We start from the raw sequence: 144,179 nt of genomic DNA, 5'->3' as shown, positions 1-144,179 counted from the left end.
TACAGTGTTTGTCTTATTTGTCTAATACATTTGTTACATTCTTATATATATATGGCTACATGCTCCATTCTTTTTGAGTTATGGAGTTGCCCATATGGTAATTATGGGGGGATGTTGGTTCAAACATTACCTAGCCTTTAAGAAAATTGCCTTTGGAGTTTATATATTGATTATAAGTATGCAGGTAGGGATGTCATGATACCAGAATTTGGACTTCAATACTGATACTTCGTTTAGTATTGCGATTTCGATACCAATTCGATACTTTGCCAACAGTAATAAAAAAAAAAAAAGTTCTTCCATTTTGTGATGTGAGGCGCATGGTGTGATGATGAATTTATCCTCCACATGCCTCACATTAATAGTGTAACGTCTATGGCCACGGTCCGTCGTTCGGTCGTTAACCTCGACAGCCGTGGCCATGGACAGCTTACCTCGTTGCAGCGTCATCCTCCTGTCTGGCGCCGCCACTCACTTCCGGACTCAGAGTGTATCTGGCGGGCGCGGGCGCCCGCACGTGCACGGTCTTAAAGGGCCAGTGCACACATTTTTGCAGGAACTCTGCAATCTAGCCCAGGATGCCCTGGGCTATAAAAATTGCTCTGCCTCCTTGCTCTTTGCCAGAGCATTGTTCATTACCCATTGTTTGTCATGCTTATGGTCTCCCAGTGTCTTCCAGTTTCCCAGTGTACCTTGCTCCTGTATCCTGTATCCCATATCCTGTTTCCGTGCTACCTAATGCTATTGCCGTGCTGTGCTATTGCCGTGCTGTGCTACAGTCTACACTTGATCTGCTACGCCTCACCTGACGACTGCCCACCGCCTGGTCCTGGACGTGCCTGCCTCGCTACTGCCTACAATTGCCTCAGGTACCCTCGCTGAACTAATTGAACTCTATACTTACCTGTTTGGCCAGCTGCCATCCCGCTACGCGGTACGGCCCAGTGGGTCCACACCCCGCATCGTGACAGTACGCTCTGGCCATGGACTCCGCTGGTCAATTCAAGGGCTTGGCACCCTCCCAAGCCATGTAGGCGGATCTGCTGGATCTCTGAGCTAGGCAGGATCAGCTCCTCGTGGCAGTGGACTCTATGGCGCAGCAGCTAGGGACGCTAGTTGCTTCTCTTCCTGCCTCTATGCAAGTCCTTCAAGCCGATCCTCCTGTTACTCCTCCTGGCAGTTCCTGTCCGGATCCTCGGTTCTCGCTACCATTGCCCTCTCGGTTCGATGGAGGCGCCAGTGCTTGTCGGGGGTTTCTGAACCAATGCCACATTCATTTTACCCTGCACTCTCGAGCATTTCCGTCAGATGGAGCCAAGATCACATTCATCATCTCCCTCCTGACTGACAAGGCCCTGGCATGGGCTAATCCTATCTGGGAACGTCCGGGATCCAAGACCCGAGATTTCCAGGAGTTCGTGCGAATATTCCGAACTGTTTTTGAGGAGCCTGGGCGAGTCTCATCGGCAGCCACTGCCATCTTCAACCTTCGCCAAGAGGACACCTCCGTGGGCGAGTATACGATCTAGTTCCAGACTCTGGCAGGAGAGCTATTCTGGAACAATGAGGCCTTAGTGGCATCCTATTGGCATGGCCTGTTGTCCGAGATCAAGGATGAACTGGCTGCTCGAGACCTGCCTTCTGCCTTGGATGACTTGATTCTGCTTGCCACTCACGAGGTTCGTCAGGAGCGTCGGCGCCCTAGACTGGCGCCCAACTTTCAGCAACCCCTCTTGCCTGCTTCTATTGCTTTGCCCCATGTCCCGATGCAAGTAGACCGACTAAAATTATCGGTCCAGGAGTAACAGCGCAGGCGCACCTCTGGACTTTGCTTATATTGCGGCCTCGCTGGCCATGTCGTGCGTCTGTGCCCTCACAAGCCAAAAAACCCCAGCGCCTAGGTTTGGTTGGAGAGACAACCCTGGGCGTCATCACATTGAATCAAGAACTCTCTTCCAAACTATTCATTCCCGTAACCATCATTGCTGGCGAGAGGTCCCATCAGGTCTCCGCATATCTGGACTCCGGCTCTGCAGCCAACTTCGTCTGCCAGTATCTTGTGGATCTCCTACAGTTGCCTACTATCTCGCTTGAAAGGCCGCTGATCGTTGCCTCGGTGGATGGACTGCCATTGCCGGACCCAGTTGTGTCCGTAACCAAGCCATTGAGACTCCAAGTGGGAGCCCTTCATGCTGAACTCATCTTCATGTTCGTCCTGTCCAAGGCCGTCAACCCCGTGCTGCTGGGTTTGCCTTGACTTTGTCTGCACGACCCCGTCCTGGATTGGAACTCTGGAGAGGTCCTCCAGTGGGGCCCGAAGTGTCTTGACCGCTGTCTGGGTCATATCCAGTCGTCACAACCTGTCCCTCTTCAGTCTTTGACAGGTTTGCCTTCCTGTTTCTCCATGTTCTGCGATGTCTTCAATAAAAAGGAGGCCGAGACCTTGCCGCCACACCGGGCATTTGACTGTCCGATCGACCTGGTTCCTGAATCGTCTCCTCCTCGTGGTAGAATGTACCCTCTCTCCCTGCCAGAGACCCAGTCCATGTCGGCCTACATTAAGGAGAACCTGGAGAGGGGTTTCATTCGTAAATCCTCATCCCCGGCGGGAGCGGGGTTCTTCTTTGTTAAAAAGAAAGATGGATCGTTACGACCTTGCATTGACTACCGAGGCCTAAACCCGATCACGATGAAGAACAGGTACCCATTGCCTTTGATTTCTGAACTCTTTGATCGCATTTTTCTAAACTGGACCTGCGGGGGGCCTATAATCTGATTCGGATTTGTCGAGGTGATGAATGGAAGACTGCCTTTAATACTCGTGATGGGCACTACGAATACTTAGTTATGCCCTTCGGCCTGTGTAACGAACCTGCAGTATTTCAAGAATTTGTCAATGACATTTTTCGTGATCTCCTTTATGTTTGTGTTGTGTTGTATCTCGATGACATTTTGATTTTTTCAATTGTCTCCATTAATGTCCCCCTGTTATCATTACCAGTTCTTTTGCTATCACTTTGTGCTGTAATACGCAGTTTGTAATTTTTGTTCCGGCCTTTTTACATGCATCTCATTTCTATGCATATTTTCACATATGGTTTTAATATCAGTGCACTTCTCGATTGTATTCACCTCTTATGGGAGAATTTTTTCCCCCTCGTACTTTATCCTTTTTCGGATATTATTTTGTTTATTAGTTTTCACGTCCACAGTAGTTTATTACTACTACTTATAATAAGTCACTGCTTTCTTATTTATATTTTTTTGTATTTACGCTATTTTGTAATAATATGACTCACCATTCATCGCCGTATGTTTACAACACGGTTTTTATATTTCGTTCTGCATTATGGGGTTAAATGTGGCCACCGGCATCTACTGTGGAATACAATTATTATTGGGACGTTAATACATACCTTTTTCCTCCTGTGTTTCTTATCCAATTAGGTGCGCACTTCTTCTGTGTAGATGCCGGTGTGTGGCCGGCCCCTTTCCCGCCCCCTAAAGCGCATTGTGCATGTCTGGGATCCCTGTACGCGTCGGGCATGCCTCACTTCCGGTCTCGGCAGGAGACGTGCGCCGTGATCTTTTTGAATTAACAAACACTCAACTCACCTGTGGCTCGTCCTATTTATATCTGTCACCTCTCTAGACACTATACACCCCTTGAGGAAGCACATCGCGAAACGCGCGTTGGGGTTCGCTTCACACCAGTTAGACTCTCCTATTAACATCTATACATGGGTACGTTTTTCTAGGAGTGGGGGGATGAGTGGTTTACTTATAACTCATTTTCAGCACTTGACTTTATGCTTGTATATTAGGTCTCTGACTCATTACTCATTTTTCATCAGCACTTGACTCCGTGCCAGTATATTTATACGTACTGTTTGTACATGGTTTGTACATGGTCTCTGGTGCTTCTTACTACGTCTACCACTTATACCGGTTATCCATCTCCTTGATTAACCCTATATCATCCTTTATATACTATAGGGAGTTTTTCAGCTGTGTTACACTGGAACTATATAGAGTCCTCCTGTCCTGTTTTGTACCTTTTTAATACCTTTTGTGTATGTAATTATATGTTTAATAAAGCTATTTATTTTTACTCATGGCTTTTATGCTCCATTTTCTTCTCTAGTGTATAACAGTTGATGATGATGCCGATTTTCTTTGTGCGCCCGCTGGCCCTTTAAGGCCGGGCACGTGCGTGCTCTCGCACCCTACGGGACACAGCAGACCGGAGCGGAAGTGAGCGTTGGCGTCTCCTAGGAAGGAGAAGGGGACCAGCGCTCACGGATCCATGGCTGCGGGCGTCGGGAGGTGAGTAAACCCGACGGCCCGCGGCCATGGACGCTACAAGATGTATGGGAGAGCGGATGTCCCAAATGCAGTGTGAAAGGTAGGCTTTTTTACATTTTACAAGTGAATGCTTTGAGAATTTTTCCCTGCTAACTCGTTCACATTTTTTTTTTTTATTATTAAAAAACACCTACAGTAGAGTGTATTTCTGAACAGACTCTGGAAAGAACCTTAAACATACCATGACAAAAGGTGGCCGCACCACCGTTTCAAGGTAGCAGCTGGCCAAACAACAGTCCTAGTACAAGAGTACCTTTGATAGTCCAGACAGTAACGGAGGCTCGGCACAGATGAACTTGCAGACACCAGACTTGGTGTATATCAGCAGGTGTGACCGGTGGCACAACACGACTCCAACACTCTAAGGCACAGGAACAACTATAGCACGGGATAGATACAGGTAGCAAAGCATGGGAACAATGGGAACAGGATAACACTAAGGGACTATTTGCTAAGACTAACATGGGTAAAGCCAAAAACGCTCAGACAATGAGTGAAAGGGCAGAACCCTTTTTATAGTCCAGGGTGATCATGGGCTAATTACAGACTTTACTCGTGTGGGCACTGGACCTTTAAGGCCGAACATGAGCGCGCACGCGCACCCTACGGGAACCAGTGCAGCGATGCGGATGTCAGTGCCGGCATCTCTCAGGAGGGAGATGCCACCTGGCACTCACTCGTCCATGGCCGCGGCCGTCGGGGGGCAGGTAAGAACTACGGTCCGCGGCTGTGGACATTATAGTATTCCCCCTCTTCTTGGGACCCGAGTGAGAGAGGAACTTCTTAATGAGGGTAGGAGCATTGAGGTTCTCCTCTGGCTCCCAGGACCTCTCCTCTGGACTAAACCCCCTCCAATCCACCAAATAAAAAGTCCTACCTCCTACCCTCTTGTAGTCCAGGATCTCCATCACCCCAAATGCATCAGATGAACCGCTGGGAGCCACTGCGGGACCACAAGTCTTACTATAGCGGTTCAGGACCACAGGCTTCAGGGGGGACACATGACAGGAATTGGGGATTCTGAGAGTAGGAGGCAGCCGAAGCTTATAGGAGACGGTGTATTTGTTGTAGTATCTCAAAGAGTCTGAGGAACCTGGGAGCAAACTTGTAGGAAGGCAACTTTAGTCAGATATTCTTTGAGGACAGCCAGACTTTGGTACCCGGCAGATACTGAGGCGTCTCTCGTCTCCTGGTATCCGCCTTTCGCTTCATGCGATGGACTGCCTGCAAAATAGAGGACCGGGTTTGCTGCCAGACCTGTAGACCTTTCCATGGCCCCCCTTTTAGATTAGTCATCAGAATAAGATTCCCTCACACTCCTTCACTTCATGTCCGTCATACATGGATACTGGCTCGTGACCGGCTCATGCAGCTTTATGTGTACCACCCAATGTGTATAAAAAATGGCTGGACTATTGTACAGAACAAAGACTGTTACACTTTGTGTCTCCCTTATTTCCTCATAGATTGTAAGCTCTTGCGAGCAGGGTCCTCACTCCTCCTGTTTGAATTGTAAATTAGCTTTGTCACTATGTAATGTCTGATATAGTCTGTTTCATGTTCCTCTAAATTGTAAAGTGCTGCGTAATATGTTGGCGCTATATAAATAAAGATTATTATTATTATTACCTTGGACGACCTAATTCTACTTGCTACCCAGGTTGATATGAGGCTCAGAGAAAGATCCCAAGAGGTTCATCGAGAGAGAAGGCTTTCTAGGTTGGCTCCCAACTTCCAGCAACACCTCTTGTCCTCATCTGTTGCTCCATCCTAGGTCCCTATGCAAGTGGATCGACTTAGACTATCTGTCCAGGAGAAACAGCGCAGGCACACTTCTGGACTTTGTCTGTATTGCGGCCTCGCTGGCCATGTGATGCATCTGTGTCCCCAGAAGCCAAAAAACTCCAACGCCTAGGATTGGTTGGGGAGACAACCCTGGGCAACACAGCATTTGACAGAGAACTCTCCTCCAAGCTGTCCCAAGTACTCCAGTGGGGCCCTAAGTCTGGGGCATATCCATCTGGTTCAGCCTCCTCCGCATCAGTCATTGGCAGGGTTGCCCTCTTGCTACTCTCAGTTCTCGGATGTCTTCAACAAGAAGGAGGAAGAGACGTTGCCCCCACACCGGGTGTATGATTGTCCTATTGACTTGGTCCCTGATTCGTCTCCTCCTCGTGGGAGAGTATACCCTCTCTCCTTACCTGAGACCCAGTCAATGTCTGCCTGTAATGACGGGGTAGGGAGACAGACAGGTGAGCCCTAATCTACCTGCCACTCAGTCCCTGCCTACTTGCACGGCCTGTCCTAGGCGACGGCGTACAACTGGGCGACGTTCCCTACGCTCAATATGTGTACGACAGACAAACAGACAAGGGTACACAAAAGCTAAGGAAAATGGGGCAGTTGCCCACGGCAACACCGTGAGCAACAGGAGTAGTGAACGAGCCGAGTCAAACCAGGAGTGTACGAGGTACCAAATGCAGAGCAGGAGAGTAGTCAGTAAAGCCAGGGTCAATATGAAGCAGAGGTAAATAGTACTAGCAGGAGCAGCAGAGCCAAGAAACAAGACAGAATCACAGGCAAAGGAGGAGCAGGAAATGAAGGTATAAATAGACAGAGTGCGGGAGCTAGCTCCGTCTGGCCAGGCTGTGATAGGCTCTCCCACTCCTCAGCCTCCCAGCCTGAGTGGTAGCAGATTGAGTCACTCTATCAGACTTAGGAGCAGGTGCAGACTGATTAACCACGGGCATCGACACAGAAGCTGTGTCTGGCAGATCCTTTACACTACCTACATCAAGGAGAATTTAGAGAGCGGCTTCATATGCAAATCCTCATCCCCGGCCGGGGCCGGGTTTTTCTTTGTTAAAAAGAAGGACGGATCCCTCCGACCCTGCATTGACTACCGGGGTCTCAACCAGATCATGGTAAAGAAAAGATACCTGTTGTCTTTAATCTCTGAACTGTTTGATCGCATACGGGAAGCTAATTTTTTTTCCAAACAAGACCTGCGGGGGGCCTACAATCTAATCCAGATTGGTCAGGGTGACGAATGGAGGACGGCATTTAATACTCGTGATGGCCGCTACGAATACCTGGTTATGCCCTTTGGCCTGTGTAACGCCCCCGCGGTCTTTCAAGAGTTTGTCAATGACATCTTCCGTGATCTCCTCTATGTCTGTGTTGTGGTGTATCTCGATGACATTTAGATTTTTTCTCCAGATCCAGCGACTCATCAGAGACATGTCCGCCAAGTTTTGCTTCGATTAAGCGAGAATCGCATATATGCCAAGCTGGAGAAGTGCATGTTCGAGAGAAAGTCTCTACCCTTCCTGGGCTACATCATCTCCGATCAGGGTCTCAAAATGGATCCTGTAAAGGTAAAGGCTGTCTTGGAATGGCCACGCCCTCAAGGCTTAAGGGCCATACAGCGCTTCCTGGGATTCGTCAACTTCTACCGGCTGATTATCCCCATCTTCTCCTCACTGACAGCTCCCATCTCTACCCTCACTAAAAAGGGAATGAACGCCAAGGTGTGGACTCCAGAAGCAGAGGCCGCGTTCAAGAGCTTAAAGAAGGACTTCACATTAGCCTCAAACCTCCATCATCCGGATGTGTCTCTACAGTTTTCGTTGGAGGTGGACACCTCCTCTGTTGGTGCTGGCACACTTCTGTTCCAGAGAGGCTCCAAAGGCAAGACTGTGGTATTTGGGTACTACTTTAAGCTTTTTTCTCCCGCAGAGCGCAACTACTCGATTGGGGATCGGGAGTTACTGGCCATCAAGCTAACTCTGCAGGAGTGAAGACACCTACTAGAGGGCGCAGCTCATCCAATCCTGGTATTCACGGATCACAAGAACTTCACCTATCTCCCGACGACCCAACGGCTGAACCCTCGTCAAGCCAGGTGGTTGCTGTTCTTCGCTTGGTTCCAGTTTGAGCTCCACTACCGCCCTGCTGACAAGAATGTGAGGGACTATGTCTTGTCTAGGTCGTTCAAGACAGAGGACACTGTGGAGTCCCCACAGAATATCATTGACCCTTCTGGCATCATCTCTGTCAACCCTCTGCAAGTTAGAGACATTCCCCCGGGGAGAACCATTGTGCGTCTGGCAGACAGAGGAAGAATCCTCCGCTGGGGACACAGTTCCAAGCTGGCAGGTCACACGGGTGCCCGTAAGACCCGAGACCCAATTGCCCGTCAGTTCTGGTGGCCCACTCTGCCCAAAGATGTCACAGACTTTGTCTCCTCCTGCACAAATAAAGTTGCCCACTCCAGACCAGCTGGTCTGCTCCAGCCCATTCTTCATTGTCTATGGCCAACATCCACGAATACCTCTTCCTGTTTCCACTGTGTCCCAGGTGCCTGCAGCTGACTCTACTTTCAGGGACTTTCTACAGATATGGCAGCAGACCCAATCTTCTATTCTACTGGCGGTCGACCGCATGAAAAGAAAGGCAGACACAAGAAGACGAGAGCCTCCCCAGTTTCTTCCAGGCACTAAGGTCTGGCTGTCTTCTAAGAATATCCGGCTGAGGGTGCCATCTTGCAAGTTTGCTCCCAGGTTACTCGGACCCTTCGAGATTCTGCTCCGTCTCCTACAAGCTTCGGCTGCCTCCCACCCTCAAGATCCCAAACTCCTTTCACGTCTCTCTGCGGAAGCCTGTGGTCCTGAACCACTACTCCAAGACTCCTAGTCCCGCAGTGGCTCCTAGCGGTTTGTCGAGGACATTCAAGGTGGGGGAGATCTTGGACACAAAGAGAGTAGGAGGAAGAACGTTTTATTTGGTGGACTGGAGGGGATTTGGTCCAGAGGAGAGGTCTTGGGAGCCAGAGGAGAACATCAATGCTCCTGCCCTCGTGAAGAAGATTCTCTCCCGCTCTGGCCCCAAGAAGAGGGGGCGTAAGAGGGGGGATACTGTAACATCTATGGCCGCGGACCATCGTCCTCACTTACCCTCTGACGGCTGCGGACATGGACAAGTGAGTTCCGGGCGGCATCCCCCTCCTGGGAGACGCCGACACTCACTTCCTCATTCTGAAGGGCCAGTACGTGCACATTGCAGTTTAGCTGCAATTAGCCCAGAATGCCTCTGGACTATAAAAGGGGCTCTGCCCTCTCAATCATTGCCTGAGCGTTGTTGTGTTACCTTTAGTTTGACCTTGCAAATGGTCTCCTAAGTGTTTTCCAGTTCCCAGTGTTTCCCGTTCCTGCCGCCTGTACCCTGTATCCCGTTCTACCGTGCTTCTGTGCCAAAGAGTTGGAATCGTGTAGTGCCATCCGCTGCATCTACTGTGTTGCACCCCGCTTGGTGTCTGTCTACTGCCGGAGCCTCATCTTAGCCTAAAACCCTGCTACTGTCTACGTCACTTCCGGTACTCTTTCAGAACTATAGACATTGCGTATATATCTGTTTGGCCAGCTGCCATCCTGCTACATGGTACGGCCCAGTGGGTCCACACCCTGCGCCGTGACAGTGAGTATTAGACACCAACTCTTTGGTTTGGTTGCCTGTATTCAGGTATAACCTTTCTTCTCATAGACATTGTAGTTAGTATAATATAATAATAGGAGTTCCCTTTATAGTTACTTGATACATATTTACATATACTTAATAATCCTTCCTTGACAATCAGGTATATTCTGTATTTTTAGTCATATTTTTATTATGCAATATCATTATTATTATTCTGTACCTTGTTCTTTGTTATTCATACGTATGTGGAGACAGTTCTGTCTCCACACATGCGCGATTACCTTGCGGTCCAGAGATGCGTTCCATTTGTGTACTTCCAGCATTCTGCCATCTTGCGCATGCGCACTATGAACAGTAGGACGTCGATGTTTGCTCCATGCTTTCCTGAGAGCTGGCACTGTAAATTGGATTATATAGTTTTATATCTATTCTTGAATATATTTTTGGCCTCTGCTTCTCCTCTCCTTCATTAGGAGTTAATGATATTGATCAATATAATTACAACCTTTTTCATTTATATTTAATGTACTATTTTTACATTTTTGAGAGATGTTGTGTTTGAATATACCTATCATGTTATACTGATCCACATGGTTTCACAGTTTTTATGATTATGTTTTTACATGTGTTCATTTATAATACATTTAATATTAATTGAATCGTATACTGTACATCTTATGTATTCCTATATACACCGTGTTCCAAATTATTATGCACATTGGATTTAAGTGTCATAAACATTTAATTATTCGTTTTTCAATTAAACTCATGGATGGTATTGTGTCTTAGGGCTCTTTGGATCATTGTAATCAATCTTAGACACCTGAGATAATTAGTTTGCCAGGTGTGCCCAATCAAAGGAAAACTACTTAAGAAGGACGTTCCACATTATTAAGCAGGCCACAGGTTTCAAGCAATATGGGAAAGAAAAAGCATCTCTCTGCTGCCGAAAAGTGTGAAATAGTGCAATACCTTGGACAAGTTATGAAAACATTGGATATTTCAAGAAAACTTAGGCGTGATCATCGTACTGTGAAAAGATTTGTAGCTGATTCAGAGCACAGACGGGTTCGTTCAGATAAAGGCATAATGAGGAACGTTTCTGCCAGACAAATTAATAGGATTAGGAGAGCAGCTGCTAAAATGCCATTGCAAAGCAGCAAACAGGTATTTGAAGCCGCTGGTGCCTCTGGAGTCCCGCGAACCTCAAGGTGTAGGATCCTCCAGCGGTTTGCAAGTGTGCATAAAACTATTATTCGGCCACCCCTAAACAATGCTCACAAGCAGAAACGGTTGCAGTGGGCTCAGAAATACATGAAGACTAATTTTCAAACCGTGTTGTTTACTGATGAGTGCCGTGCAACCCTGGATGGTCCAGATTGATGTAGTAGTGGATGGTTGGTGAATGGCCACCATGTCCCAACAAGGCTGCGACGTCAGCAAGGAGGTGGCGGAGTCATGTTTTGGGCTGGAATCATGGGGAGAGAGCTGGTAGGCCCCTTTAGGGTCCCTGACAGTGTGAAAATGACCTCTGCAAAGTACGTAGAGTTTATGACTGACCACTTTCTTCCGTGGTACAAAAAGAAGAACCGTGCCTTCCGTAGCAAAATTATCTTCATGCATGACAATGCACCATCTCATACTGCAAAGAATACCTCTGTGTCATTGGCTGCTATGGGCATAAAAGGAGAGAAACTCATGGTGTGGCTCCCATGTTCCCCTGACCTCAACCCTATTAAGAACCTTTGGAGCATCCTCAAGCAAAATATCTATGAGGGTGGGAGACAGTTCACATCAAAACAGAAGCTCTGGGAGGCTATTCTGACATCCTGCAAAGATATTCAAGCAAAAACTGTCCAAATACTCACAAATTCAATGGATGCAAGAATTGTGAAGGTGATATCAAAGAAGGGGTCCTATGTTAACATGTAAGTTTTTTTTGATTGAAAGAGCTTTTGATTTTTGTAAATATGTCCTCCTGATTCTGCAAATTCAACAAATTACCATTTTAGTTCTCTTTCAACCTTTAAAATCTTTTGATCTCTGTAGTGCATAATAATTTGAAACAGTGCATTTTTGAGATTTATTCAATAAAATTCGCATTATACTCCAACGGTTGATGGCTTGAAGATTATACTGACTGTCATTTGCATCGACTATTTAGGAAAATCAGCGAAAAATAACATTTGCATAATAATTTGGAACGCGGTGTATACTTGGCACTATGCACTTTTGAATTAGCTTGAGAAAGGTTCAGGTGTGAACCGAAACGTTGCTCATTCTTTTCACTTTGTGATGAATAAACCAACATCTCCCCAACTTTGAAGTCCTGGTGCTGTTATTTGCTCTCTGTTCCTGCTGTCTGGTTCTTCATCGCTCGCTGTGTCTGCATCAGAGTTCATTCTCTCGTCCTCCTCCTCCCGTGACAGTGAGGGACCTCCTCGCAGTCTCAGGAGGGTTAGTGCCCAAGTTTTGCCCGACCCTGGAACTGCCAGCTCTGATTGGTCACACTCAACCAATTACACCCCCCAAATACCAGAATTTACTGCTGCGGCAGGAATTAATCTGCGGAAGGGCTGCTTGTAATTTTTGTTTTTTTTAATAGTTTTTTTCTGATGATTTGATACAGCTTATGGTGGACCAAACCAACCTTTATGCCCAGCAATTTCTTTTGGAACACCCCAACTCTTTTCATGCCCATTCCAATAGGTGTCATTCCACTAATTGTGCCGAAATGCAAAAATATTGGAGGTTAGTCTCACTAAAAAGCCCGAAGTGAGACCCTACTGGTCCAAGGATATTTTATATCACTGTCCTCTTTACCGCAGTATAGTGACCAGACCCCATAACTCACAATACCCCCCCAGAGTGAACCTAATTTTGATGGACTTTTTATAATTAGGCCCATCATTAACATTTTATCCCAAAATTATCAGCAATTTACACCCCTCAAAAACAAATCTCAATTGATGAATCCTGTTGCACTTCAAGGGCAACCTGAAGTTTCGCCAATATTTGCAAAATAAGTGTGCCAGGTACGGCATCAAGGTCTATAGGCTGTGTGAATATGAGACCGGATACACACATGCTTTCCGGATTTATGAGAGGAAGGATAGGACAATACAGCCCCCAGACTGTCCACCCTGCATAACAACCAGTGGGAAGATAGTGTGGGACCTCCTGCACCCACTGTTTGATCAGGAGTACAACCCATACTTGGACAACTGGTACACAAGTGTACTCCTGTTCAAATGTCTAATAGAAAAAAAAACTGGCACTGTCCGAAAAAATCAGAGGCACCTTCCCAAAACCCTCATCAGCCAATACCTGCATATTGGCGAAAGCAGGGCATTGCAGCAGGATGGGTGTAATGCTGGAGGCAGCCGATCACAGCTATCTGGATTCCCATAGCGGCGACCGGCATCTATTACCTGGAGGTAATAGATGCCGGTGGCCGCTATGGGAAGCCAGATAGCTGTGATCGGCTGCCTCCAGCATTACACCCTTCCTGCTGCAGAATGGATTTAAATAGGGGGGTGTGCGCTCTGGCCCTTTAAGAGGTCAACAAGGCACGCGCGCACCCTCCTCCTCTTTGGGGATACCAGAATGTACTGCACCCGCCCGCTGCTCTCTCCCGTAGGGTGCGCGCGTGCCTTGTTGACCTCTTAAAGGGCCAGAGCGCACACCCCCCTATTTAAATCCATTCTGCCCTCCTTCCTGTGCCTGAGCATTATTGTGTCTACCCGTGTTCGTTTAGCAAATGGTCCCTTAGTTGTATCATGTACCCAGTGTTCCCATTTCCTGTATCCCGTATCCAGTAATTGTGTTTGTTCCAGTGCGAAGTGTAGTTTTGGAGTAGAGTTTGTTATCTGTGCCAAGTGTCATCTGTACCAAGTATCCCCTACGCCAAGTGTCATCATGCCATATGTCTGCCACACAGAGTGTCTATATTCTACCCAGGTACTCTTGTCCTTAAGACTTTCATTGACTGTTGTTTGGCCAGCTGCTACTCCGCTAAGGCAGAGCGGCCTAGTGGGTGCACATACCCCACAGTCGTGACAGTATGCTTAGGCAATGGATCCGCTGGTCAACCCAAGATCGCAGTCCAAATTAGGCAAGCAGACATGCGTGACCTCCGGGCACGTCAGGATCAACTACTACAAGCGGTAAACTCCATAATTACCCATTTGGATCAACCTCCTGTACCTCTTCTGGCTGTTTCCGCTGCTCCACCTGCTATCCCTCCTGCCTGCCTTGGGCCTGCAATTTCGTTGCCTCTACCTCCTCACTACGACGGGGATCCTAAGACCTATAGAGGTTTCATCAATCAGTGTACCATCCACTTCAGGTTACGTGCTCACCTCTTCCCCTCTGATGAGGCCAAAGTTGCTTTTATTATTTCTGTCCGGCAAAGCCCTAGCATGAGTGAACCCCATCTTGGAACGAGAGCGCCTGGAATTCTCTGATCTGCCACGGTTACTATAGACTTTCCGTACTGTGTTCGAGGAACCGGGTCAAACATCTTCTGCCGTTGCCTCATTGCTGACCCTCAATCAAAGGGAATTAACTGTAGGGGAGTATGCCATCTACTTCCATACGCTGGTAACGGAGCTGGCTTGGAATAATGAGGGCTTAGTGGCAGGGCCTGGCCTCTCATATAAAGGACTCCTAGGATCATTAAGTGTGCGTTCCTGACTGTTTGTAATGTAGCTGAGCTCTGAGGTTGGGCTCCTTATTAGCGGCACATAGCAGCTTTCCACAATCCCGACATTTATCAGATACTTACCCCGACTTACCCCGACTTCCGGACATCTCCAGGAGAGGAGAGGAGCCATGGTACGAAGGCATGGAGACAAGTCTGGGCCACGTCGCCTCACTGACTTTTACCCACCAGCTTCACCTTCAGCTACATCGTCAGTAGATGTCGTTGGACAACGCTCTTCTCCGGCGTCTGCGTCCGCACCTGTCGAACTTGACAGAGCCGAACATGACAGAGAGGAGACCCGTTCCTCGTACTGCTCGTCCCCCACAAGCAGCGATGCCCTGATGCTTGTAAAAGGAGGTAAAGAAAGCAGTAAACAGGGGCCTCTGTTATCACATGCTTCCCCTGCATCTTCTTCACCTAAGGGCCTTGCTCATGAAAAATGCACGCACATGGCTGAATCAGCTGAATCAGGGGATAACACCCTTTTTAATGCCTCCCTGCCTGGATGAGATGCGAAGGAATGGGACTTCAACACACTTTCTCCCTCTGAGAAATTAGTAACTGAAGTGGCCCTGAAAGGCATGTTACTTTCCCTGCAAAGGAATCTCTGTACTGATATGGGGAAACTCATACAGGGGCTTAAAATCGATGTAGAGGAATTGGGTAACCGCAGTTCACACCTAGAGTGTAAAATAAGCGATTATTCCATTGCTCACAACGAACTTGTACATGCTCCTATTGCTGCAGAGGATGACATAAAATGGCTTAAAGACAAGATCACTGATCTGGAGGATAGATCACGCAGGAATAACATTAAGTTTTGGGGAATTCCTGAGGATGTTCAACCTCCTGACATAACGATGTTCTTACAAAACCTGTTTAATATTCTTCTCCCCGTGGCTACTATTGGAGAGTTTGTTATAGACCGTGCTCGTCGTATTCCTAAAGCAAGGTCTGCACCAGATAATGCTCCCCGAGATGTATTAACAAGAGTGCATTTTTTTGATATTAAAGACCGTCTGCTGCAAGCTGCACGTAAAATGACTCCATTGCCTGACCCAAATGCGTCTATTTTGCTGTTCCCGGACCTCTCAGCCGCTACTTTACAAGCCTGCCGCTCATTTTCGCCTGTGACGAAGGCCTTACAAGCTGTGGCTATTGCATATAAGTGGGGATTTCCTACTAAGTTGATTATAAACCGTAGAGGCACGTTACATACGGTGAACACGGTGGAGGATGGTTTACTATTGTTGTATATTTGGAATATTGCTCTATCAGGCTCCTTTCCTACTACTACTCCTGCTGCTCCTCGGAAAGTTCAGGATGAATGGAAGACTGCTGGTAAACGAGGACATCATGTATGACTTAAAGAAAATAATTGCCAATCGGGGGTTGTGGATGCTACATTTAAAAGCTTAGTAAATTGTTCACTGAGCCTGACGTTCACCCCGACAAAAGAGTAACACTGTTAGGGATCTGCCAGGTACTACGTCTAGGTATACTCCTGGGATTAATCAATCCACACCTGAGGCCAGACCTGTTAGACTGACACCGTCTCCCACCAACCAGGGTGGCAGGCTCAGGAGTGGGAGAGCCTATCGCGGCCTGGTCAGTCGGAGTTAGCTCCGCCCCCTGTCCTTTATTACCTGCCGTGTTCTCTTCCTCAGTGCTTGTAATTCTTCTGGATTCCTGGCCCCACTGCTGCTTGCTCCAGCCAGCTTCTGCCGTGCTTCTGCCTTGCTGCAGTTCCGCTTAACCTGCTTCGCTTTGCCCCTGGCTTGCTTCCTTCTCCGTGCTCACGTTGGTATACTCCACTTCATCCTGGTCCTGACTATTCGTTCACCGCTCCGTTTCCTCGCGGCGTTCCGTGGGCTACTGCCCCTTCCCTTGCGTGTTCCCTGTTTGTTCTCCCGTGCACTTAGACAGCGTAGGGACCGCCGCCCAGTTGTACCCCGTCGCCTAGGGCGGGTCGTTGCAAGTAGGCAGGGACAGGGCGGTGGGTAGATTAGGGCTCACTTTCCCTTCACCTCCTTCATGCCATTACATAATTACAAGCCCATACCTAGTCTACCATTCTCCTACGCTGACGCTATCATGGACCCCCTTGAGACCCTGACCCAGCAGATGCAGGGCCTCTCCCTACAGGTCCAGGTCCAGGCCCTGGCCTTAGTAGTACCCCTCACCTCACCTCTAGAACCCGACCTCAAGTTACCTGACCGGTTCTCAGGGGACCGTAAGACGTTTCTCTCCTTCCGGGAGAGTTGCAGACTGTATTTCCGCCTAAAACCCCACTCCTCAGGTTCCGAGAACCAGCGGGTGGGTATCATCATATCCCGACTCCAGGAAGGGCCCCAAGAGTGGGCCTTCTCCTTGGCTCCTGACGCCCCTGAACTTTCCTCTGTTGATCGTTTTTTCTCTGCCCTCGGACTCATTTACGACGAGACTGACAGGACTGCTTTAGCCGAGAGTCAGCTGGTGACCTTACGTCAGGGTAGGAGACCGGTTGAGGAATACTGTTCTGATTTTAGAAAGTGGTGCGTAGCTTCTCGGTGGAACGATCCGGCTCTAAGGTGCCAGTTTAGGTTAGGATTATCTGACGCCCTGAAGGATCTGCTGGTTAGCTACCCCTCTTCTGACTCCCTTGACCAGGTTATGGCCCTAGCAGTACGACTTGACCGACGTCTCAGGGAACGTCAGCTTGAACGTTTCAATGTGCTCCCCTCTGACTTTTCTGCGATCCCCCCCGAGGTCCCGTCCCCTCGCCCCTCCACGGAGGACTCGGAGGTACCTATGCAACTCGGGGCCTCCATGTCCCCTCGACAACGTAGAGAGTTTCGCAGAATGAATGGTCTCTGCTTCTACTGTGGGGACGACAAGCATCTACTGAACACCTATCCCAGGCGCAAGAATAAAAAGCCGGAAAACTTCCGCGCCTAAGTGATCATCGGGGAGGTCACTTGGGCGCACAGGTATTTCCCGTTAATGTGAAACGCAATAAAATTTTGCTTCCCTTTCAGGTCTCGTTTGCTGGCCAGTCTGCCATGGGCAGTGCTTTCGTGGATTCTGGCTCATCTGCTAATATCATGTCTGTGGAATTTGCTATGTCTCTAAAGATGCCTTTTATTGATTTACCTTATCCTATCCCTGTAGTAGGTATCGACTCAACTCCTCTTGCTAATGGTTATTTTACTCAGCATACTCCTGTTTTTGAACTCCTGGTTGGCTCCATGCATTTGGAGCAGTGCTCTGTACTGGTGATGCAGGGATTATCGTCTGATCTGGTATTAGGTCTTCCCTGGTTGCAGTTGCATAATCCTTCGTTTGATTGGAATACTGGGGAGCTTACCAAATGGGGTAATGAATGTCTTATGTCATGTCTTTCTGTTAACTCTATTTCTCCCCGGGAGGAGGTAAACACGCTTCCTGAGTTTGTTCAGGACTTCGCCGATGTGTTTTCTAAGGAGGCCTCCGAGGTGTTGCCCCCCCATAGAGATTACGATTGCGCCATCGATTTGGTGCCTGGTGCCAAGCTTCCTAAGGGTAGGATATTCAATCTTTCATGTCCTGAATGTGAAGCTATGAGGGTGTATATCCAAGAATGCCTGGCCAAGGGTTTCATTCGCCCCTCGACTTCTCCTGTAGGTGCTGGCTTCTTCTTCGTGGGGAAGAAGGATGGTGGTCTTAGGCCGTGCATTGATTATCGTAACCTGAATAAGGTCACCGTAAGGAACCAGTACCCACTTCCTTTGATTCCGGATCTTTTTAATCAGGTTCAGGGAGCCCAATGGTTTTCTAAGTTCGATCTACGGGGGGCATATAACCTTATCCGCATCAAAGAGGGGGATGAGTGGAAAACTGCGTTCAACACACCCGAGGGTCATTTCGAATACCTGGTCATGCCCTTTGGGTTGTGTAATGCCCCTGCTGTCTTCCAGAATTTTATTAATGAAATCCTGAGAGATTACCTGGGTAATTTTCTTGTTGTGTACCTTGATGACATACTGGTGTTTTCCAAGGACTGGTACTCCCACGTGGAGCATGTCAGGAAGGTGCTCCAGGTCCTTCGGGAGAATAATCTGTTTGCTAAGACTGAAAAATGTGTCTTTGGGGTACAGGAGATACCATTTTTAGGGCAAATCCTCACTCCTCATGAATTCCGCATGGACCCTGCCAAGGTACAGGCTGTGGCGGAATGGGTCCAACCTGCCTCCCTTAAGGCGTTACAGTGTTTTTTAGGGTTCGCCAACTATTACAGGAGATTTATTGCCAACTTCTCGGTCGTCGCGAAGCCTCTTACGGACCTTACTCGCAAGGGTGATGATGTCCTCCATTGGCCCCCTGAGGCCGTCCAGGCCTTTGAGACCCTCAAGAAGTGCTTTATCTCGGCCCCCGTGCTGATTCAGCCCAACCAAGAGGAGCCATTTATTGTGGAGGTTGACGCATCCGAGGTGGGAGTGGGGGCCATCTTGTCCCAGGGTACCAGCTCCCTCACCCATTTCCGCCCCTGTGCTTACTTCTCTAGGAAGTTTTCGCCCACGGAGAGTAACTATGATATTGGCAACCGCGAACTTCTAGCCATTAAATGGGCTTTTGAAGAGTGGCGGCACTTCCTGGAGGGGGCCAGACACCAGGTAACGGTCCTTACGGATCACAAGAATCTGGTTTTCCTAGAATCGGCCCGGAGGCTTAATCCTAGACCAGCTCGGTGGGCACTATTCTTTACCAGATTTAATTTCTTGGTTACCTATAGGGCTGGGTCCAAGAATATTAAGGCTGATGCCCTGTCACGTAGTTTCATGGCCAATCCTCCTTCCGAGAAGGATCCTGCTTGTATTTTACCCCCTGGTATAATCGTTTCTGCCACGGATTCTGATTTAGCTTCTGATATTGCGGCTGATCAGGGTTCAGCTCCCGGGAACGTCCCTGGGGACAAACTGTTTGTTCCCCTGCAATACCGGCTAAGGGTACTCAGGGAAAACCATGACTCCGCTCTATCTGGTCATCCTGGCATCTTGGGCACCAAACACCTCATTACCAGAAACTATTGGTGGCCTGGGTTGCCTAAAGACGTTAGGGCTTACGTTGCCGCTTGTGAGGTTTGCGCTAGGTCCAAAACCCCTAGGTCCCGACCTGCGGGCCTACTACGTTCCTTGCCCATTCCCCAGAGACCTTGGACCCATATCTCTATGGATTTTATCACCGATTTGCCCCCATCTCAGGGCAAGTCGGTGGTGTGGGTGGTAGTAGACCGCTTCAGCAAGATGTGCCACTTTGTGCCCCTTAAGAAGCTACCTAACGCCAAGACGTTAGCTTCTTTGTTTGTGAAACACATCCTGCGTCTCCATGGGGCCCCAGTCAATATCGTTTCTGACAGAGGGGTACAATTTGTTTCCTTATTTTGGAGAGCTTTTTGTAAAAAGTTGGAGATTGATCTGTCCTTCTCCTCCGCCTTCCATCCCGAAACTAATGGCCAAACGGAAAGGACTAACCAATCCCTGGAACAATATTTAAGGTGTTTCATCTCTGACTGTCAATTCGATTGGGTCTCATTCCTTCCCCTTGCTGAATTTTCCCTGAATAACCGGGTCAGTAACTCGTCAGGGGTCTCCCCGTTTTCCTGTAATTTCGGGTTTAACCCAAGGTTCTCCTCCGTTTCCCCTGGTTGTTCCAATAATCCTGAGGTAGAGGATGTTCATCGGGAACTGTGCACAGTCTGGGCCCAGGTTCAGAAGAACCTAGAGGCGTCCCAGAGCGCACAAAAGATTCAGGCTGATAGTAGACGTTCTGCTAACCCCCGGTTTGTCGTCGGGGATTTGGTCTGGTTGTCGTCCAGGAACTTGCGCCTTAAGGTCCCGTCGAGGAACTTTGCTCCCCGATTTATTTGACCTTATAAGATCATTGATGTCCTCAACCCTGTATCCTTCCGTCTGGAGCTGCCCCCAGCCTTTCGCATACATGACGTCTTCCATGCCTCCCTCCTCAAACGCTGCTCCCCGTCCTGGTCCCCCTCGAGGAAACCTCCTGTTCCCGTTCTCACCCCTGAGGGGGTGGAATTCGAGGTGGCCAAGATTATGGACAGTAGGATGGTCCAGGGCTCCCTCCAGTACCTGGTCCATTGGAGAGGATACGGGCCGGAGGAGAGGACTTGGGCACCTGCCCGTGATGTTCACGCTGGGGTATTGATCAGGAGGTTCCACCTTCTCTTCCCTACTAAACCGGGTCCTCTTAGTAAGGGTCCGGTGGCCCCTCATAAAAGGGGGAGTACTGTTAGGGATCTGCCAGGTACTACGTCTAGGTATACTCCTGGGATTAATCAATCCACACCTGAGGCCAGACCTGTTAGACTGACACCGTCTCCCACCAACCAGGGTGGCAGGCTCAGGAGTGGGAGAGCCTATCGCGGCCTGGTCAGTCGGAGTTAGCTCCGCCCCCTGTCCTTTATTACTTGCCGTGTTCTCTTCCTCAGTGCTTGTAATTCTTCTGGATTCCTGGCCCCACTGCTGCTTGCTCCAGCCTGCTTTTGCCGTGCTTCTGCCTTGCTGCAGTTCCGCTTAACCTGCTTCGCTTTGCCCCTGGCTTGCTTCCTTCTCCGTGCTCACGTTGGTATACTCCACTTCATCCTGGTCCTGACTATTCGTTCACCGCTCCGTTTCCTCGCGGCGTTCCGTGGGCTACTGCCCCTTCCCTTGCGTGTTCCCTGTTTGTTCTCCCGTGCACTTAGACAGCGTAGGGACCGCCGCCCAGTTGTACCCCGTCGCCTAGGGCGGGTCGTTGCAAGTAGGCAGGGACAGGGCGGTGGGTAGATTAGGGCTCACTTTCCCTTCACCTCCTTCCTGCCATTACAAACACATAGAGCTCCTCGCCATGTTAATTCACTCCACTGTTAACATTAAGGGAATTGAGGTGGCAGGCATAGAACACAAACTCTGCTTATTTGCAGGTTTTATTCTACTCACTATAACCCAGCCTCACACCACTCTTCCCAATCTGTTAAAAACCTTGGACGAATTCGTTACCATCTCTGACCTGACTATCAACTGGTTCAAATCCCTTGCTTTCACATTTCACTCCCCAATGATACTGTTTCCCTTCTGCGCCCACACTTTTCCTTTCTTTTGATCCCCCACTCACATTGAGTACCTCAGCGTTAAAATTACCCCTACCTACGCATCACTTTTTGCTGCTAATCTCCCCATATGGGAATCAGTGAAGTTCTCTAGCGGTCCAGCTTCCTTACACCTACTCTTAATAAACCTGTGGTATAACCCCCCCTGTTTCCTCCTGGGGTCTCGCCTCTGTCTGCTTTTTGATGGTGGAAAGAGAATGGCTTTCACCAGGTCCATAATCTGCTGTCACTCTCAGACGTGTATACTTCCGAGGCCCTAGGCAACAAATCTAATATTCCACCTTCTGAGAAATTTAGATACCTTCAACTAACACACTTGATCACTTCTTTGATTAAACGAGACTCAACATTTGCCAAGTTGATACACTTTGAGTACATTTGCACCACCTCTCCTCATTCCTCTAGCTTTATTTCGGTCCTGTATAAAAAAAACTAATCCAGTGCCCAGCCCCGACCAGACACCCATAAATTACCAACTGGGAAAGAGGCCTCAATCTACATAGTGATACTACAGATTGGACCTCCTCCTGGGATGTGATCTCACATTGCTCCATTAACATCACAACAGTGGAATCGGCTTATAAGGTCCTCACATGTTGGTACTTAGCCCTCAGTCAAATTGCACATGCTGTCCTGGGGTACCTGTTTTCGGGGATGCCCTTACAGAGGTGATATGCTTTACACCTATGGAAACTGTCCCAAGGTTGTTTGCTTTTGGGTCAGAGTATTCAGCCTCATAAATGTTCTATTTAACACTCCGGTTGCAATGGACTACTGGACAGCTATTACATTTTTGACGCTCTGACCTAGCACACTCACATTTCAAGCTATTTACCTATATCATCCTGGCAGCAAAGCAGACCATAGCACAAGCATGGAAACCCCCCACCTTGCCATTTGCTTCTGTTAAACTAAGGCTAAACAACTGTATGTGTAATGATGGGGGTAGGGAAACGGACAAGTGAGCCCTAATCTACCAGCCACTCTGTCCCTGCCTACTTGCAACGACCCGCCCTAGGCGACGGGGTACAACTGGGCGGCGGTCCCTATGCTCAGTAAGTGCACGAGATAAACAGACAAGGGTACACAAAGCCAAGGGAAATGGGGCAGTTTCCCACGGCAACACCGTGAGCAACAAGAGTGGTGAACGAGCCGAGTCAAACCAGGAGTGAACGAGGTACCAAACGCAGAGCAGGAGAGTAGTCAGTAAGCCAGGGTCAGTATGGAGCAGGATCAAATAGTTAGAAGCTGTAGCTGGGCCGAGAAACCACACGAGAAGAATCACAAGCAAAGGAGGAACAGGAAAGGCAGGTATAAATAGACAGAGGGCGGGAGCTAGCTCCGTCTGGCCAGGCTGCGATAGGCTCTCCCACTCCTAAGCCTGCCATCCTGAGTGGTGGAAGATGGAGTCAGTCTCAGAGACATAGACTCAGGTGCAGACTGATTACCTATGGGCGTATACACAGAAGTTGTGCCTGGCAGATCCTTTACAGTACCCCCCCATTTATGAGGGGCCACCTTTCTAAGTGGACCTGGTTTATTGGGGAAACGAAGGTGGAACTTCCTGACCAATACCCAATTGTGAACATCCCGGGCGGGTACCCAAGTCCTCTCCTCAGGCCCGTATCCTCTCCAATGGACCAGGTACTGAAGGGAGCCTTGGACCATCTTGCTGTCCACAATCTTGGCCACCTCGAATTCCACGACCTCAGGGGTGAGAATGGGAACAGGAGGTTTCCTCGAGGGAGCCAAGGACGGGGAGCAGTGTTTAAGGAGGGAGGCATGAAACACGTCGTGTATTCGAAAAGATGGGGGCAACTCCAGTCGGAAGGAGGCAGGATTGAGGACTTCAATGACTTCAATGACCTTATACGGCCCAATAAACCGGGGAGCAAACTTCTTGGACGGGACCTTAAGGCGCAAGTTCCTAGACGATAACCACACCAGATCCCCGACCATAAACAAGGGGTTAGCAGAACGTCTTCTATCAGCCTGAGTTTTTTGTACGCTCTGGGACGCCTCTAGGTTCCCGATGAACGACCTCTACCTCGGGATTGTTGGAACTTTGGAACTACCAGGTGAAACGGAGGAGATCCGTGGATTAAACCCAAAATTACAAAAAGGGGGAGACCCCTGACGAGTTACTGACCCGGTTATTAAGGGAAAATTCGGCGAGGGGAATGAATGAGACTCAATCATATTGACAGTCAGAGACAAAACACCTTAAATATTGTTCTAGAGATTGATTAGTCCTCTCCGTTTGGCCATTAGTTTCAGGATGGAAGGCAGAGGAGAAGGACAGATCAATCTCCAACTTTTTACAGAAGGCTCTCCAAAACAATGAAACAAATTGTACCCCTCTGTCCGAAAACAATATTGACAGGGACCCCATGGAGACGCAGGATGTGTTTGACAAACAAGGTAGCTAACGTCTTGGCATTGGGTAGTTTCTTGAGGGGCACAAAGTGGCACATCTTACTGAAGCGGTCTACTACAACCCACACCACCGACTTGCCTTGAGATGGAGGCAAATCGGTGATAAAATCCATGGAGATATGGGTCCAAGGTCTCTGAAGAATGGGCAAAGAATGTAGTAAGCCCACTGGTCGGGACCTGGGAGTCTTGGACCTAGAACAAACCTAACAAGCGGCGACGTAGGCCTTAACGTCTTTAGGCAACCCAGGCCACCAATAGTTTCTGGCAATGAGGTGTTTGGTACCCAGGACGCCTGGATGACCAGATAGTGTGGAGTCATGATTCTCCCTAAGTACCCTTAGCCGGAATTGCAGGGGAACAAACAGCTTGTCCTCAGGAAGGTTCCCGGGAGCTGAACCTTGATCGGCCGCAATTTCAGAGACTAAATCAGAATCAATAGAAGAAATGATTATACCAGGAGGCAAAATACAAGCAGGATCTTCCTCCGAAGGAGGGCTGGCCATGAAGCTACGCGACAGTGCATCGGCCTTAATATTTTTAGACCCAGCCCTATAGGTAACCAAAAAGTTGAATCTGGTAAAAAATAGCGCCCATCGAGCTTGTCTCGGGTTTAGCCTCCGGGCAGATTCTAGGAAAACCAGATTCTTGTGGTCGGTAAGGACCGTTACCTAGTGCCTAGCCCCCTCCAGGAAGTGGCGCCACTCTTCAAATGCCCATTTAATGGCTAAGAGTTCGCGGTTGCCAATATCATAGTTACTCTCAGTGGGCGAAAACTTCCTGGAGAAGTAGGCACAGGGACGGAGATGGGTGAGGGACCTGGTACCCTGGGACAAGACAGCCCCCACTCCCACCTCGGATGCGTCAACTTCCACGATAAATGGCTCCATTTGGTTGGGCTGAACCAGCACCGGGGCCGAGATAAAGCACTTCTTAAGGACCTCAAAAGCCTGGACAGCCTCAGGAGGCCAGTGGAGGAGATCAGCACCTTTGCGAGTGAGGTCCGTAAGAGGCTTAGCGATGAGCGAGAAGTTAGCAATAAATCTCCTGTAATAATTAGCGAACCCCAAGAAACACTGTAACGCCTTCAGGGAGGCAGGTTGGACCCATTCCGCCACAGCCTGGACCTTGGCGGGGTCCATGCGGAATTCATGAGGAGTGAGGATTTGACCCAAAAATGGTATCTCCTGTACACCAAACACACATTTTTCGGTTTTCGCAAACAGTTTGTTTTCCCGAAGGACCTGGAGCACCTTCCTGACATGCTCAATGTGGGAGGACAAGTCCTTGGAAAACACCAGTATGTCATCAAGGTACACTACAAGAAATACCCCAAGGTAATCTCTTAAAATCTCATTTATGAAATTCTGGAAGACCGCAGGAGCATTACACAACCCAAAGGGCATGACGAGGTATTCGAAATGACCTTCGGGCGTGTTAAACGCAGTCTTCCACTTATCCCCCTCTTTGATGCGGATAAGGTTATACGCCCCCCGTAGATCAAACTTAGAGAACCATTGGGCCCCCTGAACCTGATTAAAGAGATCAGGAATCAAAGGAAGGGGATACTGGTTCCTTACAGTGACCTTATTCAAGTTACGGTAGTCAATGCATGGCCTAAGACCACCATCCTTCTTCCCTACGAAGAAGAAGCCAGCACCTACAGGAGAAGTAGAGGGGCGAATGTAACCCTTGGCCAGGCATTCCTGGATATACTCTCTCATGGCTTCACATTCGGGACAAGAAAGATTAAATATCCTACCCTTAGGGAGCTTAGCTCCTGGTACCAATTCGATAGCGCAATTGTATTCTCTATGAGGAGGTAACACTTCGGAGGCCTCCTTAGAGAAAACATCAGCGAAGTCCTGAACAAACTCAGGTAGTGTGTTCACCTCCTCAGGGGGAGAAATAGAATTAACAGAAAACATGACGTCAAGCATTCATTACCCCATTTGGTAAGCTCCCCAGTATTCCAGTCAAACGTGGGATTATGCAACTGCAACCAGGGAAGGCCTAAAACCAAATCGGACGATAATCCCTGCATCAACAGTACAGAGCACTGCTCTAAATGCATGGAGCCAACAAGGAGTTCAAAAACAGGGGTATGCTGTGTAAAATAACTATTAGCAAGAGAAGTGGAGTCGATACCCACTACAGGGACAGGTTTAGGCAAATCAATCAAAGGCATTGCTAGAGACATTGCAAATTCCACAGACATGATATTAGCAGAAGACCCTGAATCCACGAAGGCACTGCCGGTAGCAGACCTACCACCAAAAGAGACCTGAAAGGGAAGCAAGATTTTATTATGTTTCATATTTACGGGAAATACCTGTGCGCCCAAGTGACCTCCCCGATGATCACTTAGGCGCGGAAGTTTTCCGGCTGCTTATTCTTACGCCTAGGACAGGTGTTCACTTGATGCTTGTCATCCCCACAATAGAAGCAGAGACCATTCTTCCTGCGGAACTCTCTACGTTGTCGGGGGGACACGGAGGCCCGGAGTTGCATAGGTACCTCCGAGTCTTCCGTGGAAGAGCGAAGCAACGGGACCTCGGGAGGCATCATGGGGGAGTCAGAGGGGAAAACACTAAAACGTTCAAGTTGTCGTTCCCTGAGACGTCGGTCAAGTCGTACCGCTAAAGCCATAACCTGGTCAAGGGAGTCAGAAGAGGGATAGCTAACTAGCAGGTCTTTCAGGGCGTTCGACAGACCCAACCTAAACTGGCACCTTAAGGCAGGGTCATTCCACCGAGAAGCTACGCACCACTTCCTAAAGTCAGCACAATACTCCTCAACAGGTCTCTTACACTGACGTAAGGTCACCAGCTGACTTTCGGCAAAGGCAGTCCTGTCAGTCTCGTCATAAATGAGTCCGAGAGCAGAAAAGAAACGATCAACGGAGGAAAGTTCAGGGGCGTCAGGAGCCAAGGAGAAGGCCCACTCTTGGGGCCCTTCCTGGAGCCGGGACATAATTATACCCACCCGCTGGCTCTCAGAACCTGAGGAGTGAGGCTTTAAGCGAAAGTAGAGCCTACAACTCTCCCGAAAGGAGAGAAAAGTCCTCTGGTCCCCTGAGAACCGGTCAGGCAACTTGAGGTGGGGTTCAAGAGGTGAGGTGAGGTGAGGGGCACTACCATGGTAGCGTCAGGCTGGTTGACCCTCTGAGCCAGGGCCTGGACCTGTAGGGAGAGATCCTGCATTTGCTGGGCCAGGGTCTCAAGGGGGTCCATAGTAGTGTCAGGGACCAGGGTAGACTAGGTATAGGGCTTTTGATTTTGTAATGATGGGGGTAGGGAAACGGACAAGTGAGCCCTAATCTACCCGCCACTCTGTCCCTGCCTACTTGCAACGACCCGCCCTAGGCGATGGGGTACAACTGGGCGGCGGTCCCTACGCTCAGTAAGTGCACGAGACAAACAGACAAGGGTACACAAAGCCAAGGGAAATGGGGCAGTTGCCCACGGCAACACCGTGAGCAACAAGAGGGGTGAACAAGCCGAGTCAAACCAGGAGTGAACGAGGTACCAAACGCAGAGCAGGAGAGTAGTCAGTAAGCCAGGGTCAGTATGGAGCAGGATCAAATAGTTAGAAGCTATAGCTGGGCCAGGAAACCACACAAGAAGAATCACAAGCAAAGGAGGAACAGGAAAGGCAGGTATAAATAGACAGAGGGCGGGAGCTAGCTCCGTCTGGCCAGGCTGCGATAGGCTCACCCACTCCTAAGCCTGCCATCCTGAGTGGTGGAAGATGGAGTCAGTCTCAGAGACATAGACTCAGGTGCAGACTGATACCTGATTACACAGAAGTTGTGCCTGGCAGATCCTTTACAGTATGGTCAATGAACGACTGTCCAGCATTCTGTACGTCACGATGGCTCGCTTTGATGCCCTTTTTTGTTATTGCCTTGCATTTAGTCAGTTACAATTTTTTTTGCAGGAAAAAGTGTTGATTTTTTGGGTTTCATTTCAGGGTTACATATATGGTAGTTTAAAATGTATATGAATTTCTTTATAATGACAGAATGCATAAAATATATTGTACATTGTTATGAATACTAAAAATGTATATGTTATAGTACATTGTTACGAATACTAAATATGTATATGTTTTATATATTTAGACATTTTTATTTAATAAATAAGACGTTTTTATTGTAGTTTTTTCTTTTGTGGCACTAATTTTCAAAACGATTAACTTTATTTAATTGTCGTTAACATTTAGTAGACCCAGTATGTGACTATTAATTTTAAACTTTTTTGCCACTACAGGGCCCAGCGCCGTTGCTAGCACCGGAGGGGGCCCTGTTGCTAGCGATAACCACATTCACTTGTATCTGCTTCCTCTGGAAGTAGATACAAATGAATATTATAGGCTGCTGCCTCTGAGGGGGCGGCGACACCACTGAAATCAGCTGCCACCACCCCCTCTTGCACTAATTGTACCTGCATCTATAGCACGCAGATACAAATAGATGCATTAGCCCTGAATGGCCATGACACTGATTGGCAGGGCAAAATTACTTGTCCCGCCAATCAGCGCCTTTCAACGATGCTAGCGGCGCGATGAGAGGTACTATATACAGATGTGGGCTATATGTGGAGCACTCTGTATAGGGGGGAGCTATATGTAGGGCAGCACGGTGGCTCAGTAGTTGGCACTATTGCCTTGCAGCTCTGGAGTCCATATGTGGGGCACTATCTACAAGGGCTTCTATGTAGGGCACTATCTACAGAGGCTCTATGGGGGCACTATCTGCACGGGGAACGATGTGTGTGTGTGTGTGTGTGTGTGTGGGATAGTGTATGGTACTATTATAATCAGGGACACAGTGTATGGTGCTAATATAATTAGTGATGCATTGTATGGTATGCTATTATATTTAGGGGTGTTGAGAATATTATCATTGTTTATAGGTGCAGAAATGTTTTAAAATGTTTTAAAAATGTATTGAGCTTTGTTCTGGTGCTGTATTTATGTACAGAGCTTTGTTCTGGTGCTGTATTTATGTACTGAGGTTTGTTCTGGTGCTCTATATATGTACTGAGCTTGGGTCTGGTGCTGTATTTATGTACTGAGCTTCGTTCTGGTATTGTATATATGTATTGAGCTTGGCTCTCATGCCGTATATATGTACTAAGCTTTGTTCTGGTATTGTATATATGTATTGAGCTTTGTTCTGGTGCTGTATATATGTCAGAGCTTGGTTCTGTTGCTGTATATATGTACTGACCTTGGTTCTTGTGCTGTATATATGTATTGAGCTTGGCTCTCATGCCGTATATATGTATTGAGCTTGGTTCTGGAGCCATATATGTTAGAGCTTGGTTCTGATGCTGTAATTATATAGGATATATTTATAATAACAAAATTGCAGAGCAGATGGAATTGTTCTCAATTCATTGTATATTTAATGGGAACCTATCTGGTAGTTTTAACCCCTTGAACCGCCACCATGCAGTAATACATGACCTGACAATATTTCCAAATGTATGTTTTTTTCAGATGCAGCAAAATCTATAAAATCAACTTTTAAAACGGTGAGCACTATATGCTAATTACTCATTAAAGGGTCATGGGGCGGTGCTTCTATCCTGAATAGTCACAAAGTCCTGCCTCCAAACCCACCTTTCCATGTTTGATTGACATCCCTCTGGCTGATACAACTTTCTTGATTGCACCATTGCCTTGTACTACTTGGGCATGTACCGTGCAGCGAGGTGTCAATCAAATTCTAGGGCACCCCATTTCAATTTGCGCCTAAGGCAGCAGAAAGCTAGAATCGGCCCTGAGACTGCAGGCCTGCAGCCTATAAGGTGCTGGGAAGACTACCAGCGCAGGCCATCATGATGACGTCACTGCATCATGCTGGTCTGCGCATGTGTCCCGACCGGAGCCTGTGCAGCGCTCCGTCCGTCACAAGAATGGGGCAATATAAGTACAATATATATATTTTTTGGGGTGGGGGGCTGTGTGGCACTATATACAAGGTAAAAAGAGTTGGTCAGCTCCTCCTAAAACATGAAATAGATATGCAGGTGCTAATCTGCCGTGACTAATGTATTATCAGTAACAAGAAAATGCAGATGCACACCGCAGGTAAGTCTCCAAAATAGGGATACAATGTTCAGTGTAGGGACCCCCTGATAGAGGTCGCCTTGTGCAGGTGGGCTTGCACATTTTGATCAAACTGAGCGCTAAGAACCTTACATTTATTAACATAATAACTATAGCAGTAATGCAATAAAAATAATAAAAATGCATAATAAACAATAAGTGTGTGTATATATATATCTCTCTCTTAGCGCCTGTGGTGTGCATCTGCATTTTCTTCTTACTGGTAATACGTTAGTCAAGGCAGATTAGCACCTGCATATCTATTTCATGTTTTAGGAGGAGCTGACCAACTCTTTTTGCTTGTAGTATTTGCATGGGGCGGTGACTTCTTCCATTTTGGTTGTGCTCTCCACCCACCTGTCCTGGGCTGTTTTTAATTAGAACAGAATATATTTGGTTCCTACCTGTCCTGAGCTCACTGAGGGCTCAGCCCAAGAGAGAGAGGTAAGTCTCCAAAATAGGGATACAATGTTCAGTGTAGGGACCCCCTGATAGAAGTCACCTTGTTGTGGCAGGTGGGCTCGCACATTTTGATCAAACTGAGCGCTAAGAACCTCACATTTATTAATGCAATAAAAATAATAAAAATGCATAATAAACAATAAGTGTGCAGTGGCGTAACTACCGCCGTAGCAGCTGCTACGGGGCCCGCGGCATGAGGGGGCCCGTGTCGCCCACCGGCACGGGCCACGACCATGGCCGCAGGCTCCGCTAGCAGCCGCTATGGCTGCTACAGCGGGACGCCACTGATCACTACGGCAGAGCAGGGAGGTATCTCCCTGCTCTGACATTAAACAAAAGACATGTATCCCCTATCCACAGGATAGGGGATACATGTGTGATCGCTGGCATTGAAAGTCCCCTGAAGTTCTCCATCACAAACCTCGGACTTCGCGCATGTATCCCCTATCCTGTGGATATGGGATGCATGTTATTTGTAGGACACAACAACACTGTAGGTCGCATTTTTTTGGGGGGTTGGGGACGCTGTATGGCGTTCCCTGCAGGGGGGGGCACTGTATGGCGTTCCCTGCAGGGGGGCGCTGTATGGCGTTCCCTGCAGGGGGGGGCGCTGTATGGCGTTCCCTGCAGGGGGGGCACTGTATGGCGTTCCCTGCAGGGGGGGCGCTGTATGGCGTTCCCTGCAGGGGGGGCGCTGTATGGTGTTCCCTGCAGGGGGGGCTCTGTATGGAGTTCCCTGCAGGGGGGGGCGCTGTATGGAGTTCCCTGCAGGGGGGGGCGGTGCTGTATGGCGTTCCCTGCGGGGGGGGGCGCTGTATGGCGTTCCCTGCGGGGGGGGCGCTGTATGGCGTTCCCTGCAGGGGGGGCGCTGTATGGCGTTCCCTGCAGGGGGGGCGCTGTATGGCGTTCCCTGCAGGGGGGTGCTGTATGGCGTTCCCTACAGGGGGGGCGCTGTATGGCGTTCCCTGCAGGGGGGGCTGTATAGCGTTCTCTACAGTGGGGGCTGTATGGCGTTCTCTACAGTGGGGGCTGTATGGTGTTAGCGCCATACAGCCCCCTCTGTAGAGAACGCCACACAGTCCCCTGTAGATAACGCCACACAGTCCCCCCTGTAGATAACGCCACACAGTCCCCCCTGTAGATAACGCCACACAGTCCCCCCTGTAGATAATGCCACACAGCGCCCCCTGTAGATAACGCCATACAGCCCTCTCCCTGTAGATAACGCCACACAGCCCCCTGTAGATAACGCCGCACAGCCCCCCTGTAGATAACGCCACACAGCCCCCCTGTAGATAACGCCACACAGCCCCCCTGTAGATAACGCCACACAGCCCCCCTGTAGATAACGCCACACAGCCCCCCTGTAGATAACGCCACACAGCCCCCTGTAGATAACGCCACACAACCCCCCTGTAGATAACGCCACACTGTCCCCCCTGTAGATAACGCCACACAGTCCCCCCTGTAGATAACGCCACACAGTCCCCCCTGTAGATAACGCCACACAGTCCCCCCTGTATATAACGCCACACAGTCCCCCCTGCAGATAACGCCACACAGTCCCCCCTGCAGATAACGCCATACAGTCCCCCCTGTAGATAACGCCACACAGTCCCCCCTGTAGATAACGCCACACAGTCCCCCCTGTAGATAATGCCACACAGCGCCCCCTGTAGATAACGCCATACAGCCCGCTCTCTATAGATAACGCCACACAGCCCCCTGTAGATAACGCCACACAGCCCCCCTGTAGATAACTCCACACAGTCCCCCTGTAGATAACGCCATACAGTCCCCCTTGTAGATAACGCTATACAGTCCCCCTCTGTAGATATCTACAAAGGGGGCTGTATGGCGTTATCTACAGGGGGGCTGTATGGCGTTATCTACAGGGGGGGCTGTATGGCGTTATCTACAGGGGGGCTGTATGGCGTTATCTACAGGGGGGCTGTATGGCGTTATCTTCAGGGGGGCTGTATGGCGTTATCTATAGGGGGGACTGTATGGCGTTATCTACAGGGGGGCTGTATGGCGTTATCTACAGGGGGGGCTGTATGGCGTTATCTACAGGGGGGGCTGTATGGCGTTATCTACGGGGGGCTGTAAAAAAGGCACTATCTACAAGGGGGGGTTGTGTGACTCCCAGGGGAGGGGGGGCCCCAGTCAAAAGTTTGCTATGGGGCCCAGTCTTTCCTAGTTACGCCCCTGTAAGTGTGTATACACCGCGTTCCAAATTATTATGCAAATGTTATTTTTCGCTGATTTTCCTAAATAGTCGATGCAAATGACAGTCAGTATAATCTTTAAGCTATCAACCGTTGGAGTATAATGCGAATTTTATTGAAAAAATCTCCTAATGATAACAGATTTTTTTTTAGAAGTAAAAACTCAAAATGCACTGTTTCAAATTATTATGCAGAGATCAAAAGATTTGAAACCCCTTCCCACACCTGGACGTACTATTAGGTCATGGTAGCTGTATCGTTTGCGCTCCATGACCTAATAGTACGTCTCGGGAGTAACGGCCGTTTCGGCCGTCCTCTCGACACATACAGGAGCTGTGACAGCTGCTGTCTCGTACAGCAGCTGCCGCAGCTCCTACAGCGGGGACCGATCGCTGTGTCCCCGCTGATTAACCCCTTAAAAGCCGCGTTCAATAGAGATCGCGGCTTTTTAGGTGTTAAGCTACCATCGCCGGCCTGCTACACGATAGCGGCCGGCGATTGTAACTATGGCAACTGGACACCAAACAATGGCGTCCGGCTATGCCATTGACTGAAGCCTAGTTGGTCCTAACAACGTCAGGACCCACTATGCTTGCTGTCAGTGAGTAGCTGACAGCTCTAATACACTGCACTACGCATGTAGTGCAGTGTATTAGAATAGCGATCAGGGCAACCTGCCCTCAAGTCCCCTAGTGGGACAAAGTAATAAAGTAAAAAAAAAGTTAAAAAAAGATGTGTAAAAATAAGAAAATAAAAGTTTTAAAAGTAATAAAATTAAAAATCCCCCTTTTTACCTTATCAGTCCTTTATTATTAATAAAAATAGATAAATAAACAAATAAACGATACATAATTGGTATCGCCGCGTCCGTAACGGCCTGAACTACAAAATTATTTCGTTATTTATCCCGCACGGTGAACGCCGTAAAAGAAAATAATAATAAACCGTACCACAATCACAATTGTTTGGTCACTTCACCTCCCAAAAAATGGAATAAAAAGAGATCAAAAGGTTGCATGTACCTAAAAATGGTAATGATTGAAACTACTGTTCGTTACGCAAAAAATACGTCCTCGCACGGCTTTATTGATGGAAAAATAAAAAAAGTTCTGGCTCTTAGAATAAGGTAACACAAAAAGGGAATGATTTTTTACAAAACGTATTTTATTGTGCAAACGCGATAAGACATAAAAAAAAACTATAAACATATGGTATTGCCGTAATCGTATCGCCCCGCAGAATAAAGTGAATATGTCATTTATAGCGCACGGTGAACGCTGTAAAAATATATTAATAAAAATCAATAGTAGAATTGCTGATTTTTAGTCACCACGCCACCTGAAAATAGAATAAAAACTGATCAAAAACCCGCATGCACCCCAAGAAAACTACAATGGATTCCTCAAGGGGTATAGTTTCCAAAATGGGGTCACTTTTGGGGGGTTTCCACTGTTTTGCCACCACAAGACCTCTTCAAACTGGACATGGTGCCTAATAAAAAAAGAGGCCTCAAAATCCACTAGGTGCTCCTTTGCTTCGGAGGCTGGTGCTTCAGTCCATTACCGCACTAGGGCCACATGTGGGATATTTCTCAAAACTGCAGAATCTGGGCAATAAGTATTAAGTTGCGTTTCTCTGGTAAAACCTTTTGTATTATAGAAAAAAATTGTATAAAAAGGATTTTCTGACAAAAATAAATATGTAAATTTCACCTCTACTTTGCTCTAAGTTCCTGTGAAACACCTAAAGAGTTCATAAACTTTCTAAATGCTGTTGTGAATACTTTTTAGTTTCTAAAATGGGGTGTTTGATAGGGGTGTCTAATATATAGGCCCCTCAAAGCAATTTCAGAACTGAACTGGAACCTAAAAAAAAATAAAAATGAGGCAATACTTCGCTTCTCCTAATGAGCATTGCCTACTCCAAGATGACACCAGTTTTGACCGTTTGTATAAACGGAGACCCTTACTAGACCGTTTCAGTGCCCGGTTTTCCCAAGCATACACCACCGAGACGTGTATTTCTATTGATGAGCCCTTGGTACATTTTAAAGGGAGGCTTCAATTCCGCCAGTACCTGCCGAGTAAGAGGGTAAGGTATGGCGTGAAGATGTATAAGCTGTGCGAGAGTGCATCAGGGTATACCTACAAATTTAGGATATATGAAGGGAAGGACACCAGTGCTCAGCCCCCAGAATGCCCCCCCCCCCTTACTGGGAGTTAATGCAAAAATTGTGTTGGATTTGGTGCACCCACTGCTGGACCAGGGTTACCACCTCCACCTGGATAATTTTTATACCAGCGTCCCACTCTTCAAGTGCCTCGCTTCCAGAAGTCCTGCGGCATGCGGCACTGCTAGAAGAAATCTGAGAGGCCTCCCTAAGACTCTGCTTGGGCAAACACTCAGAAGGGATGAGAGCAGGGCACAATCTAGCAGCAACATATTGTGTGTCAAGTACAAGGACAAGAGAGATGCCACACCAGTACCCATGTACCTGTATGAGGTACCAGTATAGACACCCCCAAACCAGACTGCATCCTGGACTACAATAGGTACATGGGAGGGGTGAACTTGTCAGATCAAGTCCTGAAGCCCTACAGCACCATGCGGTGTGGTATAAGAAACTGGCCGTGCACATCATACAGATGGCATTGTACAATGTGTACGTGCTACGTCGATGGGCAGGCCAGACGGGAACTTTCCTGGAATTTCAAGAGGTGGTTATCAAGAAACTAATTTTTAGGGACCAAGAAGGGGGGGGGGACACCCAGTACTTCTGGAAGCGGGGCCACACGCATCGTACCAGGGCAACACTTTCCAGGAGAAGTTCCCCAAACTGGCAAGAAAGGAAAAAGTCAAAAGAGGTACAAAGTCTGCTATAAGCGGGGGATAAGGGAGGACACAATATATCAATGTGACACGTGTCTCGAAATACTAAGGCTCCGTATGAAAGAGTGCTTTAAAATGTATCATACATCCCTTGATTTTTAATCTACCCTGATGCACTCCGCACAGCTTATCCCCCTCATCTTTCCCTTCTGAGCCCTGCCGTGTGCCCAGGCAGCTGATAACAGCCACATTGAGGGTATTGCCATACCCGTGAGAACCCACATTACAGTTTATGGGGTGTATGTCTCCGGTAAAAATGCTCACTACACCTCTAGATGAATGCCTTAAGGGGTGTAGTTTTTAAAATGGGGTCACTACTTGGGGGTTTCAACTGTACTGGTACCTCAGGGGCTTCTGCATACATGACTTCACACCAGAAAATCCCCAGTAGGCCAAATGGTGGTCCTTTCCTTCTGAGCCCTCCCATGGGCCCAAACGTCAGTTTATCACCACAAATTGGGCATTGACGCACTCAGGACAAATTGGGCAACAAAATGGGGTATTTTATTTCTTGTGAAAATAAGAAATTTTCAGCCAAAACAAACATATTATTGGAAAAAATGTATTTTGTTTGAATTCCCAGCCTAATTCAAATAAGTTATGTGAAAAAACTATGGGGTCAAAATGGTCACAACACCAATAAATGAATTCCTTGAGGGGTGTAGTTTCCAAAATGGGTCACTTCTGGTGGGTTTCCATTGCTTTGATACCTCTGGGGCTCTGCAAATGCGACATGGCACCCGAAAACCAATCCAGCAAAATCTGGGACCAAACGGCAGTTTATAGCCACAAATGGGGTATTGCTGCACTCAGGACAAATTGGGCAACAAAATGGGGTATTTTGTTCCCTGTGAAAATAAGAAATTTTGATCAAAAATTACATTTTAATGGAAAAAAATTCATTTTTTTAATTTCACAGGCCAATTCAAATACGTGCTGTGTAAAAACTGTGGGGTAAAAATGGTAACAACAACCATAAATTAATTCCTTGAGGGGTGTAGTTTCCGAAATGGGGTCACTTTTGTGGGATTTCTACTGCTTTGGCACCTCAACACCTCTTCAAACCTGGCATGTTGCCTAAAATATATTCTAATAAAAAAGAGGCCTCAAAATGTACTAGGTGCTTCTTTGCTTCTGGGGCTTGTGTTTTAGTCCACGAGCGCACTAGAGACACAAGTGGGACATTTCTAAAAACTGCAGAATCTGGACAATACATATTTAGTAGTGTTTCTGTGGTAAAACTTTCTGTGTTACAGAAAAAAATGTAATACAATTGAAATTCAGCAAGAAAAATTTTATTTGCAAATTTCACCTCTGTTTTGCTTTAATTTCTGTGAAATGCGTGAAGAGTTAAATAAACTTTCTAAATGCTGTTTTGAATACTTTGAGGGGTCTAGTTTTCAAAATGGGGTGTTTTATGGGGGTTTCTAATACATTGGCCCCTCAAAGCCACTTCGGAACTGAATAGGTACCTTAAAAAAAAGGCTTTTGAAATTTTCTTAAAAATATGAGAAATTGCTGTTTATGTTCTAAGCCCCGTGTACCCCTGAGGACGCTACTAGTTAGCGAAACATGTCGGGGGGGCTCTGTTTGTTTTAATTCCTGCCTAAGCTGTATCCACTACCTTATCACTTAGCCAATATAACTTGCTAATGCTACCTATGACGGCTCTCATGGTTGTTGACACAGTGCTGCATTTGTATCAGCAGTTCACTTTCATGTCCGGCTTCTGGCAGTGATAATTTTAATAACATATGTGGTCTGTCTTGTTCTGCTATACGTAGCATAATAAAATATAGTTCTTATTGTATTTTGGGGTAGTTGGGAAAAAGGGTTTTGTTTGCTTGCAGGCATTCTTTCTGTTGATTATATATTATACCTGCCGACTACCCAGGGTCTCTATTCATTTTTTGTCTCTAAATATAGAACATGTCGTGAGTTTTACGCAGCGGACTCACGCTGCACAAAACTCACGGACTGTCTGCACTGCCCCATAGACTTGTTTAGGTCCGTGCGACCCGCGTGAATATCACGCGGGTTGCACGGACGAAAATCACGTTTGTCTGAATCTGCCCTTAAGTAGTTTTCCTTTGATTGGGCACACCTGGCAAACTAATTATCACAGGTGTCTGAGATTGATTACAATGATCCAAAGAGCCCTAATACACAATACCATCCATGAGTTTAATTGAAAGACTAATAATTAAATGTTTATGACACTTAAATCCAATGTGCATAATAATTTGGAACACAGTGTGTATATATATATATCTTAGCGCCTGCGGTGTGCATCTGCATTTTCTTGTTACTACTATATACAAGGGGGGAGTAGGGAGGCACTATATACAAAGGGGGCAGGGTGGCACTATTTTCAAGGGGGAGCAGGGGGCACTATATACAGGGGGAGCAGGGTGGCACTATATACAAGGGGGAGCAAGATGGCACTATATACAAGGGAGGCAGGGTGGCAGTATATTCAAGAGGGGGAGCAGGGTGACACTATATACAAGGGGAGCAGTGTGGCACTATATACAAGGGGGGAGCAGAGTGGCACTAAATACTAGGAGACTGCGTGGCACTATATACAAGGGGGGCTGTGTAGCACTATACAGGGGGGGCTGTGTGGCACTACTAAGGGGGGGCTGTGTGGCACTACTAAGGGGGTCTGTGTGGCACTACTAATGCAGGGCTGTTTGGCACTACTAAGGTGGGTTGTGTGGCACTATTTGAGGGAGATGGCTGTAGCTCTATCTACAGGGTGCTGTGTGTGGCACTATCTACTAAGGGGGGCTTTGTGGCACTATATACAAGGGAGGGGAGCTGTGTGGCACTATATACAGAGGGAGCTGTATGGTGCTATTTACAGGGGGCTTTATGGCGATATCTACAAGGGGGCTGTATGGCACTATATACAAGGGGGTGCTATTTACAAGTGGGGTGTGAAACTGTCTACAAGGGGGGCAGTATAGCAGTGTCTACAGGGGGACTGTATGGCACAATCTACAAGGGGCACTATCTATAAGGGGGGCTGGGTGTGGCACCTAGGGTGGAACCGAGTCAAAAATTTGCTACGGGGTGGGGCCCAGTCTGTCCTAGTTATGCCCTTGATCATTGCACATAAATGTAGCTTTTATAAGAGTGTCGGTCACATGGGTGCATGTAGTGCACCATGCTGGCTTACAGCCTATTAGTCACGCCCATAATATTAGACCAGGCGGGCTGCCCAGCACCTTCCAATTTACTGACAAACCATTCTCCCCCAGCACTAGACCTGGCTGCATCCTGGAAAGATATCCATGATACACGATAAATATCAATGATAAACATGATGTATTGGTTAATATTTTGGCCAAAATACACAAGCTCGCAACCCGCATCAAGTGTCCCCATCGTATTGCGAGTCCCTACACTCCTATTACAAACAAATCACTAATAAAGATGCTAAAAATGCTACATAGAGGGAGATCACACAGCTGCAATATACTGAAAAAGCACCCACTCACACGCCATACAGTGCCCAGATAGTGTATACAGAGGCAAAATAAATAATGACATACAGTGCACAGATAGTCTGTAGAGTGTCTGTCTAAATAAATAGTGCGTAGAGCTAGATGTGCATAGAGTGCCAAGTGTCCTCATAACAGAGCAAGATAGCGCTACATGAATCATGGATAGTCCACCTGGATCTGGGAGACTTGGGGAGCTATGCCAATGCCAACTGTACAGCAAATATTCCTAAGATCTTAGTTCTGATTGTTTAATATTTCAATGTTAACTGAGCCCTACTTGTTAGAATATTAGAACTCATTTCCCGTCTGCATTAGTTGCAGGTTCCACCAAAAATCACAAACAAAATAGTGAAGCATGCACCGCTATTTTGTCTAGGAAAATGCCAGACCCCATGACGGAAACCAGATGGACCCCCATTAAATCTAATTGGGTGCTATTGGTGTCCGTCATGCGATGGATCCGTCACTGCTGTCATTTTCTTTGTTCTGCTTCTATGATGGAAATAGAACAACAGAAATGAAGAGCACAGATGTAAATAGAGTGTAATGTCCGTGGCTGCGGGCTGTCAGCTCCGTTCTCCCCATGACAGCCGCAGCCACGAGTCGGCAAGCGCTGGCCCCAGCCTCCTCCTCAGGAGAGCCAGTGCTCGCGTCTACTCACCGCAGCCGGATCCCACATGCTCGTGCCCGCTCTTAAAGGGGCAGCGCACGCACGGACCTCTTTACATGACCCTTGACCCATGAGTACTCTGGACTATAAGAGGGGTCCAGCCCCCTAGTTCTATGCCTGAGTTTGTTGTGTCTTCCTAGTCTGTCTTGCATATGGCCCCCTAGTGTTTCCTGCTCCCAGTGTTCCTGTTCCTGCATCCTATACTTGTATCCTTATCTAGTGCCGTGCTGAGCTGTAGCCGTGCTGTGCTGTATTCAACGTCTGTCCTGCTTCTCCACGCCTGACGTCCACCTGCTGCCAAGTTCCTTCCTAGCCTGCCTTGCTACTGTCCGAGCTGCCACAGGTACCCTATACGAACTATAGACTTTGACCTGCGTCAAGTTGGCCAGCTGCCTTACCGCCAAGACGGTACGGCCCAGTTGGTCCACGAACCCAACGTGACATAGAGCCTTAATTGTGAGTGTGAAGTAGATACTTATTATCTGTGAAAACATCCTATACAATATTGATTATTATTAATTGTTCTTTTTATAAAAGATAAACATAAATCAATATTATCAAGAAAAGTTATCCTGAGGGACTTCCAGTTCCGGCGCTGAGATGTGAAGACATGGGAGAGTGAGCTCCAGTGCCTGCATAACCACAGAACTTACTAATTTGTCCTTTTTAGAACACTGACGCGCAGTTTGCAAACCCCCGCATGGCAACAACAAGCGGACACCCGAGTCAAGTGGTTTGTTCTTCTGGCAGTCGGCAATTCTTTAAGAAGCCTAGTTTCTGTGCCCACGTGATTCATTAGACACGCCAGAGACAGACTGAATTTCACTAACAGGGGCTAAGCTCCTGTCTCCCTGGAGATATTTGAACTTTTTGGGCTCTTAGTCTGCCTTTTCTCCTGGGGTTGAGAACCAGGATTGCTGCAGAAAAGATCTACTACGTTGATTACATTCACCCTTAGATCTCCTGCCAGTATGCAGATTTTTGCTCCTGATACATGGACCGGTACTTATTATGAAGCGCACAAAAGCCAATACCTAATATCAAGGGGAGGACTTCTGACACTCTCAGTTGTGCCGTCATGGTGCTCGTACATAATGATCAGGACTGGCTTTAACTTCCTACTCCTGACACCCAATGGGGGCTTACAAGAGATACTCAGTGTAAGAAATGAAGGTTTTGAAAAATGAAAGCCACATATAATGTTATATATGATATCATGTAGTGTATTTTATCTGAATAAATAAAAGATGGAGGACCATGGGTATAGTTGAATGTATCAATGAAATGCATCTTATTAGTATGCAAGATACCTATTGTTTAATCTGATTCTCACAACAATGGACCCAGACATTCACAGGTATCTCCTAAAGATGCTAACCAGTAGTGTGGACAAGAAGTCTTATCCATGGACAAACTCAGGATCTCATAAATGCTAAAGGTGGTTGATAAGCGGCACCAGTATTCTATATAGGAAGGTAACATGATTGAGGAAGTTCTTTGATCAGGAAGTGTCTCCTATGTGTCTCCAAGAGGGGCAGACAAAGGGGTATAAAAGACACAAGCATGACTCAAGAGGAAAAACTTGAGAGGAACTAGGGCACTTGAGAGGCACTAGGTAGCCACTTGGGAGGCCACTACAATGCTCTGAATTGTAACGATTTTGCTGAAGGGGTGTATATTGGGGACTGACTTGTCCAGAATGTTTAATGGTAGTCGGGACTTGTTAATATACACTGTTTCAGTGGTTTGGTTGAACGGCTCTGCCAAGCTTACAGGGTGGGTTAGTTAGCAGTCATATTATTTCACAAAAACTTCTGTCACGCCTGTGGGGTATGTGGACCGACTAGGCCGCTCCGCCGTAGCGGAGAAGCAGTGTAATGGCAGGAAGGAGGTGAAGGGAACAAGTGAGCCCTAATATACCCACCGCCCTGTCCCTGCCTACTTGCAACGACGCGCCCTAGGCGACGGGGTACAACTTGGCGGCGGTCCCTACGCTGTCTAAGTGCAAGGGAGACAAACAGGGAACACGCAAGGGAATACAGTAGCCCACGGAACGCCGCGAGGAAAGGGAGCGGTGAATGAGCCAGTCAGGATCAGGAAGTAGTGGAGTATACAAACGGGAGCACGGAGCAGAAGCAAGCCAGGGGCAGAGCAACGCAGGATAAACGGAACTGAAGCAAGGCAGAAGCAGGCTGGAGCAAGGCAGCAGTGGGGCCAGGAATCCAAAAAGAATAACAAGCAAGGAGGAAGAGAAAACGGCAGGTATAAATGGACAGGGGGCGGAGCTAACTCTGACTGACCAGGCCGCGATAGGCTCTCCCACTCCTGAGCCTGCCACCCTGATTGGTGGGAGCAGGTGTCAGTCTCAGAGGTCTGGCCTCAGGTGTCGACTGATTAATCCTGGGAGTATACCCAGATGTAGTGCCTGGCAGATCCTTTACAGTACTCCCCCTTTTATGAGGGGCCACCGGACCCTTACTAAGAGGACCCGGTTTAGTGGGGAAGAGAAGGTGGAACCTCCTTATCAATACCCCAGCGTGAACATCGCGAGCAGGTACCCAAGTCCTCTCCTCCGACCCGTATCCTCTCCAATGGACCAGGTACTGGAGGGAGCCCTGGATCATCCTACTGTCCCCAATCTTGGCCACCTCGAATTCCACCCCCTCAGGGGTGAGAACGGGAACAGGAGGTTTCCTCGAGGGGGACCAGGATGGGGAGCAGCGTTTCAGGAGGGAGGCATGGAAGACGTTGTGTATGCGAAAGGATGGGGGCAGCTCCAGACGGAAGGATACAGGGTTGAGGACTTCAATGACCTTATAAGGTCCAATAAATCGGGGAGCAAACTTCCTGGACGGGACCTTAAGGCGCAAGTTCCTCGATGACAACCACACCAGATCCCCGACGACAAACCGGGGGTTAGCAGAACGTCTACAATCAGCCTGAATCTTTTGTACGCTCTGGGACGCCTCTAGGTTCTTCTGAACCTGGGCCCAGACTGTGCACAGTTCCCGATGAACGTCCTCTACCTCGGGATTATTGGAACAACCAGGGGAAAGGGAGGAGAACCTAGGATTAAACCCGAAATTACAGAAAAACGGGGAGACCCCTGACGAGTTACTGACCCGGTTATTCAGGGAAATTTCGGCGAGGGGAAGGAATGAGACCCAATCAAATTGACAGTCAGAAATGAAACACCTTAAATATTGTTCCAGGGATTGGTTAGTCCTTTCCGTTTGGCCACTAGTTTCGGGATGGAAGGCGGAGGAGAAGGACAGATCAATCTCCAACTTTTTACAAAAAGCTCTCCAAAATAAGGAAACAAATTGTACCCCTCTGTCCGAAACTATATTGACCGGGGCCCCGTGGAGACGCAGAATATGTTTCACAAACAAAGAAGCTAACGTCTTGGCGTTAGGTAGTTTCTTAAGGGGCACAAAGTGGCACATCTTGCTGAAGCGGTCTACTACCACCCACACCACCGACTTGCCCTGAGATGGAGGCAAATCGGTGATAAAATCCATGGAGATATGGGTCCAAGGTCTCTGGGGAATGGGCAAGGAACGTAGTAAGCCCGCAGGTCGGGACCTAGGGGTCTTGGACCTAGCACAGACCTCACAAGCGGCGACGTAAGCCCTAACGTCTTTAGGCAACCCAGGCCACCAATAGTTTCTGGTAATGAGGAGTTTGGTACCCAAGATGCCAGGATGACCAGATAGAGCGGAGTCATGGTTTTCCCTGAGTACCCTTAGCCGGTATTGCAGGGGGACAAACAGTTTGTCCCCAGGGAGGTTCCCGGGAGCTGAACCTTGATCAGCCGCGATGTCAGAGGCTAAGTCAGAATCAGTGGCAGAAACAATTATACCAGGGGGTAAAATACAAGCAGGATCCTTCTCAGAAGGAGGATTAGCCATGAAACTACGTGACAGTGCATCAGCCTTAATATTTTTGGACCCAGCCCTATAGGTAACCAAGAAATTAAATCTGGTAAAGAACAGTGCCCAACGAGCTTGTCTAGGATTAAGCCTCCGGGCAGATTCTAGGAAAACCAGATTCTTGTGGTCAGTAAGGACCGTTACCTGGTGTCTGGCCCCCTCCAAGAAGTGACGCCACTCTTCAAAAGCCCATTTAATGGCTAAAAGTTCGCGGTTGCCAATATCATAGTTACACTCCGTGGGCGAAAACTTCCTAGAGAAGTAAGCACAGGGGCGGAGATGGGTGAGGGAGCTGGTACAAGACGGCCCCCACTCCCACCTCGGACGCGTCAACCTCCACAATAAATGGCTCCCTTTGGTTGGGCTGAACCAGCACGGGGGCCGAGATAAAGCACTTCTTGAGGGTCTCAAAAGCCTGGACGGCCTCAGGGGGCCAATGGAGGACATCAGCACCCTTGCGAGTGAGGTCCGTAAGAGGCTTAGCGACGACCGAGAAGTTGGCAATAAATCTCCTGTAATAGTTAGCGAACCCCAAAAAACACTGTAGCGCCTTCAGGGAGGCAGGTTGGACCCATTCCGCCACAGCCTGAACCTTGGCAGGGTCCATGCGGAATTCATGAGGAGTGAGGATTTGACCTAAAAATGGTATCTCCTGTACCCCAAACACACATTTTTCGGTCTTCGCAAACAGATTATTTTCCCGAAGGACCTGGAGGACCTTCCTGACATGCTCCACGTGGGAGGACCAGTCCTTGGAAAACACCAGTATGTCATCAAGGTACACTACAAGAAAATTACCCAGGTAATCTCTCAGAATTTCATTAATAAAATTCTGGAAGACGGCAGGGGCATTACACAACCCAAAGGGCATGACTAGGTATTCGAAATGACCTTCGGGCGTGTTGAACGCAGTTTTCCACTCATCCCCCTCTTTGATGCGGATAAGGTTATATGCCCCCCGTAGATCGAACTTAGAGAACCATTGGGCCCCCTGAACCTGATTAAAAAGATCCGGAATCAAAGGAAGGGGATACTGGTTCCTTACTGTGACCTTATTCAAGTTCCGATAATCAATGCACGGCCTAAGACCACCATCCTTCTTCCCCACGAAAAGGAAGCCAGCACCTACAGGAGAAGTCGAGGGGCGAATTAAACCCTTGGCCAGGCATTCTTGGATATACTCCCTCATAGCTTTACGTTCAGGACATGAAAGATTAAATATCCTCCCCTTAGGAAGCTTGGCACCAGGCACCAAATCGATGGCGCAATCGTAATCTCTATGAGGGGGCAACACCTCGGAGGCCTCCTTAGAAAACACATCAGCGAAGTCCTGAACAAACTCAGGAAGCGAGTTTACCTACTCCCGGTGAGAAATAGAGTTAACCGAAAGACATGACATCAGGCAATCACTACCCCATTTGGTGAGATCCCCAGTATTCTAATCAAACGTGGGATTATGCAGCTGCAACCAGGGAAGACCTAATACCAGATCGGACGATAATCCCTGCATCACCAGTACAGAGCACTGCTCCAAATGCATGGAGCCAACACGGAGTTCAAAAAAAGGAGTATGCTGAGTAAAATAACCATTAGCAAGAGGAGTGGAGTCGATACCTACTACAGGGATAGGATAAGGTAAATCAATAAATGGCATTTTTAGAGACATAGCAAATTCCACAGACATGATATTAGCAGATGAGCCCGAATCCACGAAGGCACTGCCAGTGGCAGACCGGCCAGCAAACGAGACCTGAAAGGGAAGCAAAATCTTATTGCGTTTAGTATTAACGGGAAATACCTGTGCGCCCAAGTGACCTCCCCGATGATCACTTAGGCGCGGAAGTTTTCCGGCTGCTTATTCTTGCGCCTGGGACAGGTGTTCAGTAGATGCTTGTCGTCCCCACAATAGAAGCAGAGACCATTCTTCCTGCGAAACTCCCTACGTTGTCGAGGGGACATGGAGGCCCCGAGTTGCATAGGTACCTCCGAGTCCTCCGTGGAAGAGCGAGGAGACGGGTCCTCGGGGGGAATCGCAGGGCAGTCAGAGGGGAAAACATTGAAACGTTCAAGCTGACGTTCCCTGAGACGTCGGTCAAGTCGTACTGCTAGGGCCATAACCTGGTCTAGGGAGTCAGAAGAGGGGTAGCTAACCAGCAGATCCTTCAGGGCGTCAGATAATCCTAACCTAAACTGGCATTTTAGGGCCGGGTCGTTCCACCGAGAAGCTACGCACCACTTTCTAAAATCAGAACAGTATTCCTCAACAGGTCTCCCACCCTGACGTAAGGTCACCAGCTGACTCTCGGCTAAGGCAGTCCTGTCAGTCTCGTCGTAAATGAGACCGAGGGCAGAGAAAAACCGATCAACGGAGGAAAGTTCAGGGGCGTCAGGAGTCAAGGAGAAGGCCCACTCTTGGGGCCCTTCCTGGAGTCAGGATATAATGATACCCACCCGCTGGTTCTCGGAACCTGAGGAGTGAGGTCTTAGGCGGAAATAAAGTCTGCAACTCTCCCGGAAGGAGAGAAAAGTCTTACGGTCCCCTGAGAACCGGTCAGGTAACTTGAGGTTGGGTTCTAAAGGTGAGGTGAGGGGTACTACAAAGGCAGCGTCAGACTGATTGACCCTCTAAGCCAGGGCCTGGACCTGTAGGGAGAGGCCCTGCATCTGCTGGGTCAGGGTCTCAAGGGGGTCCATGATAGCGCCAGCGTAGAAGAAATGGTAGACTAGGTAAGGGCTTGTTATTATGTAATGGCAGGAAGGAGGTGAAGGGAACAAGTGAGCCCTAATCTACCCACCGCCCTGTCCCTGCCTACTTGCAACGACCCGCCCTAGGCGACGGGGTACAACTTGGCGGCGGTCCCTACGCTGTCTAAGTGCAAGGGAGACAAACAGGGAACACGCAAGGGAATACAGTAGCCCACGGAACGCCGCGAGGAAACGGAGCGGTGAATGAGCCAGTCAGGATCAGGAAGTAGTGGAGTATACAAACGGGAGCACGGAGCAGAAGCAAGCCAGGGGCAGAGCAACGCAGGATAAACGGAACTGAAGCAAGGCAGAAGCACGGCAGAAGCAGGCTGGAGCAAGGCAGCAGTGGGGCCAGGAATCCAAAAAGAATAACAAGCAAGGAGGAAGAGAAAACGGCAGGTATAAATGGACAGGGGGCGGAGCTAACTCTGACTGACCAGGCCGCGATAGGCTCTCCCACTCCTGAGCCTGCCACCCTGATTGGTGGGAGCAGGTGTCAGTCTCAGAGGTCTGGCCTCAGGTGTCGACTGATTAATCCTGGGAGTATACCCAGATGTAGTGCCTGGCAGATCCTTTACAAGCAGCTTGCCAAATTAAAGTCAATAACAGTCTCTAGGGCAAGAGTACCTGGTAGGTGATCTGGCAGATACTCGGTGTAGCAGACACGAGAAGTAGCAGACACTTGGCACTGATGACACTTGCCGTGGAAGATGACACATGGTGTGGAAGATGACACGTGGCACAGAGAAAGAACTTGACTCCAATACTAGACTTCGCTCAGGAACAAACACAATTACTGGATACTGGACACAGGATACAGGAACACAGGATACAGGATACAGCTAAGGCATCATTGCAGCAACAAACATGGGTAGACACAACAACGCTCAGGCAAGGAAGGAGAGTGCAGAGTTCATTTTATAGTCCAGGGTGTTTAGGGGATTGGGTAGGAAACAATCTACTGTAAATTGTACCCTAGAAGCCACAGAAGGACAGTGCAGCCGCAAGTGCTGGCGTCTCCTGGGAGGGAGGCGCCAGCAAGCTTTCTATCTCCTGCGGTCGCGGCTGCCGGTGAGTACAGTGTGCCGGTGATCAGCGACTGCGGGCACAACATTACCCCCCTTACTTAGTCCTCTCCACTTGACCATTAGACTGAAGGTGATAGGCAGAAGAAAAATCCAGCTTTACATCAAGCAGCTTACACAGAGCTCTCCAGAACTTGGACGTGAACTGTACACCCCGGTCAGACACAATATGGAGGGGTGGGCCGTGCAGATGTAAGATGTGCTGAATGAATAGATTTTCCAGATGAGGAGTAGAAGGAAGACCAGTTAAAGTTATGAAATCTGCCATTTTAGAGAAATCGTCCACCACTAACCAGACAGTAGTGCATCAAGCCGAAGGAGGAAGGTCTGTAACGAAGTCCATTGCGATATGCTGCATGGGGGCATCAGGCACTGGCAGGGGTTGGAGCAGACCAGCAGGTCTGGAGTGAGCAGATTTATTCGAGGCACAGTTTGTACAGGAGGAAACAAAGTCCACATCATCCTTAGGCAGTGTGGGCCACCAGTATTAATGAGCAATAAAGTCCCGAGTTTTGGAACTGTGTCCCCAGCGGAGAATCTTTTTCCTATCTGCAAAATGAACAAAAGCCTTCCCTGGGGGAATGTCTCTAATTTGTAGAGGGTTTACGGCAATAATCCTAGAAGGATCTATAATATATTAGGGAGCATCCTCAGAGTCATCCGTCTCAAATGACCGAGATAGGGTTATCGACCCTCACATTTTTGTCTACGGGACGGAAGTGGAGCAAGAACTGGAATCAGGAGAAAAACAGTGACCATCTGGCTTGATGAGGATTCAATCGATGAGCAGACAGGAGGTAGGTGAGATTTTTGGGGTCCGAATAAATGATGATAGGTTGTATGGCGCCGCCCAGCAGATGTCTCCATTCCTCCAAGGCCAACATGATGGCCAGTAACTCCCGATCCCCAATGGAGTAATTGCACTTTACAGGAGAGAATAGTTTTGAGTAGTAGCCACAAACCACTGCCCTACAGTTGAAGTTTTTCTGAAATTTTTTAGTGCTCCCGCAGCAACGGAAGAAGCGTCAACCTCTAGAGAGAACTGTCGAGATACGTCAGGATGGTGAAGAACTGAGGCTGAAGTGAAAGCACTCTTGAGACTGGTAAATACTGACACTGCCTCTGGAGCCAAAACATTCACCCCTTCTTAGTAAGAGCAGAGATTGGAACAGTCAGAGACGAGAAGTTTGGGATAAACTGCCGGTAAAAATTTATCAATCCTAGAAATCGCTCCATAGCCCGAAGGCCCTCAGGACGTGGCCACTCCAAGACGGACTTTACCTTATCTGGATCCATCTTGAGCCTACAATCGGACACAATGTAGCCCAGGAAAGGCAGAGAGTTCTTCTGAAACATGCATTTCTCAAGTTTAGCGTATAGATGATTCTCCCTTAACTGCAACAGGACTTGGCGAACATGCTTCCGATGCGTCGTCAGATATGGTGAGTAGATTGGGATGTCATCCAAATATACCACCACACAGACATAGAGGAGATCCCGGAAGACGTCATTCACGAATTCCTGAAATACCGCTGGAGCATTACACAGACCAATGGACATCACAATATACTCGTAGTGTTCGTCTTGGGTGTTGAATGTGATCTTCCATTCGTCACCTTGATGGATCCGGATCTCGTTATATGACCTACGTAAATCCAGCTTAGTAAAAATCTCGGCTCCATGAATACGATTAAAGAGCTTTCAGATTAGCGCCAAGGGATACTTCTTCTTGACCGTGATCTGGTTTAGACCACGGTAGTCAATACAGGGTCGAAGAAATTAATCTTTCTTTTTAGCGAAAAATATCCCGGCACCGGTCGGAGAAGCAGATTTTCAGATAAACCCCTTCTCAAGGTTCTCGTTAACATGAGCTGACGTGGCCTGGGTCTCTGGAGAGAGGATAGACCCGTCCTCGAGGAGTTGAGAACTCTGAAAGCAGTTCGATAGGGCAATTGTAGGAACGATGGGGAGAAAGAACTTCTGCCTCCTTTTTACTAATTCCTAGAGAGCTTAGTAAAAATCTCGGCTCTACGAATACGATTAAAGAGCTCCGAGATTAGCGGCAAGGGATACTTGTTTTTGACCGTGATCTGGTTTAGACCACGGTAATCGATACAGTATCGAAGAAATCCATCTTTCTTTTTAATGAAAATAACCCGGCTCCAGCTGGAGAAGAAGACTTTCGGATGAATCCCCTCTCAAGGTTCTTGTTAACATAAGCCGACATGGCCTGGGTTTCTGGCAAGGAGAGAGGATAGACCCATCCAAAAGGAGGTGAGATGTCTGGGAGCAGTTCGATAGGGCAATCGTGGGAACGATGGGGGAGGAAGAACTTCTGCCTCCTTTTTTACTAAAGACGTCTGCAAAGCTGGCAAAATGTGTGGGTAGTCCAGAGAGTGACTGAGGCACTGGAGGCAGAGCAGGACGAACCTGTGGCAGGCAGTGGTGAAGACACTTGGATCCCCATTGGCGGACCACTCCGGAGTTCCAGTCGAGAGCCGGAGCATGTAGATAAAGCCAAGACAGGCCCAGCAGAATAGGGTTTAATAGCTTTGGGCAAGACAAAGAAGAAAATCTGTTCTGCATAAAGGATTCTGATTTGTCATGATTGGTATAGGATCAGGCAGTGGTTGCCCATTCACAGAGGTGACTGCCAGGGGTCCATCCAGAGTGACTGTGACCAAATGGTGACGATCTACTAGATTCTGCTGAATAAAGTTTGAAGCTGCTCTGGGATCCAGATAGGCAAAGACGCTGTGTGATTTCTCACCAGAGACAATGGTCACTGGAATGGATAGTTTGGGAGAGGATTTGGCACTTGGTGCTATTCCACCTAGGGTTGTCTCTCCAACCAACCCTAGGTGCTGGAGTTTCCCTGCTTCTGTGGATATTGGCACACAAAATGGCCTCCGTGGTGACAATACAGACACAGTCCAGAAGTGGGTCTACTCTGTTTCTCCTGATCAGACAATTTGAATCAGTCCACCTGCATGAGCTGTTCAGGTGGAACAGAAGAAGGCAGTAGGGGTCCATGGAACTTGGGTGCCAGTTTATAGGGCTTTCTGTCCCAGCGGACCTCCTGGGCCCGTTCCTGGATCCTCATGTCAATCCGAGTTGACAACAGAATGAGGGCATCCAGGGTGGATGGAAGGTCAGAGAACTGCAAGATCATCTTTAGTTTGTGGAGATAGTACTTGTCAGAAAGTAGCTACTAAGGCCTCATTGATACAGGCAAGTTCCGCTGCCAGGGTACTGAACTGGATAGCATACTCTCCAACCGTCGCCTTTTGTTGAGGAAGGGTTAGAAGAGAGGCAGCTGCAGAAGATGTCCGACCAGGTTTCTCAAAAACAATACGGAAAGTTTCTAGGAATTAGTGTAAATTGGAGGTCTCAAGACCCTCACGTTCCCAGATGGGGTTGGTCCGTGACAAGGCCCTGCCAGAAAGGAGGGAGATGATGAAAGCGCCCTTGGTAACATCAGAAGGGAACAGATTTGCGTGCACCTTGAAGTGAATCTGGCATTGGTTTATAAAACCTCTACATGTCTTTGCATCTCCGTCGTAGCGAGGTGGTAGAGGCAGAGAGATTGCGGGACCAGTACTGATAGGAGGAGCAGCAGGAGGAGGTGCAGTATCAGTTGTTGTAGGAAGATCCAAGTGATTAACGATGGAGTTTACTGCCTGGAGAAGCTGTGCGCGGAGGTCACGCATGTCTGATTGCATCATCTGGAACGCCGTTGAAGTCTTGGGCTGACCAGCGGGATCCATGGCCTGAGCGTACTGTCACGCCTGTGGGCTATGTGGACCAACTAGGCCGCTCCATAGTAGCGGAGAAGCAGCTGGCCAAATTTAAGTCAATAACAGTCTCTAGTACCTGGATATATGATATGGCAGATACTCGGCGTAGCAGACACGAGGAGTAGTAGATACTTGGCACTTGTAACGGCCACGGTCACAGATCGCTGCCTTTTCTCACCTCCTGTCGGTCGCGACCGCAAACCTCTGAGCTTATGCCGGTGTCTCCCTCCCCAGAGACGCCAGCACACGCGGCCATACTGCCCTGCAGCCTCTCCTAAAAAGTTCCCTAACCAATCCGCAGATCAACCTGGACTATAAAAATGCCCCTGCCCTTCCACCCCTTGCCTGAGCATTGGTGTTGTCTAACCATGTTCGTATAGCAAATGGTCCCTTAGTTGTATCCTGTTCCCATTGTTCCCGTAATCTGCTTCCTGTATCCCATATCCAGTAACTTTGTTTGTTCCTGAGCTAAGTCTAGAGTTGCAGTCAAGTGCATTCTGTGCCAAGTGTCATCTTTCACGCTACGTGTCATCTGTGCCAAGTTTTTGCTACGCCACGTGTCTGCTACGTCTACTGTCTGCCAAGCCAAGTGTTTGTAAAATCACCTATCCAGTTTTATCTCCGCTTCTTGTCTGTACTTAAAGGGGTTGTCCGAGATTTAATGACTTTGTGTTAATCCTTGCAATTTATAAATGTAAATACATTTGTAATATACTTACGTTTTCCAAAGTGGCCCCGTTTCCAGATCCTGCCGTGGGGAACTTGACGGGTGACGTCACTCTCTGCACTGGCTCTGGCCACTTTGTTGATCTTGAATTCTTTGCCGGGCATACGACACGTCACTTGTGACGTGGTGTATATCGGCTTGTTCTGCCTCACAGCCTGTAACGTTGCTTGCGCTGTCACTGCTGTTCTCGCGGTCCCTTCTGTTCTCGAGATAACAGCGAGGGCCGCGCATTACAACAGAATAAGCCAATATACACCACGTCACAAGTGATGTGTCGTATACCCGGAAAATAATTCAAGATCAACAAAGCGGCCAGAGCCAGAGCAGAGAGTGACGTCACCCGTCAAGTTCCCCACGGCAGGATCTGGAAACGGGGCCACTTTGGAAAATGTAAGTATATTACAAATGTATTTACATTTATAAATTACAAGCATTAAAACAAAGTCATTACATCTCGGACAACCCCTTTAAAGCTGTGGCAACTGAAGGCGCTGTATCGAAACAAACTGGAGTTTCCTACAATGCCAAATCATACAAGTTGGAAGTCAATAGGCTCAGGCCATGGATCCCACTGGTCAACCTAACACGCCGGTGCAGATGATGCAACGGACATGTGTGATCTCCGGGCACGTCAGGATCAACTACTACAGGCGGTGAAATCCATCATAAATTTTGCTGCTGCACTACCTGCTACCCCTCCTGCCTGCCCTGGTTCTATGATTTCCCTGCCTCTACTGCCTCGCTATGAAGGGGATCCTAAGGCCTGTAGAGGATTCATCAATCAATGTATGATCCAGTTTAAGCTACGTGCTCATCTCTTCCCCTCTGAGGAGGCCATGGTTGCATTTATTATTTCTCTTCCCGCTGGCAAAGCCCTGATATGGGTGAACCCCATCGTGGAACGAGAGGGCCCGTAGTTCTCTAACCTAACAACATTTCTAGAGAATGTTATTGACATTTGTTTGGCCAGCTGATACTCCGCTATGGCAGAGCGGCCTAGTGGGTCCACATGCCCCACAGCCGTGACAGCACTCATGACACTTGGGATGGTAGATGACACGTGCCGTGGCAGATGACACGTGGCACAGAGAATTAACTCAACTCCAAACTAGACTTCGCTCAGGAACAACACAATTACTGTATACAGGATACGGGAACACAGGATACAGTATACAACTAAGGGATCATTTGCAGCAACGAACATGGGTAGAAACAACAACGCTCAGGCAAGGAGGGAGAGGGCAGAGTTAATTTTATAGTCCAGGGTGTTTATGGGTTGATGAGTACATGCACTTGTTGAACATGGAGGGAAAAAATGGAGGATATACAATGCATATGGTCCAAATGGACATAATGCTTCTTTTTTGGACATCTAGAGATGCTTCTGCAATCTGATGACATGCCATTCAAGGTGTTGGGTGGTGATTTGAATACAGTCTTAGTCCTGAAGAAGACAGGAAAGGTCAGACCATTACACCCAGAAAGCGTGATAGGATCCTTCCTCAGGTACTTGAGTCCACTGGACTGCAAGATGCATGGAGAATTAGGCACCTTGATGATAGGGAATATACTTACTTTTCACATACTCATGATGGTCCCAAATAGATTACATCTCATAGGGTGACAAAGGCTGAGATCATGGATGTGGTGCTGTCTGAGCATACCCCGGTTTTGATTTCCAGGACAGATTAGACTCGAAGGGGATCGGACATCATTTGGAGATATCCGGCCTTTCTGACAAAAGATGATGCTTTTAGGGAACTTTTGCAGGGTTGGTGGTTGGAATATGAATCAGATAATAAGAAACATAAGGATAACCCTACGCTTTTTTTGGGCAACAGGTAAAGCAGTCCTGAGAGGTAGGATCAGTGCTTACACCTCAACCATTAAGCGGAAGGTGGCCCTGAAGTACAAAAAGTCTAGTGAGCAGTTGAGAACAGCATACATGATATATTTAGGTCAGCAAACTATGGTTAATACAAACAATTGGGTTGCAGCAAAAAATCCATTTGATCTGTGGTTGGACAGATGGGAAAAAAATTTCCGAGATAGATATGAGGAAGAGCTTTTTCGCAATGGAAATATGACTCCTAGCACAACTGGCTAAAGGGAGATATCTCGCCTTTCACATTCTAGCACTCAGGGGACCCCCAGGGGAAAGTAGTCTCTGATCCTAAATCTGTAATAATATTTTCATGGTCTGTATAATGGGGATCCGGTTGTACAAGATACGGGGCAAGCTTTTTGGGATAAGCTATCCCTCCCTACTTTATCGGAGGACCAAAGGGTGCTGTTAAATGGTGACATTACAGAGGAGGAACTTTATTCCACAATTAAAGGCTTACATAATGGCAAATCCCCAGGAACGGATCGTTACACGGGAGAATTCTATACAGCCCTGACAGATCCGGTTTCCCTGTCTTTGGTAGCTTATGTCAACAGCGTCCTCCACACAGGTATCTAAGATTGTATATATTAAGCTGTTACCGAAAGCAGGCAAAAATCCACATGATTCAAAAAGAAAAAAACTAAAATATTTTCCAAAACATACCAGGCACTCTTTGGGATAAGAATATTTTATTCTTATCCCAAAGAGTGCCTGGTATGTTTTGGAAAATATTTTTTGTTTTTTTCTTTTTGAATTATTGCTCTCCGAAACGGCACCGTGCTATATATGGATTGCATATTTTGGGATTTCTATTAGGTATGGTTTATAACCATTTTTTGTGTTTAGCTCAAAAATCCACATGAATCCAGTTCATATAGGCCAATTTCCTTGATAGATGTGGATATGAAGCTGCTGTTGAATATTTTGGCATATAGACTGGCTTTATTGCTCCCAAACCTTATTGGTTAGTGTCAGGTGGGTTTTGTTAAAGGGAGGGCAGCAGTGACTAATATTCTTAAAGTCTTATTGGCGCTGGATAGGAGGGGAAAGCCCTGTTGTTCTAGCGGTAGATGCAAAGCGTTTGATCATGTCAAGTGGGATTGGCTGGGTATGGTTCTGGATAAGTTGGGAGGAGTGGGTAACTTCCGTATGTTCTTGATGGGCATCTATGATCACCCTATGGCTTGGATTCACACTCAAGGCTTTCTCTCAGACTTATTTCAATTGACCGAAGGCATGCGGCAGGGATGCCCTGTGTCACCCCTGTTGTTTAATATAGCATTAGAACCCAGAGTGAGATATTTAGAGGCTTCCACACTATATCGGGGAATACAGGTGGGTATGAGTGAACTTAAACTAGTGTTATTTGCTGATGACGTAATTCTTTTCATGGGAAACCCTCAGGAGGATATAAAACGAGTATTCCGCCTTATTGAATATTTTGGTATCTTCTCAGCTTATCGTATTAATATCACAAAAAGTGAGATATTAGAATTAGGAAAGCCCTGCCCCCAGTCTTTTTGGACGTCCCTAGGAAGATCGCTCCGACCTATCCCATCTCACTAAACTTATTTAAAGGGTTACGATGTGCAAAACTTCTGATAGTATATACAACTTGAATTATCCTTCGCTTTTCTCCTAAATATATGCAGATTTGAAGAAGTGGCAGCACCTCCCATTGTCAGTAATGGGCCGTTGCCATTTAATTAAAACTATTGCCTTTCCGCGTTTGTTACACCCTCTTCTAATTATTCATATTTTACTAAAGCATAAAGATATATCCTCCTTAAATTCTGCCTTTGTTCGATTTACTTGGGCTGGGAGAAGACTACGGATAGCTCTTCAAAAACTTATGTTGTGTAAGACAGATGGTGGAATAATTTTTTTTCCTCTTTGGAAGGGAAGTTGGTCTCCTCCTTTAATTTAAAGCCCTTGCTTCATACCAGATACACCACGCTCCCCAGGGTGGTAAAGCAATCAGTAATATTGAGAGATACCATTGTTTCCTGAAAGGAAATACGTAAACGGTTTAAACTTCCCTTTCTGTTATCAAAACAGGGACACAGAATAAATTTTTACAGGAATGGGCGAATAAAGGGATCAATACTCCTTTACAGCTAATGAATGCTAAGGACATGCACTGGTGTTCCTTCCATGAAATATACTCTCGCTTTGATATCTCACAGCAGCATTTTCCTCCAATATTTGCAGTTACGCTCGTTCTGCAGCTTGCGTTTATATAGACCCGAACAGGAAACAATCACTAACGTATTTGATAATCTGATAGGAAACCAAACCTACAGGCACACCATGTCTACACTTTACAGATCTTTTCAAGATCGTCTCCTATCTGTCCAATCCAAGAACCGCTTTAAATCTTGGAAACGACTTTTGATGTATTCAGATATGAGGGAAAATATATTGGAGGGGTGGGATAAGGTTAGGAAATGTGTCCTTAATGAGAAATGGAGAAAGACTCACTTCAAGTTCATACATAGGGCAATTTATTGGTTTAAGTTTCCTGTTTCTGCAACACGACCTGATAAGATCACGGCATGCCCCAAATGCCGGGATCTGCAATCGGACCTTTGTCATGGGGTTTGGCTATGTCCAAGAAAAACAGTATATTAGACAGCAGTAGTGGGGTATATTTCGTCCATATGGGATTTTACTTTAGCTAGGGATCCATCTATTTTATTTTTTTATTATATTGATGTTGCTGATTTAGGGGGGTTGAGACTAGAGGTAGGCGAATTCCACATCTTCTTCATACTATACTATTATCGGTATGAGACTAGACATGGACCGCACATCCACTAATAATACATTGATCTATAGCTGCTAGGCAAAAATTTCTAAACATGAACGAGGTTCCATGTAAACATTTTGATCAAACTGTATAAGCCCACTTGCCACTTCATGGCGACCTCTCAAAAAGTGAGTCCCTACTCTACTGGTTGCAGCACCGCATGGCGGTCGCTGCCACTGCAACACCACTCCTGCAGAGGGAGCAACCCAAGGGCCCAAGAGCACCCATGCTGCCAGGCCGCACCAAGCCTCCTTGGCTCTGAGCCACATCCCCCACAAGTGCAGCACCACAGCGACAGACACAACCACACAGTCACACAACATGTGAACAGATGGAACAAGCTCACCTGTCCTTTTCATACTATACTCTGAGTGGCATTGAGAAGTATATTCCTACTGTGGTTATCTCCAGCAATACCAACCATTCCTGAACTCACTACACAACTTCACAAAATTCTAGGTCTAGAAACGTTAGACATAGAGAGACACAAAGAAAAACATACTAAAAGTTTTTTTCATAAATGGAAATCTTTTATTGTACATCTTTGGACTGAGCCAGAGATATTTAGATCAATGTCCACTTTTCAATATACTCAATGGTATGCCAGGGAAAATATTAGAGGCACTCTAGGGAAGCTTGAATTGCGACCGAGAGATGGTCCAAGTTAATACTAGTTGGAGCTTGGAGGAGGATGTTTTTCTGCTGGACTTTGTCCCAGGGTGACGTTATGCGGAAATGCTCATTGCATGTCTTGATTTCTCGTCTCTCTGAGCAGAGATATAGTGCTTGTTACTTTTTTCACTTTGTAAATATTCTGTAACGCTGCATTTTATCTGGAGTGTACGTTGAGGACTGTAAACTGTACATTTTTTTTCCTGTTTTGTATGTTATTTTATTGGAAGAACTTTAAATAAAGTATTTGGAAAAAAACAAGCCATCCTGTTCAACTGATATCCTTTCTTGACATTTTATTTAAAAGGGTTGTCTCAATGAGACAACACCTGTCCATCTGCACTGCCTAGCAAGCTATCCCTTGGTCAGCCATTCCTTTGAAAGAAAGAATACACTTCCCCAGCAGCAACCATTACAGGAGAAATGTATAGCTAGTCACAGCTCTCTCTGTGAAAATCTGCAGATTGCCAGGGGTTTCAAAAGTAGGACCTGCGGCGATCCGCAAATTGCACAAGGTTTTACTATTTACACTTTCCATGAATTCACATGTTTGACTCGAATCCAAAACAAATGTATGTCTGATTCTGCTGACATAAAAAGACAACAACAATAATATATGTATATATATATATATATATATATATATATATACACTACCGTTCAAAAGTTTGGGGTCACCAAGACTATTTTGTGTTTTCCATGAAAACTCACACTTATATTTATCAAATGAGTTGCAAAATGGCTAGAAAATATAGTCAAGACATTGACAAGGTTAGAAATAATGATTTTTATTTGAAATAATAATTTTCTCCTTCAAACTTTGCTTTCGTCAAAGAATGCTCCATTTGCTGCAATTACAGCATTGCAAACCTTTGGCATTCTAGCTGTTAATTTGCTGAGGTAATCTGGAGAATTTTCACCCCATGCTTCCAGAAGGCCCTCCCTCAAGTTGAATTGGCTTGATGGGCACTTCTTGCGTACCATACGGTCAAGCTGCTCCCACAACAGCTCTATGGGGTTGAGATCTGGTGACTGTGCTTGCCACTCCATTACAGATAGAATACCAGCTGCCTGCTTCTTCCCTAAATAGTTCTTGCATAATTTGGAGGTGTGCTTTGGGTCATTGTTCTGTTGTAGGATGTAATTGGCTCCAATCAAGCGCTGTCCACAGGGTATGGCATGGCGTTGCAAAATGGAGTGATAGCCTTCCTTATCCAAAATCCCTTTTACCTTGTACAAATCTCCCACTTTACCAGCACCAAAGCAACCCCAGACCATCACATTACCTCCACCATGCTTGACAGATGGCGTCAGGCACTCTTCCAGCATCTTTTCAGTTGTTCTGCGTCTCACAAATGTTCTTCTGTGTGATCCAAACACCTCAAACTTCGATTCGTCTGTCCATAACACTTTTTTCCAATCTTCCTCTGTCCAATGTCTGTGTGCTTTTGCCCATATTAATCTTTTCCTTTTATTAGCCAGTCTCAGATATGGCTTTTTCTTTGCCACTCTGCCCTGAAGGCCATCATCCCGGAGTTGCCTCTTCACTGTAGACGTTGACACTGGCGTTTTGCGGGTACTATTTAATGAAGCTGCCAGTTGAGGACCTGTGAGGCGTCTATTTCTCAAACTAGAGACTCTAATGTACTTGTCTTGTTGCTCAGTTGTGCAGCGGGGCCTCCCACTTCTCTTTCTACTCTGGTTAGAGCCTGTTTGTGCTGTCCTCTGAAGGGAATAGTACACACCGTTGTAGGAAATCTTCAGTTTCTTGGCAATTTCTCGCATGGAATAGCCTTTATTTCTAAGAACAAGAATAGACTGTCGAGTTTCACATGAAAGCTCTCTTTTTTTAGCCATTTTGAGAGTTTAATCGAACCCACAAATGTAATGCTCCAGATTCTCAACTAGCTCAAAGGAAGGTCAGTTTTATAGTTCCTCTAAACAGCAAAACTGTTTACAGCGGTGCTAACATAATTGCACAAGGGTTTTCAAGGGTTTTCTAATCATCCATTAGCCTTCTAACACAGTTAGCAAACACAATGTACCATTAGAACACTGGAGTGATGGTTGCTGGAAATGGGCCTCTATACACCTATGTAGATATTGCATTAAAAAACAGACGTTTGCAGCTAGAATAGTCATTTAGTACATTAACAATGTATAGAGTGTATTTCTGATTAATTTAATGTTATCTTCATTGAAAAAAACTGTGCTTTTCTTTCAAAAATAAGGAAATTTCCAAGTGACCCTAAACTTTTGAACGGTAGTGTATATATATATATATATATATATATATATATATATATATATAGTTCTTTTATCATATTTTTTCACCCACAAAAGTCCTATAAGGTATGTCTGGCTCCAGTTCTTGTAATAATATCATATATTAGCATATGTTAGTACAGTAATATATGTTAAAGGTCAAAGTAAAATCATCTAGGGGGACTTTGACCCCATGTTTCACAAACACTTTGTTACTCTATTTCAGCCTGGTGAAATACACTTGGGGGAGGGAAGTGAACAAACAGAATAAGGAAATTGTTTTGGAGTAGGCTACAACATTGGCACAGATTGGGCACATGAACCGTTCAGACATAGAAAAATATACACTCTGGACACATTCAAGAAATTGGTTAGAAGATAAGAATAGACTTCTAGTGAATAAGTCTCTGAGGGACATGGAGATCAAGACACAGGTATGTTTTTAGTCATTTGTTGTTTCAGCTTTTGAAGGGTCAGTTAAAGTGCCAGTATGTAATATACTGACAGCTGAAGCTATGGTAGTTCCAACTACCCAAATTTTAACAGTTTGGCAGAAAATATCAGCAAAGGTAGACTGGCACTTTTTTTTAAACTAGGCTTATTGTATTTGGTTTTCTAATTATGGTTGTCTGTGATTGAGAGGTATATGGGTCTAGCTCAGCAGCATTAGCTATATAAATTCAAATTGATGTACAAAAGATTTCTTGCCTGAAAAATTGTATCGACTGTGTTCTATACATAATCAAATTGTATGCTGTGGTTCTTTTACTCTATATTTGTTCTTAGAAGCAGGTTCTTTTTGTAAATAGTGAATCATTTCATGATAAATCTTACAGGGGATGTCGGGTTTTACATCCTATTTCTTTACTTAGATAATATGGGATGAGGGTATCCGCATTTAAGGTGTCCTTCTATCAGCAAGGGCAAAATGCCTCTACAAAGAGTTGAAGCAACCTGGCACATCCATCCGTTACATTGTCTGACCATTGATATTAGTGGGTGCCAGGTAATACTTCCACAGGGAGACGCCAACTGCTTCCCCAACAATAACAATATAATAAAATATTGCAAGCGTCCGGACAGTGAGCGTCCCTGCAATCAACTCATTTTTGTTTAGACCTTTCTAACAAAAAGTTGTCCAATGCAAACCAGACAGCCCCTTTCAGTGTGGAATTAACTATTGAAACTCATAGTTATTTGTATAGATCACAACAAAAATTCTGAGGGAGCCAAGGGCGAGACAAGCTCTCTTGCTGCCCAAGGGTCTTTAGCATGCAACCCCCCCCCCCCCCCTGTTAGCATTGTCTGAAGGTCAGATGATCATTTATTTAATTGAACTTATGTGAATCTCCAAAAAGTACCTTCTTATCAGCCACTTGAACACAGCATCCAACTGGTTGTAGAGATCCATTTAAAGTAAGGGCATTGGGTTCTTTTTAATCCATAAATTGTGTCCGCAATAGTGCCTTGGCAGTTGCCTACTCTACCTACCCTCATCCTGGCTTTGGAGGGAGGCATGTTATAAATTCATGTATATAGGCATGTATCCATCAGAAATTCTAATATGAGTGGTTGTAAACAATATAAAATATTTTTCTTTGAATTAGTTAAAGTTTTTTTGGGGGATATACAGTATTATTGGTGACCTACAGAGGCGTAACTTGAAATCTTGTGCCTTAATGCAACATTTGTAACAGGATACCCCTCCTGTCACTGTAATGGCAGGAAGGAGGTGAAGGGAAAGTGAGCCCTAATCTACCCACCGCCCTGTCCCTGCCTACTTGCAACGACCCGCCCTAGGCGACGAGGTACAACTGGGCGGCGGTCCCTACGCTGGCTAAGTGCACAGGAAGACAAACAGGGAACACGCAAGGGAAGGGGCAGTAGCCACGGAACGCCACGAGGAAACGGGGCGGCGAACGAACAGTCAGGACCAGGACGAAGTGAGTACACCCGAGCGGGCACGGAGACAGCAGCAAGCCAGGGCAAGCAAAGCAGGTAAAGCAGAACTGCAGCAGGGCAGAAGCACGGCAGAAGCAGGCTGGAGCAAGCAGCAGTGGGGCCAGGAATCCAAAAGAATTACAAGCACTGAGGGAGAGCACAGGGCAGGTAATAAAGGGAAGGGGGCGGAGCTAACTCCGAGAGACCAGGCCGCGATAGGCTCTCCCACTCCTGAGCCTGCCACCCTGGTTGGTGGGAGAGGGTGTCAGTCGAACAGGTCTGGCCTCAGGTGTGGATTGATTAATCCCAGGAGTATAGCTAGATGAAGTACCTGGCAGATCCCTAACAGTACTCCCCCTTTTATGAGGGGCCACCGGACCCTTACTAAGGGGACCCGGTTTAGTGGGGAAGAGGAGGTGGAACCTCCTGATCAATACCCCAGCGTGAACATCACGGGCAGGTACCCAAGTCCTCTCCTCCGGCCCGTATCCTCTCCAATGGACCAGGTACTGGAGGGAGCCCTGGACCATCCTACTGTCCATAATCTTGGCCACCTCGAATTCCACCCCCTCAGGGGTGAGAACAGGAACAGGAGGTATCCTCGAGGGGGACCAGGACGGGGAGCAGCGTTTAAGGAGGGAGGCGTGGAAGACGTCATGTATGCGAAAGGATGGGGGGAGCTCCAGACGGAAGGATACAGGGTTGAGGACTTCAATGATCTTATAAGGTCCAATAAATCGGGGAGCAAACTTCCTGTACGGGACCTTAAGGCGCAAGTTCCTGGACGACAACCAGACCAAATCCCCGACGACAAACCGGGGGTTAGCAGAACGTCTACTATCCGCCTGAATCTTTTGTGCGCTCTGGGACGCCTCTAGGTTCTTCTGAACCTGGGCCCAGACAGTGCACAGTTCCCGATGAACCTCCTCTACCTCAGGATTATTGGAACAACCAGGGGAGACGGAGGAGAACCTTGGGTTAAACCCGAAATTACAGAAAAACGGGGAGACCCCTGACGAGTTACTGACCCGGTTATTCAGGGAAAATTCAGCAAGGGGAAGGAATGAGACCCAATCGAATTGACAGTCAGAGATGAAACACCTTAAATATTGTTCCAGGGATTGGTTGGTCCTTTCCGTTTGGCCATTAGTTTCGGGATGGAAGGCGGAGGAGAAGGACAGATCAATCTCCAACTTTTTACAAAAAGCTCTCCAAAATAAGGAAACAAATTGTACCCCTCTGTCAGAAACGATATTGACTGGGGCCCCATGGAGACGCAGGATGTGTTTCACAAACAAAGAAGCTAACGTCTTGGCGTTAGGTAGCTTCTTAAGGGGCACAAAGTGGCACATCTTGCTGAAGCGGTCGACTACCACCCACACCACCGACTTGCCCTGAGATGGAGGCAAATCGGTGATAAAATCCATGGAGATATGGGTCCAAGGTCTCTGGGGAATGGGCAAGGAACGTAGTAGGCCCGCAGGTCGGGACCTAGGGGTTTTGGACCTAGCGCAAACCTCACAAGCGGCGACGTAAGCCCTAACATCTTTAGGCAACCCAGGCCACCAATAGTTTCTGGTAATGAGGTGTTTGGTGCCCAAGATGCCAGGATGACCAGATAGAGCGGAGTCATGGTTTTCCCTGAGTACCCTCAGCCGGTATTGCAGGGGAACAAACAGTTTGTCCCCAGGGACGTTCCCGGGAGCTGCACCCTGATCAGCCGCGATATCAGAAGCTAAATCAGAATCCGTGGCAGAGACAATTATACCAGGGGGTAAAATACAAGCAGGATCCTTCTCGGAAGGAGGATTGGCCATGAAACTACGTGACAGAGCGTCAGCCTTAATATTCTTGGACCCAGCCCTATAGGTAACCAAGAAATTAAATCTGGTAAAGAATAGTGCCCACCGAGCTTGTCTAGGATTAAGCCTCCGGGCCGATTCTAGGAAAACCAGATTCTTGTGATCCGTAAGGACCGTTACCTGGTGTCTGGCCCCCTCCAGGAAGTGCCGCCACTCCTCAAAAGCCCATTTAATGGCTAGAAGTTCGCGGTTGCCAATATCATAGTTACTCTCCGTGGGCGAAAACTTCCTAGAGAAGTAAGCACAGGGGCGGAGATGGGTGAGGGAGCTGGTACCCTGGGACAAGACGGCCCCCACTCCCACCTCGGAAGCGTCAACCTCCACAATAAATGGCTCCTCTTGGTTGGGCTGAATCAGCACGGGGGCCGAGATAAAGCACTTCTTGAGAGTCTCAAAGGCCTGGACGGCCTCAGGGGGCCAATGGAGGACATCGGCACCCTTGCGGGTAAGGTCCGTAAGAGGCTTAGCGACGACCGAGAAGTTGGCAATAAATCTCCTGTAATAGTTGGCGAACCCTAAAAAACACTGTAACGCCTTAAGGGAGGCAGGTTGGACCCATTCCGCCACAGCTTGAACCTTGGCAGGGTCCATGCGGAATTCATGAGGAGTGAGGATTTGCCCTAAAAATGGTATCTCCTGTACCCCAAAGACACATTTTTCAGTCTTAGCAAACAGATTATTCTCCCGAAGGACCTGGAGCACCTTCCTGACATGCTCCACGTGGGAGGACCAGTCCTTGGAAAACACCAGTATGTCATCAAGGTACACAACAAGAAAATTACCCAGGTACTCTCTCAGGATTTCATTAATAAAATTCTGGAAGACAGCAGGGGCATTACACAACCCAAAGGGCATGACCAGGTATTCGAAATGACCCTCGGGTGTGTTGAACGCAGTTTTCCACTCATCCCCCTCTTTGATGCGGATAAGGTTATATGCCCCCCGTAGATCGAACTTAGAAAACCATTGGGCTCCCTGAACCTGATTAAAAAGATCCGGAATCAAAGGAAGTGGGTACTGGTTCCTTACGGTGACCTTATTCAGGTTACGATAATCAATGCACGGCCTAAGACCACCATCCTTCTTCCCCACGAAGAAGAAGCCAGCACATACAGGAGAAGTCGAGGGGCGAATGAAACCCTTGGCCAGGCATTCTTGGATATACACCCTCATCGCTTCACGTTCAGGACATGAAAGATTAAATATCCTACCCTTAGGAAGCTTGGCACCAGGCACCAAATCGATAGCGCAATCGTAATCTCTATGGGGGGGCAACACCTCGGAGGCCTCCTTAGAAAACACATCGGCGAAGTCCTGAACAAACTCAGGAAGCGTGTTTACCTCCTCCCGGGGAGAAATAGAGTTAACAGAAAGACATGACATAAGACATTCATTACCCCATTTGGTGAGATCCCCAGTATTCCAATCAAATGTGGGATTATGCAACTGCAACCAGGGAAGGCCTAAAACCAGATCAGACGATAATCCCTGCATCACCAGTACAGAGCACTGCTCCAAATGCATGGAGCCAACCAGGAGTTCAAAAACAGGAGTATGCTGAGTAAAATAACCATTAGCAAGGGGGGTTGAGTCGATTCCTACTACAGGGATAGGATAAGGTAAATCAATACAAGGCATCTTTAGAGACATAGCAAAATCCACAGACATGATATTAGCAGATGAGCCAGAATCCACGAAAGCACTGCCCGTGGCAGACCGGCCAGCAAACGAGACCTGAAAGGGAAGCAAAATTTTATTGCGTTTCACATTAGCGGGAAATACCTGTGCGCCCAAGTGACCTCCCCGATGATCACTTAGGCGCGGAAGTTTTCCGGCTTCTTATTCTTGCGCCTGGGACAGGTGTTCAGTAGATGCTTGTCGTCCCCACAGTAGAAGCAGAGACCATTCATTCTGCGAAACTCCCTACGTTGTCGAGGGGACATGGAGGCCCCGAGTTGCATAGGTACCTCCGAGTCCTCCGTGGAGGGGCGAGGAGACGGGACCTCGGGGGGAATCGCAGAAAAGTCAGAGGGGAGCACACTGAAGCGTTCTAGCTGACGTTCCCTGAGACGTCGGTCAAGTCGTACTGCTAGGGCCATAACCTGGTCAAGGGAGTCAGGCGAGGGGTAGCTAACCAGCAGATCCTTCAGGGCGTCAGATAATCCTAACCTAAACTGGCACCTTAGGGCCGGATCGTTCCACTGAGAAGCTACGCACCACTTCCTAAAATCAGAACAGTATTCCTCAACCGGTCTCCTACCCTGACGTAAGGTCACCAGCTGACTCTCGGCTAAAGCAGTCCTGTCAGTCTCGTCGTAAATGAGTCCGAGGGCAGAGAAAAAACGATCAACAGAGGAAAGTTCAGGGGCGTCAGGAGCCAAGGAGAAGGCCCACTCTTGGGGCCCTTCCTGGAGTCGGGATATGATGATACCCACCCGCTGGTTCTCGGAACCTGAGGAGTGGGGCTTTAGGTGGAAATACAGTCTGCAACTCTCCCGGAAGGAGAGAAACGTCTTACGGTCCCCTGAAAACCGGTCAGGTAACTTGAGGTCGGGTTCTAGAGGTGAGGTGAGGGGTACTACTAAAGCAGCGTCACCCTGATTGACCCTTTGGGCCAGGGCCTGGACCTGTAGGGAGAGGCCCTGCATCTGCTGGGTCAGGGTCTCAAGGGGGTCCATGATAGCGTCAGCGTAGGAGAAATGGTAGACTAGGTAAGGGCTTGTAATTATGTAATGGCAGGAAGGAGGTGAAGGGAAAGTGAGCCCTAATCTACCCACCGCCCTGTCCCTGCCTACTTGCAACGACCCGCCCTAGGCGACGAGGTACAACTGGGCGGCGGTCCCTACGCTGGCTAAGTGCACAGGAAGACAAACAGGGAACACGCAAGGGAAGGGGCAGTAGCCACGGAACGCCACGAGGAAACGGGGCGGCGAACGAACAGTCAGGACCAGGACGAAGTGAGTACACCCGAGCGGGCACGGAGACAGAAGCAAGCCAGGGCAAGCAAAGCAGGTAAAGCAGAACTGCAGCAGGGCAGAAGCACGGCAGAAGCAGGCTGGAGCAAGCAGCAGTGGGGCCAGGAATCCAAAAGAATTACAAGCACTGAGGGAGAGCACAGGGCAGGTAATAAAGGGCAGGGGGCGGAGCTAACTCCGAGAGACCAGGCCGCGATAGGCTCTCCCACTCCTGAGCCTGCCACCCTGGTTGGTGGGAGAGGGTGTCAGTCGAACAGGTCTGGCCTCAGGTGTGGATTGATTAATCCCAGGAGTATAGCTAGATGAAGTACCTGGCAGATCCCTAACAGTCACATGTTATTAATAGTACTGAATTCCTCATAGGGGCAAGGGGACCATTTGGACTCCCTAAAGCTACAGCGCCCAGGTGTGACCACATTACCTGCACTACCTACAGTTATGCCCCTGATGACCTATCTTCATGCTCTATGTTTTGTTTTATTATCAGATTGCGTCTACTATTTAGTAAACGGATTGCTCTATTGTGTCACTATACATGAATCAAAATTATGATTTCACCCTTTTAAGGTTGCACTTTTACGGTCTTAAAAAAAGATGACCTCCACAGCACAGTTATATGTGCATAGATCTAGGAATTACAAAGTGTATAGATCTGTTTATGTGTGTTCCAAATGTATTTACACAAATTTATATCAAAAATACATTTTAACATATTTCCTCCATTGTTTTTCACAAAGTTGTGTAGCAATCCACTGTAACTGCCTGCCAACACATAGATTGACGTAATTAGAAACATTTGTGTTTTCATTTCTTCTCCTTTTGGACCCTGTGTTAATCATCTGCATGATACACGTGTACACTTTGGGAGCAAATTCCAAGAACTAATATCTCCCTGCTTGATAGCAAGTTATCTCTAAAGGAATTTTGAAAGATTGAGATATACCACTGGCAATTCTCTGTTCCAAAAAAGTTACTTTATTAAAAATAATAATAAAAAAACAACATTGAAATGCTGATTTAACGGTTAGCTTTTACGGTTGTAATATACAGGAGTGGCCTGTTAAGATCACTCCAAGAGTCCAATGGGCAATCCTGAAAGAGTTGACATAAAAACCCAAAGGTAACAGCAAGACAGAAAGACTCTACAAACTGCAAAAAAACTCTGTCCATATATCGACTATTAGAAAAACACTGAACAATATTGGTGTTCATGGAAGAAAACCATAAAGGAAGCCGCTGCTGTCCAAACGAAACACTGTGGCCCGTCTCAAGTTTGCCCCAGACCACCTGGATGTTCCACAATGCTTCTCAGAAAAATTTTATATGGACGTATGAGACAAAATGAAAATTTTTAACACAAATGCACAATGCTAACATTGGAGGAAAAATAACACTGCACTCCAACACCAAAACCTGATTCCAATTTCGAAGCATGGTGGAGGGCCCATCATGGTTTGGGGCTGCTTTGATGTCTCAGGGTCTGGACGCCTTGCAATCATTTAGGGAGCAATGAATTCAAACGTGTAACAAAAAGTTTTGCAGGAGCTGAAGAGACATTGTCTGATGCAACAAGACAATGACTCAAAGTACATGAAATAAAGTATGGCTGAAAAAGTTGATTTGTGTTTTGGAATGTCAGAATTCTAAAATTCGAAAAAAGACACGGCACCTCTTGGTGCAGATGACCTTTGATAATAGAATAGCGGTTAGAAATATGAGGTATAATGGTCACCTAGAGATGCTGTGCAAACACAAACACAACTCTGGTGCAGGCATATAACGTATAGGTGACATCTGCAGTTTCTCCCAACCGGACAGTATGTGAAAATACCGGGATTGAACACCTGTCAATTTCCCTGTTCTCAGAGCCGGTCTGACAGGTAGGCGAGGGTTAAAATCTTGAGTGGTTTGCTCAGCTGTCACCTCTCAATCATCCAATTAAGCCTCATATATTACACCCCTGGTTCTAGACCTCTTTCCCAGAGATTAACTTCCTGTGGCTCATTTGTTCTTTGGCTACTGTGAGATCTGTTTGCTGTTACCTTGTTGTCTGACCCCGACTGCGATGACCATTCTCTTGTATTGCAATTTTGTACCTCTTTTCCTTTATAGTGTTTAAACCTCGGACTGCCTGACTTATCTTGTGTTTCACTGCATTGTACTACATTACCTCTTTGTTATTACCTCTGCTTGTCTGACTACTGCACCTGTCCACTCCACCTGTCCGCTCCACCTACCAGCAGCTGCCAGGCAAAAGCGAGTTTTCCTTTCACCTGCAGGAGCTCTCAGGGTCTGTTAACAGGTTCCAGACAGTGGGTTCTATGGGGGCCCCAGTCTGCAGGGACATCGCAGGGTGAGTTAGCCACCACTTGCCTAGTCTGTCTCCTTGCGCCTCTTCTGGTTGTGGGTGCGCCTTTTGCTGGACTGGTATTCTGTCAGTATCATTACAACACCAATAAGGATATAGTTTGTATTTGATAAGGAATATTTTGTTGGCACTACTTAATATAGCTATGTGTTTCGATGACGACCCGGCGTCTTCATTAGTCCGTTAACACATCCAAAATCTAAGTCATACATTAAAATAAAATGGCAATATTAAGAGATAATGACGCCATTACAGGTCAGGGGGTAAAAGTGATAGGCATAAACAAAAGACCAATGACACGGTAAAAAGGGGAAGGCAATATCTTTAAAACCCCTTAACGACATACTAGTACGTTGTTGTCGTTAAGAACTTAACACAACACATCGTACTGGTACGTTATGTTGCTGATGCGGGCTCAGAAGTTGAGCCCGCACCATCGCCAGCGGGTGTCAGGTGTATATTACAACTGACAACCTGCTGCATGGCCAGGACCAGTGCTAATCTCCGATCCGGCCGATTAACCCCTTAGATGCAGCACTCAAAAGCGAGCGCTGCATCTATAGTGTTTCCTAGCAGATCGGAACCACGCAATGCAATCGTTTCGATGACTGCTCTGGCAGACCGGAGGCCCAAAAACGGCATCCTGTCTGCCAAATACGGAAGCCTGCTAGGTCCCGTCCAGAGGCGGGGCCTAAAAGTTTTCCGGCTGAAAAAGAAAGATGGGGCAGGCTCAGGAGCTGAGCCTGCAACATCAGCAGCAGGTGTCAGCTGTATATTATATCTGAATGGCAGGGAATGGAGCTAGCTCCGATCCCTGCCATTCACCCCTTAGATGCCGCGATCAAAAGCGATCTTATTGGTTTGTAGCGATAGGCATTGCACTATGTGGGTAGTGCAATGCATTAGAGTAAAGATCTGAGGTGCAGGCACTCAAGTTCCCTAGTGGGACAAAAAAAAAGTTGAATAAAAGTGTAAAAATAAAAGTTTCAAGTTAATAAAAACAAACACTCTTTTTTCCTATAATAAGACTTTTATTCGAGGGAAAAAATGAAAACGTTAAAAAAATTACACATAATTGGTATCGCTGCGTCCGTAACGACCCAAACTATAAAACTATAATGTTATTTTTGTTGCCCGTGAACACCGCAAAAAATAAATAAAAAATCAATGCCAAAATCGCTATTTTTTTATCACCACCCCTCCCAAAACATGGAATAAAAAGTGATCAAAAAGTCGCCAAAATAGTACCAATAAAACCTACAGCTGGTCCCGCAAAAGACAAGCCCTTACACTGCTTTTTTGGCTTAAAAAAAAAAAAGTTATGGCTCTCAGAATAAGGTGACAAAAAAAATTTTGAAAAAAAAAAAAAGGCATTTTATTGTGCAAATGCTGCATAACGTATAAAAAATATATACATTTGGTATCATCATCATCCTATTGACCCGCAGAATAAAGTAAAGTTGTCATTTATAGCCCATGGTGAACACTAAAAAAAAAAAAGAATTAAAAACATAGTCAGAATTGCTGGTTTTTGGTCACCTTGCTTGCCAAAAAATGGAATAAAAATCAAAAAATTGCATGTACCCCAAAATGGCACCAATGAGAACTACAGATTGTCTAGCAACAAATAAGAACTCACACAGCTCCGGTGGAGAAAAAAGAAAAAAGTTCTGGATCTCAGAATATGAATACACAAAATGTGCAGAGCGTTCCAAAAGCGGATAAGATTGGGCACCATTTATCAGTGCGACACTGGCCACACATCTATGAATTATTATTTATTTACCACATTATTATACCCTCTTATTATGCCCTGATGTTCTCCGCACAGCTTACATATGCCCCCACATTATAAACTGAAATACCAGTAAACCCCAACTAGCAAGCAAAATCTGCGTTCCAAAAGCCAAATGGCGCTCTCTCCCTTCTGAACCCTACAGCGTGCCCAAACAGCAGTTTTCTGTCCACATATATGGCATCGCCATACCCGGGAGAACCCGCTTAACATTTTATGAGGTATTTGTCTTCGGTGGCACAAACTGGGCACAACATATAGTGCACTAAAATGGCATATCAGTGGAAAATTGCAATTTTCACTTTGCACCATCCGCTGCGCATTAATTTCTATTGAAAAAAACACCTGTGGTGTCAAAATGCTCACTACACCCCTTGTAATGCCTTAAGGGGTGTGGTTTCCAAAATAGTGGTCACTACTTGGGGTTTGCTTTACTATTTGACCTCAGAGCCCTGCAATTGTGGGCCAATGCTGTCAAAATCACCAAAATAGACCATGGTGTGTATGGTGCTTTTCACTTCTGTGCTCTGTCATATGTCCAGGCAAATAATAAATGCCTTGAGGGGTCTAGTTTCTAAAATGGGGTCACTTCTTGGGAGTTTCCAGTGTACTCTGGTACCTCAGGGTTTTGCAAATGCAAGATGGCACGCAAAAACCAAGCCAGCAAAAACTGCATGCCAAATAGCGCCCCTGCCTTTCTAAGCCCTGTCGTGTGTCCAAACAGCAGTTTATGACCCCATATGGGGTATTACCGTAATTGGAAGAAATTGCTTTTCAAATGTTGGGGTGCTTTTTCTCCTTTATTCCTTGTAAAAATTGAAAATGTCCACGTTTTGTCATAAAAAAATGACATTTTCAATTTCACAGCATAATTCCACTAAATTCAGCAAAAACCCTGTGGGATCAAAATGCTCACTATACCCCATGATAAATTCCTTCAGGGGTGTAGTTTCCAAAATGGGGTCACTTTTGGGGGAGTTTGGTCCGGCAGGGGTTTTGCAAATGTGACATGGCACAGAAAAACCATTCCAACAAAATCTGCATGCCAAGTAGTGCTCCTGCCTTTCTGAGCCCTGCCGTGTATCCAAACAGCAGTTTATTACCACATATGGGGTATTGCCGTACTCGGGAGAGATTGCTTTTTCTCCTTTTACCCTGGTAGAAATATGAAAAATGTCAGAATTTTAGCGGAAAAAATTTTGATATTCATTTTCACGGCCTAATTCCACTAAATTACACAAAAAACATGTGGGGTCTAAATTCTCACTATACCCCTTGATAAATTCCTTGAGGGCTTTAGTTTCCAAAATGAGGTTACTTTTGGGAAGTTTCCACTGTTTTGGTCCCTCAGGGGCTTTGCAAATGCGAAATGACACCTGAAAACCATTCCAGCAAACCTTGAGCTCCGAAAGCCAGATGGTGCTTCTTCCCTTCTGAGCCCTGCTGTGTGTCCAAACAACAGTTTATTACTACATGTGGGGTATTGTTGTAATCGGGAGAAATTGCTTTTCAAATGTTGGGGTACTTTTTCTCCTCTTTTCCTTGTAAAAATTAAAAATTTCCACGTTTTATCAGAAAAAATGTAATTTTCAATTTCACAGCATAATTCCACTAAAAAAAAACCTGTTATGTTAAAATGCCCACTATACCCCTCGATAAATGCCTTCAGGGATGCAGTTTCCCAAATGGGGTCACTTTTGGGTGGTTCCCACTAATTTGGTCCCGCAGGGGCTTTGCAAATGTGACATGGCGCCGCAAACCATTCCTGCAAAATGTGAGCTCCAAAAGCCAAATGGGGCTCTTTCCCTTCTAAGCCCTGCCGTGGGACCAAACAGCAAGTGTTGGGGTACTTTTTCTCCGCTTTTCCTTATAAAAATTAAAAATGTCCACGTTTTATCATAAAAAATGTAATTTTCAATTTCACAGCATAATTCCACTAAATTCAGCAAAAAAACTGTGGGGTTAAAATGCTGACTATACCCCTTGATAACTTCCTTGAGGGGTGTAGTTTGCCAAATGGAGTTTTTTGGGGGGTTTCCATTGTTATGGTCCCACAGGGGCTTTGCAAATGCGACATGGCACCCAAAAAAGGATTCCAGCAAAACTTGAGCTCCAAAAGCCAAATGGTGCTCCTTCCCTTCTGGGCCCTGCCGTGGGTCAAAATAACAGTTTATTACCACATATGGGGTATTGCCGTAATCGGGAGAAATTGATTTTCAAATGTTGGGGTGGTTTTTCTCCTTTATGCCTTGTGAATATTGAAGATTTCTACATTTTATTGGAAAAAATTTAGATTTTCATTTTTTTTACATCCTAATTCCACTAAATTCAGCAAAAAAACCTGTGAGGTTAAAATGCTCACTATACCCCTTGATAAATTCCTTCAGGGGTGTAGTTTGCCAAATTGCCAAACTTTCTAGATGCTGTTCCGAATACTTTGAGGTGTGCAGTTTCTAAAATGGGGTGTTTTATATGGGCTTTCTAATATATAAGGCCCTCAAAGCCACTTGAGAACTGAACTGGACCCTAAAAAAATAACCTTTTGAACTTTTCTGATGTGAGAAATTGCTGCTAAAGATCTAAGCCTTGTAACGTCCTGGAAAAATAAAAGAATGTTCAAAAAACAATGCCAACATAAAGTAGACGTATGGGAAATGTTAACTAGTAACTATTTTGTGTGGTATTACTATCTGTTTTACAAGTGGATATATTTAAATTTAGATAAATGCTAATTTTGGCAAATTTTCTCAAAATTCTGGTATTTTTCACAAATATACACTGAATGTATCGACCAAATTTTACCACCAACTTAAAGTTCAATGTGTCATGAGAAAACAATCTCAGAATCGCTTGAAAAAAATAAAAGCATTCCAAGGTTATTATCACAGGTCAGATTTGAAAAAAAATGGCCTGGTCCATTAGGCCAAAACAGGCTATGTCCTTAAGGGGTTAACAAAAAACAATAAATCAAGGGAATAAGTCTATAAAGGAAATCACATGTGATGCAAAAAATACATTAAAAGTACTAATAAATTTATATATGTAAAATGGGAAATGTTATATAAAATCATATAAACGATGGATGAAAACTCATACAATAGGGACTTTATCACTACTGATTTGTAATGTGTTGCAATGGAATAGAGCCTGTTGTGGCCGAAACCTCCAGACATTGAAACTACTATGTCACAGAATATAGAGCATCTGCATAACTCTATAAGAAGAGAAAAACTTGATAAACAAATATGCAGAAAAGTGTTAATGATAGTAATTGACATTATATACTACATACTGGTTATATCAGAAGACAAGATTATTGTAATGGGTACAAGGTGTTTGGCAAATAGACAAAAGACGGTTGGAGCACAGACAAAAGAAGGGAGAGTGTAAGGGTCCTTTTACACTGGCTAATTTTGGCTGTGACAACAAGCGCCGATCAATGAGACAGCTTGCTGATCGGCGCTCATTTGTTCCTTAGGAGATATGATTAGTAATGTATGGGGACAAACGATCGTTACTACGATCGCTCGTCCCCATGCATTACCATCATGTCGGCAGGACATCACCATGTTTGCACAGGGAGTTGTGCTGCCGACAACGATAATATTTTCTGCTGCATAAACAATACGTTTGCTCGTTCATCGGCTGATCGTTGACGTGTTTACCAAAACGCTTGTTTGCCGATCATTGTCCTGTGTAAAAGGGCCTTAAAGAGGCTCTGTCACCAGATTCTCAAATCCCTATCTCCTATTGCATGTGATCGGCGCAGCAATGTAGATAACAGTAACGTTTTTTGTTTTTTTTTAAACGTTCATTTTTGGCCAAGTTATGAGCTATTTTATATATATGCAAATGAGGTTTGAAATGGACAATTGGGCGCTTTTTTTTCGTTATGTCCAACTGGGCGTGTATTGTGTTTTTAACTGGGCGTGTTTACGTGTATGACGCTGACCAATCAGTGACCAGTCAGCATCATACACTAATCTCCATTGATTTACACAGCAGCGATGTGCAGCCACATAAACAGAGATTAACGTTAATCAAGTGTCCTGATAATGAATACACATGATCATCCAGCCTGGACGTCATGTGTATTCATAATCCTGACACTTCTGAATCTTTTCTGTGAGATTTCCAGCAAGGGAAACGAAATCTCGTTTACCTCCTTAATCTCGCGAGATTTCGTTTCCCTTGCTAGAAATCTCAAAGAAAAGAGTCAGAAGTGTCAGGATTCTGAATACACATGACGTCCAGGCTGGATGATCATGTGTATTCATTATCAGGACACTTGATTAACGTTAATCTCTGTTTATGTGGCTGCACATCGCTGCTGTGTAAATCAATGGAGATGAGTGTATGATGCTGACTGGTCACTGATTGGTCAGCGTCATACACGTAAACACGCCCAGTTAAAAACACAATACACGCCCAGTTAGTAAAACACAATACACGCCCAGTTGGACATAACGAAAAAAAAAACGCCCAGTTGTCCATTTCAAACCTCATTTGCATATATATAAAATAGCTCATAACTTGGCCAAAAATAAAAGTTTTTTTTAAAAAAAACAACGTTACTGTTATCTACATTGCAGCGCCGATCACATGCAATAGGAGATAGGGATTTGAGAATCTGGTGACAGAGCCTCTTTAAGTCTAGATCAATCCACAAAGATATCAACCATAAGTGAATGCTCATGATAACCGTACGCTCAGTCGGCTCCTGTGGGGGTGACCAAGGAGACCAGATGCTAAAATCCTCATTACAATTGCTAAAGGGACAGAAGGAAAGCTTGTTTCACTAGGTGGGTTTGCGATACAATTGATGTAACCAGTATCGGTGCATCCTCAACTCCTGTGGAGGTAACCAAGGAGACAGGACGCTAACCTACAACTACAGGGGCCAGGATGGGTCAAACTCGCCTTTCATTCAGTTGATATAGAATGCAATCGATGTTGTCATCATTAGGTGCTGTTGGAATGTGTGGGACAGATGACATAGTATTCTGAACATGATAAAGGTAGAAAATGCTGATGCGGTTGTTAGAAAGAGTATTCTATGATGTCATTAAGCCCATTGGGTTGTAGGCAGGACAGTTCAACAGTTCTTCCTCTGCCAGAGTTTATTGGATCTGTTGGGGACTGATGTGGGGGTTTGCTCTTTAGGTGTTTGTTAAAAGAGTAGTTATGTATTGTGGCAGTGTCTTCACACACTTTGTAGGAGAAAATCATTATTGGTATTGGACCTGTGTTTATTCACTCTTATGCGTAAAGGTTGTATGGTGCGCCCTATGTACTGCAAGTTACATTGATATTTAAGGAGATAGATTACATGATGAGAGCTGCAATTCATGAAGCTCTTGATGGAAAAATCTTCAGAGGTCACCATGGAGGAAAAGGAGGTGGTCCTATGGGTAATATTCTTACAGCATAAACATCTGGTTTTCCCACATTTAAACGTTCCATATAGCGTAGGGAATAGGTTCAAGGCCAAGGTATTCTTACCACCTCGTCTACTAGGTGCTAAGGAGTATTTAAGCGTCACGGACATCCTAAAGGTTACATACACACCGGTCTCCTAGGAAGGACTTCTTTAATGTATGCTTCGTGCGAAAGTACATGTCAGTTCCGGGACAAAATCTGAGAGATCATTCCATGTCCAGAGTTAGAGGTTGTAAAAAATTCATCAGTAGTTCCACTATTTCTGCTCATGCTAGGTTGGATGGAGGCATTCTTCCTGAGTTAGTGTGAAAGCCTTCTTGAGGGCCCCATTAATGATACTTTTAGCAAAGTCCTTTTCTTTAAAACAAATGATCTATACATTGCACTGTGACCAGGGGCTATATGGGGTGCAGAGGTAGCAGTCACACCCGGGACTGGATTCTGAGGGGGGCCAAAAGCCCCTCAGCTGCATAAGAAGACACCCGTATTATAAATAATATATTGTAGGTGGGGGCCCTGTTATAGATTTTGCATTGGGGCCCAGGAGCTTTAAGTTACACCTCTGACTGTGACTTATAGGTCCTTTGGTCTGATCAATTTTTGTGAATTTCCTCTGAACTATCCAAAGAGGATATTCATGAGCCAGGAAAGATAATGGTCACTGTTAAAATCAAGGTAAATATTTAAGTCCACCTTTTTTTAAATTTTTGTCTGCACAGCGGAAAAAAATCCAGTGCGGAAATTAGTAGCATACTAATTATTATAGACGGAAAAAACGAGGGTTAGTCCCAAAGAATGATAATGGGGCTAATTCTACTGCGGATCTGCTGCACACAGAGACACATCCGCATAAACTTTGCAGCAGAAATCAGAGGATCATTCCGAGATATCTGCTACGGAAATACAAGTTGGATTTTAAGCCGACATGTGGACAGATCCTAACAATTTGATGTGTATGAATGTACTGAACAATTGGTGTTGCTTGTTTCTATGCAAAGAGAAAGAAATTAAATCAATAAATTCCAAGGTATACCGAATATATTCCTTCAAAACTATATAACAATCTACTCAGCTCGTCCTGCTCTATAACATGCTGCTGGCTCATAGGATAGCATATGTTCAACACGACAGGTTTGCTTAAAAATGTGATACGCATGAAAGCACTAGATTTTGATGATACCACTGATTCTTTTATGAATACTTGGTATTGCTGGCCATGTTGTGATTCTCCTTCCTATTCTAGTGACCTGCGCCAAATTAGCTTAATAATAGATTTTTAGTGTCTGAGGTGTCTTAGTATAGTTGAAAAATGATGGGATGGAAAATTAAGACTCGTCATTTACCCTGGTGGTAATAGCTAATGACGGGATGTTCTCATAACATAACTATGATGCTAGGAGCCCAGCTCCCTGCAGTGTGTTCGGTCCGGGATTAGCGGCCGAAATACGTTCCATCCATTACGGACGTAATGTGCTCGTGTGAATCCAGCCTTAGAGTGAGGTAGTAATTGGGAAACAACGGTTACAGATGGAGATTAAATGGATTTCTAGGCTGGATATGGTTGCACCAAAGGGCCTAAATGAGCAATTGCACTTTGTTTGCTTCATCTAAACCTCACCCCCTTCCCTCCCCTCTCGCACTATATATGGGAAATTATACCTCCCTATTACAAAGAATCAACTATTCAGTGCCTAATACATGTAAATACAGGGCGACCATTCATAGGTATTGTCAGCCCTAGTGTCGTAACTACCGCTGTAGCAGCCATAGCGGCTGCTACAGGGCCCGTGGCATGTGCGGTAGCGACACCACATTCAATAATGTCTGAGTCCTTCGGACAATGATTCTATTGAACACTATGACAGAGCAGGGAGGTATCTCCCTGCTCTGCCATAGGCTACTGTATACAGTGGCGTAGCTCTAGGGGCTGGGTCCCTAAGCCTTGGGCGCCCACAGGACCTCCGTAGCCACATAGCGCTGACCGCGCTGGTCCCGCTTCCTGAATGCTGGAGCAACGGCTCCTTGCTTCAGCATTCACTCTGCCGTGAGCGGCTCGGCGCAGGCAGGCGCCATGTTGGGACATCATCGCGCCTGTCTGCGCCGAGTCACTCACAGCATAGACCGGAGGAGAAGGATCCTCAACCCGTCGTGGGAACGGGGATAGGTAAGTAATTATGTTATTATTTTTCTATTAGGCACTATGGGGCATTATACTGGGTAGGGAAGGGTGGCTGATATGGTGGCAGCTATAGGAGCATTTTACTATATGAGGGGCATTATACTGTATGGGCGCATTATACTGTGGGGGCATTATACTGTGGGGAAAGCTATGGGGGGCATTATACTGTATGGGCGGCATTATACTGTGGGGGCATTATACTGTGGGGGTGCAGCTATGGGGAGCATTATACTGTATGGGGGGCATTATACTGTGGGGACAGCTATGGATGGCATTATACTGTGGGGGCAGCTATGGGGGGCATTATATTGTGGGGGCAGCTATGGGGGGCATTATACTGTGGGGGTGGCTATGAGGGCATTATACTATGGGGGCATTATACTGTGGGGGCAGCTATGTGGGGAATTTTATTGTGTGGGGCATTATACTGTGGGGGCATCTAAGGGGGTATTATACTGTGGGGCAGCTATGAGGTGACATTATACTGTGGGGTCAGCTATGGTTGGCATTATACTGAGGGGACAGCTATGGGGGGCATTATACTGTGGGAGCAGCTATGAGGGGGCATTGTACTGTGTGGGGCATTAACTGTGGGGGCAGCTATGGAGGTAATTATACTGTGTGGGCCAGCTATGGGGCATTATGCTGTATGGGGGAATTTGTTTGTGCATTGTACTGCATGGGGGCATCGGTGTGGGCATTATACTGTATGGGGGCATCTCTGTGGGCATTATACTGTATGGGGCATCTGTGTGGGCAATATACTGTATGGGGCATCTGTGTGGGCATTTTACTGTATGGAGGCACTATGGGCCAGTATATTGTATGGGGGCATTATACTGTATGGTGGCAGCTATTGGGGCATTATACTGTGTGGGGGGCACTATGGGAGCATGATACTGTGTGGGCTGAATCTGGTGTTTATGCGCGTGGATTGGCTGGGATTATAGGCGTGGCTTAAAATAAAGAAAAATGCTGCTGTGCGCCGCTTCAATTGTCCCTCTTTATGATACTTGAAAGTATAGCACTGTCTACAGGGGGGGTTGTATAGCACTGTCTACAGGGGGCTATATAGCACTGTCTACAGAGGGGGCTGTATGGCACTGCCTACAGGGGGCACTGTATAGCACTGTCTAAAGGGGGGTGTATGGCAATGTCTACAGGGGGGCTATATGGCACTGTCTACAGTTGGCGCTGTATAGCACTGTCTACAGGGGGCGCTGTATAGCACTGTCTACAGGGGGCGCTGTATAGCACTGTCTACAGGGGGCTGTATAGCACTGTCTACAGGGGGCGCTGTATAGCATTGTCTACAGGGGGCGCTGTATAGCACTGTCTACAGGGGGCGCTGTATAGCACTGTCTACAGGGAGCTGTATAGCACTGTCTATAGGGGGGCAGTATAGCACTGTCTGCAGGGGGCACTGTATAGCATTGTCTACAGTGGGCGCTGTATAGCACTGTATACAGGAGGGGGCTGTATGGCGCTATCTACTGGGGGCGCTGTATAGCACTGTCTACAGGGGGCGCTGTATAGCACTGTCTACAGGGGGCTGTATAGCACTGTCTACAGGGGGCGCTGTATAGCATTGTCTACAGGGGGCGCTGTATAGCACTGTCTACAGGGGGCGCTGTATAGCACTGTCTACAGGGAGCTGTATAGCACTGTCTATAGGGGGGCAGTATAGCACTGTCTGCAGGGGGCACTGTATAGCATTGTCTACAGTGGGCGCTGTATAGCACTGTATACAGGAGGGGGCTGTATGGCGCTATCTACTGGGGGGGCTGTATAGCACTGTCTACAGGAGGGGGCTGTATGGCACTATTTACAGGGGGCACTATCCACAAGGACGGGCTGTGTGTGGCAGCCAGGGGAGAGGGGCCCAGTCAAAAGTTTGCTATGGAGCCTAATGTTTCCTAGTTACGCCCCTGGTCAGCCCATTTCACCTACAACCTGCTTTTTTTTTTTACTTGGGGCGTTATCATGCAGGGCGTATTCTTGCGGTTTATACAAGGTATGTGCTGTTTAACGTGTAGGGAGTGTTCTTGCAGTTTATACAAAGTATGCCCTGTCTATTAATACAACAAACGCCTCCTGCCTTGTAGTTGAATACAGCTAGAGATTTATCTATGGTATGCACACGGCTGTGTATATACATTGGACCAGCAGTAGACCACTGGCACAAATTAATCCCTACTAGAGATGAGCAAATTTTCCGCAATTAATTATTCTATCAAACTGGCCGTCAGATTTATTCGGTTTGAATAAATTTAGTGCAAATTGAAAGTGTCCCTATTGCTCTGAAAAGTCGTGTATGGCACTCTGAACTTATATTGTTGAAGAAGATCTGTGAATGATGCAATGAAGTAGCAGCATTTCCTTATTGGGATATTTATAGTGGCTATGACTCATATGACTGCACTGATTCATCAGTGACTCACACCTGTACCCCTCATGATTGGCTGTGCTAATGGGAGGGCTGCTTGCAAGGCATTATGGGGGAAGCCCTCTGGGCCAAAGCCCATGCTAGTGTGATCCTTCTTCTCTGTCTTCTTGGTTACTTCTGATTTGCAAAATGGCGGCCGCCATTTTGAGAAAATTGTGCGGGACGAATCCCAAAAGTTTCGGACTTGCTAAAATCCAAAACTTTGAGAAATTCATGCAAATTTGTTTTGTGTAGAATCAATTCGCTCGACTCTAATTCCTACATATACCCAATAGGCACTGTACCCTTGCATTGATCTATGGTGTGGGACTTTTTTAATTAACACGCACTCATCCTCGGTCTATGTGCTGGAGGAAAGATGAGTGTTGATTACTACTAATATGAGATTAGGATGTGCTAGACCCTGTCACTTCTGTATATTTCATTATTTCTCCTAACGGGGCTACCAGCCAATCAAATTAGCTTGTAATGACTGGTGAGCGTCGATATGGTGGCGCATTCCCTATTATACACCAGTGTCGCTGTGAACCTGTCCCCTAACGTAAAACACAGGACGCCAAGGATTTCCAGTCAATGGACACTCTTATCTTATGCGATACGTCAGGACGGAGTGCAGAGTTTTGGGATTAGATGTGAAATAGGAAGGAGTATCATCGTTTGATGCCAAACTCCAAACACCAAAAGGTACCATGTGCCTACTACTTTTGGAACGCCTTTTGTACACCTAACCAGCCCAGTTCCACTGTACTGGACTGGCTCTGATGTTTGTGATGTTCTACCCTTCAACTCACCTGATAAATCCTGCAGAGAACATGGGAGGGATCGCATTGGGAGCGCTTTAGGGATATCTTTAGGCTGTAACTAGTGTAGGTGCAGGCTACGGACAAGGGTCCCTCCTTTCAGAGCAGCTGTTCCTTACAGGTATTAGAGACTGTATCCTCTACTAATAACAGGGTTAACTAGGGGCAGTAGAGACCTTCCTGTCGATGTACTACTGATATGACTAACTGAGCATTAACCTTTACTTTGATGCTTATATTGTAGGAACCTAACTGGTAAGATCATTACAATTTATTGATTGCACATATTACTTTGCGGCTGGGGCAACATTGATTGTACCAGTGATATATTGCTGTGAGGAATATAACTGGGATCCTTGGCAGTGATCTTTGTCTCCTCAGTGAGTAGCCACTCTTGGTGACTACATATTATTTGTTAAACCGTTGTTTGTCATATGTGCCCAATTATTTTTATGAGATATTGGTAAAAGTTGTTTTTTATCTGTCACTTACGCTGATCCTGTACATTTATCCACATTAAATCACATTTGCCATGTGAATGGCCATTTAAGGTCAGCTAATATCTTATACATTGTGATATATGCATTGTATATTATTATATTAAATCTTGATGTTTTAGGCCAGGTTTGTTTTTTGTAGCTCTTTTAGGATTGACTTTATGTAGCACTACAGATAGTTGGGATAACAGATTACACAAAATAGATATAACATCCAGTTAAGAAAGAAAGAAGTATTCAATAAAATGTGTAGGATGTATGATTATTATAATTTGTGCAGTGTAAAAGGGTTGGCATCAACCTAATTTTTCTTCATTGCAAAACTGCTTCAGTGTGGAGGAAGGGCACCATAGCAAAATGAAAACGGGCATCTATCCAAATGTTGAGAAATATGCAATTCATATAACACAACTACCTCTGTAAGAATATTTCAAATGGATCTTCTGTACATTCCAGTTTCTACAATGGTCAAAAAGAACAGAAAACGGCTACAAAGACTGTCTCTCGCTGTGCAGGATTCAGCCTATTTATTGGTTTCAATGTGAAATGTGTAATGCCTATTTTCCATGTAGTGGTGCTGCAGAGGAATTAAACGCTTGATTGTGCCTGAGAGTCATAACTTTTTTTTTTTTGTTCGTTGAGCAGAGTGAGGGCTTATTTTTTGCGGGACGAGCTATGGTTTTTATTGGTAAAATTTATTGGTACATACAACTTTTTGGTCACTTTTTATTAAATTTTTTTAAACGCGCTAAGGTGACCAAAAAACAGCAATTCTGGTGTTCTAATTTTAGTTTTCTTTGGGGCGTTCACCATGCGAGTTAAATAATATTATATTGAAATAGTTCAGGCTTTTACAGACGCGGCAATATTAATTTTGTTTATTTTTTACATTACTAGGAAACATGGGTGAAGGTTTTTTTTTAACCTATAATATATTTTTTGTACACTACTGAAGACTTTATTTAACAATTTTTAACTTTCTTTATTAGTCCCTCTAGGGGACTTGAACTAGCGATCATTGGATCGCTGGTACAATACACTGCAATACTAATGTATCACAGTGTATTGTCATTTTTACGGGTTCCTGTTAATCCATATAGGCCGCGCTTAACAAGGGAAGAAAGAAGGCAGACCTGGGGGCCTTTATTTCAACCATAGGCACCACGCAGTCACATCGTGGGGGGGCAGATGGGCTTGTCAGAGGGGGCTGCCCCCTCTTTGGAATGGCTTAGATGCCACATTCGCTATTGACCGCGGCATCTTAGTGGTTAAATGCCAGGATCAGAGCGATCTCTGTTACTGGCTATTAGGCTGGATTCACACAAGGTCATTACGTCCGTAATTGACGGACGGATTTCGGCCGCAAGTCCCGGACCGAACACAGTGCAGGGAGCTGGGCTCCTAGCATCATACTTATGTACAATGCTAGGAGTCCCTGCCTCTCTGTGGAATTACTGTCCCGTACTGAAAACATGGGGGACAGTTGTCCTGCAGTGAGGAAGCGACTCCTAGCATCGTACATAAGTATGATGCTAGGAGCCCGGCTCTCTGCACTGTGTTCGGATCGGGACTTGCGGCCGAAATACGTCCGTCAATTACGGACGTAATGACCTCGTGTGAATCCAGCCTTAGTGCGAGGTGTCAGCTGTAATACACAGCTGACATCCGCAACAGCAAACAATAAGACATGAAATTCTTTTTCAAATTTCAAGACATTCATCTTACCTATGTCCCTCAATAAAGTTCTTTCATATACACAGGATGCCAATGTATTCAATCAAGCTGGTGTGCAGAGTTTGGAGCTTCTAGATTTACTGTTTGATTGCCAAGATGGTATTCTTCGACATGAATGTTCATCTGCGCAGCCCTTTTGGACATCTGAAACAAACGTTAGTATTTAAGGAAATAATTTATCAATGCAGTATTGTTTTTTGTTTTTCTCTTTTTTTTTTGTTATCATTTTTTATCTTTTGATGCAGAGCTCTACCAATGAAGATGAAGCACTTTTGTCTTTTCTGCTGGCACCCAATGATTCCTCCTCTGACTCAAATCTCTGGTCACCTGCTGCTAGTGATAGTGGTCTTTCAGAAGACAACCACTCAGATCAACAGGATAGTCCTGTCCAGTACCACTATGCAGACTCTTGCCATATGATGCATAATCAGAGGGATTTCCAAGAACCTAATGTGTCTATTGATCTGGGTGAACCTGCAGGTATTGTGTGCAGAGTAAAAGTGGAGGTTAAAAAAAAATTATATAAAAATAATAATATATAATAACAATAATAGCTTTGCTGTATTGTATTTGAAATGGGAATGTATTTAAATAATTATTTTACAATATATGAGTTGATTTAATTTGATTTAGTTTAAAAATAGAAGGGGCAATATTTTAAAGGGTCTGTTTTATTATATCAGACATAAACAATGTAAGTCCTGGCAAAAACGGAAAAAGATATGCTCACAGGATATGCCATAAATGTCAGATAGATGCGGGTCCCACCTCTGGGACCCGCACCTATCTCTAGAACATGGCCCCCTAAACCCCATTCTACCTTTCTGTGTTCCCACTGACTCCCGTGATTTCCGACCATGTAAGAAGAAAACAGCGTAGCTCGCTAAACTACGCAGTTTCTGTAACTCCCATAGAAATTAATGGTAGTTACGGAAACAACGCTTGTGGGTATGGGCTGAACAAAAGACAAGAACAGCGCTACATAGGGCGGGGGTTGTTGACAACACAATATTAGTGATAATAATAGTTGTCAAGGCTCACCTTATCGTGTTGTGCTAATATGTAGGAACAACACTATGTTTAGGCTTGTAAGGGTGTTGGGCTGCTGCCGGTGCCAAAATCCCCTCTGCGAATGGTGCCCACTAACGCTGGGGGATTGCAATTTTTATCCAAAATATGACTAGCCAGGAAACCTATCCCAGTGCTGGAAAAAAAACCAGCGCCAGACAAGTGTTTTTTTTCCAGCATTGTGACATGTTTTCCTGGCTGGTCTTATTTTTTATTAAAAAAAACACTTGACATTGTGTGAAGGAGATCGGGGGGTTTTTACTACTTTTACTAGCTGGGCGTTCTGACGAGAAGTATCATCCACTTCTCTTCAGAACGCCCAGCTTCTGGCAGTGCAGACACACAGCGTGTTCTCGAGAGATCACGCTGTGACGTCACTCACTTCCTGCCCCAGGTCCTGCATCGTGTCGGCCACATCGGCACCAGAGGCTACAGTTGATTCTGCAGCAGCATCAGCGTTTGCAGGTAAGTAGCTACATCGACTTACCTGCAAACGCCGATGCTGCTGCAGAATCAACTGTAGCCTCTGGTGCCGATGTGTCCTCGCTCGTCCGACACGATGCAGGACCTTGGGCAGGAAGTGAGTGACGTCACAGCGTGATCTCTCGAGAACACGCTGTGTGTCTGCACTGCCAGAAGCTGGGCGTTCTGAAGAGAAGTGGATGATACTTCTCGTCAGAACTCCCAGCTAGTAAAAGTAGTAAAAACGCCCCGATGTACGCACATAATACACGCCCAGTTGGACTTTTACTTTAAACACGCCCACTTGGACTTTTGCAAGCCTCATTTGCATAAATACAAAAATGGTCATAACTTGGCCAAAAATGCTCGTTTTTTAAAAATAAAAACGTTACTGTAATCTACATTGCAGCGCCTATCTGCTGCAATAGCAGATAGGGGTTGCAAAATCTGGTGACAGAGCCTCTTTAAAGAGGCTCTGTCACCAGATTATAAGTGGCCTATCTCCTACATAATCTGATTGGCGCTGTAATGTAGATAACAACAGTGGTTTTTATTTTGAAAAACAATAAATTTTGAGCAAGTTATGCACAATTTTAGATTTATTCTAATCAGTTTCTTAATAGACAACTGGGCGTGTTTTTACATTTTTACCAACTGGTAGTTGTAAAGACAAGTGTATGACGCTGACCAATACACTTCTCTCCATTCATTTTTAGCAGTACTCGAAACACAGCGTGATCTCGCGAGATCACGCTGTGCTGTCACATACTCCCACACTAACTTTACCGAAGTGTCTTGAGAGTGAATAGACATCGCTTTCAGCCAGGATGCGATGTCTATTCACACTCCCGACACTTCGGTAAAGTTTCTGTGGGACTTACTCACACAGCACAGCGTGATCTCGCGAGATCACGTGTGCTGTCATTCACAGAAACTTTACCGACGTATCGGAAGTGTGACTAGACATCGCATCCTGACTGAAAACTATATCTATTCACTCTGAAGACACTTCGGTAAATTTAATGTGGGAATATGTGACAGCACAGCTTGATCTCGCGAGATCACGCTGTGTTGCGAGTACTGCTAAAAATGAATGGAGAGAAGTGTATGACGCTGATTGGTCTGCGTCATACACTTCTCTTTACAACGCCCACTTGGTAAAAAAGTAAAAACACACCCAGTGGTCTATTAAGAAACAAATTAGCATAAATCTAAAATTGTGCATAACTTGCTCAAAATTGATCGTTTTTCAAAATAAAAACCACGGTTGTTACCTACATTACAGTGCCGAACCCATTATATAGGAGATAGGGCATTTATAATCTGGTGACAGAGCCTCTTTAACAGGATTCCACATACACATACTATACATGCCATACTGTTTGCATACATTTGCCCTATGTTTGAACACTATCTCTAAGAGCATACTAAACCAAAGATTATAAAATGATATCCAACAATGGTCCAAATAAAATAATACTACAGAGTACAAACACTTATCTTTTACTACAAACTGATAAGTATGAGCCGTACCAGCAAAGCTACTCTTCTCTCATCCGCCTCAGGAAAACAGCAAAACAATGCATAGTAGTTACTTATTTGCTTGACAAAGCACGAGGTCCTGGTTTTTCTGCATACACCTGGCTATCTGATGATAAAATGCCTTCATTTGGTATTCCCAGAATCAACATTTATCACCTATGCACAGGAGTCCGGAAACCCTGGTCCCTCCCAACTGCGGTTGAGCCTGTCACTCTATTCAATGTCTATGAGACTGATGGAAACAGTCTAGGGATTAGTTTCATAAACCCTACCCTTCAGGGTTAGCCCCACAGAAAAAAGTCACACACCGTAAGGTCAGGTGAACATGGAGGCCACAACCCTTTGCTCACTGTATGTTCATCTGCGAATGCTGCATGAACTCTTGATAGGAACGTGTGCCACATATGGCAAGTCGCCCTGCCTTGTTAAAAGAAACAATACAATGCTCTATATCAGTTAATTGTGCATAGGTAGAAGATGTCCATGTACACTACTGCATTCACATTTTCATCAAAGAATATTGGGCCCACAAACAGTCCAAAGACAGTTTTGATGAATGAGTTTCTATAAGTATTATCCTGTTCAGACCAAAAAAGTGAAACAGGGTTCTGTTTTTTATGGCCCACCATGTACAAGTACATCTGTCAGAACAGCACACATTGCCAACCCAGCAGTTTGAGTAAAGGGGGTCTTACACTGGACGATTATCGGGCAGACGAGCGTTCATAGAACGCTCGTTGCCGATAATTGCCCTGTGTAAACAGGGGAATGATAAGCAGATGAACGAACAAACGCTCGATCATCTGCTGGCCGTATCATTTTAAAAAAGTGAAATATTATCGTTGTCGGCAGCACATCTCCCTGTGTAAACAGGGAGACGCGCTGCCGACATGATAATAATGTATGGGGACGAGCGATCGGAGTAACGACCGTTCGTCCCCATCCATAGCTCCATGTGACAGGAGCAAATGAGTGCCGATCAACGATGTCTCGTTGATCGGCGCTCGCTGCATCGGCCACTTGTTAGCTAATTATAGTTCTCCTGCTATCTGTCAAATGCTTACACCTTGGAGATATACTAAGCAAAGTTCTTCTCAGATACAGTAATACATTAGACACTACATTTTATGAGCAGAGAAGCGACGAGCTTGCATTTATTGATGCTATAGTCATACTGTATATCTCTTTTGTTAGAACATATGGTAGTGATGCAGATATAAACAAACCCTATACAGAAATACAATTCTAAAGGCAGAGCATGTGCTGTATTTATAAAACAGTACTTGAATAATACAATGAATAATACAATTTGAATGACTATAAAAAATCTGTATTCCTAATCCAAAAGGCAATATTGTGTGCATAGAAATGCTGCTATTTTCATTTCTTTTCCTTTTACTGAATAACTTGCCTTTTGTGGAGTCTGTTTTCAGATGTTACAAAAAAACAGATGAACTTTTGAACTGGTAATAATTTTATTTAACAACTTGTAAGGATAAGTATGAGAGCATGTACATCACCAATTTAAATTAACCCCTTAGTGACCAGCCTATTTTAGGCCTTAATGACCAAGCAATTTTTTTTCCGTTTTTCCATCGTCACAATCAAAGAGCTCTAACTTTTTTTTTATTTTTCCATCGACATAGCTGTATGTGGATTTTTTAATGGTACCATTTTGTTTTGTTTTTTACCATGTTCACCTTACAGTTTAAATTACATGTTAACTTTATTGTTTGGGTCATTATGATCACGGCAGTACCATATGTTTGTATTTTTATTCCTTTTTTACACTTTAATGGAAATAATGGTTTTATTCATGTCATTTTTTACAATACACCTTTATTAATAATTTTCATTTAACATTAATTACGTATTTTAACAGTCCCACTAGGGGACTTCACTTTGTTAGGCTCCCTGCTGCCATGGCACCCTATCGGAGGCCCGCGATCACATTTGCGAGCCGCCGTAGGGTGACAGAGGGAGCCCACTCCCTCTGTAAACCACTAAACCACTATTGACCGCAGCATTTAAGGTGTTACATAGTTAGTATGATTGAAAAAAGACATATGTCCATCTAGTTCAAACAAGGGATGGGAAAAAGGGGAGGGATGAAACGAAAATTCTACACATTCACATAGAAACTGATATTTTTTTGTTCTAGGAAATTATCTAAGCTTTCTTTAGAGCCATCTACTGTCCCTGCTGTGACCAGCTCCTGCGGTAGACTATTCCATAGATTCACAGTTCTCACAGTAAAGAAGGCTTGTCGCCTCTGCAGATTGAATCTTTTTTTCACCAGATGGAGGGAGTGCCCCCTTGTCTTTTGAGTTTTTTTTACATGGAACAGGTTTTCACTATATTTCTTGTATGGGCCATTCATATATTTATATAAGTTAATCATGCCCCCCCCCCCCCCCCAATCGTCTTTTTTCAAGGCTAAATATGTTTAATTCTTTTAATCTTTCCGCATAACTTAGATTCTCCATGCCCCTTATTAGTTTAGTTGCTCTTCTTTGTATTTTTTCCAACTCCAGGGCATCCTTTCTATGAACTGGAGCCCAGAACTAAATTGCACATTGTAGATGAGGCCTCACTAATGCTTTGTAAAGTGGTACTATTATATACCTGGGTAAAATGACTGCAATATAAGGAAACTCTAATATCGTTAGAGCAGGAGCCCGGCTGTCATCAGCCTGCATGGGACACCCGTACAGGACTTAGACTAGGCTGCCGTGAAAAGTCGTATAGGTGGTCACTAAGAGGTTAAGTAAACTTACCTAGTTATAGGAATTCTATCTTGCAATCCATGAAGGGATGTAGTGGGTTTATGTGTGTATGCGTACATGCACATTGTGAATATGGTGCCATATTGTCTTGTGTATGTATGAACAGCCTAAGACACCCCCTGATATTAGAGGGGCTGGGTTGGGGGGTTTCATGATCAGTTCCCGTCTCTATTATGCAATTAAAGCAAATGGAGGTCACCATGTCAGTTTGTTGTCCTTTATTCATCAACATTACACCAAGCCTCAACTGAAGCCTTTCTCAAGCTGCTTTAGAAAGGCTTCAGTTCAGACCAAAACATTGCTATTAACATTTGATCTTGAGCTTTCTATCACTTCCATAAAAATGTAACTTGGCTTTCCCTGGCAATACCAGCTGGACTGCTGGGGAAGAGGTACCTTAAATATAAAAGAGTATCCGGCACACCAATATAGAAAAAAAGGTATTTTTTTATTTTGTTTTTGTTTCTAATGCCAGTGGCAGAGTGCGACATTTCGGTCTAGGTGACCTTCATCAGGCACTGAGCCGTGCTGGGCAACTGAATTGACGAGCGCTAGTGGTGCTGATAGCGGCTGGCCGCTGTATCATGGCGCTATCAGCACCACTAGCGCTCGTCAATTCAGTTGCCCAGCACGGCTCAGTGCCTGATGAAGGTCACCTAGACCGAAACGTTACACTCTGCCACTGGCATTAGAAACAAAAACAAAATAAAAAAATACCTTTTTTTCTATATTGGTGTGCCGGATACTCTTTTATATTTATGTTTGGGTTGGGCCCCTATCCGTGCAAAACCTCACCCTTCCACGTATCTGGTGCTATCTGAACCTTTACACAAAAGGGGAAGAGGTACCAGCAGTGGGATAGGTGAGTAGATAGATTAGATTAACCTTGATTATTTTCTTTTTTAGACTTGTGGACTGGGGAGCTTTGTACTGAGGATAATATGAAAATTCAGTCTCAGGGCAGAGATACCTCATATCCCATGACTGTAAAAGAACTTTTGCTATCAAATAACTTTGACTTGGTAAGATATACATTGCTATCTATCCAAATGCTTATTTGCTATACTAAAATGTTATGTTATTTACTATTAAATGCTCTGAACATATCTTTCTTGCAATGGTTATTTTCTCTGAAAAGCAGCAGAACACTAGCTTACCATCAAATTGTCGGAATTCTGGGATTTGTGGTGAATTAGTTCTGACTGAAGATGAAAAGAAACTTCTTTCAAAGGAAGGAGTAATGTTGCCTACCCAACTACCACTCACAAAGGTAACATCATGATCTTTATCAGTGTTAACATAATGAAAAGCAAGTAATGTTTTGAACAGTAGCCAATGATTGCTCTCTTAACCATGGGAATGTTGATATATATGTGGCCAGGCACTACGATCTTAATACACAGGACATTGTGATAGGGTTGTTGCTTATTAAACATTGCACATATTAGTATATTTATTGTAATAAATTTTTAAAAAAAACTTTAAGGTCATAACTTATCAGACTGACACTGTAGTCCGTGATTGAAGGACAATAGACAAAGGGGGTGAAATCACCAAACACACAAAGACAGTTCTTTCATTCTATGATTAGCTGAGCCAGGGGCGTAGCAATAGGGGGTGCAGAGGTATCAGTCCCACCTGGGATCTGATGCCTGTGGGGGCCCAAAGCTTTTCTGTCACATAAGAAGGCACCATTATTATAATGGAGGTGGTTGTTACAGATTTTGCGTTGTGGCCCAGAAGCTTCAAGTTATGTCCCTGGACTGAGCAGTGATAAGCGTTCCTCTCAAGACAATCTAAAATCCTTCACATAGTGATAATTTTTGCATTATTGTGGCCCTGTATTTTTACATTATTATCATTTACAGTAGAGGGTACATTTTCATACTGACTGTAAGAGGATGTAGGTACATCGTAGACCACTACTAATTGTCCTTAAAATGTTTCTGTAATTTAGGGGTACACAGTAATTAAAGGGCCCCATAGCAAAAGTCAGAATGGCTCTACAGAGAGCTCTAGCAAATGTATTACACCTTGACTACTGTTAACCCCTTCCCCCTGCTTGCATTCTGGGTCCTAATGTCCAAGCCATTTTTTAAATTTTTCCATTGTCACATTCGAAGAGCTATAACTTTTTTTTATTTTTGCGTCGACATAGCTGCATAAGGTCTTGTTTTTTGCGGGACGACTTGTAGTTTTTATTGGTACCATTTGAGAGTAAATGCGACTTTTGATCACTTTTTATCACATTTTTTTTAAGTCAGGATTAACAGAAAACAGCAATTTTTCCATTTGTTTTTTATTTTATTTTTTACGACGTTCACAGTGCGGGTTAAATAATGTAACAGCTTTATAGTCAGGGTCGTTACGACGCGGCGATACCAAATATGTGTAACTTGTTTGCTTTATTGTAGTTTTTTTTAATAGTAAAGCATTTGGAAGGGGAAAAAGTGGGTTTTTCATATTTTTTTTTCCACTTTTTTTTTAAATTAACTTTATTCAACTTTTTTTACTTTTATACTAGTCCCACTAGGGGACTTCACTATCCTCCGATCGCTATTATAATACACTGCAATACTTTTGTATTGCAGTGTATTACTGCCTGTCCGTTTAAAACGGACAGGCATCTGCTAGGTCATGCCTGCGGCATGATCTAGCAGGCATTCGCTCCAGGCAGACCTGGGGGCCTTTATTAGACCCCCGGCTGCCATAGAAGACACAGACACTCGGCGATTTTATCGCCGGGTGTCGGTGGGATGAGAGGGAGCTCCCTCCCTCTCTCCAAAACCACTCAGATGTGGTGCACGCTATTGTGCACCGCATCTGAAGGGTTAAACGGGTGAGATCAATACTAATATCGATCTCACCCGGCAGAGCAGAGACGCCCCGAGCCCTCAGCTGCCTCTGGCAGCTGAGAGCAGGGAGATTTCACGGCTCCCTGCTCTGTTTACTTTATTCTACAGCAGCGCCGTGGAATAGCGGCGCTGTAGAATAAAGGGGTTAAAGTCCGCCATGCTGTTTTTAGGTTCCAAAATTCTGTGCACATCTATTTCAGAATATATCTGTGTGTACTCTGTTTTTCAGACCTGATAAATTATATTATTATGGCTGCATGCGGCCACCAAAAGGGGGATTTATACAGCTGGTTTTGAAGTCAATAGGAAGTGTGTATGTAATAAGGGCCTATTATAAATACAGATATGGACACACACGATTTCTTTAACTTTTGCACTCCTCCAGGCATGTGAACTGAGGAAGCGGTATACAACTAAGGTCAGGGATATCAACCTCACCTGAGTCCCACCTTAATCTATGTATGGTGTGTGTGCATGTCACTTTTGCTCTCCTTCCACTTTTGCCTTTACGGGTCACTGTGGGGCTAGCCACTACCTTGGTAGAATATGGCGCGATGGGTCCTGGCAATGGCGAGCGATTACCTCCTTCCCTGATCCGCTCAGCGGTCACTGATATTAAGACAGTTGACCTATTTGTAGGCCCTACAGAAAATCTGACTGAGACTTTACAGTATGGCATCCCTTAACACCAATAGGATGAACACTTCTCCTATGCAGTCACAGCACAATCTGCTTCTATTACTTGTCGAGGACTCATGTATTCCCACACTCTTTAGAGGGCCAGAAATCAATAGTGCTGCCAGGAAAAAGCCAATTTCACTCAGGGAGTCCTCCAACACTGTGTTACCAGGAGCTCCTCACTACAAAAATGGCACCTCACCAACTGCCACTGGCTCCAGAGACCGCCTCCCTATAACTCCTCTCCTTTCTGTCCACTCACACCACTAATGTTAAACACAGACAAGACACACACAGAGGGGACAGACAAGGGAAACAGATGAGGGGCACACAAATTACATCACCACATAGAGCAGGCACACAAGGGGATGTTTATAATCGATGTACAACATATCCCCCTTACATATACATCTATACACAGAGGAAGCGTTTCTGTGCTGCCCCCCTCCCACCGCAGACCCCATACCAATTGTCTGCCCTGCCTCTATGGTAGGTACGCCACTGCTGTAATTGTTAAGCTTTTCACTCCAAACAACTCTTCATGTTGAAAACTATTAATAATGTACTTTTTCAATAGTATGAGGAGCGTGTCCTTAAGAAAATTAGGCGTAAAATCCGCAATAAACAGTCAGCACAAGAGAGTCGAAAGAAGAAGAAAGAGTACATGGATGGACTAGAGACCAGGTATTTATGTTTGTACATACTTATAAAGGTAGCCATGCACATTGAATAGCTGTCGGCCAAACGCTCGTTCATTCTACAATGTTTATTAGCCAAGCATTCATTTGTTCTTCATGGGGAGAGGGAAATAAGCTGCTGCCAGAAAACGCTGGTGGTAGCTTATCTTCCCTGTGAACAAAAGGATTGGGTGTAGAAAATCAACAAGCGCGATCCTTCTTGAGCTGGGAGGTCCCCATACACATAAGCTCGTCGTCCGGTCCTGCCGACATTAACCTAATGTGTATGGTTAGCCTTTACAAAGACAAAATGCATGTATTTTAAAAAAAAAACATTACAAAGAATAAAAGTTAGAACTTGTCTAGGAATAAGAACAACTTTTTTTGACTGTTCTTATTCCTAGACAAGTTCTAATTTAGATTTTTCATATTCGGCCGAAGTGCTCTTTAAGGCTGGGTTCACACGTGGCGGAATTTCACTTGAATTCCGCTGCGGACACTCCGCAGCGTTAATCCGCAGCGGAGCCGTTTCTCCATTGACTTCCACTTTAATTTAGAAGTGTTCGTTTAGACGTTGAGTAAAATTGCGCTGCGGAGCATAGGCTGCGGAGCGGAATTTGGTGACCGCAGCATGCTCTGTCTGTTGCGAAGCAGTGGCGGACTGGTTGCGGACTCATGGCGGAATTTCTCCATTGACTTCAATGGAGATTCTAAATTCCGCAATGAAGTCCGCAGCTGTCATGCACATGTTATGTGTGCTGCGGATGCGTCTTGCTTTTTTAACTTGACATTTCTTCATTCTGACTGGACCTATGTATTTCTAGGTCTACAGCCAGACTGAGGAAGTCAATGGGGCTCCCGTAATGACGGGAGCGTTGCTAGGAGACGTCAGTAAATAGTCACTGTCCAGGGTGCTGAAAGAGTTAAGCGATCGGCAGTAACTGTTTCTGCACCCTGGACAGTGACTACCGATCACAATATACAGCAACCTGTAAAAAAAATATAAGTTCATACTTACCGAGAACTCCCTGCTTCTGTCTCCAGTCCGGCCTCCCAGGATGACGTTTCAGTCTAAGTGACGGCTGCAGCCAATCACAGGCTGCAGCCAATCACAGGCCAATAACAGGCTGCAGCGGTCACATGGACTGCCGCGTCATCCAGGGAGGTCGGGCTGGATGCAGAAAGAGGGACGCGTCACCAAGACAACGGCCGGTAAGTATGAAATTCTTTTACTTTCGCTAGGGAAAGTGCTGTCCCTTCTCTCTATCCTGCACTGATAGGGAGAAGGGAAGCACTTTTACCGCAGTCCGCAGCAGCTAGTCCGCATCAATTTACTGCACATTTTTGGCAGATCCGCAGCAGAATCTGCAACGCAGATTCTGTGTGGCATTGATGCGGACAGTTGCGGAGGAAATCCGCCACATGGGGGCATGCCCTTAAAGTGTGTTTTTTCATCTCTTATTGAAGCAATGACCATATTCTGTAACAATACATTTAGGCAGAGAACCTCCTCGATTCATTTAAATGATCCTACATTTTACACTACACTTTCTTGTTTAAAATTGTAGTGTCAAATGTAGGATCATTTAAATTAATGTAGGTGTTTTTATGCCTACATTTATTGTTACAGAATATAGTTATTGCTGCAGTAACAGATAAATAAACAAATATGAAAATTCAGCCATCACCCCATGTTTATGTGTTCTTTACTTTAGTCTTTATAACTCCTGTATAGTCTTTTTACTTCCTGTTATTTGCTGTTACTCCATATTTTCTACATTGCAGCATCATTTCTGGTATATGTTGTTGTTTTTATTTTTTATTTTTTGCAATAGGCGTCAACGTGCATATTATGCAACTGTATGACGTACAGCTAAATACATCAGGGCCATACATTACACGCATACATCAGGAATTTTCCAGGGCTACATGCCAAATGGAAAATGAAGGGTAAAAAGAGCCAAGATCAGATTTTTCAAACAGTAAAAGTTAAGTGGAAAACCCTTTTTGAAACTAATTTAACCCCTTCCCGCTCCTGGACGTACTATTAGGTCATGGTAGCTGTATCGTTCACGCTCCATGACCTAATAGTACATCTCGGGAGTAACGGCCATTTCATCCGTCCTCCCGACACATACAGGAGCTTTGACAGCTGTTGTCTCATACAGCAGCTGCCGCAGCTCCTACAGCGGGAACCGATCGCTGTGTCCCCGCTGATTAACCCCTTAAAAGCAGCGTTCAATAGAGATCGTGGCTTTTTAGGGGTTAAGCTGCCATCGCCGGCCTGCTACACGATAGCGGCCGGCGATGGTGACTATGGCAACTGGACACCAAACAATGGCGTCCGGCTATGCCATCGACGGAAGCCTAGTGGGTCCTGACAAAGTCAGGACCCACTATGCTTGCTGTCAGTGAGTAGCTGACAGTTCTAATACACTGCACTACGCATGTAGTGCAGTGTATTAGAATAGCGATCAGGGCCTCCTGCCCTCAAGTCCCCTAGTGGGACAAAGTAATAAAGTAAAAAAAAAGTCAAAAAAAGATGTGTAAAAATAAGAAAATAAAAGTATTAAAAGTAAAAATCCCCCTTTTTACCTTATCAGTCCTTTATTATTAATAAAAATATATAAACAAACAAATAAACTATACATAATTGGTATCGCCGTGTCCGTAACGGCCTGAACTACAAAATTATTTTGTTATTTATCCCGCACGGTGAACGCCGTAAAATAAAATAATAATAAACCGAACCACAATCACAATTGTTTGGTCACTTCACCTTCCAAAAAATGGAATAAAAAGAGATCAAAAAGTCGCATGTACCTAAAAATGGTACTGATCGAAACTACAGTTCGTTACGCAAAAAATAAGTCCTCGCACGACTTTATTGATGGAAAAATAAAAAATTTCTGGCTCTTAAAATAAGGTAACACAAAAAGTGAATGATTTTTTACAAAACGTATTTTATTGTGTAAACGCCATAAGACATAAAAAAAATATATAAACATCTGGTATCGCTATAATCGTATCGCCCCGCAGAATAAAGTGAATATGTCATTTATAGCGCACGGTGAACACTGTAAAAAAAAATTAATAAAAAAACAATAGTAGAATTGCTGTTTTTTAATCCTAAAAATAGAATAAAAACTGATCCAAAAGCCGCATGCACACCAAGAAAACTACAATGAATTCCTCAAGGGGTCTAGTTTCCAAAATGGGGTCACTTTTGGGGGGTTTCCACTGTTTTGGCACCACAAGACCTCTTCAAACCGGACATGGTGCCTAATAAAAAAGAGGCCTCAAAATCCACTAGGTGCGCCTTTGCTTCTGAGGCCGGTGCTTCAGTCCATTACCGTACTAGGGCCACATGTGGGATATTTCTCAAAACTGCAGAATCTTGGCAATACGTATTAAGTTGCGTTTCTCTGGTAAAACCTTTTGTGTTATAAAAAAAATGGTATAAAGAGGATTTTCTGACAAAAAAAAAAATGTACATTTCACCTCTACTTTGCTCTAAATTTCTGTGAAACACCTAAAGGCTTCATAAACTTTCTAAATGCTGTTGTGAATACTTTGAGAGGTCTAGTTTCTAAAATGGGGTGTTTGATAGGGGTTTCTAATATATGGGCCCCTCAAAGCAACTTCAGAACTGAACTGAAACCTAAAAAAATAAATAAATTAGGCAATACTTCGCTTCTTACATTATACTGATAATGAGCTGTGCCCACCCCGAGATGACCCCAGTTTTGACCGTTTGTATAGACGGAGACCCCTATTAGACAGTTTCAGTGCCCGGTTTTCCCAATCATACACCCCGAGAAGTGTATTTCTATTGAAGAGTCCTTGGTACATTTTAAAGGGAGGGTTCAATTCCGCCAGTACCTGCCGGGTAAGAGGGCAAGGTATGGCGTGAAGATGCATAAGCTGTGCGAGAGTGCATCAGGGTATACCTACAGATTTAGGATATATGAAGGGAAGGACAGCAGTATTCAGCCCCCAGAATGCTACCCCCCCCCCCTTACTGGGAGTTAATGCAAAAATTGTGTGGGATTTGGTGCACCCACTGCTGGACCAGGGTCACCACCTCTACCTAGATAATTTTCATACCAGCGTCCCACTCTTAAACTGCCTCGCTTCCAGAAGTCCTGCGGCATGCGGCACTGCTAGAAGAAATCTGAGAGGCCTCCCTAAGACTCTGCTTGGGCAAACACTCAGAAGGGGTGAGAGCAGGGCACAATCTAGCAGCAACATATTGTGTGTCAAGTACAAGGACAAGAGAGATGTCCTTGTATTGACAACAATACATGGCCACACCAGTACCCATGTACCAGTACGAGGTACCAGTACAGAGACCCCCAAACCAGACTACATCCTGCACTACAATAGGTACATGGGAGGGGTGGACTTGTCAGATCAAGTCCTGAAGCCCTACAGCGCCATGCAGTGTGGTATAAGAAGCTGGCCGTGCACATCATACAGATGGCTTTGTACAATGCGTACGTGCTACATCGATGTACAGGCCAGAGGGGAACTTTCCTGGAATTTCAAGAGGTGATTATCAAGAACCTAATCTTTAGGGACCAAGAAGGGGGGGGGCACCCAGTACTTCTGGAAGCGAGGCCACACGCATTGTACCAGGGCAACACTTTCCAGGAGAAGTTCCCCAAACTGGCAAGAAGGGAAAAAGTCAAAAGAGGTGCAAAGTCTGCTATAAGAGGGGGATAAGGGAGGACAGAATATATCAATGTCACACGTGTCCCGAAAAACCAGAGCTCTGTATGAAAATGTGTTTTAAAATGTATCACACATCCCTTGGTTTTTAATTTACCCCAATTTTACTTACCCTGATGTACTCCGCACAGCTTATCCCCCCTCTTCTTTCCCCTCTGGGCCCTGCTGTGTGCCCAGGCAGCTGATAACAGCCATATGTAGGGTATTGCCGTACCCAGGAGAACCCACATTACAGTTTATGGGGTGTATGTCTCCGGTCAAAATGCTCACTACACCTCTAGATGAATGCCTTAAGGGTGTAGTTTTTAAAACGGGGTCACTTCTCGGGAGTTTCAACTGTATTGGTACCTCAGGGGCTTCTGCATACATGACTTCGCACCAGAAAATCCCCAGTAGGCCAAATGGTGGTCCTTTCCTTCTGAGCCCTCCCATGGGCTCAAACCGCAGTTTATCACCACAAATGGGGTATTGCGGCACTCAGAACAAATTGTGCACCGGAATGGGGTATTTTGTTTCTTGTGAAAATAAGAATTTTTGAGCTAAAACAACATATTATTGGAAAAAAATTATTAAAATAAGTTCTGTGAAGAAACTATGGGGTCTAAATGGTCACATTACCCATAAATGAATTCCTTGAGGGGTGTAGTTTCCAAAATGGGGTCACTTCTGGTGGGTTTCCATTGCTTTGATACCTCTGGGGCTCTGCAAATGCGACATGGCACCCGAAAACCAAACCAGCAAAATCTGCACTCCAAAGAACACACAGCGCTCCTTCCCTTCTGAGGCCTCCCATGGGCCCAAACGGCAGTTTATAGCCACAAATGGAGTATTGCCGCACTAAGGACAAATTGGGCAACAAAATTAGGTATTTTGTTCCCTGTGAAAATAAGAAATTTTGATCACAAATGAAATTTTATTGGAAAAAATTTCATTTTTTTAATTTCAGTGCCCAATTCAAATAGGTGCTGTGAAAAAACTGTGCGGTCAAAATGGTAACAACAACCATAAATTTATTTCTTGAGGGGTGTAGTTTCCAAAATGGGGTCACTACTGGGGGATTCCTACTGTTTTGGCACCTCAACACCTATTCAAACCTGGCATGCTGCCTAAAATATATTCTAATAAAAAAGAGGCCTCAAAATGCACTAGGTGCTTCTTTGCTTCTAGGGCTTGTGTTTTAGTCCACGAGCGCAGTAGAGCCACATGTGGGACATTTCTAAAAACTGCAGAATCTGGACAATACATATTTAGTAGTGTTTCTCTGGTAAAACCTTCTGTGTTACAGAAAAAAAAATTGAATAAAATTGAAATTCAGCAAAAAAAAATTAATTTGCAAATTTCACCTCCACTTTGCTTTAATTCCTGTGAAATGCCTGAAGGGTTAAAAAACTTTCTAAATGCTGTTTTGAATTCTTTATCAAAGATTTTTATTTTGAAAATATAACAATACAGAAACATTTCACGCTTTGTGCAAGAAAAAGAAATTTGCACGCAGTGCAATACATTTAAATGAAGTATCATAGTGTAACAACAGTATGCATAGAACAACAGTAAAAGGTAGCCTCCCACCTATCAGAATTGAGTGATAAGAGAGATATAACGGCAATAACTGTACCATGTTCGCGTCAAATCAGTGCAATAGTCAATGAGACCGCCCCCCCAGTAAAGTGAAAAGTGACACATATAAGAGCACTTTCGAATATATGGACACACAACACATAACACCAGACAACAAAAGGAAACACATACAGACAAAGCGCCTCCGGTAGGTAATATAATTTGTTCAGAACATTCCATCCAGCCAGAGAGGCAAATCAGCACCATCCCGGAATCCAGACCACACCATCCAAGTTTGGACGAAGAGCTCTGATTTGCCCCTATCAGCGGACAGCAACTCCTCCATCCTCATGATCCCGTTCACCTCCGTTACCCATTCCGCCAGGGACGGTACAGTATGCGACTTCCATTGACGAGGTATCACCGTTCTCGCTGCGGTCAAGAAATGTCGAAAGATCCCCTTTTTGAGGTGTGGGAGTGATCCAGGAACCATAGAAAGCAAGCCTATGGAAGCCGAGGTCGGAACCTCAGTATGGAAAAGCTTGTTGCCTAGATCAAAAATCTTTCCCCAAAAGGGACGTAGCATGGGACAGTCCCACCAAATATGCAACATAGTTCCAGGAGCCCCCCCACACCTCCAACAATCAGCAGACACATCAGGGTATAGCCTATGTAACAAGGTCGGACAACGGTACCACCTGGTAAGTATTTTGTAATTATTTTCCTGGGCAAAACAAGACATCGGTATCTTATGGGCTAGAAAGAAGGCGGTGCCCCACTCTTCTTCAGAGTGTCTAACCCCCATTTCCTCGTCCCATGCGGCAGTAAAGGATAATTGAGAAAAAGAAAATTTTTGCAGGATGATCCCATGTAGGTGGGACAACACATGAGAAGGGGCTGTGGGCAAGGACAAGTAGAGTTCCAGAGGAGTCTTATCCTGTAGTAATACCAGACAGTCCCCCATGGAGGAGAGATAGGACCGCAACTGCAAATAGGACCACCAAGTTGACCGCCTAACCCGGCCAGGCAGCAGATACATCAGTCATTGGCAATATGGCACCGTCTGGAGTAAGAGTCTCAGACAAACATCCACCATTTCCTCTCTCCCAACAGAGGAATGTATCAACACCCTCCGCCGGAGGGAAAGAAGGATTATCAAATAGAGGAGTCAAGGGACCCGGGCGATGGACAAGGCCCGTAGTACCCAGGATCCGTTCCCATACCATGAGAAACTGACGTGTGAGGAAAGGTAGAGAGAAAGTTTGTCTCTGAAGGACTGATAGCCACGGCAGAGAGGACAATGCAAGAGGAGACATAGCCTTTTCAATGCGCACCCATTGCTTACCTGCTTCCGAACGGAACCAATCCACTACTCTCATAATTATCGCTGCTTGATGGTATTGTTTAAAGTCTGGGAGACCCGCGCCCCCGTCTATTTTTGGCCGGCTAAGGACAGCAAACCGGATACGAGGCTTAGAGGAGCCCCACACATACTTGGTTATGGCCCTATGTAAAACCTGGAAAAAACTGGATGGTACAGCAATAGGGACGGTCTGGAAGATATATAGAAATTTGGGTAAGATATCCATTTTAACCGCATTGATACGCCCAAACCACGACATGCGGTTCCCGCCGTATTCCGCCAAGTCCTTCTTGGTACGCTGTAGAATGGGCGTATCATTCAGAGCATACAAATCCGACTGTTGTGTGGGGACATGTACCCCTAGGTATTTTAAAGATGTAGGTTGCCACCTGAATGGAAAAACCTGAGCGAGATGAGCAGCTAGAGGGCGATCCAAAGAGATATTCAAGGCCTCCGATTTAGAGTAATTGACTTTAAAGTTACTTAAATGACCAAAGCACTCAAACTCCTCCGTCAAAGATGGCAAAGAAATCATGGGAGTTGTAATGTATACCAGGAGGTCATCTGCGTATAACGCCAATTTATGATGCTGTGAGCCAACGCGTATACCATTAATATTAGGGTTGTTCCGCAGTGCCACGGACAGGTGTTCCATGACCAGAACATACAAAAGAGGCGAAAGTGGGCACCCCTGTCTCGTGCCATTAGCAATAGACAGAGGATCAGATAATAGTCCGTTGACACGAACTCGAGCAGTAGGCCTTTGGTACAAGGCCATTATCCTATCCACCGTGGGGGTGCCAAGGCCAATCTGCGTCAAGACACTGCGGAGGAACACCCAGTGCACTCTATCAAAAGCCTTTTCGGCATCTATCGAGAGTAAGCACATCGGTATCTTACGGGTTTGGCAGAATGACGTCAAAAGGAGAGTTTTGTTTGTGTTATCCCGCTGCCCGAGGAGGTGTCAAGTCTGGAATCAAAAGTCAGATTAAAATCACCTCCAACAATTAAAACGCCCTCAGTGAACTCCTCCAATTTCCTTAAATACAATCGGCCCACTCGTGCCTGGTCCTTATTGGGGAGGTACATATTAGCCAGTGTAAAAATCTTATTACGTATGGATAGCTTGAGAAAAACATATCGACCATCTGGGTCAACCAGAACATCAAGAATTTTATGAGAGAGTGACTTATGAATACATATACTGGCACCCTTGGATTTGGATTCCGGGTTGGTACTGTGGAACCAGGCCGGAAAATATCGATTTGTGAACTGTGGCGTATGGCCCGCCTGAAAGTGGGTCTCTTGTAGGAACAAAATATGTACCCGCTCTTTATGCATGTTATATAAAATTTGTGAGCGTTTTTCTGGGGCATTAAGCCCCCTAGCATTAAAGGTACAAACCTTCAATTGTGCCATCGCCACCTCTCACTGAAGGAACTCATAGAGCAATGCACTAAGCAGAGGCGAGACGAACAACAACAGGACAAACGAGGAAGCGAGACACGACAACAAAGACAAACAGACAGGTGAAATAATCACCCACTCCTTGAGCTACTCAAGGAGAAACAATCCAATATACACCGGATATAACCAGTGAGTCCCTAAGAGGAGAAGTGTCAGGACAAGGTCTAGCCAGCGCCCCGCACCCCCCAACCCAGTGCAAATATCACGCATCTTAGAACCAAAACATAAATGGAAAGAGAATCAAGGCCATTAGCTCAATATCACGAGAAAAATTAAGTAATGGCCGATATTAGATCAGGATCGAACAGAGATGCCAGCATAACAATACATTCCCGAAAATTTACACAGTTACCGCACGAGTATACAGGCATGTAATTAGTAAAAATGTAGATAATCACATAACATACATAGTGCAGTAGGACTGGCAGCTGAGGAACATTAATTAATCACGGGCAAATGGCCAATCTGAGCACCTGCAGCGCCTGCCCAGAGCGAAAGAACCAGTATAACGGAGTATTACATGAAACACATCAGACTTCCGCCTCCCACGATATAAGCAGTAACAATTGAACTTAACAGGCCTAAGCCGACTGCTGGCCTACAAAGAAAAAAAAAAACATCTAGACGAAATCACAGCGGATCAGCACGTCGCCAACCAGGACGACCCATAGGAGAAGCGGGAGAACGACCACGCCGGCGTGGCCTTGGACGCTGTGGTGGTAGAGGAACATACGGCCAATCAGGCAAGGAAACTCTCGGCACCTGTAGGGCAGCACAGAAGTCCGGGACATCTCCTGGGTCTCGAACACTCAGCAATGTCCCGTCCCTGCGAACCTGTAGCTGGAAGGGGTGACCCCAGGAATAGGAGATCTTATGCTCTCTCAGCACATCCAGTAAAGGACGAAGCACTCGGCGTTTGTCCAGGGTCATCTTGGACAAATCGGATAACAACTGGATCTTGACCCCTTGTAAAAAGACTTCACCTTTATCTCGGGCCTTCCTCATGATCTGCTCCTTTAGAGAGAAAAAATGGACACGGCATAGCACATCTCTAGGCCTATCAGGATCCGGGTTACGAGGGCCAAGAGTCCTGTGAGCCCTATCCAGCTCCAATGGATCATCAGCAGGATGCTCCAGCAGGGAGTTAAACAAGGACTGTAAGACAGGTATGAGTTGCCCCGAAGATATATCCTCAGGAATACCCCGGAGCCGAATATTGTTACGGCGATTCCGATTCTCATGATCTTCAGCCAGGTTAAATAGAGCATGAATCTGCTGGGAGTGATGATCCAGCCGTTCTGCATGAGAGACTTGCTGCTGTGTAACAGTGGAAACGTCACCTTCTATGCGCTGAACTTGATCGGACAATTGAGAGACATTAGTCGTAAGAGCCTGTATCTCAGATTTATAGGTCATCTCAAGACGATTCACATAACGCTCCATGTCCTGTTTAGTGGGCAATGTGGCGAGCTGTTGTCTCAGGCCCTGTAAATCATCTCCCATGCTAGCAGAGCCGACACTGTGGGGAGAGGAATGTAGATCCAAATCCCGAGGAGAAGCAGGCATCGATGCAGACCCCAGCATGCCAGAGGATGAGGAAGGAGAGACCCGGGTGCCATGACTAACACCACGTGGCGAGCAGGACGGAGCGGGAAGCGCCATGACAGTTGCAGAAGGACCCATCTCCACCCCCGCCTGCAGGGAAGGAAACGGGCCCAGGGAGCCAGAGACCGAAGAGGGGGTACTGTCGGTACCTGATGCTGCAGCGGCAACCCCCGAAGAAGACTCCTCTGCAAGCGGGAATCCTGTTCCAGTTCGTCTCCCCTCCAGCGGCGCCATCTTGGGAGACGGCCCGGCAGTAGCGTCTGTGAGGAATCTTTGAATGGAACCGGCTGAAGACATCTGCCTCGTACAGTATGGAGTCCCCGTGGTTGCCTTAGATTTCCTGACCATTAGGTAGGTTCAAGTGTGTCTTTTTAGTATGCTTATGAGCGGGTTATGGAAGTGCAGGAACGGAGCTCTCAAGCAGTGTCAGGTCCGTATTTCACACCGAATAGCCACCTCTGTAAATTGAAAGCTGAAGGCATGCCTGGAGAGAAGTACACCACACAAATGTCTGAGGTACAGCTTCAATGTCAGCCAGGAGGAACTGAACTTTATTCAGAACAAAGAAACACACACAGAGAAGACACATGCCCCTCCCTATAGATGTGGGACTTGCTTGAATCCCATTGGCTCTTCTGCTGTAAGTCTTCCTATACATTCTTCTGCACACTCCTCTTTGCATTCCAGGGGGCGGTGTCTTCCATAGGTGTGTCCGACATGAACAAAGAACTTGTTATATATATCAGTATATTACACAAAGAACTGAAATGTATATACATATGTGTGAGGATAATATTTTTCAAACAATATACATAGTATTGATCCCTCACAGTCCCCCCTAAAAATATTATTACTCTATCCCTGAGTCTTGCCTAGCAACCTACCACTGACCACTCGAACCAGGCGGGTAGGGGTTTTGGATTTCTTCACCAGCTTGAGACGAGCTACTCCTGATGAGTAACCCCCCTTTGTACCTGGACTTCCAAGGTGTCGGAGTGGTCCTAACTTTCCCTATTCTCCTCTGGATACAGGATGGTTGTCTTGATATAATCTACAAACCGCTGCTAGTTGTAATATATATATAATTAATCCGGTCTGCATTTTTATTAACAGTAATAATTGTCGCACTGTCACTTACTGTCCTAATGGGACTTTACCCCTGCAGATATGACAGGTCATGGGCAGCACAGTGACCTTCACCTCACACCTCCACATAAAACTCCTCAGATTGTAATTTGCAGCACCGTGGCATATTTACACACATTATAATTATAAACCTCAGACATTATAAACAATAGGGCCTCAACTAATAATCATAATGCTATCACCCTCAGGTTTCGGGTCCCATCAGTTAATTGCCAGTCCTGTACACCATCGTCTTCTTCTTCTCCTGTCTTCTGCTCTTCACTGACTGTCACCCTCAGGGTAACCCACACAATTGTGGAGTCAGACTACGTTGGTGTCCAGTGGGGGAGTTATTATTACCCCCTCCTAGCCACTTACTTATCAAAACACTTGATCCTGCTGACGGATTCACTCAGGTCTTTGGTCTTTACTTTGATCTTTGCTGACGTCATCAGGACTTGGTTTGGTCCTTCTCATCTGTCCGACACCGTCTCCTTTGGTTTACGTCATCAGGCTGTACATAGCACCTCATGTTGTGAGCCTGGGGTGAGATCCCACGTAGGCGGATTAGTGGAGTTGTACTGTGACTATCAAACCCTCCGCATCTGTACTCTTCCTCTGGCAAGTTACTTGTCTGGGCGGCCGCTTAGAATTGTGACACTGCCGTCAGTTCATGATAAACGCGTTGTACTGGCTCAGGCTGTGCCTGCCGCATCTCAGTGATGGAGTTCATCGTGTTAAAAGTCTTTTAGTTCATATTTACTGGCACTTGCTGGGGACCCCCAACTCGTCAATTGTTAAAATAAATACTAATCTGGTGATAACATCATCCGCATACACTATAAACGTTGTTCTAAGTACATACAATAATGTCAGGCCCCTAAATGACATCAAACTCCTTTATATAAGGAAAAACTTCTCTGTTACAATGGACAGGGCACCTAGAAGATGTGTAACTTATTGGGTACATTTCATTTATACTTGGTGATACCCTTTCAGCAGGATTTGTACCTTGATCTCAGCTGATTGCCTGGAACATCTCCACCTCACAGAAAGATACACAGATTCCACATGTTTATCTGACAAGCGTCTTAAACCTATTTTTCTTACTCTAATCTGGTTCGTTCTACCTGGGAAGGCCTCTCAAGGTCGGTTCTCTTCGTGGGAGGCGGGTATGATAAGGTTGGCACCGGTCTGCCAGGACTGTTCTGTAGGCAAATCAAACAGCTCTAACAGAATTTAGCAGCGACAGCTGTAAAACCTGGGACATACCAATTAGATCTTACCAAATCGATCCTTGCAGTCTTGGGGCATATGTGAGGTCATACACCATCAATGCAAAAGCCATCAAGAGTGCCTTGGGTGGTACCGGTTTACCTTCCTTTATCCATCCACATTCTGTCAGAATCTGGTTCTCACTCCTTCCGCTCCCAGTTGGACTCTTCTTGTGGAGAACAAGCTTTTTCATTGTATAAACATTAATTGATCTTAATCAAATAATTAATTTGAAGAAAAACATTAACAAATAGCATCTTTACATCAAACGTTCACACTGGTCAGTAACTAAAACTTACAAATTGATTCTTCTTCTTTATATACATATCTATACATACACATATACACTGCACAGAATTCTCTGCTCTAAAATTTCCCTTTCACAACAAAAATAAAAAATAAACAAATAAAAAATGTTTTCTAATGGGAATATTCCACTTCTGTACCTTTTATCTGACGCATGACTCTAATAGTCCAATGCTAAGGCTGGTCCAGAACTTTACATAAAACTTAACCTCAGTATTTAATATTCCCACAACCCTTCTTAGGGTATGTGCACACACACTAATTACGTCCGTATTTGACGGACGTATTTCGGCCGCAAGTACCGGACCGAACACAGTGCAGGGAGCCGGGTTCCTAGCATCATACTTATGTACGACGCTAGGAGTCCCTGCGTCGCTGCAGGACAACTGTCCCGTACTGTAATCATGTTTTCAGTACGGGACAGTTGTCCTGCAGCGAGACAGGGACTCCTAGCATCGTACATAAGTATGATGCTAGGAGCCCGGCTCCCTGCACTGTGTTCGGTCCGGTACTTGCGGCTGAAATACGTCCGTCATTTACGGACGTAATTAGTGTGTGTGCACATACCCTTAAATACAGTTATTAAACAAACTAACCTTGGGACAATGTCTAGAGAACTGCTGACATCTTATCATTGTACAAACACCAGTTCAATACTTGGGTTAACATTGTTCCCCCCCCCCCCCGTCACTTACACACAAGGTCTGCAGTGGGAAAAATACAGGCCGGGCTTCAGGCCCCCCCTGAGAACAGGTCTACACACATGAGCACTTTGTCATACACTTCTACCTCGGGTAGTTGTATGTTCTGCAGTCGCTGGGATGGGTAATCTGGCCGGGCTTCACTTTTCACAGGTACCTTTGCTGTTTTACCTATGTCATGCCGTGCGCACATCATGCCGGCTGCTACAAACCTAGTGGTGGCATTATTGTATTCAGGGACAAACGAATTTACTGACACCTGGCCGCACATACTCTTGTTGTCAGGTCTGTCTTCTCTCGCTCTCTCAATTGGCTTACCCGATGATCCAATAAAGTTCCTACTACCAATGGGCCCATAATTGTGGGCGATGCCAAAAGCGTACCTAGAGTCAGTGTAAATGTCGGCCGTCTTACCTTCTGCCAGGTTACAAGCCTCAGCGAGCACCTCCAGCTCCGCTCCTTGAGATGAACAAGAAGGTGAGAGTGGTTTCTGGGTAATTTACCTGGTGCCTCGTATCCTGTCTTGTACATATTGTATAATAAAATATCTCTTTATTACAAATTTACATTAAAAACCCATGTCACATATAGATAGAACATCTCAAAGGGGTGGCGTCTTCATTCTCTAAAATAAAACCAAATGTTATACACTTCTCCACACTCATCTGATAATCACGAGCACTTTGAGAATCTCACTTTTATCAGGTTCTGCAAATACTTGATTAATACAAAAACAAATAAAAAGAAAACATTCCTAAAAACTTTACATCAAATTAACAATGTCCAGACAATTTTTGTTTTGCCTTCTCCCTCATCTAAATCCATAAAGACTCGTGTGAGTGACGTCACCTCTGCCTCCTGTGTAAATTTGCTGGAGGGGGATGGTCTCTTACACAACCATCTACACAGAAAAACCTCAAAATGTAGGTTACTCTCATACACATTTAATCTGGATTACTCATTGGGGTCTCTTACACATTTTTAGATCTTCTGAAACCAAATTAATTAACTCAAAACAAACCAAAATTGTACCTGATCAGTTCCTTCACCCTTCCCCCCTTTGTGGACTCTGCGAAAGTAATGTAGCAGAGTTCAAAACTACATCTCAACATAACACTAATTTAACCCCCTGTAATGTACAACAGCCTGAAACAAAAATGACTTTTTCCTGACAAATACATTTGATCTTTACAATGACATAACTCATGTGTGAAATCAAAAACAAAACAATTGTAGTTAGTTATTCAATAAAACAGAAAATATTATATCTGATAACATTAATTACTGCAAACCAATAAACTGTATATAAAAATAGGGAATGGTGGGGGCACATACATTTTCAAAACCCCGTGTCTCACAGTATCTGTAGTTTAATACATCTGAATTTACATCAAAACACATGAAATCTGATCACATCAGAACACATAAATATCGTAACTTTTATAAACAACAGCGCATGCGCAAAAGAGAAGAAATTTATTTAGGTTTGTACACATTACTGATATATATATATCTAAAAGCAGTGCATATTGAAATCCTTTGTCTCATCAGCCCTGCAGACTGCACCCAGTCAGCCCCCCTCCTCCTCCCAAACACAGCACACTACAGGGGAGAGGGAGGGGGGTCACACACTCACAGCTTCTCACAGCTTCTAGTCTCACAATCGTAACACTTTCAATGCCGGCAAAACAACATACGTATCTGCAATCATTTATCACACCATTGTATAGGAATTATCTACGTTCAAAACATCAAACATATAATGTGTAACAGTCTACAATCTGTCGGCCACCATCTCTATATTATGATGACGTGTTGTTTCATCAGTGAACTAGACTGGAACTTCTGTAAATAGAAAAAACACTACAAATGACAAAATTAACAAGGTGATTATTTCATACTGATTTGGTTGGGCCGGGCGTGGCCACATCAGGGGCAGGGGGGGAAGCCTCTCCCATTGGAAACACAGTGCGCAGCTGTGAAGGGGGGGGTGTTTTCCCACCAACAATGAGGACACACTCAACATGAGGTACGGAAGCCATTACCGGGCGTCGGCTGGTCCTGTTTTCTAATACATACAATACCTTTCTTATTCCTAACTTCCTCTTCTCTTCGCTTCATTAAATCATATGCCTAACAGTCTATATTATACACGTAATTTATATAACAATTTTCGGTCAACGACTCCCAGGCCTCGCCGGAAATATTAAAATTCCTCGGTCTACAGCCCCCGGTCCGCCGAAATATAATTTTATTTAGACTCTCCGGCTACGCTGGAAATATTAAAATTTCACAGTCGATAACTCTCCGGTCGCTTATATAATCTTTATTTCGATTCTCCGGCTACGCTGGAAATATTAAAATTTCACAGTCGATAACTCTCCGATCGCTTATATAATCTTTATTTAGTCCCTAATTACCCAGAGGATGGTTAGTCGGGCGCGACTAAGGTCTCACAGGTTTTTTTACCTCACAGCGGAAAATATCACCTCTGTCGCCTGAGATAATCCAGGAAATCAACAAAAGGGTTCTACAGATCGCCACAAGACTGCCCACTAACACAGATAAGACGAAGATTTATAAAATCAATTCGCTTACCGTGTTATTGCGGAGGTGATCAAATTCCTTCAGTGGGCAACTTTGAGTCCTCTGTTTCACCCTGTGATTGTCGACTGTCCGGATTTTGATTTTTCCTCGAGTGAGGTCCCTGTTCGGGCGCCAAATGTCAGGTCCGTATTTCACACGGAATAGCCACCTCTGTAAATTGAAAGCTGAAGGCATGCCTGGAGAGAAGTACACCACACAAATGTCTGAGGTACAGCTTCAATGTCAGCCAGGAGGAACTGAACTTTATTCAGAACAAAGAAACACACACAGAGAAGACACATGCCCCTCCCTATAGATGTGGGACTTGCTTGAATCCCATTGGCTCTTCTGCTGTAAGTCTTCCTATACATTCTTCTGCACACTCCTCTTTGCATTCCAGGGGGCGGTGTCTTCCATAGGTGTGTCCGACATGAACAAAGAACTTGTTATATATATCAGTATATTACACAAAGAACTGAAATGTATATACATATGTGTGAGGATAATATTTTTCAAACAATATACATAGTATTGATCCCTCACAGCAGCACGTCTGGTCAGCGCCATGTCCAAGCCACGCCCCCCTGTTTTGAATACTTTGAGGGGTCTAGTTTTTAAAATGGGGTGTTTTATCAGGGTTTGCAATACATAGGCCCCTCAAAGCCACTTCAGAACTGAAGAGGTACCTTAAAAAAAAAGGCTTTTGAAATTTTCTTAAAAATATGAGAAATTGCTGTTTATATTCTAAGCCTTGTAACGTCCAAGAAAAATAAAAGAATGTTCAAAAAATGATGCCAATCTAAAGTAGACATATGGGAAATGTGAACTAGTAACTATTTTGGGTGGTATATCCGTCTGTTTTACAAGCAGATGCATTTAAATTCTGAAAAATTCAATTTTTTCAACATTTTCTAAAAATTTTGCAATTTTTCACCAATAAACACTGAATATATCGACCAAATTTTACCACTAACATGAAGCCCAATGTGTCACGAGAAAACAATCTCAGAATCGCTTGGATAGGTTTAAGCCTTCCGACGTTATTGCCACATAAAGTGAAATATGTCAGATTTGAAAAATGGGCTCTGAGCCTTAAGGCCAAAACTAGGCTGCGTCCTTAAGGGGTTAAACTTGAAATCTTGAACATCAAATACAGCAAAAAATGAATGTCTAAAATAAGTAGGACAAAGGGTCTGTTCACAAAAGCGTTGGCTTTCTGTTCAGGGGTTCCGTCTGAGGTTTCCGTCGTGTAACCCCTGAACGGAAAGTCAAACGGAAACCTTAGCTTCCGTTTGCATCACCATTGATATCAATGGTGACGGAAACATTGCTAATGGTTTCAGTTTTTTAGACGGAATCAATAGCCCAGTCGACTGCACTATTGATTCTGTCAAACAAACGGAAACCTCCGACGGAACCCCTGAACGGAAAGCCAACGCTGATGTGAACAGGCCCAAAACTAAAAGAGCACTATATGTCCTCTAACTTTGTAATACATACAGTACTATATTACAATTCTTAAGCAGGCAACAGGGCTTACATATGAATAGACTAACAAATAGAATACACTCATCAAAATGTGATATACAAAGTAAACATCAGTCATGTGGATTGACTAAAGTGTATGAAAGTAGAAAAAAGAATTACTACTTTTAGTGGTAAACGTATTATAACTTGAATATGGGCACTTGCTGCAAAAATAAAGCCATAATGTGAAGTGGTAAAGAATGTCTTGATAAATACAAAGGTGTCGCTGGGCAATATTTGCTTTTATAATTTTAACATGTGTAACATTCCGTAAATCCCTAAAGCATCTTTTATGTCTCCATCTCTTAGGATGTCTGCTTGTACAGCTCAGAATCAGGAGCTTCAACGCAAAGTTCTAATGCTGGAGAAACATAACATGTGAGTGCCATATTTTTTCATGAATATTATATTTAATTTAATTAGAACTAGAAAAGACACTTAGGAGACAATGTGGACAACATTACTTGTTTTGCCTAATAAATAATGCACAATTCTTGCCATGCCTGTAATTTACCTTGTATGCATATTGTTACTATTGTATATGTTTTCTACCTTTCTTATATTTTCTTAAAAAACACAAAAAGGATTTTGAAAAAAATCAAATAAAAAATAATGCACAATTCTAAAACAATCAGGACTACTTTGCTTGGGCTATATTGCAACTTAAAAATTGCAGTCACAATGCGACAAGTGTAATTTCTTGACCTTGACAATTTTGCTAAATTTTCAACCATTGGAATAATATAAGTCACATTATGATTTCAACTATATTGCAACTCTGAAGTGAAGTTGTTGTGTAGCTCAGGCATAATTACAATACTGTTGGGGACTGTTACCTCTGAGTAAAACTTATTTAAAAAGTAGAAATATAGAGAGGTACAAGTATGAGGTTTGGAAAACTACAACCAATGAAGAAAAGAGAAAAAAATGGTAAAGGGCAGTGGCATAACTACCGCTGTAGCAGCCATAGCGGCTGCTACGGGGCCAGCAGTAGCTCCACTAGCGGCCGCTCTGGCTGCTACAGCGGTAGCGATGCCACATCCAATAGTATCTGTGTCCTTAGGACGCAGATACTATTGTATACTATGGCAGAGCAGGGGTGTCTAAAGTGGTGGCTGTATAGCACTGTCTACGGGGGGGCTGCATAGCACAGTCTACAAGGGGGACTGTATAGCACTGTCTACAGGGGGGACTGTATAGCACGGTCTACAGGGGACGCTGTATAGCGCTGTCTACAGGTGGGCTGTATAGCGCTATCTACAGGGGGCTGTATAGCACTGTCTACAGGGGGCTGTATAGCACTGTCTACAGGGGGGCTGTATAGAACTGTCTACAGGGGGCTGTATAGAACTGTCTACAGGGGGGCTGTATAGCACTGTCTACAGGAGGGATGTATAGCACTGTCTACAGGGGGGCAGTATAGCACTGTCTACTGGGGAGGCTGTATAGCACTGTCTACAGTGTGGGTGTAATGGCGGGGTAGGGAGAAAGACAGGTGGGCACTAATCTACCCGCAACCCAGTCCCTGCCTACTTGCACGGCCCGTCATAGGCAACGGCGTACAACTACACTCAATATGTGCACGACAGACAACACAGAGCAAGGGTACAAGCAGGGAAGTGGGGCAGTTGCCCACGACAACACCGTGAGCAACAGGAGAGTGAACAAGCCGAGTCAAACCAGGAGAGCGCGTGGTAACAAAAGCAGAGCAGAAGAATAGTAGTCAGTCAAGCCAGGGTCGATATGAAGCAGAGGTCAATTGTATATAGCAGGCAAAGGACAAGTAGCAAATGAAGGTATACATTAACCAAGGGCGGGAGCTAGAACCGTCTGGCAAGGCTGTAATAGGTTCTCCCACTTCTCAACCTACCAGCCTGAGTGGTAGCAGATCGAGTCACTCCAGCAGACCTAGGCACAGATGCAGGCTGATTAACCACGGGCGTTGACACAGAAGCTGTGTCTGGCAAATCCTTTACAGTACCCCCCTTTTATGAGGGGCCACTTCCTATGTGGACCTGGCTTGTTGGGGAACCGAAGATGGAACTTCCTGAGCAATAGCCCGGCCTGAACATCCCGGGCGGGTACCCAAGTCCTCTCCTCAGGCCCATATCCTCTCCAATGGACCAGGTACTGGAGGGAGCCTTTGACCATCCTGCTGTCCACAATCCTGGCCACCTCGAATTCTACCCCTTCAGGAGTGAGAACAGTGACCGGAGGTTTCCTCGAGGTAGCCAAGGACGGGGAGCAGCTTTTCAGGAGGGAGGCATGGAACACGTTGTGTATATGAAAGGACGGGGGTAACTCCAGCCAGAAGGAGACAGGGTTAAGGACCTCAATGATCTTGTACGGCCCTATATACCAGGGAGCAAATTGTAGAACTTTAAGGTCCAAATTTTTGGAAGACAGCCACACCAGATCCCCGACCACAAACAAGGGGTTAGAAGAACGTCTCTTATCTGCCTGAGTCTTTGGGATACTCTGGGATGCCTCAAGGTTCTTCTGAACCTGGGCCCAGACTGTGCACAGTTCCCGATGAACGACATCTACCTCGGGATTGTTGGAACCACCAGGTGAAACGGAGGAGAACCGTGGATTAAAACCAAAATTACAGAAGAAGGGGGAGACCCCCGACAAGTTACTGACCCGGTTATTAAGAGAGAATTCGGCGAGGGGAATGAAGGAGACCCAATCATCTTGACAGTCAGAGATAAAACACCTTAAATATTGTTCTAGAGACTGATTAGTACTCTCAGTTTGGCCATTAGTTTCAGGATGGAAGGCCGAGGAGAAGGACAGATCAATCTCCAACTTCTTACAGAAGGCTCTCCAAAACAATGAAACAAATTGTACCCCTCTGTCAGAAACAATATTGACAGGAACCCCATGGAGACGCAGGATGTGTTTGACAAACAAGATAGCTAACGTCTTGGCATTGGGTAGTTTCTTGAGGGGTACAAAGTGGGACATCTTGCTGAAGCGGTCTACTACAACCCACACCACCGACTTGCCTTGGGATGGAGGCAGATCGGTGATAAAATCCATGGAGATATGGGTCCAAGGTCTCTGGGGAATGGGCAAAGAACATAGTAAGCCTGCTGGTCGGGACCTGGGAGTCTTGGACCTAGCACAAGTTTCACAATCGGCAACGTAGGCCTTAACGTCTTTAAGCAACCCAGGCCACCAATAGGTTCTAGAAATGAGGTGCTTGGTACCCAGGATGCCTGGATGGCCAGATAGTGCAGAGTCATGATTCTCCCTGAGTACCCTTAGCCGGAATTGCAGGGGAACAAACAGCTTGTTCTCAGGAAGGTTCCCGGGAACTGAACCTTGATCAGCCGCAATTTCGGAGGATAAGTCAGAATCAACAGAGGATATGATTATACCTGGGGAAAAACACAAGCAGGATCCTCCTCAGGAGGAGGGCTGGCTATGAAGCTACGTGACAGTGCATCAGCTTTAATATTCTTAGACCACAAAGTTGAATCTAGTAAAAAAACAATGCCAATCGAGCATGTCTCGGGTTTAGCCTCCGGGCAGATTCTAGGAAAACCATATTCTTGTGGTCGGTAAGGACCGTTACCTGGTGCCTAGCCGCCTCCAGGAAGGGGTGCCACTCTTCAAATGCCCATTTAATGGCTAAGAGCTCGCGGTTGCCAACGTCATAGTTACTCTCAGTGGGGGAGAACTTCCTGGAGAAGTAGGCACAGGGACGGAGATGGCTGAGAGACCTAGTACCCTGGGACAAGACAGCACCCACTCCCACCTTGGAGGCGTCAACCTCCACGATGAATGGCTCCATTTGGTTAGGCTGAATCAGCACTGGGGCAGAGACAAAGCACCTCTTAAGAACCTCAAAGGCCTGAACCGCCTCTGGAGGCCAGTGGGGGAGATCAGCACCTTTGCGAGTAAGGTCCGTAAGAGGCTTAGCGATGACCGAGAATTTATCAATAAATCTCCTGTAATAATTAGCGAACCCCAGGAAGCACTGTAAAGCCTTCAGGGAGGCAGGGTCCATGCGGAATTCGTTAGGAGTGAGGATTTGACCCAAAAATGGTATCTCCTGCACCCTAAACACACATTTTTCAGTTTTAGCAAAGAGTTTGTTTTCCCTAAGGGCCTGGAGCACCTTCCTGACATGCTCAATGTGGGAGGACCAGTCCTTGGAAAACAAAAGTATATCATCAAGGTACACTACAAGAAATACCCCCAGGTAGTCTCTTAAACTCTCATTTATGAAATTCTGGAAGACCGCGGGAGCATTACACAACCCAAAGGGCATGACGAGGTATTCTAAATGACCTTCGGGCGTGTTAAATGCAGTCTTCCACTCATCCCCTTCCCTGATTCGGATAAGGTTATAAGTCCCCCGAAGATTAAACTTAGAGAACCATTGGGCCCCCCGAACCTAATTGAAGAGATCAGGAATCAAAGGAAGGGGATTTTGGTTCCTTACAGTGACCTTATTCAAGCTCCGGTAATCGATGCATGGCCTAAGACCACCATCCTTATTCCCTATGAAGAAGAAGCCAGCACCTACCGGAGAAGTAGAGGGGCGAATGTAACCCTTGGCCAGGCTTTCCTGGATATATTCTCTCATGGCTTCACGTTCAGGACAAGAGAGATTAAATATCCTACCCTTAGGGAGCTTAGCTCCTGGTACCAAATTGATTGCGCAATCGTACTCTCTATGAGGAGGTAACTCTTCGGAGGCTTTTTTAGAAAAAACATCAGCGAAGTCCTGAATAAACTCAGGTAGGGTGTTCACCTCCTCAGGGAGAGAAACCAAATTGATAGAAAAACAGGAAGTCATGCATTTATTACCCCATTTAGTAAGATCCCCAGTATTCCAGTTAAACGTGGGATTATGCATCTGCAACCAAGGAAGGCCTAAAACCAAATCGGACGATAATCCCTGCATCACCAACACAGAACACTGCTCCAAATGCATGGAGCCAACCATGAGTTCAATTACAGGGGTATGCTGCGTAAAATAACCATTAGCAAGTGGAGTGGAGTCAATACCCACTACCAGAACAGGTTTAGGCAAATCAATCAATGGTATAGCTAGAGACATAGCAAATTCCACAGACATAATATTAGCAGAAGACCCTGAGTCCACGAAGGCACTGCCGGTGGCAGACCTTCCACCAACTGAGACCTGAAAGGGAAGCAAGATTTTATTAGGCTTCATATTTACGGGAAATACCTGTGCGCCCAAGCGAACTCTCCGATGGTCACTGAGGTGCGGAAGGTTTCCCGCTGCTTATTCTTACGCCTAGGACAGTCGTTCACTTGATGCTTGTCATCCCCACAGCAGAAGCAGAGACCGTTCTTCCTGCGGAACTCTCTACGTTGTTGGGGAGACACGGAGGCCCCGAGTTGCATTGGTTCATACGAGTTTTCCATGGAAGAACTAAGCAACGGAACCTCTGGAGCCATCATAGGGGAGCCAGAGGAGAAGGCACAAAAACGTTCAAGTCGTCGTACCCTGAGACGTCGGTCAAGACGTACCGCTAAAGCCATAACCTGATCTAGAGGGTCCGAAGCGGGATAACTAACTAACAGGTCTTTCAGGGCGTTCGACAGACCCAATCTAAACTGACACCTCAAGGCAGGGTCATTCCACCGAGAAGCTACACACCACTTCCTAAAGTCAGAACAGTACTCCTCAACGGGTCTCTTACCCTGCCGTAAGGTCACCAGCTGACTCTCGGCAAAGGCAGTCTTGTCAGTCTCTTCATAGATGAGCCCGAGAGCAGAAAAAAAAAGGTCAACAGACGAAAGTTCAGGGGCGTCAGGAGCCAAGGAGAAGGCCCATTCCTGGGGGCAGTCCTGGAGCCGGGACATAACTATACCCACTCGCTGGTTCTCAGAACCTGAGGAGTGGGGTCTTAAATGGAAATAGAGCCTACAACTCTCCCGGAAGGAGAAAAAAGTCTTCTGGTCCCTGAGAACCGGTCAGGCAACTTTAGGTGGGGTTCAAGAGGTGAGGTGGGGTGAACTACCAGGGTGGCATCACGCTGGTTGCACCTCTGAGCCAGGTCTTGGACCTGTAGGGAGAGACCCTGCATTTGCTGAGCCAGGGCCTCAAGGGGGTCCATAGTTGTGTCAGGGACCAGGGTAGAAAAGGTATTTGGGCCTGTGATTATGTAATGGCGGGGTAGGGAGACAGACAGGTGAGCCCTAATCAGTCCCTGCCTACTTGCACGGCCCGTCCTAGGTGACGGCGTACAACTGGGTGACGTTCCCTACACTCAATATGTGCACGACAGACAACACAGGGCAAGGGTACACTGTAACAGGGAAGTGGGGCAGTTGCCCACGGCAACACCGTGAGCAACAGGAGAGTGAACAAGCCGAGTCAAACCAGGAGAGTGCGTGGTAACAAAAGCAGAGCAGAAGAATAGTAGACAGTCAAGCCAGGGTCGATATGACGCAGAGGTCAATTGTATATAGCAGGAACAGCAGAGCCAGGAAACCGGAGAATCACAGGCAAAGGACAAGCAGCAAATGGTAACAGATCGAGTCACTCCAGCAGATCTAGGCACAGATGCAGACTGATTAACAACGGGCTTCGACACAGAAGCTGTGTCTGGCAAATCCTTTACAGCGGGGCTGTAGAGCACTGTCTACAGGGGGGCTGTTTAGCACTGTCTACAGGGGGGCTGTATAGCACTGTCTACAGGGGGGTCTGTATAACACTGTCTACAGGGGGAGCTGTATAGCACTGTCTACAGGGGGGCTGTATAGCACTGTCTACAGGGGGGCTGTATAGCACTGTCTACAGGGGGGCTGTATAGCACTGTCTACAGGGGGCTGTATAGCACAATCTACAGGGGGGCTGTATAGCACAGTCTACAGGGGGGGCTGTATGGCACAATCTACAGGGGGATGTATAGCACTGTCTACAGGAGGGGCTGTATAGCACTGTCTACAGGAGGGCTGTATAGCACTGTCTACAGGGGGTCTGTATAGCACAGCCTACAGGGGGGCTGTATGGCACAATCTACAGGGAGGGTGTATAGCACAATCTACATGGGAGCACTATCTACCAAGGGGTACTGTGTGTAGCACCCAGGGGAGGAGAGGGGGCCCAGTCATAAGTTTGCTATGGGGCCCAGTGTTTCCTAGTTACACCCTGGTAAAGGGAAACTTGAGAGCTCTTTTAAAGTGAGCTATCTATGAGATCAAGTGAGAGTTGAGAGCCACAAAGGAGGAAAATGGCATTTGAAATAGGCTAGGCAAATGGAATATTGTAAATATATAAATACTCGCCAACATATACACACACGCGCCAGTTTATGAGGTACAACTTTCTAGCAATGGGTAGGACTCAAATTTGCTCGCAGAACAGTTTGAATTCTTTGTGGTATGGAATCAACAAAGTATTGGAAACATTGCTTAGAGAATCTGGTCTATGTTGACATGATCCCATCGCATGACTGCTCTGCAACATTATAACATCCCCACCAGCATAACACAAAAAACAAATCGGTGCACAAATTCATGTTGTTTATGATAATTTTGATCCTACCATCTGCATGTTGTAGCAGAAATTGAAGTTCATCACATCAAGCAAAGTTTTTACAATCGTCAACTGTCCAGTTTTGGAAATCCTGTGTCCATTATAGTTTAAATTGTATTTTCCTGTCTGACTGGAGACACAGTGTGGTCTTTTGCTGCTGTAGCTGTTTCACTGTAATGGTCAACATTCTGAGTGTTCAGAAATGTCCTCTTGCATATGATTGTACTCTTCTTCTACTGTTATTTAAGCTTATTTGAGTTACTGTTGCCTTTCTCTCAGTTTGGACCAGTCTGACCATTCTCCTCTGGATGTTTTTGTGCACCATTCTCAGTGAAGCTGAGATACTCAAGCCATCCTGTTTGTAACATGTCTGCATGCTTAGATTGCATCAATAAGAGTATATTTAGGTCAATCTATAGGAAGATCACTGGCGTAGCTATAGGGGTCGCAGCGGTCGCAATTGCGACCGGGCCCCGAAGCCAGGGGGGCCCACGGCCCCCCGCACCACATCAATAAAAAGTTACTATAGTAACTCGGGCCGCGGGCCCCTGTTACCATAGTAACATACTTTACTTACCTTCCTGGTTCCGGATCGCAGCGGAGGTCCTGACGTCAAGCGCTGTGCGCAGCGCATGACGTCACAGCGCTATGCCGCCACGCACAGCATCGAGACTACAGAACTCCCGCCGCGGCCGAAGAGGAAGGTAAGGTTAGCCCTGACTGGCGGGGTCTGACTCCCGGGACCCGCCAATCAGCTGTTTTGAAGGGGCCGCAGCACTCGTACGAGAGCTGCTCCACTTCATTCCGGTCACACTGTGAATCCGTGTCGGCGATTCACAGTGTGGGTGAGTAGTGAAATGAAGGGGAAGCAGCTCTCGTACGAGTGCTGCGGCCCCTTCAAAACAGCTGATTTGCGGGTCCCGGGCGACACATCAGCTATTGATGGCCTATCCTGTGGATAGGCCATCAATGTTTAGGGACTGCACAACCCCTAAGCCTACGATGTAGCAGACTTAGGGGGCCCATGAGACAGGATCACAGATTGTGTGATCCTGTCTGCTGGGCCCTGTATCTAAGCCAATCACATGGTAGGCTTAGATACATGGCCCATGCGTGATCCTGTCTGCTGGGCCCTGTATCTAAGCCTACCACACTGTAGGTTTAGATACAGGGCCCCAGCACACAGTAATCTTATACTGTATAAGATTACTGTCTGCTGGACCCTGTATCTAAGCCTACCTTGTGGTAGGCTTAGATACAGGGTCCCACAGACAGTATCACACATGGGCCCTGTATCTAAGCCTTAGGGTATATGCACAGACACTAATTACGTCCGTAATTGACGGACGTATTTCGGCCGCAAGTCCCGGACCGAACACAGTGCAGGGAGCCGAGCTCCTAGCATTATAGTTATGTACGATGCTAGGAGTCCCTGGCTCGATGCAGGACAACTGTCCCATACTGTAAACATGTTTTAAGTACGGGACAGTTGTCCGGCAGGGACACCTAGCATCGTACATAAGTATGATGCTAGGAGCCCGGCTCCCTGCACTGTTCGGTCCGGTACTTGCGGCCGAAATACGTCCGTCAATTACGGACGTAATTAGTGTGTGTGCACATACCCTAACACATGTGTTACTAATCATTTTTTGTGTGTTTTCTTACAGGTTCGGTCGTTGGACTACGGCGGATTCCAGGACTACTTAGATGACAGCTTTTTTTTTATTAATAAAATGGTTAATGAGGGTTGTGTGGGGGTTTTTTTTATTTCAATAAAATATTTTTTCTATGTCTTTGTGTTTTTTTTTTAAACTATATTACTACCGCCTTAGTAATGGCCGCCGGCTGATTGACAGCATCCATTGCTAAGGCGGGGCTTAGTGTTAGCGGATGCAGAGGCTAACACTAACCCCCTTTATTACCCCGGTACCCACCGCCACCAGGGGTGCTGGGAAGAGCCGGGTACGATCCAGTACCTGACCATCTGTAGTGATGGGTGGCCTCAGGCTGGTATTATCAGGAGGGGAAAGGCCAAAAACAGTGGCCCTTCCCATCCTGGTGATGCTAGGCTGCTGCTGCTTTATTGTATCTGGCTGGTTATGAAAATGGGGGGGACCCCACGTCCTTTAAAAAAAAAAAAAATAAATAAATAAAAAAAATGGAAAGAACGATGTGGGGTCCCCCCCAATTTTCATAACCAGCCAGATACAACACAGCAGCAGCAGGCAGCATTACAAGGGTGGGAAGGGCCACTGTTTTTGGCCTTCCCCAGCCTAATACTACCCGCCTGCGGCCACCCCGGTGCCTGCCCGTCACTACAGATGGTCGGGTACTGGTTTGTACCCGGCTCTTCCCAGTACCCCTGGTGGCGGTGGGTACCGGGGTAATAATGGGGGTTAGTGTAGCCTCTGCAACGGCTAACATTAAGCCTCGCCTTAGTAATGGAGATTGTCAATCAGCCAGCGGCCATTACTAAGGCGGTGATAATAAAGTTTAAAAAGATACAAGCACATAGAAAAAATATTTTATTGAAATAAAAAAACACAACCCTCATTAACCATTTTATTGAGAATAAAAAAAAAGGCGTCATTGAAGTCCTCGTATCCGAAGTCCAACAACCGAACCTGTAAAAAAAACACAAACACACAAAAATAATCAGTAACACATAAAGAAGCAAAATTATTATTCTTACCTATCCTGGGTCCAGCGCTGGAGCCGCAATGTCAGCGAGCTGGGCCCTGTATCTAATCCTATCATGTGTGATACAGTCTGCTGAGCTGTGTATCTAATCCAATCATGTATGATACTGTCTGCTGGGCCCTATATCTAATCCGATCATGTGTGATACTGTCTGCTGGGACCTATATCTAATCCGATCATGTGTGATACTGTCTGCTGAGCCACTGTATCTAATCCTATCATGTGTGATACTGTCTGCTGGGCCCTATATCTAATCCTATCATGTGTAATACTGTCTGCTGGGCCACTGTATCTAATCCTATCATGTGTGATACTGTCTGCTGAGCCACTGTATCTAATCCTATCATGTGTGGTACTGTCTGCTGAGCCACTGTATCTAATCCCATCATGTGTGATACTGTCTGCTGAGCCACTGTATCTAATCCTATCATGTGTGGTACTGTCTGCTGAGCCACTGTATCGAATCCTATCATGTGTGGTACTGTCTGCTGAGCCACTGTATCTAATCCTATCATGTGTGGTACTGTCTACTGAGCCACTGTATCTAATCCTATCATGTGTGGTACTGTCTGCTGAGCCACTGTATCTAATCCTATCATGTGTGATACTGTCTGCTGAGCTGTGTATCTAATCCTATCATGTGTGATACTGCCTTCTGAGCCACTGTATCTAATCCTATCATGTGTGATACTGTCTGCTCAGCCACTGTATCTAATCCTATCCATAGTTTATAGGGTCGTAGTGCTATAGATATGCTATGCTGTCTCATATACACACTTTTTTTTGGGGCGGACACATATGTATTGGGGCTATTTCCCGGACATTTTAAGCCCTGAGGGTATGTTCACACGGCAGTGTCTGTTACGGCTGAAATTACGGAGCTGTTTTCAGGAGAAAACAGCACCGTAATTTCAGCCGTAATGGCATGTGCAGGCGTCTTTTGCTGCGTCCATTACGGAAGTAATTGAAGCTGGTTTTCCATGGAGTCCATGGAAAACGGCTCCATTTACGTCTGAAGAAGCGACAGGCACTTTTTTACGCGCCGCGTAAAAAAAAATGACCGTCGGCACAGAACATCGTAAGACCCATTCAAATGAATGGGCAGATGTTTGCCGACGCTTTTGAGCCGCATTTTCGGACGTAATTCAATGCTAAAACGCCCGAATTACGTCCGTAAATAGTGTGTGTGAACCCAGCCTTAGTGACGCCCCGGCTGCTAGTGCTGCATTGTTGGGTCACTTAGGAGACCCAGCGATGCAGCTGAAAGCGGACCGTCGGCCATGAGAAGTTTGCGGGGGGGGGGGGCCCGTTAAGAATTTTTGCATCGGGGCCCATGAGCCTCTAGCTACGCCCCTGAGGAAGATAGAATATAGATAGATAGATAGATAGATAGTAAATAAATTTAATCGGTAACATCTTGTGATTGTCTGTATAGATCCCTCCTTGAACAATTGCGCAAACTTCAAGCATTGGTGTCTCAGACTGCAGGAAAGACAGCTCAGACTGGAACATGTGTAGCAGTGAGTAACAGCACTTATTTAATCCCTACTGTTCTATCTTTGCATTACATAATAGATAATTAGAATATTTAAGCAAAAAAATATATCAAGCAATAAAATGTGTATTTAAGAAATGTATGAATTTGTGAATGCTATGCATTCCAAAGATTATAGCTTCGTAATAGTTAAATCTATTTTTGTTTTGTTTTCATGACCAAACATTATTACTAAAATAATCAAACATTATAAGAAGCCTCACACATGAGCGTGTTTGGTCCGTGATATACGATCCGTACTTCGGCCGCATTTCCCGGACCGAACACACTGCAGGGAACCGGGCTCCTAGTATCAGTTATCTATGACGCTAGGTGTCACTGCCTCGCTGCGGGAATACTGTCCCGTTTGTCCTGCAGCGAGGCAGTGACACCTAGCATCCTAGATAACTATGATGCTAGGTGTCCGGCTCCCTGCAGTCCGGGAAATGCGGCCGACGTACGGACCGTATATATCACGGGCCAAACACGCTCGTGTGTGGAAGGCCTTACTAAAAGAGTAAGGCCCTGTTGAAACAAAGTTTTTTGCAGTCTGGAATTTTTAGGCTGATTTTGATCTGCCTGCATGCCGTTTACCGCGATTTTCGTGGCGTTTTTTGTGGCATTTTTCGGCCACGGCCATTGAGTGCCTTGGGAAAATACGCAGCGAATTACGCTTTCTCTGCCTCCCATTGATGTCAATGGGAGGTCAGAGATGTAAACGGCCGAAGATAGTTACATAGTTACATAGTTAGTACGGTTGAAAAAAGACACATGTTTATCATGGCATGTTGCTTCTTTTTCCCTCGGCCTCCCATTGAAATAAATGGGAGGCATTTTCGCCCGTTTTTTGGTGCGTTTTCCGACGTGGTTTCACGTAAAAAAAGTGTAAAAAAAACCCAGTGTGAACAGGGCCTAAGATTGATGTGTTGTCAAGCCAAGTAAAGCTTCGTTCACATCTGCGCTAGGGCTCCGTTCCAACGTTCCATTGGTACTTTCCAATGGAACGGAGCCCTGATGGTTTCCATCACCATTGATTTCAACGGACAAGGATCCGGTGCCAATGGTTTCCATTTGTCCCCATTGTGCAACGGTTCCGTTGTTTTGATGGAATCAATAGCGTAGTCGACTACTATTGTTGGGTCTGGTGTCTCTCATCTTCCTCTTGACAATACCCCATAGATTCTCTTTGCTGGCCAATCAAGCACAGTGATACTGTGGTTATTAAACCAGGTATTGGTACTTTAGGCAGTGTGGGCAGGTGCCAAGTCCTGCTGGAAAATGAAATCAGCATCTCCATAAAGCTTGTCAGCAGAGGGAAGCATGAAGTGCTCTAAAAGTTCCTGGTAGACGGTTGCGTTGACTCTGGACTTGATATAACACAGTGCACCAACACCAGCAGATGACATGGCTCCCCAAACCATCACTGACTGTTGAAACTTCACACTGGACTGCAAGCAACTTGGATTGATGCCTCTCCACTCTTCCTCCAGACTCTGGGACCTTGATTTCCAAATGAAATGCAAAGTTTACTTCATCTGAAAACAGGACTTTGGACCACTGAGCAACAGTGTTGGTCCACTGTGTTATATCAAGTCCAGAGTCAATGCAGCCGTCTACCAGGAAATTTTAGAGCACTTCATGCTTCCCTCTGCAGACAAAGCTTTATGGAGATGCTGATTTCAATTTCCAGCAATTGATTGGCCAGCAAACTCACCTGACCTAAACCCCATAGAGAATCTATGGGGTATTGTCAAAAGGAAGATGAGAGACACCAGATCCAAATGCCGGAAATAGATCACTCTGTGTGTAATGAATCTATATAAAATACGAGTTTAGCTTTTTTAATTGAATTACTGAGATAAGTTAACTTTTTTAATTCATTGAGAAGGACTAGTATATATATATATATAGACAAAAAAAGAAGAGTAGCAGCACTCACTAAAAAGAAATAATGACTGTGTGCCCATCAAGTAGTCCGGATCCTTGAACTAAATAGAGTATTCAAAAGAAGATCTTGCAGCACTCCGGTAGATAACAAAAAGCATAATTTATTCAGGCAACAATAGACAGTGCAACGTTTCAGTCCTAAATAGGACTATTTTCAAGCATATTGAAGCAATAATGGCAGCTGTGTACTGACTAATATTTAACATGAGATTAAATGTGATTGGCTAATTCTGAACACAACCACATCTCCAATTATAAGAGGGTGTTCATATGCAACCACATTATTGTAGTTTTGTTATTTTTATTTTACCCTATTGCCCCATGCACACGGCAGTAAAAACGCCCGTAATTACGGGCCCATAGACTTCTATTGGCCACAGGTACCTTCCCGTTTGCTCACGGGAAGGTGCCCGGGCCGTTGAAAAATATAGAACATGTCCTATTTCAGGTCGTAATTACGGCACGGACAGGCCCATAGAAGTCTATGGGGCTCCCGTAATTACGGGTGGCTACGTGTGTGCACCCATAATTACGGGAGCATTGCTAGGCGACGTCAGGGGATAGTCACTGTCCAGGGTGCTGAAAGAGTTAAACGATCAGTGCAGGATAGAGAGAAGGGGCTGCGCAGATCGGCAGTAACTCTTCCAGCACTCAGGACAGTGACTACCGACAGTGAGTAAAAACCTGCAACAAAAAAAAGTTAATACTTACTCAGAACTCCCTGCTTTTTCCTCCAGTCCGGCCTCCTGGGATAACGTTTCATCCCATGTGACCGCTGCAGCCAATCACAGGCTGCAGCGGTCACATGGACTGCCCCGTCATCCAGGGAGGTCGGACTGGATGTCAAAAGAGGGACGCGTCACCAAGACAACGTCCGGGGCACGTATGAACTTATTTTTCTGTCTATCGCTGCGTTCCGCTGCGGAAACTCTGCCCGAAAGGGCTGCCCCTTCTCTCTATCCAGCACTGATAGAGAGAAGCGGCTGCCGATCAGAGCTGGATAGAGAGAAGAGGCTGTCGATCAGTGCTGGATAGAGAGAAGGGGATGCCCCTTCTCTCTATCTAGCACTGATCAACAGGCTCTTCTCCCTATCAGTGCTGGATAGAGAGAAGGGGCTGCCGATTAGTGCAGTACAATATAGCAGAGAAAACGGGTCCAAAAATACGGATAACAACGGGTCCGTAAATACGGGTGGAATACGGGTGAAAAATGACCCGTATTTACTGCAGTATTTACAGGAGGGAAAAATTACAGTCGTGTGCATAGGGCCTAAATGATTTCAGTTTATTTTTCAATGGAATTGAACAGATTATGGGTCACATTATAGGTGGAAAAAGTTCTGAAATTATTGATCTTATACTGATTTTTTGACATGACAAAAACCTGGCATTTTAACAGGGGTGTGTAGACTTTTTATATCTTCTGTAAAAAAAAAAAGCTGTGTGAAATATAGAAAGGAGACAAGACACACAGGATCAGCACAGACAAAGAAGTGGGAAATTAAGGGGGAGGGAAACAAAAATGGGGAGGGGGGACCCAGGACCATGGAGCAGGGCCAGCGTCAGCAGCTGGCGAACCCAGGCAAGTGCCAGGGCCCACTGTCTGGGCCCACTTGGCTTCCGGGTGCTGTACGCTGCCGTCATGTCTCCTCCAGGAGCGGAATCCCCCACCAGAGCGTTGCCAGGGATTCCGCTCCTAGTGGGAGCCCCTGACGTCCCTGTCCATATACATGGACAGGGACGTCAGGACTCCTCCTAGACCGAGCCAACGCCCTTGCCGGGGATTCCGCTCCTAGAGGGAGCCCCTATTAAGAACAAAATCCCCCAGAGCATGATGCTCTGGCCAGCGATTCTGCTCCTAGAGGGATCCTCTAATGTCCCTATACATATATGGACAGTGACGTCAGGGGCTCCCCTGGGATTGGAATCCCCAGCAAGAGCGTTGCCGACGCTCTGGCCTGGGGATTCCGCTCCTGGAGAAGCCCCTGACGTCACTGTCCATATATGGACAGTGACGTCAATGGCTCCTCCAGGAGCGGAATCCCCAGCAAGAGCGTTGGCAATGCACTGGCTGGGGATACCACTCCTAGAGGGAGCCCCAATGGCGCTATATACAGTGAGGGGAAGAGTGGCTCTATGAAAATTGTGTGATATGGAGGGGTAGTTTGGGTACAAAGCAATTGAAATGATGTTAGAGACCTACATAGAAAGACCCTGGGGATTCGGAATGATTGCCATCCCTTATATATATAAATCTGGTCGATAGGGATCTCAGTTTAGACGGATATACCTGGGGGATTGAAATTAACAATGTCCGGGAAAAAAAAATAATTCTGATTTTTGTATTCATTTCTCTATTTGCAGGTATTACTACTGTCTTTCTCCCTTATAATTTTCCCATCCATGAGTCAATTTGCAAAAAACAAAGTCCAAGAGGGAGGTGATTTTCAACCAGTCAGAGGTAAATTGCTCAAATCTTTGTTGCCCGTTCGTCTCAATGACAAGAATGCTCATGACTAAAATTGGAAGTGATGTATATGGCGATCGAATAAAGTCTTTCTAAGTGACAAGTGTAACTGGTATTTTTATTTTTACTAATAAAACATTTCACCTATTTGTATAGACAAACAATATTCTATAAAAATGACCATTGATAAACAATACCAATATAATTCATTGTTGAAAAAATAACATATAGTTCCATTTGGTGTAAAAAGAAATCTTAAAGGGGTTTTCTGTCATGGGGCAGTTTTTTATACTGATGACCTATCCACAGGATAGGTCATCAGTATATGATCAGTGGGGGTATGACACTGGGACCACGCACTGTTCCACTGTTCCAGCTGCCTCCGTCACGGGAGTTATACAGTGTTCGGTGCCGGAAGGAAAAGGCTACAACCACTGCATCGCGGCCGTGCTGCAGTAAGGCAGCTCTGCTCCTATTCAAGTACTTTTTAATCTGAAGGATAAAGTATAATTCACTAAATTAGTGAATCCACAAGCACACAGACAGAAACACATACTGAATGTATGAACCAAGGAACAAACTCATATGTTAAAAGCCAGTATTGAATAATATTAAGGCTATATTCACACGAGTTTTTCATGGCCATTTTGCATCAGTGTGTCTCTAAGGCCTTATTCACACGACAGTGATAAATGGCCGTGTGACGGCCATTCTTTTAACGGCCGTCACACGGACGTTTTCAGAACAATGATGTTTTTTTAACGGCCCGTGAATAATGGCCGTCAAAAAATAGAACATGTCCTATTTTTGGCCGTTTTAACGGCCTGACGGCCCCATAGAAGTCAATGGATCAGTTTTTAACGGATCTGTTACATGGGGATTTGCAAGGGAACTACTAGTTCCCTTGCTGGCTATCGGCGGCGCGACAACACATACTCACAGATGCAGCGCTGACTTCTTTTGGTCTGGTCGCTAGTCTCACGGGTTCTGCAAAGGCGACGAGATGACATCATCGCGCTGCCTTCGCAGATCCCGTGAGGCTAGCGACCAGACCACAAGAAGACAGCGCTGCATCGTGAGTATGTGTCATCGCGTCACCGCAGATCCCGTGAAAACGAGGGACCTTACCTGAAGAAGACAGGGCTGCATTGGTGAGTATGTAGGGCAGTCATGTCGGCCTGTTTGCATCATCTACATCGGGGCTGTGTGGCATCTACAGGGGGGTTGTGTGGCATCTACAGTGAGGTTGTGTGGCATCATATACAGGGGGTCTGTGTGGCATCATATACAGGGGGTCTGTGTGGCATCATATACAGGGGGTCTGTGTGGCATCATATACAGGGAGGTGTGTGGCAAATACAGGGAGGCTGTGTGGCATCATATACAGGTGGTCTGTGTGGCATCATATACAGGGAGGTGTGTGGCAAATACAGGGAGGCTGTGTGGCATATACAGGGAGGTGTGTGGCATCATATACAGGGAGGTGCGTGGCATCATATACATGGAGGTGCGTGACATCATATACAGGGAGGTGTGTGGCATCATCTACAGGGAGGTGTGTGGCATCATTTACAGGGAGGTGTGTGTGGCATCATATACAGGGAGGTGTGTATGGCATCATATACAGGGAGGTGTGTGTGGCATCATATATAGGGAGGCTGTGTGGCATCATATACAGGGAGGCTGTAAATAGTGTCTAGGGGAACATGTGACCTTCTTTTGGGTGTTTTCAGGCGGCTGGGACAAAAAAAGCCTGACCAATGAAATTCTTCAGTTTTTTTAACGGCCATGAAAAACTGATGCAAAATGGATGTCAAACGGCATTAAAAACAAACAGACGAACTGGAAATGGATGAAAATTTAGAGACACACTGATGCAAAATGGCCATGAAAAACTGACAGTTGATCAGTTTTTAATGGACATTTTTTTTCACTGTCGTGTGAATATAGCCTAAATTTTAATCCATTTCCAGTCCGTCTGTCCGTTTTTAATGGCCGTTTGACATCCTTTTTGCATCAGTTTTTCATGGCCGTTAAAAAAACTGATGAATTTCATTGGTCAGGCTTTTTTTCTCCCAGCCCCCTGAAAACACCCAAAGGAAGGTCACAAGTTCACCTAGACACTATTTACAGCCTCCCTGTATATGATGCCACACGCCTCCTGTATATGATGCCACACACCTCCCTGTATGTGATGCCACACACCTCCTGTATATGATGCCACCCACCTCCTGTATTTGATGCCACACACCTCCCTGTATATGATGTCACACACCTCCTTGTATATAATGCCACACACCTCGGTGTATATGATGCCATACACCTCCCTGTATATGCCACAAAGCCTCCCTATATATGCCACATGCTTCCCTGTATATGACACACAGCCTCCCTGTATATGCCACATAGCCTCCCTGTATATGCCACACAGCCTCTCTGTATATGCCACACAGCCTCCCTGTATATGCCACACAAGCTCCTTGTATATGCCACACACCTCCCTTTATATGCCACACAGCTTTCCTTTATATGCCACACACCTTCCTGTATATGCCACACAGCCTCCCTGTATATGCCACACAGCCCCAATGTAGATGATGCCACACAGCCCGACATGAATGTCCTACATACTCACCGATGCAGTGCTGTCTTCTTCAGGTAGGGTCTCTCGTCTTCATGGGATCTGCGGCGACGCGATAACACTCACCGATGCAGCTCGTCTTCACGCATGGTCTCTTGTCTTCACGCGCAGTCTCTCGTCTTCACAGGATCTGTGAAGGCGGCGCGATGACGTCATCATGTCTCCTTCGCAGAACCCATGAAGACGAGAGACCACACCTGAAGAGCTCGGCGGTGCATCGGTGAGTATGTGTCATCGAGCCGGCCAATAACCAGCAAGGGAACTAGTAGTTCCCTTGCCAATCCCCATGTCACAGATCCGTTTTTAACGGTTGTTACATGTATTGACGGATCCATTGACTTCTATGGGTGCCGTCAGGCAGTGAAAATAGCCAAAAATAGGACATGTCCTATTTTTTGAGGGCCATTATTCATGGGCCGTTAAAAAAAACGGCCGTGTGAATACACCCATAGAACATCATTGTTCTGAAAATGGCCGTTAAAAACGGATCCATTCACTTCTATGGGGGCCGTCAGGCCGTGAAAATAGTCAAAGATAGGACATGTCCTATTTTTTGAGGGCCATTATTCACGGGCCGTTAAAAAAACGGCCGTGCGAATACACCCATAGAACATCATTGTTCTGAAAATGGCCGTGTCACACGGCCGTTTTTCACTGTCATGTGAATAAGGCCTTAACTCCTTCCTGACCGCCCACTGTCTTTTGATGTCAGGCGGTGCAGGTCCCGAGCCTACAACCACGTCTTTTGGCGTCGCTGTAGTAGAGGCTGATGAGCGCTCATGTAACTTACAGATCCTGATCCTAGAGAAGCCTCCTGAACACAGCTGGGGTCAGAAAACATTAACCCTTTGATTACCCTTTGATTACCGCGGTCCGTGACCGCGGCATGATCAAAAGGAATTCCCCTCTTTGATTGCATCACTGGGATTCCGGTGATGCGATCAAACACTGGGGAATCCCTCTGCAGTCAGCCCTGGGTACGTACAAAGGACCCCAGGGCTGTCTGTTCCATTTGCCCGCTGTTCGGGCACACTATGTGCTGCCCGATCAGTAGCCTGTGTCATAGTGACACAGTGTAATGTATTAGCATACAGGCGTATGGTAATACATTACAAGTAAAAAAAAAAAAAGTTACAAATAAAGTTATCCCTTGATGGGATTGAAAACAAAAGGTAACAAAAAAAAAAGTCCCAAAAAGAGTCGTTATTTTGCATAAAATACATTTTATTGCCCCTACACTAAATAAAAACAAAAAACACACAGATATTAGGTATCTACACGACCGTAATAACCTGAAGAATTAATCTAATGGGTTATTTAGTGTGAAACGTGAACGGGATAAAAAATAAACAAGAAAAGCTATGTCGAGAATCGCTTTTTCCTATATTCACACCGTAATTTTTATTTTTTTTTACCCCTAAACTGTGGGGAAAAAAAAGACTATTTCTCTCGCATAAAACAAGGCCTCATACAGCCACGTCAATGAAAAAATTAAAAAGTTATGGCTGCTGAAAGGCAGAGAGGCAAAAACAGAAAAATTGAGCTGGTCATTAATTTTCAGGCCCGGTCATTAAGGGGTTAATAATAAAAATTTATAATCACAAGCATAAAAAGTATTTTAAACAATTAAAAGCAAAATAGCTTAGCACCACTGCACATTAGGCTCTGTATACATCAGTGCTGTGTTCCAGTCTGACATGGTTTCTGATGATTTTGACTGCAAGAGTAGCATAGCCTGTATCACTATTCTTGCAGTCAAAAACACAACAAACCCGCTGGAGCTCATTGTTCAATGGGATCCTTCAAAACCTGAAAACTCAGCAGTCATACATGTCACGGCTCCTTCAAGAATGAAAGCCATGACGGTAGTATGAACAGAGTCTTAATTATACATGCATGATACATGGAAAATTATCCAAATTATTATTAAAAAAATAATCAGAAGAGTAAAACTGTAAGTAAATACAATAATGTTTAATTGATAGGATGTAAGAAGCCTGAGTGACCTTTAAATCTGTGTATGTATGAGACCTAAAACGTTCACACAACCCCGCTAACATTCCCTGGCTATTTCTAGTCTTTTCCAGGTCCTTGCATAACGCTGCCTCATCAAGAGTATTCAATTTTCAGCATGAGACCCGAGATGCTGCACATTGGGGTAGTCCAGGAAGCCAGGAACACAACAGAGAAATGAAGTCTCTAAGAAAATACCTGCATGAGGCTCTGTCTGTTAAAGCACAACAGTTAACTGAGGAGAAGTCAGCTGAAGCAAAGAATCAGACAACGCAGCTCAGGGAGGAACAGGTCCCATTGATGGAGGGCAGTAGAGATGAAATCGTACATGGCTCTAAGGATGATTATGTGGCACCACAAGTCATGACACATGTGTCTTGGAAAGAGCCATCGAAAGAAGAGGGTGAACTGTAAATTCAGAAAATAAAGATGCCATTCAAACAAGGGACAAAATGATGAGAACATTCAGCCACAATTTAGGGAATGGATCTCAATGGAGCCAGTTAGTTCAAACATGGAATACAAGCTGGGCTATTTTTTTGTAATTAAATAATTACATTATCTAAAAAGAGAAATAAAGAAAGAGTTCTAAAAAGGTTAAACCTGGACATAGACATTAAATGGCAATCTGTCATAAGTCGTATTACTGCAATTTCGGCCAATATCTCTTGAACATTATTGACAATTTAAAGATAAGCACATCAAGGTAACTTTTTAAAAATGTAAATACCCCCTCACAGGCGGGAAATCTAGTGATGAAAGCATGCTCTAGTACAACATCCTGTCAGATGCAATTGGCTATTTGTACTATAAACTTCAGACTCCAACTGGCCAGTTTAGTGTTTACTTTTCATAGATATTTGCATGTACATGTCATGATTTATGTTGGTAAATTTCCTGCTATTTAATTTTATGCATGATCAAGTTACATTTAATTGCTTATATTATTATTATTATTATTATTATTATTATTATTATTATTCAACACATTAATCTTGTTTTTGCAGTATATTAGAAGTGCCCATACATATTGGATGAGCCCATCGATTTTGGTGGGATCAAACGCGGATCTAATGTGTATGGGGACTTTCCGACTCTCACCCGAAACTAGATATTGAAGTTTAACGTGCACAATTTTTTGTTCCAACAGAAGATAAGCCTCTGGCAGTAGCTTTTTCCCTTCTTCCCAGTGACATATACATGCACGCTTGGCCAAACTAGTATTGATGTATAAGTGGGAGTCGGAAAAAATAACTGTTAGCCGAACAGCCAACAGTTATTTAATGTGTATGGTCAGCTTTAGGAATCAAGTGTCTTCTGGTACAAAGATTTATCATACTCTTTATCATAATTTCTGAATTATTTCCTTGACCTTGTCAACAGACTGGAAGTGTAATTCTTGAAGAGATTCTTTCAGCTTTGGTACAAGTTGAAAATCAAACAGTGTCAGTTCGGAGTTATAAGTAGGATAATTTTCTAGTCATAACTGTCCAAGAGATTAACAGTGTCACAAGCAGTGTGTCACGGTGCCTGCCTCAGGACCAACAGAGGATGGTGTGGACCTACTGTGTTGGTGACGGATTTGGCGTAGGGCTAAACTGGGGAGCACAGTCTAAGGGATAGGTAAGTGTTCACCCTTTAGCCTCCATATAAAGATGTGGAATTGGTCATTAGAATCCCAAGGTAGCTACCCCCAGAGTAGTCTCTGTTGGCAGGAGCCATAAGACTTCGCAGAACGGTATGCACATGATGGCGAGAGAAGGAGGCAGTGGCCATTACACAGTGTGTGGCCAGGCCTTTTTATGCAAAAGCTGCAAACCTTTCGACAGCAGTTCCCTTTCAATAAACTGTCTTCTTCTATTCCTTAAGGGTTCCCCACCTTCTACACACTCTTGAACATCACAGTCATTATTTTTCAGCTACAAGCACCACATTTATGGGACTAAAATGTTTTTTTTACTTCCCCCTATAAAATAATATGTATACAAAGAAGAGCAACTAAAGTAATAAGCAGCATGGAGAATCTAAGTTACGAGGAAAGATTAAAATATTTAAACCTATTTAGTCTTGAAAAGAGACGATTAACTTGTATAAATTTATGAATGGCCCATACAAGAAATATAATGAAAACCTGTTCCATGTAAAACCCCCTCAAAAGACAAGGGGGCATTCCCTCCATCTGGAGAAAAAAAGGTTTAATCTGCAGAGGCGACAAGCCTTCTTTACTGTGAGAACTGTGAATCTATGTGTAACATCCATGGCCGCAGACCGTCAGGTTTACTCACCCCCTGACGGCCGCAGCCATGGTCCTGTGATCACTGGCCCGCAACTCCTCCTCAGGAGAAACCAGTGCTAATTTCCGCTTCACTCTGCTCTGTCCCTTAAAGGGCCAGCGTATGCACCTGACTCTGTTAATTAATTAGCCCATGATCCTGGACTATAAGAAGGGCTCTGCCCCTTTCTGCCTTGCCTGAGCTTTGTTGTCGTTACCTATGTTCGTCTATGCAAATGGTCCCTTAAGTGTCTTCCAGCTCCCAGTGTTCCTGTTCCTGCTTCCTGTAACCTGTATCCCGTGTTAACTTGGTCCAAGTGCCGTTTAGTATTGGAGTCAAGCTGCGCTGAATCTACGCCTGCTCCGCTACACCTAGCCTGGTGCCTGCCTGCTGCCAAAGTCCTGTCTGAGCCTGTCCAGCTACTGTCTGAAAGTTACCACAGGTACACCTATTGAACTATAGACTTTGTCCTGTTGGCCAGCTGCCATACCGTCAAGGCGGTACGGTCCGGTGGGTCCACGTACCCAACGTAACACTATGGAATAGCCTGCCGCAGGAGCTGGTCACAGCAGGAACAGTATATGGCTTTAAAAAAGGCTTAGATAATTTCTTACAACGAAAAAATATCACCTCCTATGCCAGTGTTGAAGTTTTGTTTAGTTCCTTTCCATTTTTGAAAACTCTTGGTTGAACTTGATGGACATTTGTCTTTTTTCAGCCGTACTAACTATGTAACTATGTATATTTATAGTTCAATACACACTTTTATCCAGTGTGGTTTGGGAGTGGGGGGTTCAATAGGGGTTGTTTAGCATGCTATGAACTAAATCTAGATCATTCTTTTAATGTTAAATTTTAATGTATTAAATGTAAATCATGTATTGGAAATATTTTTTCTGGGTTATAATAAAAGAAAATTAAGAACATAAATACACACATTTATATATACCGTGGGGTTTAATTATTTCATTATAATCAGACAATATTCATAGAATTAAAGATAAAACTATATGTGGGGAGTAAAATAAGGTGAGTTATGAGTTAGTAAACTTTTTACCAAATACTGTTCATACTCATTCAGTATATATCATTACTTATGTTCTATATATTAAATGCGTAAATAAAGTTTTGTGAGATAGTTCACTTACTTCACTCTATAATCGCTTTTAAAAAATAGCTTTTTGAAGACCTACTGTGAGACTTAAAGTGTACCTCCAATTATACAAACATTATTTAAAAAAAATGATTATAGGGCAGGAGTGTGCACAATTATCGTTTTTCTAAATGACTTGTATTAGCGTTTTTTCTTCTAACAGCAGCACGTACTGTGTACAGTCCATGCTGCCGACGGCTCATACCTCTGCATTAGGAAACAGAGTGTCCTGCTTGTCTCCATGGCTCCAGAGTCCATAAAGGCTTCCAGTGCTGTACAATGTAATGTGATTCAACAGCGCTGGAGGCCGTTCTGGAGACGGAAGCCATGGAGACGAGCAGGATGCTCTGTCTACTAATGCAGATTTATGAGCTATAGACAGTCCATTCTTCTGTTAGAAGAAAAATCGGTAATACAAGTTATTTAGAATAACGTTCATTGTGCACGCTCCTGCACTCAGTGGTGTAACTACCGCTGTAGCAGCCATAGAGGCTGCTGTGGGGCCTGCGACATGAGGATGCCCAGAGGCTCCGCTAGCAGCCGCTATGGCTGCTACAGCAGTAGCGATGCAACATTCAATAGTATCTGCGTCCTTCGGACGCAGATACTATTGAACACTATGACAGGGCAGGGCGGTATCTCCCTGCTCTGCCATAGGCTACACATACCTCCCAATCGCCCATATTCAGCGGGACAGTCCCGGATTCTGGGCGACCGGGTGTATGCCCCGCTGCAAAATGTATCTGCGTTCTCATGACGCAGATATAGTTGAACCCAATTCTATAGCAGGGAACCATCGGCTTCCAGCTTCAGAATTAGTTCAGAGCGGAGGAGAAGAGGGAGCTCCTCCGCTCGCCGAGGACTCCTCTGGCACAGCGCTACTTTAAGTTCTGTGCTCGGGGAAGGCCTTGACGTCACTGTCCATATATGGACAGTTATGTCAGTGGCTACTCCTTGAGCGGAATCCCCGTTGCCGATAATCTGGCCAGGGATCCGCTCCTAGAGGAAACTCCTGGGGTCACTGTCCATATATGGACATTGAGGTCAGAAGCTCCTCCTGGAGCGCAATCCCCGGCCAGAGTCGGCAATGGGGATTCCGCTCAATGAGTAGCCACTGATTTCACTGTCCATATATGGACAGTGACATCAGGGCTTCCCTCTAAGAGCAGAATCCCCAGCCTATGCTCTGGCTGGGTATTCCACTCCTAGAGGCAGTCTCAATAGCGCTATCAACAGGATGGGGGGCACTATCTTCAAGGGGGTGTGGCACTATCTACATGGACTCTGTGGCACTATCTACAATGGCACTGGCACTAGGGGCTGTTAAGGGGGCATTATACTGTAAAAAGTACAGCTAAGAGGCATTATACTCTATGGGGGCACTATGCTGTGTGGGGGCAGCTTTGGGGGCATTAAGCTGTATAGGGGCAGATATGGGGCATTATACTGTATGGGGCAGCTATGGGGGCATTATTCTGTATGAGGGTATCTGTGTGGGTATTATACTGTATGGGGCATTATACTGTATGGGGCAGCTAAGGGGGAATTATACTGTATGGGGGCATCTGTGTGGGTATTATACTGTATGGGGCATTATACTGTATGGGGCAGCTATGAGGGCATTATGCTGCATGGGGCAGCTATGGGGCAGCTATGGGGCATTATGTTGTATGGGGGAATTTGTTTGGGCATTGTACTGCATGGGGGCATCTGTGTGGGCATTTTACTGTATGGGGCATTATACTGTATGGATCAGCTAAGGGGGAATTATACTGGATGGGGGCATCTGTGTTGGCTTTATACTTTATGGGAGCATTTATGGGTCAGTATACTGTATGATGGCAGCTAGAGGGCATTATACTGTGTGGGGGCATCTATTTGGTATTATACTGTGTGGGAGGCACTATGGGAGCATGATACTGTGTGTGCTGAACCGGGTGTGTATGGGCGGGTATTGGGTGTGATTAGAGGCGTAGCTTAATAGACAAAAATTGCCGCAACGCGCTGCGTGCGGCATCGGTTGTCCCTCTTTGTGATACTTGAAAGTATAGCACTGTCTACATGGAGGGCTGTATAACACTGTATGGGGAGGCTGTATAGCCCTGTCTACAGGGGGGGCTGTGTGGCACAATCTACAGGAGGGGACTGTATGGCACTATCTACAGGGGGGCACTATCTACAAGGATGGGCCATGTGTGGCACCCAGGGGAGGGGGGCCCAGTCAAAAGTTTGCTATGGGCCCAGTGTTTCCTACTTACGCCCCTGCCTGCTCTATAATCATTTTTCGAAATAATGTCTGTATAATTGGAGGTACTCTTTAATAAACTAACAAGGGCATGATAACGTAACTTGGTACCCCAAACTGGAATTACAGTTAGAAATATAAAAGCTTGTCATCGGAATAACGTTTTCTAAAAATGCCTTCATTTAACTTTTGGGAAAGTTTTTGCTATATCCCTTTTTTGTATTACTCAATACTGAGTTTTCTTATGGTTATAGATATAAATCACACACACACATCTTAGTAATGCACTTTTTCCCCTCCATCCAATGGATGTTTTTTGTTTCTTTTTTTTGCTTGGACACCAACATTAATTGAGAACTTTTGCGTGTGGATTCTGTTTGAAACCATTGAAGAATTACATTATTTTTTTATGTAAATATATTAAAGGGGCTTTCAGGTTTTATGTTAATAAAGCTTAATCACTGTATAAATGAAAAGGTATTTCTAATACAGTTTATGTTTCAATTCCTCACCATTTTTAAGATATTCAGGGGATATAAAAACTCTACACACCCCTGATAAAATGCCAAGATTTTGTCATTTTGGCAAAAATCAGTACAAGATTAATAATTTCAGAATGTTTTCCACCTTTAATGTGACCCATAATCTATACAATTCCATTGAAAAACAAACTGAAATCATTTAGAGGGGGAAAATAAAAATAACAAAACTACAATAATGCGACTGCATAAGTGTGAACACCCTCTTATAATTGGGGATGTGGTTGTGTTCAGAATTAGCCAATCACATTTAAACTCATGTTAAATAGTAGTCAGTACACAGCTTCCATTATTTAAAGTGATTCTGTGTAACCCCATATAAAGTTCAGCTGTTCTATTAGGATTTTCCAGACATTTTCTTTGTTACATGTGACCGCAAAAGTCATGGTCCGTAAAGCGCATTACAACGCATCAAAGGGATCGGATTGTTGAAAGGCATCAGTCAGGAGAAGTGTACCAAAGAATTTCCAAGGCATTAGACATACCATGGAACACAGTGAAGACGGTCATCAAGACGTGGATTACATTTGGCACAACAGAGACATTACCAAGAACTGGATGTCCCTCAAAACTTGATGAAAAGACAAGACAAACATTTGTCTGGGAGGCTACCAAGAGGCCTAAAGCAACATTAAATGAGCTGCTGGACATTTTTGCAGGTACTGGTTGTGTAGTGCATGTGACAACAATCTCCCGTATTCTTCATATGTCTAGGCTGTGGGGTAGAGTGGCAAGAGGGAAGCCTTTTCTAACAAAGAAAAACATCCAAGCCCGGCTATGTTTTGCAAAGACCTATATCAAGTCTGCCAAAAGTATGTGGAAAAACGTGTTATGATCTGATAAGACTAAGGTTGAAGTTTTTGGCCATAATTCCACAAGGTATGTTTGGTGCAAAGCCAACACTGCAGATCACCAAATGAACACCATACCCACAGTGAAGCATGGTGGAGGCAGCATTATGATTTGGGGCCGTTATTCTGCAGCTGGAACTGGGGCTTTAGTCAAGGTGGAGGGAATTATGAAACGTTCCAATTATCAGTCAGTATTGGCAAAAAGCCTGCAGGCCTCTGCTAAAGAGCTGAAGATGAAGAGGAATTTCACCTTTTAGCACGACAACGATACAAAGCATACCTCCAAATCAACAAAAGAATGGCTTCACCAGAAGAAGATCAAAGTTTTGGAATGGCCCAGCCTGAGCCTAGACCTGAATCCCATTGAAAATTTTTTAGGTGACCTGAAGAGGGGTGTACACAGGAGATGCCCTCGGAATCTGAGATATGGACTGTTTTTGCAAGGAAGAGTGGGCAACAATTGCCAAGTCAAGATGTGCCATGCTGATAGATTTCTACCCAAAAAGACTGAATGCTGTCATAAAGTCAAAGGGTAATTCAACAAAGTATTAGGCCTCATGCACATGACCGTAGCCATGTGCACGGCCGTGATTTTCAGCGGGCTGTGCACATTGCCCCGTACATTATTTCCTATAAGCCTGGACCGCAGAACACGGCCTAAATAAGACATGTCCGTTCTTTCTGCGGTCCAGGCTCCTGGGCCATGCGCGGACCGTGGAAACCACAGTCGTGTGCATGGGCCCATAGGAATGAATGGGGTCACAATCTCCCGTGGATTTTCGGGGGAATTGCGGCCGCAAAAGCACGTTAGTGTGCATGGGGCCTTAGTTTAAGGGTGTGCATATTTATGCAACCACTTTATTTTTGTTCTTTATTTTTATTTTTCCACCCTAAGAGATTTCAGTTTGTTTTTCAATTCAATTGTACAGATTATAGGTGACATTAAAAGTGGAAACATTTCTGAACTGATTCATCTTGGACTGATTTTGTAACATGACAAAAACCTGGCATTTTAACAGGGGTATGTAGACCTTTTATATCCACTGTAAGTTTACTGTCAGCGTATGATAACTGCAGCAAACTGGTACATACACTCCTGCTTTCAGATGAAAAATGGATATAATTTAATCCAGTCTAGGCAATGCTCTGTGAGCCTAGACTGGATTAAATCTCCAACATCAGCAACAGTTTTACACTGACAGGCATAATACGCTGCAATACAGAAGTATTGCAGTGTATTATAAAAGCGATCAAAAGATCGCACAGTAAAGTCCCATAATGAGAAAAAAAAAAGTTAAATAAAAAAGCATAATAAAGTTTGTAATAAATAAATAAATGTCCCTAGTATTTGGTATCGCCGCATCTGTAACGACCACAACTATAAAACGATTGCATTATTTAACCCGCACGGTGAACGACGTAAAAAATAAAAACAAAAAACAATGCCAGAATTGCTGTTTTCTGTTAATCCTGCCTTCAAAAACTATATAAACTTGGTATCGCCGCAATCGTAACGACCCGCCGATTAAAGTTATTGTGTTATTTATACCACATGGTAAACGGCGTAAATTTAAGACACAAAAAAGTGGCAAAATTGTAGGTATTTTTCCAATTACCCCACCAAAAAAGTTAATAAAAGTTAATCAATAAGTTAATCAATAATCAATAAGTACCCCAAAATGGTGCTATTAAAAAAATACAACTTGTCCCGCAAAAAAACAAGTCCTTATACAGCCATGTTGACGGAAAACTAAAAATGTATTCGGTATTAAGGGGTTAAGATACATGTAGGATACAAATAGGGTCTGGTCACTATAGTGTCATTATATGTTAGACAATGCATAACATATTTGTTATGCACGAGAGAATAATACAATTATATTTTCTTTCTTCTGCTCATTTTATCCTATCTAAGAACTACCAAAAAAAATTACAATTAAAAAATCTGCTGCAATTTGGAACAATAAGGCTGTGTTCACATTTGCATTGGAGGCTCTGTCTCAAATTCTGCCAGACATGTTCTCTTCTGTTGGAACTTTAGGGCTCATTATTATGTCAGAGCCTGAGCCCACTGGAGGATCCTCTGGTACTCTGGTGGGACAGTCCCACCTTGGCATTAGCGAACATTAAATCAGGAAAAAAACAAAACAGAGGACGACTATGATGTTGTTGCTTTCAAACATTTCTTAGCTTATGGTATCTGACCTTTCATGTTCTGCATGAGAGAATAGAGGAGACAACTGCTCTATGAACCACAAGCTGGTGCGATACAGGTTAGGTCACAATGAACCTAATGGAGGGCTGTGTCCAATCTAGAAATGCATAGAAAGATGGACAAATTTAGTATACTGAAATTACCCACTGGATCCTTACATTGTCCATGGATCTGTGGATTTTTATCTTCTGAGGACTACTGTATTACTATATGGAATTTGATCTAATGGTTACCATGTAAATACATAATTTCTTTAACCCTTTAATGACCAGCCTATTTTAAACCTTAAGGACTGTCACAATCCAGGGGTATGTGGACCCACTAGGCCGCTCCGCCGTAGCGGAGAGGCAGCTGACCAACTCACAGTCTATGCACAAAGTCTATGGTAGGAGTGTAGCACACGGGTACCTGGGATAGTCCGGATGCTGGCAAGGGCTCTGGCACTGATAGGGCTGGAGGTGGTGGGTTGCGCCAGATGTGGCAGACGGTATCCTGAAGGACAGGCGACAGCCGATGTGGAGAATTCCAGCAGGCAAGGCAAGGTACGGCTCAGGTACTACACAGGCTCGGAACAAGGCACAGCACGGGATACAGTATATAGGAAGCAGGACAAGGGAACACTGGGAGCAGGAAAACACTAAGGGACCGTTTGCAATACAGACATAGGAAAACTACAACAATGCTCACGCAGGGAATGGAAGGGCAGAGCCCTTCTTCTAGTCCAGGATGGGCAGGGGTTGATTAGGCAACTTTAAACATGTGTGCGTGCTGGCACTTTAATGCCGGGACCGCGCGTGCACTTTACCAGTGAGAGGAGGACCAGCCGGCTGCGAGTGTTGGCGTCTCCTAGTAGGGACGCCGGCAGGAAGACAGCGGACTGCGATCGCGGGAGTTGTCAGGTAGGGAACGATGGCGGACCGTGACCACGGCCGTGACAGTACCACCACCTTACGCCCCGTCTTAAGTCCAGAGCGTAAGAGGAACTTCCTTATGAGGGTAGGAGCATTGAGGTTCTCTTCTGGCTCCCAGGACCTCTCCTCAGGACCAAACCCTCTCCAGTCCACTAGGTAGAAGGTTCTTCCTCCTATTCTCTTATAGTCCAGAATTTCTTTTACCTCAAACACCTCAGACGACCCGCTGGGAGCAACTGCAAACCTAGGAGCTATACTGAAGCGGTTCGGGACCACAGGCATAAGGAGGGACACGTGGAATGAGTTGGGGATTCTGAGAGTGGGATGCAACCGAAGTTTATAGGATACTAGGTTAATCGGTTGCAGGACTTCGAAAGGACCGAGGAACCTGGGAGCGAATTAAGACGAATGTTTCTCGAGGATAGCCGGACCTTGACTCCAGGAGAGAACTGAGGAGGAATTTTTCTCCTTCTATTGGCATGCTTTTACTGCTTGGAGAATCGCAGACTTTGTCTCCTGCCAGATGTGAATAAACGTCCCAAAAGAAGAATTGGCTGCTGGGACCTGAGCCATGGCTGGCACAGGAAGAGGAACTCGAGGATGCTGACTGTACATGATGTAGAAGGGAGACGAGGCAGTAGACTCACTTGTGTGATTATTGTATGAGAACTCCGCCCAAGGCAGAAGTTGCACCCAATTGTCGTGTTGGGCAGAAACGAAATGGCGGTGTAATGACAGGGTAGGGAGACAGACAGGTGATCCCTAATCTACCCGCCACTCAGTCCCTGCCTACTTGCACGACCCGTCCTAGGCAACGGCGTACAACTGGGCGACGGTCCCTACGCTCAATACGTGCACAACAGACAAACAGACAAGGGTACACAGAAGCTAAGGGAAATGGGGCAGTTGCCCACGGCAA

General features: G+C 45.4%; 1 protein-coding gene across 2 annotated transcripts; it reads left to right on the top strand.

The window, feature by feature from the left end:
* Nucleotides 1–60,152: 60,152 nt before the first annotated feature.
* CREB3L3 (cAMP responsive element binding protein 3 like 3) lies at nt 60,153–133,900 on the top strand. Of its 2 annotated transcripts, none has more exons than XM_075864313.1 (10): nt 60,153–60,333; nt 83,962–84,090; nt 84,181–84,415; nt 90,700–90,815; nt 90,932–91,063; nt 93,904–94,010; nt 112,556–112,624; nt 123,907–123,991; nt 128,317–128,413; nt 133,138–133,900. In XM_075864313.1, the coding sequence occupies exons 1-10, from the start codon at nt 60,217–60,219 to the stop codon at nt 133,485–133,487; spliced, it is 1,437 nt and encodes a 478-aa protein (XP_075720428.1). In that variant the 5' UTR covers nt 60,153–60,216; the 3' UTR covers nt 133,488–133,900. The 2 variants fall into 2 exon arrangements, with proteins under 2 accessions (XP_075720428.1, XP_075720436.1); XM_075864321.1 differs by having other exon boundaries at nt 60,154–60,333; nt 90,935–91,063.
* The last annotated feature ends 10,279 nt before the right edge of the window (nt 133,901–144,179 follow it).

The sequence above is a fragment of the Rhinoderma darwinii genome, chromosome 1 (genome assembly GCF_050947455.1).
Source record: "Rhinoderma darwinii isolate aRhiDar2 chromosome 1, aRhiDar2.hap1, whole genome shotgun sequence".
Classification (NCBI taxonomy): domain Eukaryota; kingdom Metazoa; phylum Chordata; class Amphibia; order Anura; family Rhinodermatidae; genus Rhinoderma; species Rhinoderma darwinii.
This window is presented reverse-complemented; position numbering and strand designations above follow the sequence as displayed.

Excerpts from the sequence above, each read along its gene's own strand:
- CREB3L3 (XM_075864313.1), top strand. The coding sequence starts at position 60,217 with ATGAACCGTTCAGACATAGAAAAATATACACTCTGGACACATTCAAGA. Across the intron at positions 112,625-123,906 it reads ATGCTGGAGAAACATAACAT|ATCCCTCCTTGAACAATTGC; the intron begins GTGAGTGCCATA and ends TTGTCTGTATAG. Across the intron at positions 128,414-133,137 it reads TGATTTTCAACCAGTCAGAG|TCTTTTCCAGGTCCTTGCAT; the intron begins GTAAATTGCTCA and ends GGCTATTTCTAG.